This window comes from Varroa destructor, unplaced genomic scaffold, assembly GCF_002443255.2.
Source record: "Varroa destructor unplaced genomic scaffold, Vdes_3.0 BEIS01000002.1, whole genome shotgun sequence".
Classification (NCBI taxonomy): Eukaryota; Metazoa; Arthropoda; class Arachnida; order Mesostigmata; family Varroidae; genus Varroa; species Varroa destructor.
This window is the reverse complement of record NW_019211455.1, coordinates 1,923,624-2,067,802: the sequence shown is the minus strand read 5'-3', so window position 1 is coordinate 2,067,802 and position 144,179 is coordinate 1,923,624. Positions and strand designations below refer to the sequence as shown.

The following is a 144,179-nucleotide window of genomic DNA, read 5'->3' as shown; positions in this document are numbered from 1 at the left end:
GGTATGTATACCCTTTTCGCAAGACGCGCTGAGTTGCACGACAGGAATTTCATCTTCGACAGGCAAGCTATCTATAGCGACGCTTTGGCTTAGTTGTATCTGATGTTTCAGCTTACTTTCATCGTACGCCACACCGCCAGCATTGTCTTCTGCGTCATGACAATCTTTCGTTCCTATGCCATATGCAGGCTCATTGTTCACGCAATGCCTTTATGGTTCTTTTTTCCATTGCTCATCATTAGGCAATCGCCACCGTTTCTCCTGCCATTGCCCACTCATTTACGCCATAAGACGTCCTGAGTCGAGTTATTTGGCGTCCACCAAGTAGAGAGAATTTGAAAATATAGGCGAATGCAGCTTATTCTATCTGCGCTGATGCAGTCTATTCCCAAACTGTATTGTAAAACTTAAAAAAAATCATCGAAGCGTTTTTTGTTAGCTCAAACAGAAAATTCACTGACAACGGGACACTAGCAGCAGCTGTTTTTGTTAGTAAACTTAGTTCTATCACTAAAGTTAAAGTCTGATGCACTTGATGTCCATTATTCAACTTTGAATTTGGCGCGCATAGCTCTCACATAATCATCTTACTAGTTACAATGTACGATAATACTAATCCAATTATTTGATCAGGTCCCACAAGCTTACCTATTTCAGATTACCAAAAACACCTGATGAAGATGTAGCTCGGCTACGTACAGCGGTGGGAGTTTCGGACAAAACTTGAATAAAAGGTGGCATTCGGCGAAGCACGGTAACGTGGTTCCTTTTCGCTGCTTAAAGAGATTACTATTATCGATCTCTGTGTAGTGCCTTCCGATTCCAGTGCTTCTACGAGACCGGATAAGTCTTAGTTAAACGGGCTAGCCGCCAATCTCACCGTACGTCAGAACGTTTGATGCGAAACGTATGCCCAAGAATGATGTCTTTAAATAGATAGTACAATCAAGCATCATTTGGTGGCTACGTTGCCATACGAAATGTATATTTCGTAAAAAATAGAGCACTGCAAAGCAAAATGACCCATAAACAAGAACGTAGAGGCCATATTAGCGGCTAATATGCTCGTATATATTAACATTTATTTCCAATCAAAGAAATCTGCTATATACTTGAACTCCCAAGGGTAGAATCACAGCAAGTATTCTGTTAATTATTGTCATGTTTTGCATAGATACTTGTTTTGCATTATAGAAGCTCAAACTGTATGCTTTTGAGTCTTATGTTTGCTATTTAAGCCGTTAAGCAATGCTTCAGAAGCACCCAATGAGAAAGTATGTTTACGCCCATATGGAGCCTAGACAGCCACATATCATTGAGTTTAGCAGATACACGCGCCATTCATTTGCGCTACTACGGAGACAGGCCAAAGGATTTTGGGCTTAGCCAATTATTTGAGACTTGGACGTAGTAGTTTCTATGGCAATAAGCTCTAGAATATAATGTTGACTAGCTTTAGCATTGCATCTAAGGAATTCATTGTCCAAAATGAGAAACAGCTGAATGAAACGAGCTATTTGATAAGATTTAATCGCCTACCCTAATTTTTCAATACATATGAAACGCTTGAAACAGCTGATGCTTGGCATCGTGACTGTAAGAACAATTCAGTGGGGGATTTGCGATTTACAGCTTCATTGTGAAACTAAAAAAAACTGATACATAAAGTTGACAGTGATGATCTGTTTTATTGTTGGAATGCGTGAACAGGAGGTTCCTGCTTAACTTTGGCTTGAAGAGGCACGACTCGTGCAACAGGGGTAAGTCGAAGCCCTTTATTTTGCTATCTCACTGGTCAAGTTTTTATTTTTTAAAAATATTTATTTATCTTATATGATGCAAGTTCTCCTTTACCTTCAGTCCATTGTTGCAGTCAATCTGTAATCCGGGGATTAGAGAGGTTAGGTGTAACAGAATTAATTGAAATAAACTACGAATTTTTCTAAAACGACGCAAGTAAGTTCCGCTTCTGGTTTTAAGAAGTTCTCAAAAAAAAAAAATGTAAACTATTGGCAAAAAAAAATAGCGCTAAAGTAAGTAGCGGGGAAGTGTTTAGGCAACCGGGATTCCCTCTGAATCCTATTACGTAGTACGATGCTTTGAAAGTGTGCATGAAAAACCTTCTGATAAGTAAATATAACCACTGTAATGCAAAATTTTACTGTTGACACTAAAGACTCAAAAGAAAACGGGGCTTCCATTACGTTTGTACTTTTTCTGCTACTGGGCACCTACTTATTCTACTGCGCATCACGACGTACCAACTCCTGCCTCGTTTTACTTAGGAAAGCGAAACTTTTTACCTTTAATGTGAGGCATGCAAAAAACGTAATACTGCATCACCGTTATCCGCCTCGAACTTATAAACATACCTTTTCGACAGTACAGATAGGACGCGCAACACGCACGAAGCACCTCGTCGGCACCATTACTTGTTTCCCCACTGCGGTACGTGCGTGATTTCAAGCTGTCCTCGATCTTTCAACGACGCCCTAGGTTAAAGCACTACAACGACAGCAATAACCTTTAACACATCACGTTATAGCCGACCATACTAAACGAAAAGACGGATGATTGCGGAGGACGCGCGATATCTTTCCTCCTAGGAGAAACAAGAAAACTGTGACTCTCAATCAGTGGGATGTACCGGCTGAAAACGACAGAGCGACAGTGGGACAGACACATACAATGGTCTTTTGTACGGGAACGAATCTAAATAAAGTGAGAGCCGGCGACAGGTAAGGCAGCAGCGCCTCTTTTCTCTCATCTATCTTTCATTGGCACGTGCATAAGATTAGTGCCTCTTACATGCCTGGCGCAGTCCTTGGGTGTTGAGACCTGCTTTGCCCGGGGCACGTACGTGACCATGAAAGTCAACAAAGGTAGGAAAAATAAAAAAGGAATTTCGAAACGGCATGCCTCAAGCGAGGGTACGATTCTATCTCCTTGTTCCTGTTTGAGGCCATCGTATTGCTTGCTCGTGATGGTCTTGCTGGGACTATATTTCTCCTCGTTCAGTAATGGTTTGGCTTCGTATTTCTTTACATCGCTATAAAAGCTTTCTAGCCGGAAGGGCTTTCAAACATTTTAGAATAAATTCTGCACAGAATTGGAAAGAGGTGTATCTGTTGAATAACTTTATGGACATGACGAGACAAAAAAAGAGGTGCCTTCAGCGAAAGGCGAAGGCCAATAAACTAGAAATAAAATTAGTCGGCCAGAAGAGCACAGATGTTTAGAATTTTATGTGGAACACTCAATGTATAAACAATGTGCCATTGATGTCTAAGACGTTTGGAAACTTTACATGTGATACAGCTACTGACGGCTATATTAAGCTGAACCGATCTAACGCTGGCCGTCTATTTAGTACCACGTCGTTCCTTTTACTCGCTCAGCGGAGCGCAACGGTTATGTATGCATAGGTATAGGCTGCTATTAGGACATTTCCTTGACGTTAATCGTTGAGCAGTGTTTATCTTAACAGGAGTCACCTAATGTATGTTACCTCGAGTAATATCGACCTCTGATACTTCCAACCAATTTTATTCATAATTTGTAGAACGTACGAAAACGTACGTACTTGTTGCAGAGTGTCAGCTGAATCTGTACGCTAATGTGAGAATAACACAGATTACTACATAGAATATTTACTAGAAAACAATATAACCTTCGACATTGTTGCCATGTGGGTTGTTATTGATATTTTGGAAAATCTGAAATCTACTATCGCGGTTTATAATGGACAGGACTTAAGTCGAAATAAAATACTAATATAGTTCCTATGGAAAATTTTAAAGTCTCACCATTGATTGTTTCGGCGTGGATATTCGCCCCAGCGAAACGGCATAGGACGAGTGCCTTTACCTATTTTGGGGAATACCCAAAGAGCTTTTGATGCATTAAGTACTCATATCGAAGTGTATCTCTGAGGCAACTATTTTAACTAGAATTAATACCTTGACCTGGTCTATCGAGTATAATAAAAAGATGCATAGCAGATTTTACGGGATATACGGATGACGGAATCTGCGAACTTATTCATAGCAAGTTTATCGTTACTATACCTTGCATGATAAATCTAAACGAGATCTATTCGCTAGCAAAAAGAACTTCAGGTTACTTAACAACTAAACAATTATAATCCACCTTATGCATGACCGCCTTATATAAGATGACGTAAATCGGTGGTCTCATTTTTCAGTTAACATGTTGCCTAGAAATCTATAAGACCTCATAAGCTATGATGTAAACACTTAACAACCTAGAAGATGGCGGTTATGAATACTAGTACACTTTGGTTTTATCCTATACGAAATTCCCTCTTTTAGAAAACGGTAACTTCATCATCAATTGGTTTATGATAACCGGCTAAGAACCAGGGCCACGTAACACGTCATTGGCCGGAACAGTGGAAAAATGGTATTGTTACTTGATGTACATATCTGTGAAGTCCCATAAAGATTCTATTGAGCGATCGAATTCAACGGAAGGCACCTCCAATCGAGCGATGACTGCTCTAGACATGGGCATTTTGATGGGCCGGTGGCCAATAGCGGAAAGGCACGTATACCGATAAATCAGATTAATCCAAATTGACAAATTGTGTTACTTCAAGTAGTCGGCGCCAAGTTGCCTTTTACCGCAGCCAGATTCGATTCGTACAAATTACCTAACTTTTTGTGTACATGCCGGGGGCACGTAAATCCATGACAAAGTAGATGATGATGAATTTGAAAGTTTCTCCCGTGCTAACACAAACGCTGAGTCCATGAACGTGATAATTTAGCGGATCGGACTGGCTCGAAGAGCTGGTTATAATAAATCACAAATTGTGTAAGTTAAAAAACTAAAAAGTATATATATATATATATATATATATATATATATATATATATATAACATATATATAACAAATATTTCGGAACACTCACTTTACTGTAAAAGAATTGTTGGTAGAAGCTTAAACAGTGAGATTAGGTCGTATTAGATTGTTAGAGAAGAATTCCTTATTTGGCCTTGTAATGAGCAAAACATGACATATACCCTCGTTATGTTTATTACCTAAAATGATTTTTAGTTATTTTTTTAAGCAAAGAAATCCACATAATAGCTTTTAGTTTTCGGTATAACATTAAGTCCTACAAGGAATCTAACCAGGTCGGCGGTCTTGCGGGACCTATCTGGGGATTCTATGGAACAGCATGGCAAGTATACCAGCAGTATTCATCTTAATAATGATCCTTTATTTTTTTTTAATTCCTTATTTCTGCTTAGCGCCTTGTTGTTTTGATCATAATTTTTTATTATTGCTGAGATTTAAACAAGCGTGGTGGAAGGCTTCTTAGCTATGATTACCATCACAACGTACTCTAAGGGATTGCGTCCAGACTACGCTGCCCGAATACAGTAGCATGATTAAGGAAATATCAACAAACGCTATCCAGTTGTTGATTTCATAAATAAATATAATCCATTGTGAACCTAACCTGTAGTATTAGCGTAACTATTTATATTATTGTACGACTACTGAAAGCTCACAGCCTTTTATCGTAGTAGGCGCACCAGTTTTAAAGTAAAATTGTTGTCAACGCAAGCAGTGCTGGCAAGTTCGGCAGCATTTACTGTTCTTGCCATTATTTCCGAACACTCGAAAGTGATCCATATGAAGTTTTCGTTTTGCATAATATTTCGAGATTATCTGCGTCCTTCCTTCTGCATACTTTCCGATGAGCATTCCCTGGACGCACGTTTGAGGCACATATTCGAAATTTTCGAACGACATAAAAATCTAAGCACAGCTAAACTATCATATCAAACCGAATATTTCAGAATTTCTTTTGCTGAAATAACCAAATCTATATTACGAATGGAATTTAACCGCACATGGCCTCTGTATTAAGAAATTGTTACAGGAGTCCTTTTTAATAGTATACAATGTTAAACGGATAATAAAACTACACATTTCACCACTGATATTAACGTCGTCGATTGTAATAATTCATTTTCGTCAAGATAAACACGGAGGCCATATATCTTCCGATCGTCAGTTAATTAACTTATATCCTTTGAGGGTACTCCGTTAATGTTAAGAACAAATAAACACCGTAGGAACAGGACTACACAAGAATTTCGCAGCACTGCCACGATTTTATGCAGTCTCGAAATAAGGCTAGAGCGAAAAAAATTGCCAGCTCTCTCGGGAAGACAGAGCCCTACTGTCCGTTTTAGTACAATGTCCAGTCCTGCTTCACGTGTGTCAGCGGCAATGTAGACGTAGATTTATCGCTCGTCTAACGGCTCCTTGTGAAAGATAACACGAAACCTGATCGATCAGTTTTTCCAAAAGTTACACACGCAACAGGCGACTCTTAGGCAACGGCGGCTCTATGCATGCTATTTTAAAGTTTTCCTTGTCACCGGGTTTGTCACGAGTAGCTCTGAGGTACAATCTTGTCCTTACAAGCGTGACCTGCTATGAATCGAAGATGAATGGTTCTTTAGTTTTATTTATTTGTAGTGCAAATCGAAGGGGTCAGGTCAAAACTGAATGAAGACACCTATATTTCAGGGTCGTTTTATGTAGTTATCGCATTCTATCTCAGCTTATATTCTTCAAACGACTAGCGTTGGATGATCCTATCAGCAAAACTGTTCTATTTAAATTATCTCTGTTGTGAGTTGCTAGCTACTCCGGATAACTAACTGTGAATCTGCTTGTCCGTAAGCGTAGCTCAGTCACAACTTTATACAGTAACGTTCTCGCGAATTTGCGGCCTTCGTGTTAGGATGCCACTCCTGTGGCCTACCTATTTTCAATCATAGTTAACGGCTCGTTCAGTATTAGAACGTCGAGGGCTGCGCATTGGTCCGACCAGTCACTATTGAAACATCATTTTTACAACAACACTTTTACCCATATGTGCAGTTCGAACACTTCTTTAATTCGTATTTTTGCGTGAAAATCACAGCCTCAGTGACATAGCTTGATGCCAATGTGGTACCAGCCGAGGGCGCGATGATTAGCCGCTAATACAAACAGTGAGACTGGAAGCTGAAAAAATGTATGTAGTTAGAATTGTCACAATTGCTGCTTTTGCCCGTCCATAGTTTCTTTTTCAAGTAAATTTTCTAGTCCAGTCTTCGTACGACCTGTTAGAAAGGTATAAATTAGACTTACAAGTTATCCGTGACACAGTAGTCCTGCATACGTCACTCAGACGCTAAAGCGGGCTGAGCGTTTCAAGCTTCCGTTCAGTGCAAAAGACATTTGACAGTGGGGTAAACAGCGACGACGATGATTCTACTTTTTGTACATTTGAACGAAATTCATAGTAGGCTTTCGGAAATGCTTAAGCATGGCGTCATTTGAATTGCCTCCAGCGTCACGGGGACACATTTAGTAAAGATAGATAGTATAGATAGGAGATGTTCGGAGGTTTGAATTCGTTCAGAATTCGGTAAGGGATTCGTAAAATGTGTAGAACCAACCTGCGTTCACGCGATTTTTCTATTTCTGTACGGTAAGCTTTGTGTATTAGATATAATACTACATAGCATCAGCATCCAAAAATAGCCTAAACTCAGTAACTCAGCGAAAAACTAATAAATCAATCTCATGAATGCTCACCTGAAATACGTTTACTTGAACCCTATTACGGCGCTCTGTAGTAGCACAGTACAATACCCATGATAATACGCCATGTTATAGCGAGACCATCGACAATGTATAATGCTGTATACCAGTACGAGCCGCTAAAGAAGAGAGTTGGCTCCTGGTTCATCGGAAGCTAGGTAGGTCGAAGTATAAGAGGCATTCGAATCATTTTCTATCAACCAATCCAACATGCACGTCCTGTTGACCAAATTTCGCTGTTTTCACGAAGCCTATTTTCGAGAGAAGAGCGGTGACAGTGGCTATTCACACAGAGTTACAAAACAGACGTTTTTTTGCCGCCTGACGGCTGGTCAAGTAAAGCCAGCCTAGTGGTGCCACATCTGCCTCTGTAACTCGTTCAGACTCTGGGACAGTGCAAGCTCGACGTACCGCATCGGCTTTAACCGGTCCATGATCGATTTTGGTGAAGACGGCTTACTCCCACTCAGAAAGGCCAAATCCGAACACGGCTCTACTTGTCCTTTTTTGGCTGCTCTTCGATGTGGCCTGCTGAAAAACTCGTCATCCAATTCAGGCAACTCGCAGTGCGGATGACAATTGTTCTCTCTGAACTAAAAAATCGTTTTGAAGTCACTGCCACCGCAAATGTACAGCCGTGTCGACGTTTAGAATTAGTCAGCTATCAGTTGCTGATAGCCGGACTCTCACGAAACACTATGCATAACAAATTGAAATTTGTTTTTTCAACAAAATATTCTACAATATACACTATTATTAGGTTCACTTCGTATATAAGGCCAAACGATAAAAGATATATGACTTTTTGTTGCAACATGATGTATAAAGGTACGTATTGACTTAGATACCGATAACGTAATTTAAGGAGATTAATTACTTTATCCAGTTATACTAAATAGTAAGACGATCCGTAGATCATGATAACGAACGCACTATATGCAACTAGCAGGCTATATTCATATCTATAGCTTTTAATGTAAATGGTATATTTATACAAATCAGCTGAAAATAACTAAATAAGCAATGTTGTACCGATAGAAAATTTTAGCTGTTCGATTGGTCGCACTGTTTACGCTGATCGCGCGAATTGAACGTTTTCTCACATCTCTAGTGAGATTTTATAGAGTTTTTAGTTGCTAAACTCACTAAATCCATATAGAAAGGACACCCGCCTTATTTTGCCATGCGTATTTGTACTGAGCTGATTAGATGTACATACATGCCAACTATCGGGTATTATTTAATGGGCGTCTGCATCTAAGAGGCAGGACTCCTGATGCCAGGAGACAAGCTAAAAATCTAGCTCTCGTATCAAAGGGTTTGACCTTTGCAAGAGGGACACAGACTTCCAGTTATAAAATGGCTTGATTTGCCCAACCCGGATTCTGACAGCTCGCCCGTTTCGAACTGAGTTGATTCCTTTCCTTCGGAGCAACAGCCTTAGTCCACTAAGTTTTCGTATTGTATCCATATAATGCTACGCGATACGTCGATCGAGGCCTGACGCCAAGCAATTGCGAATAACCTTACCAGCTGTCAGAGCTAGGCCCGTTAGGTCCTCCTTTCTTGATAGATGATTTTTCTACGTGACCGTTTGCCCCATAAGGAATGCCGATAATTGAGGGCTGGCACCCGAATAGCAAGTGTTTAGCACATTTTCTCAAGGAAACAGTCGATAGACAGTGCCTTTGCTAGAAATTTCCCAACGTAGCTTGCGCTTTCCACTCATTGACTGCGGCCTCAATGTTAAAAATCAAGACGATAAGCTTAGCGGCGGCTAATGCCCTCAACATACAATCCTAAAAGCTGGGGACGTCAAACGACAAAACGTGCATAACAATGCAGCGGCCGTCTTGAGTTTGCGCCTCACTATCGAATATCCGGGGACTCTATGTAGAGGGCCTTGAAGGGTTACTTCTAGCTATTTTAACAGAGACTAATGGCCTCAGAACAGCACTGACCGCTTGGGGTTTCCCTCGGGACAACCTTTCGTCCTAGACTAAGTCGTGGCCATCTGTGGTTCTGTTGCTGGCTTGCTCAGCGACGTAGAGGCAGGACGCGGTATCCTTTTTTACAGTAGCTATCCCCTAAGGGGATTATGGTGAATCTCGAGCGGGCTGACGAAAATGTGTGAACGATAAAAGGCCTCAGTGTCTTAGTAAATTATGTCACAGTTTTCCACCAGTGCTTCTTATTAATCTACCCATCGATGGCATTTTCCTTCAGCGATGCACAACCGTTGTCGGTTTTGTGCAAAGGAACTGACTAAATGCCTATAAGGGTTAGGGAATAAGTAATATCTTTTACTTCATTGGTTAAGTTAAGAGGTGCGTGATACTACTTGATGGCAACAGAAATTACAACACCCCAATATTGATTTTTGTATATATATGTATATACCATGGTACGAACACAAATGGGACTTTACAAAAGTGTCCTATATAATGCTGTGAATACTTTTTTCTTGCTCTTTTTGCTATTTGTTGCTTTTATCGCAATTGTCAAGTTAATATCTTAGAGTAAAAGTGTTTTTTGCCATATAACTTGTTCCGAGGCTCGAATAAACAATCGCTACTTCTTCTGCTCAAATTTTAATCCCGTTTATTCAAAAACCTTAGAATTAAAAATAAAATCACTGGTTAATGACGATTTGGAATCTTCAGTAGCCGCCCTGTACACAGGTAGCCATTACTTGCATAGCTTTCTGTAGGCATTCCACAAGCTACGGTTTATCTTCTAGATTCGATCGTTTTTCCAGTAAAGGCGAACGCTAGAGCAAAAATTACAACTTAAACTTAATTATCATTGTGGAGCTTCGATGTAAATGTAATAAAGTACGTGTTGTTTATCTTACCTCTACTTCAACTTGCCTAATGAACTCGGTCAACGCTGCGCTTTTATTACTTTTTCCTTTTTAATACGGCACCAAGTCTACAAACGAAGCTTTACGTAATATTACAACATATTCTTCCAGTCTACTCCATGGCTATGGATAGTAAATATCAGCCATATGTATGTGGTCACAAGACTCGCTTTGTGAGCATTCTCTCTTCCGGGTGTACGTTGCTTGACAGTTTATGAGGAGTCTTCTTTCATTTAAATTCTCACGCATATCGTCGATATAGGAAAAATCTAATATCTTCTTCTTATCGTTGAGAATGTACGGCCTTATGGTCCTTGTTCTGTGAATGAAGCTGTTCGGACCCTTAGTCTTCAAAATACATGGAATTATCGTTATTTCGAAAATGCAGTCGACTTCCACCTAGGACAACTAGAATAGCAATCCTGGCTGTCACAGGCCGTGGGAGAAGACGATCACAAGAGCCTGGCGTCGAGCTTCTGATAGCCGGGACGCAGCCGCATTATTCATGATTCCGTGCAACATACCCTGTACATATTTCTAGCTCATACATGTTTCATGTATAATAAGTCAAAAAGACAGGCCGTCGAGACGAAGAATGGGGAAGTAAGCAGAGAACTGACTTTGGCTCGATCAGTAGACTTCGGGTTGGCTTCCCGCACTCCGCTCACCCCAGCCATCGATGCCACGATGTTCGTTAAGAGTCAGTATTAAACGATATTTTTTTCCCTATTTTCGTGCCGTACACTTCGCGTCAGTTGTTTTATTATGCAACGAATGATCTGCTGTCTTTAAAGGTGGTTTCGGCAATTCCCCACAGCAGCCCGCGCAGATCACCTAATATGATGGGCTTGTCTGTGCCTCCTATGATGGAACGGTTCGTTCAAAACGAATAACGTTTAAACCTTCTATGCAATAGAAGTCGATTATGCGGTTCTCTTCGGGATCACCTTTTTTGTCGTCCTGGCAAATGGGTTGACTCCAACGTGGTCCCATCAAGCGGAAAGCCTGCAGGAGTTTAAAAACATTGATGCATGCTATCCGCCGCGCTCACTTGTGTCAGTACACTACCGCAGAAATGTACCCTATTTTAATACCCTATTCAACTTTTGTCAATTTGCGGCGAGCTGTCGTCCGTCTGGCCTTCGGCAGGTTCGTAATGGAGTTGCTATAGTAAAATTTGGCTCGCTATTTAATTGAATGTTCTGTCCGTGTGTCTGTTTGATCTTTTCTAAACTCAACAGAACATTAATATAAAAATAAGTACTAGAAAAGATTGCTTTCATTATAGTAGGATTATCCATAATGATTCTGAGCGGTTGGCTGTGCTGCCGTTCCTAAGTTAAATTATATGCTATATAAACCTAAAAAAAAAGATTACTAATTTATCCGAGGAGTTTAACTAAATATTTGTACTGCGCTGGAACATTCTTCTCCGCGTTTCGATGAAGCTTAGAGCTATTGCGGGGCCAGCTGCTTCATTCATTAACTTGATTCAACTATGTTGCCTTTCAGGTTTCTGTGATGTATGTAAGATGAGAGAATCTCACTGACGGCATATTTGCCATTTATTTAAAATTTATTTAGAGGGCTGGCAAAGTCATAGCCTTTGATGTCTCGACTATTTTTCTAGTGGACACCTAAACCTTTGATGTCTACTAAGTTAGAAAGGAAAGAATTTGTGATAAAAGGGCTGAACGAACACTTGTAAAACGTCGCAGATATAAACTACAAAACCTGGCCTAAAAATTTATCTCAAGTATCCTTATAACCACACATTTGAACTGCCGAAAAAGCTGGACTACCCAATTCAGTAGTAATAATGTTAACACCAATTAACTGCCATCTTCCTCTAGTCTTCGATGCAGCTTTCTTTTTTTCTAGTAGAACACTCCGTTGGTTTTCCTTTCGCAGCTCTTGCGACAATGCCACTTCGGGCTACCATGCACAATGTGCTACAAGCACACACACAAAATCATCCTCCTGTCACCAGACAGAACTCGACGAAGTTAAGGTAAATAAGGTAGGTGCCCGCTCTGAGTCTTATCTCAAAGGTCTTTGTCCCAAAGGACGATCTCATACCCCGTAAAATCATCGAGGAAAGGCTAACTCTCCCAACCGCTGCTTTTGGTATATGCTTACGTACTAGCATTATGCACATTGAGTGAGCGATACAAAGAATAAGAACAGAGATTACATCAGCTGCGTCATTTTAAACGCAGGCAGCGAAAGTCCGGGGGATAGTCCGAGGGAAGCACAGAAAGATCAACGAGCAAACTTGAGAACGATGCACAGAATCGTACTTCAAGCTCATGTAAGTAACAAGCGGACAAAACGTCTGCTATCGCTGCCTGTTAACCAAATTGCTGGGTACGTAAAGTATTGCGAGAGGTGACGAAGTTAGCAGAAAAATAGAACTTTACAACGTTTGCCTAAGTATCTTCCTGAGAAAGGAAATGAAGATGATGACATTAAGTTCCGCTTCCAGAACAGGTAAGTTCATACTAACGATATAAAACTCTAGTACCTAAGCATTATTGTTTCAATAACAATTCTCAAACATATCAAACAAAAAGAAAAGAAGCCAATAAAATCATTGAATGTCAAGTAACACCATCCCTTTCCATATCTACGCTATCAGGAACGATCAACCTTTCTGCTTAAAATGCTAGGATGAATTATTTTTTAATGGAGAAATCTGCATGTATCGCAGGATTGTCGCTGATGCTGACAAATAAACTAAGGTCGTATTGACGCTCGAGCTTCAGTTCAGTATACATACTTCATTAGTACGTTACTCGCGCGTTAATTAAATGACTCTGCAGATTTTATTGTGATGTATACTGTTATATAGCAAACCTAGATAGATTGTGCTGAAAATTAAGAAAAATCTGTCACAAACTATTGTTAGAACTACTGTTAGAAAACTAGAGTTGAAATTTTCTAATCAAAAAAAAAACATGGCAACAAATGAAATGACTAAATTTCCTGCATGTTTTTTAGCATTCGTATAATACGGTAAGCTGACAAAAATTATAAACTCATCATGGTTTTGTATCGTTTATAAGCCGTCCAATAAACCATTGTTTCTGACTGACTGCTTGGCACCAGGTTCGAATCCGAACCTCGGGCTTCTATTAAAACCTCTCAATATTGTATTCTCACCAATTGCTTAAGTCTATTATATAGATTTGTATAAATAGAGACGTACTGCCTCCCATCGGCGTAGCAGTTAGTTGTTATTTTCAAAATAGAAGTAAAGGCCGGTAGTGGTCACTAGAAATGGCCTATTGATTTCGCTTTTTTAAAGTATTTTGAAAACATCTCTTAAGAGTGTTACGGTTTACTGCACGCATCCGGAGCATGGATAAGGCGCTAAATCAACATACAAACACTTGTGGTCGGTGGAATCATGAGAAGATCTTTGTCGCGTATCTTGTCCGGTTACTTAGGTGCTGTGGATGAATGAAGGTGGGCCAAGACAGAAAATATCACCTTCACCTAAATGTATTTGCCGTCCGGTGATGACGAGTTGGAAAGCACAAATACATTACTTACAGCAAGACCGATTACTCAAACTATTTCCCTGTCAAAGAACCGCGTATTGTGCTTTTCAGTAATCACTATCAATTTGCTGGTATTATCTCCACCAGCAAGGGGAAGAGTGATCGTAATCTGCCCACGGTGCCCCGTTACACAGCCATTGACACGCCATATTGTTTTGTCAATGGCGTGCACTGTGGCGGCAGCTTTCCCGCCTGCTAAAAAAGTAATCATTTACGTACGTTGTACTGATTGTATTATATCATCTTTTCTAGACTATAGATCCATCTCTGTGGTGTCGTCATTCGAATTAGGGCATAAGTATTGTTTATTCTTGCTAGCTTCGTGCGGTACTAACTCAAAGGACTAATGAGAAACAATTGCATGTTATCGGAATTTTAAAATTAAAAAAAATATCGACTGGCTGAGACGGCCTTATCGCACTGAATGCACCGCATTAAGTGTAACTGAGTCCTGATCGTTGTTTGGTAGCAACTTTTTTTTCAGTTTCCAACTTACAAGTCGTTCGGCGATCATATTCCGTTGGCAGCGCATAAAGTGACCCCGTCGAACCTGGATCGCCGTCCGTACCAGCTTGCATCCTCTATGTGAAAACAACTATTTTACAAAGCAAGGTCCCGTAATTCTTTTCTACATACTTGCTACAGTTTTTCCCTTACACAACACAGATTTCGACAATTAAATTTCTGCAGATGACGTCTGAGCAGACGGTGAGGGAGGTGTTGAGGATCGATATCTCTTTTCGTCTAGAACGTCTATCTTGGCGGCCTTTCCCGGTTAAGTGTTGCTTCAACTTCTCGGCATAGAGAAACCTGATTTAGCTCGTAGGCCAATAGCTCCCGCGCTCAATGCTGCATTGGAAGCAAAGACCAGCTTTTAGGTGAGAAAAAGAAAAGCAACAAAAGCATCGAAACAAACGTGCCAAGATCTACTGTTCAGTGTTTAAAAAACCCAGAAATCATTATCGCTCTGGTTATAGAATAAGAGCAGAGATTTGCAATTCCGCCTTGCCCTTGTATCTTTTGGATAGTTTGTGGCAGAAGGGATCCGTCGGACAAATGACCTTGAATAAAGTCGTGTCCATAGATTCTCCTACAATGCTATTCATAATCACAGATCAGTGATTATTATCTGAGCATAATTAGGGTATGATCGAATAAAACGCAATGTACGCAGGAAAGGTGCTTGTAATGAACTTCTAAAGGATCCATCTTGTTTATGAGGCTGAAGAAATCTAAAATAGAAAGCAGGCATCGCTCGTTTACTTGAAACAGGCAACCGCTTAAAAATCTGCTACCGTTTCCTAGAAGAAAAAATTAGACGAGCACCTTGGCAGCATGAGGCTTCTGCTAAGGGCCATACAGAAGGCATGCCGAAACGAGCAAGTAAGCACGAAATGAATACATTTTTTTTAGTGATGAGTTTTAATTGCTTATATACAGGATGGAATTAAACGATATGGATAGGCCTATAAACATTTAATGAGTCTACTGTAAAGAATATGTCAAACCGCTTTATAGTGGTTAATGTACAATGCGTAAAAATCAGCACATGACTTGGGCTCTTACAAACATCCAACGAAAATGTTTTATTTTTCCCAATTTATAGCCATTTTCAAGGTAAACTATCATTGCAACAATTTCACATTGCTTCAATAGTTGTATATACCGAGCTAGGCCTCTCATTAGCTCTCATTTTTCATTGCAATCCCTATTCATTTTTATCTATAACAAGCTACTACAGAACGCCACGGAAAAAACCGTAATAATTAATCTAGTAAACCGTAACAGAGTTAGGCATGCCTAAGTAAGCTTTTAAAATACCATTCGCAAGTCAAAGGGAAACTGAGGTTTTCAGATCAAGTAACGCCCGATAGTGCAGCCATGACGCTAACACTTCTGCTGCTTCCAAATGTCATAATATATTGAATTCTTCATTTATATTTACAACCATACAATTTGTATGAACTCGTGTAGGATAGGGGCGTTCCTGCGAGTGTTCCCTTTAATATCACTCAAACTACTAAAATTTTAACCCCCAATCCAGACTGCACATCCTGTATAAAAAGCCGTAATCGAATTCGAAGCTCTGACGCATATCGGTCGAGTGTAGGTGGCAACCAGTGCATTCTACCAGCTATCTTCAGAATTTCACATTGTGAAGACCTTTACGCGATACCTCTGCCCCGCTTCGTAGCTGACCTCTTAACGATTACTTTGCTACCATTCTGCACAACATTAATGTAAGTCCACAATGTGCTTCACACTGAACTCTGAACATTTGCCAATGAATAGAAACAATACAGACACATTCGTACCAACTTAGCGCATCTGTGTAGGCTGTTAAGTTGTTGTCTGTTAGAATCGCACTAAAAACATAAACTAGATAATTCTGTTCGTCTTTAAATTCTATATATTTTATCGGCTGTAAGGTATGTTGACTTGAATACAGGCAGAAGCAAGGTAACATGCTTCGAAATTGAAGCTATTATTCACTTCCATTTTGTAGGAGGTGAGTCTCAGCATGTCCTGGCTTCACTTCGAACAATCCGCATATTCCTTTATTTCATGAGTTTCACACCTACCCAAGATATTTTCCTATCCACAAATGCTTTAACAATCATCCATTTCGGCATGATCATGGTACTCCTCAATCAGCTTCTTTGCTATGACTAAACCGCCCTTTGGTACCTATGTATACTGTCTAGCCGGCTGTTCGTACTTAGCACGCCAGCAGTATCCCCATCCTTCAGATTTTCTCTCGCTAGCTTCCGCGCTGTATCCAAGCGTCCGTTTTACATGACTTGCCGTATCGTAATTTGTTGCTACCAATCCGCCTATGACAAGCTGCGTTCGCTGTTGTGGCGAACGAAAGAAAAACAGAAATTAAGCCAATGCCCACGTACTTTTCGATATCGTCTTCTTTCTCGTCCTCCTCTTTTCAGCCTATAATAATAATAATCGTCCTCGGCGGTTATTGTCAACACACTAACGTCGACTGCGATATACGGCGGGCGGCGTGAGACTGTGAAGCTTTACGCATAACCCTGCATAACGCTCGAAATAGACGGGAGGCATCGAGAACAATACAGAAGTATCAGCGGGTCAAAAGAAATGCAGCATGAAAAGTCGACAGCAAGCCTGTACAAGTCGTCGTTGGTCAGAGCCCTTGACGAGAGCAGAGAATCTGAGTGTCAGAACCGATGTAAGAAGCGGGCCATGGGGCTGGTTACAGCAGGAATCATGCTTATGCGTAAAAGGTACAGAAGTTAGAATTGGCCGGGTAGAGTTCTGAATTGGGCTACTACAGCAGCCCATCTACTGCGCAGAGTTTTCAGGGTTAACTGCATTCTCTTTACTGCCTACCCTGACCGATTGGATACAAGTCCGGTCCGTAGATACGCTGCGTATGGATGAGACCGGGATAGGAAGACAGAAATGAAATTCTAACTGTGGAATCTCTACAGTGAAGGGACGGTTATAACAAAGCAAAAAACCAAAAGCCGTTTCTGGGTCTGCGATTCCTTGCTATGGGGTTAGGCCCGTGGAGAGACTGAACAAATTTTTGTAGGCTTGAGCGAACGACGGTGCCGGAGCAGTTACCCCTCCAACGAGTAGGCGAAAGCGATCGAGGTGAAGCAAACCTTAGCTGTTAAGAAAAAAAGCGACTCTTAGAAATTTCGATAGTACCTTGGCATGTAGGCCGTGGTGAGCGTTCTTTTTTGAGAACGTGTCAGTATTTTACACGCGTCGTATCGAGGCGTTCGTGCATAAGCCGAGCAAATATGGCTTCGCAATGTTACTTTTCAATATCGTCTGCTCATAGGTTAGATTTTTTTGATAGGCCGGTTCGTTATGATGGACAACCGACTGGGTCGAAGTATGAAACAATCAGAATGCGCAGTTGTTTACCGGTTGTCCTGGTAATAGGTAAGGCAGTAGTGGGAGTAATATAGTAAACCAGTTTTGCCTCTTTGAATTTGCGCACTAGTCTGTTTTTACGAAACGGTGAGGTGAAGCCAAGCGCGCTGTTTCCTTCATAGCATCCACAGAAACCTACAATCAAAAAACTATCAAGCACTTCACGTAGACTCGGCCAGGAAGTTATATTTAATGCTATATGAGTCACTCGCGAATGATTGATTTCTACTCGAAAAAAAAGCTGTCAACGTCACCGGCTTGATTCCTACGAGGAATACTACGTATACGTCTCATGCGCATGGCCTCTGCTTGATGCGGAGCTTCACCGCAGCGAACAATTTTCCTTATGCCTTTGTCTTATTCTTAGAGCACACTTGGTGCTTCCGGTTACTTGTATTCTATTAGACAAATGATAATTTACATCTTATATCCTTCAAATCAGTCAGTACCATTTCTGTTCTGTACGAAACAGATGCTACGTTTGCTTCGTTAAGAATCAGCCTGGCCTTTATGATGATATGAGTAATTCTAATAAAGTTAATTGATGCTTATTTTTAGATCACTGAGGTCGTAAGAACTGTAGATGGATATTGCAGACCCTCACAAACCCTCGTAGTCGAGAGGTTCTTGCTTTGTATAGCTAGGCATTTTCATGATTATATGGATCAGTGATTCTGTCAACGGACATCACATAAGCACTGGCATGATTTTATACTATACTAAAAAATCTATAATTTGACATTAGTTTTGTGTAAGAGAATTCCTATAAACTGGTTGTTCATCATGTTAGGCCTATCTGACAAGCTAGAGGGTAATTGTTTCGCTCGCTTCTAAAACAAAATCCCGTTTCTACCAAAAGGAGCAATTCATAATCTAATTTGGATGTACTTCCCACTGGCCCCATGATCTAAAGAGAGACAATCCTTATCGGTTATATAAAAACGTTCTCGAAAGCGTAAAGTTATCGGAACGTATTTTTTAGTCTTTAGCTAGCAATTAACGCGTCTCGCTAGGCCTCACTGGTAATGCGTTACCGCCTCTGCGCAGAGATCAGAACGTATCTGAGAGCTGTTAAAGTTCAGACGATCGGCCTGCCCTACGTAGCTGTCATATTAAGGTGGTTTCGAAACCCTGTTGTTTTCTATACCACAAACACAATGTTTCTAAAGTTATTGGTTGGTTAAGAAATAAAGATTACGTCAATTGCAGGATTTGTGGGGGCGGTACCGCTGTTCTTTTGTTGTGTCGAGGGTCCATATCTGTATTACAATATATTCAATAAAAGATCAAATCCTATTGCACGGGTCTACACAAATATGCGTGTAGTTAATGGAAGAACGTCGATGTATAAAATTCTGCCCATTTGCTTCGAATTGCAGTGTTTATACCATGAAATATGCCGATATCTCTGTTTACAGTGGTAGGCTATCTAGGTCCTCTATAGATTTTTGATATATACACGATTTGCAAAACACGACCGTAGCGAAAAGATTACTTATCAGCTAAACAATGGGCTTATACAGCTCTCGTTCCAAGTCTCCAGCACTACCACCTACCCTATGCCGAGGTCTACTTTCTTATAGTGAGGTTATTACATATGTTAGAATTGTCCCTTATTTCCAGAATAGACAAATTCGTTTCACACGTTACGCCTAAGACTCTCTCAGTATAGTCGGATGGTTGACATATAGTAGGTATATGCATGATGCTTGTGAGACCTTATATAGATAGTCCTACTGGACGTTGCAACAAATTCAATAAGCTAGTGCGTTACTGATAACTACATGTTATGCGCTTAGCAAATATTGTGAAGAAAATCTCAAATTGAGAAGGGCAGTTGTTTTTAGATACACGTGAAAATGACACTATGGTGAAACATCGGAAGAACCGTCCTCAGAGCCGGGCTAGAACCAAGCCCGGGAGAAAAGCAACATCAAAGACGATAAACCTCTGCCTTTTACCGAACAAGATAGTGTCGTTTTTAGAGCCTTAAATCCACCTCAAGTTATAGCTGATTAAGTGCTAATCGCAATTTCGTGCTGTCTACAACTATAAAGCTAGAAGTTGTCGAACAGCGCTCCGCTGATAACCAGCCAGCGGTTCTATCTAATCGACAGTCGTTTCTTAGAAACGAACGTGCCGGAGTTCCCTCACACACACGATGTGAAAGGCAGAGGAAACCGCTATGTGGGTAGTAACATAAAAAGGGGCGTCTAAGGTTGTTTTGTCAGGAACTGGACATTTTCCCTATTTTCCTAAATGGACAACGAAAGGCCGGTGGTGGATAAGTCTGGCTGCTGGGAAAGGCATATAACCTGCTCAGAAAACGAAAAATCACGATAATACGTAGCCAAGGTTAGTGAACCTTACAAGAAAGCTAGTACTACCTTCAAAGCAGCGGCGAGTCTAATATAAAGAGAAACAGACAAAACGCTATAGACATTTGGCCTGTATGGGTGTTGCAAAGTGTCAAGCGACTGATAAATGCCGTTGCTGTTTATTGCTGAGGCCATATATGTTTTTATGACAATGGTCTTGTCTGCGGCAAGGAATAAAAACGATGGGATGCTATTTTAGATATTTTTGCAACGGCTTCCAATTATTTTAAATTTTGACTGCATTAGATGTGTGTCACTGTGGCTAAATGTACTATGCTAGGCTTCACTGTCTTCTACCTAAACTATTCTCCAACCTTACGTTCCTCGGAAAGCTTGATAGGAAATTATAATAACTATCTCGAACAGAATCTTTCGAAGGTAAGCGGTGCTGTGAGGAGCACTTCTGGCTGTTGTCATTGCGGCTTATCGCTTCTCACCAGAGTGTTCTTGTTTAAACAGGCTTCCAGCTGTAGCATGCAGAACACTGAGCTTACCATGACGAGGTTCTGCGTTCCAATCTGAAAAATGGGTATGGAAACGTTCCAATCATACATAAACACACCTGTATCCTGTGATTTTGTGAAGGTAAGAGACTATTTGCTTCACTCCTCAGGTCTCTGTGGCTGGGAAGAAAGTCCCGAGGTTATCGACGAGCGCTGGGCGGGTGGATTAATCACTGGCAAAGACTTTGACTAGTAGCAATTAAAGTTAGAGCCAACAACAATGCACAAGTACGTTTCTGCAAAAAAAAAAACAGGTTCGTATGGCTTATTACCGTATCGTACAAACACTTGACCAGAATCGTTCATCAATAAGCTGTATACAACAAATAAACAATATTTGAAAAATAATTCTGCATCGTACTTGAGGTGAAATTTCAAAAATTGCGACAGTCGCTGTTTCCGCGTTAAAAATTTACACGCAATGCTGGTTACAGTCTTCTGACTCGTAGCTCGTTCTAAGAAGAACACGCTACTTGTAATTGTTTGTTTAGAAATATATGTATATATGACTATATTTTGGGTAAAACACGCACATGTCCCATTTCGATAGGCCAGTGTAAAAATGTCGTTCGAAAATATGAATCAGGATTAAGTCTTACGTAGCTCACTGCGCATTTTTAGTACTTTCCTAACATTGTTTTCAGTTTATTGTGCTGTCGCCTTTTTGAAAGGTGTCGTAAGTCCAACTGCCGAACACCAACAGAAGAACTCATCACGAAGCTTCGGCTTGGTCTTCAGAGCTACAGTGATCTTACGCTTAGTGTTATATTAACAGCTAAGAGACATCCTCACATTAGCGGGATTGCTTAATTGAATCGGGATCATCTTTGGGTTTAAGCAGAACATGAGCAGATGTAGAACTAAGTACCAATTCTCTAGATAGTGGTGGAACATTGTAAAATTAATTTAGTCAATCTTGAATTCATTCTGGCCTGATTTTTTTTCCTTTACAACTGAATTACTTGAAATCTAGCCATTATGGTAAAAAAAAGATGTTATTAAATGCGATAATTTTCACTCCATCGAAAAGTCAGTGGAGGTAGCAAAATGCCAAATGAAGCCTTAAATGAATAAATATTCCAATGTGTCTTTTCTCAACGAAAGCGAAAATTCTATGAGATTTAAGGAAGAATAATGCTATACCAAGTAACTGATATCATAACTAGTGGCCAACAGTGTTAGCTGACATCGATTAGTATATGTTTCCCAAAATATCGCCTGCCGGAAGGCGATAATAACTTCTGCAGCGGAACGCAGTCTCGTAACTGCGACCTTAAAAAGAGTTACAGGTAGTTTTCTAGATAGGATTATACTACAAGCAAAACATGTTCAGTATTGTGAGAACCTTGTCTCCGTAAAAATAGGCCTTTTATGACGATGACTGAGGTCATTTCAAATGTTCTGCAGTTGATTGGACGTGCCAGACGACCCATACGCCATTGCCTTGCCACACCAAAGCTGTCACGGGAAACGAATCACGAGTACGTACTGGAACTCGTGAAATGCCTCAGGGATTACCAAGCATTCATCGATCAAAGTCGGCTTTCCGTTATGCCAAACAACTAGGAACTAGATTTTCGTTTTTGTTTGACGACGATTTTACAATTGCCACACTGTAAAGATAACGACCTATCTTAGCAAAGAAAATGTTCAAAAACAGCTAAAGCTACTTTAGAAGAAACAATGGCAGAAATAGCAAATCGTCACAAAATGATTTCATCTTAGTAAAAAGTAAAGATGTAGAATACTAAATATTTGTTATCCTACATCTATTGAGTAAAGATGGGTGTCGTCATCCATAGTTTAATCCACTAGTTAGTGGCAATTTGTGCGTATATATCCGCGTTAGGTCACTGCATGCGGTGATCTAGTGTTTGCCCTTAGAAGTCCGCCATGTCCGCTGCCTCGTGGGCTAGGACATTTGGACAAACAATTCACTCATGCAATTTCCCCGTTGGATCTAGTTTTACAAGCCACCGACGCCAAAGGCATTATGTAATGACCTGTACATACAGCGAATTCATAGCTACCTTACGGCGAGACGGCTCATGATGGCGTCAGATAGAAATTACGAGCTAAACTTCTAATTTTCATTTTGAAACATGTGGAAAAAAGCATTCAAGTCATTGTGTTGGCCAGCGTTTTTCAAATGATTTTTTGTGTACCAACCAAGTGTTCCGCAAATAACATTTAGGCTTCACGCAAACCCATGATCGCCTACACGGAAGCTCTAATAGAGATGATTCGGATACTGTGAAGGCACATCTAGAAAATGTGTGGGTCCTGTAAGGAATTCGTCTTGAAGGTTAATAGGGCACCACCTAATCTGCAAACGTTAATCATATTAAATGCTTAATAAACGTCTGGAAAATAAGCCAACGGAACTCATGAAGTTAGGTAAGACAAAGCACTTCGTATTTGTGGCGTTAGTTTTAAAAACATTCCCCCGTTGGGGACATGGGTCTGTCAATGCCACAATGTTACTGTAATAGTCAAAATCTTATTTAGCTTGCGCACACCCCTCGACTTAACTCGGCTTCAAACAATTAGAGAATTATCGAACCAGATAAATAAACGCGTGCCTGCCACTTCAAACATCTCGTTTCCATTGCAAGCGAGAATAACAAAGGCCTTTACGTCGTCGCGAACGTAAACGATTGACTACTTCGATCGGTGCCCTAAACAGCTGAAAGAAACAGCAGGGCGCTGCCACCTAGAAAGGTTTTTGATGGGGATCAGAATACTTTGACCAGCGTATATAATTACTAATCACTAGAATCATCTATATTTGACTATACCGACTTATTGTACTCAGCGGAGTACGAAGCAAGGATTTAAGAACCGGTAGCGCCACAGGGTCGGAGATAATTGCCACGGAATAATTTGCCGCCAAAAAAGAAGCCGTAGGCGAGCTGGTTAAGTTTGTTTCTTGGAAGCGTCAAAACTTACCAAACGCAAAAAGTAAATAATGTTTAAAGACAAGTCTCACTGTTGTACCTAAACGGTACGATAAAGCTCGAAATCTTCCAGATTACATCAGCGCGCTGCATTCAAACACTAAACACATTACCCACTCTGCATGCGCCAAGAAGACTCTATACGACAAAGCTATTTCAGGTAATGTGTCTATGAAGACCACCGACTCTAGGCTGGGTGGCCGACTAATGCCAAGGCGGTACGTGAAGCGAACTTTCAATTGGTAAATTAATAACTTACTAGACAAATGGAAGTACGTTCATAGCGGCGCCATTCACCGCTATTAGCTTATCTTCCAACGAGCACTAGCACAAAAACGATACTCATGACTAACTATTGTATTCCAGACGAGCTAGAGTTAAATAGTTGAAGACCCTGCGATCCTTTTGCACATTTCTGACCGCTGATGCATCCAGGGCATGCGTATGGTTCTGTAGGGGCTTTGCTATACGTGAGCCGAGACCATTCTGGTATTTTTAGCGTTTACTGAAAAAATTTACATTAGGCTACATATTAATTATGCGACAAAGTGACTTTGGATGTCCAATGGATGGTGGTACTGCGGTTAAGAAACACTGGCTAAAGTCCTGTATTACCGTGGTAAATGCTCAAAGTGAGACCTGATGCCCGTAATAGAGATTTGACATTTCAAATATTTCTGTTAGCCGATGTGGCACATACAAATAGACGGTGTATAGGGTTGATTCGTCGGTAATGGTCGCCTTGCGAGGGACCTGCTTCTTCAGTGTCATCGTTTTCTAATGCCTAAGTGTTCTGAACCACTGGAAGGTTATTTTTCTGCTCGTTAGAGCTGTTGTCATCATTTTAGTCTAATCAGAAAATTCTGCATTGACTTTAGACGCTAAAAGATAGCTGTCTCTAACAGCAACTTGTCTATCCTATCTATAAGCGTTCAAAGCTCGCCGAACGGAGCACCTAAAACAACCTTGTACCGATAACTGTTTTATGTAGCCGAAAGAGACGTCTAACCACATGTAATAACCAAAAAGCGAATAAATAAGCAGAGAAACAAGCATTACATATGCGCTAGCTTGATGTAGCACAGCCGATTCGATGAAGAGCAGAGCGTGGCTGCATACATACACCCCTCGAGGTACGGCCGATTTCCTTGCCAAGACAGGATTTCTATGCACTCGTGATAGCTATGATAGCTGCTTGTTAGTACCTTAAGATAGAGCACAGTGGATGGCACGTATAACGTAGAGACCAGTCTAATCTCTTCTTCGTTGACAACCCAATGACGCTGATAATGCATCACCGAAAAATAGAGGAAAATTGGTCCTGTCTTTTTCCTGCTGGAGAAAGGAGCCGCCCCACACTATTCACCAGCACTGCTGGCCCCGTCTACGGTGTTTTCCTTCGTCCAAACAAACTCTTCATACGTATCGCACAAATAAAAGCTTATACGTGTAGTGCCCAGACGTCAGTTCCATAATATACTTGAATAGTCTACAGCCGATAATTACGGAGGATCTCAATAAAACTCAAGAGGAATGAAGGTAGGTTCAACGGAGCTAAGAATCTCCACTTTACGCACATTTAGATAAAACGTACTAAAACCGTTTAACGAATGCTTGACACAGGAACACACGAAGGTATTGCTGGGAGTACATTGCGGGAAGGGCTAGCGGTAGGTTTATCCCGACGTTTTGGTTACCTTCTTGTTGAACTGACACTTCACAGGTCGCTCAATTCGGTCCTGTTACGAGTTTCTTGAGAGCGCGTTGTCATTATTCGAAATGAATACCGGTAGCAGAACGGAACTGGAGCTGCAACCAACTTCACCGGATAGAACAATGCTTATTATTGCCAAATTCACTTTAAGTATAAAATTTGGTAACCATCGGTCGATAGGCGAAATATCTCGCACCCATAGGAAGTCGATGAGGCGGCTTCAATGGAAAGTAGGAAAAATATCTTCTGACAATAACGATTTTGTGATATAAACCTTTTTTTGAAATAATATCAGAATTAGGGAGCCGGTGTAGAATCAGAAGTCAAGCTAAAAATATATTGTTTGTACCCCTTCCTCGCCAGGCAGTTTTCGCCACCTATCAAACACCCATGAAAGAAGTAAAATTGGGAATAATTTTATCCTCATAGGTGTGAGGCCGGAACAACAGCGGAGGCTTCTTTTTCGGAGCTTTTGGCTCCAGTCCCACATACGAATAGAATGTAATTTTACATTGCCGCGTCGTCAATCAAGATCATTAAATACATATATGTATATAGATATATTTTTTTTTATTGGATCAGCTCGCAGTTTCTCAATTTACTCTTCACGGTTAGTCCTGCTGGTGTTGATGTAACGAGTACAGGTGTTGAATAGAACCCTCTAACAAGGTCGTTTTAAAGGATATCTTGTGTCCTTTTGACTAGACCGCTCTGTTGAAGATTCATCAGTAAACCTCGCCTCTTTCTACACCTTTTTTTGACGGAAAACATGTTGAGCAGTACTTGGAATACAAACATGCACCTGCTAATTAACAGTACGTCTACTAAAAAAGCTCTATTACTATCAGGCGCCTTATCTCCATGATGACTGCTGAAAAGATACATGTGGCGTGTATTAACAATAGCATCTGAATTATCGAATGGACTGTTGAATTAAGGATCAACTGCAAATTTGAAGTTTTTTTTATAGACCGTGATAAAACGGGTGGAGAATTCCTGATCCTCTAAGATAAAAAGATCGCAAGCGTTCAGCCTGCGGGGATCAACAAATGTCCTGAAAAATAGCGGTCAATTTCGTACTGCATGAGAACTACGTGAGATTAATTTGTTCCTTCTTCAGCTGAAAAAGCTCAGGACAAGATTTAAAATGAAGAGTGACAAAACTTGTAAGTTTTTCACAACTTACCTAGGCAAGGGATCTGAACCGAGGCGAGATAAACTGGAACTGTCTCCCCCAGATTAGCAACAATGAACCAAATAACGATGACCTGTCAAAAAAGATATGGCCTGAGACTTCTATAGTGAAACGTGGCTGTACCTATTTGTGACCCCTACGAAAGATCGCAATGATATCGGCATTATTCTTGCAAATGATGAATTTGTGGACAACATGTAAATCTGCTAAGCTCCGGCCGGTACCGACCACGCAACGCAGGTTACGTTCACGATCTCATGTAACTTCTATCCTCAAGATCTACCATTGCAGGTTGGATTCAGAAGATAATGGAGAAGGCTTTCTTATGTACATGCTGTTTACAGATTCATTGAAACAAGCAATGTAAATACAAGGGTGTCAATAGCGAACAGCAAATGACCGCCTTCTAAAGATTTTAGAGCGGATTTGAAGATGGTCACTCAATGTTCTTCAGTTATCTGTGTTAAAATAACCTGTAGTGCATTTTGGGCACTAAAATTACGGTTTCGAGTACCAAACAAGGTCTGTGTCTGAAAGCACTTATCGCCACTTATCTAAAGCACAGCGCCCATGTGACCGAAATCATAGCCGTCACCATACGACAAGCTGGACAATCAAAGTGTTTTTTTTTTTCTAAAACATGACAAACAATGCATAAATAATACGTTTTTTTTCCAGCCCAACATAGTCTCCATAGGCTTAACAAGAAACATCATTATGATTCCAAAGATATAGAAGAAGTTTATACGAAAAGCTGTCTACCGTCGTAACGTCTAAGCGCATGACTACATGTAGTTCAGTTAATATAGCAATGGGGAAACGCTTAGATTACGATGCAGCGGGGTTTATTTTTGGGGTGGGGGTCAAACGACTGACTAACTGCGGTAAAGGCGGAAACGTTTAAACGAAAGCTCCTGCCGAAAAGCGGCTGCGGTCAACACTCCCGTTAATATCTATTGAACAAGCTCACGAATTCGTGATATATTTTGCACCTTTCCGTTGATAAATAAAGCAGATATATATGCTATTAATTAATAGATATCAGATCAGTATGGCAAAATAATAGTAGTAACCGTGATAATAATAATAATTACTATTACCACTAGGTGCAATTATTAGTTAGGGAGCAAATGAGCTTAATAGCTCTCTATATACCTCATATGGCCTTCTATAACCATTTCTATTATTCTGTGTAGTTCATTGCGCAAATGGACAAGTACGAGTGTAAACATACAGTGATCAGTTGATGAGGCCATCTGGTGGACATGTCCATTTTTATTGCCCATCAGGAACGGTCGCTGACTGGAAGTGCCATAGTGTGAGTTTTGATTGATACGGTTCACCATAGTAGAATACGTAATCCGCTCGACTCCGATACCATTTGCTACCCTGCCAGACACAACTGGGCTCATCCGGATCTGAACAGGCAATCGTACTCGTCGAGCTGAAGCTGAACTGTGAACGATTGGCTCTATGTCCCCTTCCTCTCCATATCTTAAGTCTTCTTATTTGTTGTCAATGGCCTGAGTTTTTCTCTTCAACGATGAACACATTTATCAAAAGAACTACTATGCGCAGAATTGACGAGTGAATTGAATAAGCGAGGGGAGAAAGCCAGGAGCAGATGTTTCAGTTGTCCCGCCTCGATGTCGATCCGACTTCTTCGCTATAATAGAGTTTGAGAAAATAAAGCGCGGCATTGCTATTGAATTTTATGGGCCTTTTTGGAGTTTTGTCATAGAAGCCATTTAAAACAGGGTTTCTATGTAGCAGGGAATCCGTTATTAGATAATGCAGCACTGTATGTGTTTTTGATACGTCCATTATTGCACTTCGTCCATACAGGTCTGTCAAATAGACGGAAAGAGACAGCAGCACCATTCGCATGCGGCACTCAGGTCGCTATCAATTTAGACAGCAGATTCAGGTAGATAAGCACCTTTTTTCGCCTTGAAAATTATGCAGGTCATCATATACTAGAGTTAACAAGATGACGTGTTGTACGCGAACTATATTCTTGTCCACGATTAATGTGTCATCTCAGGCCTTATTTGCCTACCGTCCAATGGACACAAGCCTTCTTTTTATAAGCAAATGATTTCAGTCGCTTATGTGCTATACTAGTGATAGCCTGGGTCACTATAGCCCCCATGTATGATCCTGTGGCAACAAGGAGGTAAGGTCCTTCTGTAACTCTGTTCTATTTATCTCATTTGATGCGCATGAGACTAAGGTGAATGTAATTCGCCTATTGATAATACTGTCGTAACGTAAACAGCAAATTTTCAAAAAAAAATTAATGATCTATCTCAATAATCAAGCATCCAAACCCCCTAATTACTCAGGGAAGGGACATGTACTTAGGAAATCAAGCATTTGTGGTGGTATCGTATGCCAATAATGGAAAAAATTCTTCTACGGAACGGAATCCCTATGCTCGATTTACACGTCTATCCAATGTCACAATTCGCGGATACTCATACCTCGATTTAGGTTACTGTCCCAAAAGTTTTGTGGTTTTTACCACTACCACTGCTGCTATCACCAGTAGAGTAAGCACGAACTTTTCGACCACTGATCAGTTTCCTGCAAATGCCAATAGACCTGTTCCTGTCACGAAGCTCCTTCCGCCAAGCTTTGTTAGTCTCCAGCCTTGCGTCTCCCGAAGATAGAGCACTGCTTAAATAATAGCCTTTAACCTACCAATTAGTGCTTGTTTTGATGTTTTTTCTAAATCGATCGTTAAGTTTACCGCTGAAATTTCTTAGTTTGATATCTATTGCAAAGACGTGGTCCCTCTGTCCTTCTCAATAATGCAAGGTGTGGTAGATGCAGGTAAACATGTACTCACTGGACTCTTAACGATGTGAAAGCGCAGCAACGTTGAAGGATTGAGCAGCGACTTACTAGGTGACCAGTTGCCGAGCTTACCGGAGAACACGATATAGAATATTTTGCCTATAGCCCGATTATTACCTGCGACTTATACGGAGCCCTTACATAAACCATATCGAAAAATCGTTGATAACCTGCTGCGTAGGTAATGTGGGTATAGTTTTTATTAAATAAGATTGATCTACTAAATCCGTTTCTCGAACAAACACTTGATGCATGGTGTACTTTATTATATGCTCTTGATGACCAACGGGCTCAACCAGTTAAATAGCTGATAAATGTGGAGGTGCTAACAGTGATAAGCTCGTTCCTAGTAATCATGAGTGACTCTTTCACACATTCGTGTGCAGAACCATCGAATAGTTTAAGACAATAAACGTACGCAAGCGGTACGTTCAATTGCTCCGAAGCTGTCGGGAGAAGCATTAACATTGAAGATCTGATATTTCCAGGTCACATTATCGGGCTGTTCTACTCGGAACCTACTCATGTTAAACTGATCAGTTGCGGTGGACCCTTACGCTTGTATGAGTAGTGATGGTCACATTATCATATATAAACAAGCCGTAATGTAGAAACTCAACTGCGTTATATGCATATAAAATTGTTTAACACGGCCGTATGTTGAATAATGACAACATGGCGCGGCCGTTCACGTTGTAACCCATCAATATTATGCTGACGTAACGGATTAGGTGTCCCCGTGAATTATTCTCACATACGACTGATCAATAAATAGAAGTGGACTAGATAACTGTGTGAAGATTTTTAAGATAATCACAGGGCATAAATGAGAGGTGTGAAAAGAAGTTAAAAAAGGGACAACGTGACAAAAGATCCTCGAACTTTCGTCAGAGAGACTTAAGTGGCATCTGGTCAACTATTAGGTTTCCAGAGATTGGTCCGGGCGTGGCCACGCTGAATTCGTTGCTGTTAGAAGTGCCGCTGGAAGACGTCTGCTTTTTCTCTGGAGAGGATCATTGCATTACATTCAAAAGTTGTACAGGATCAGTAGCAGCCGAAGATGTTACTAACGAAGCTGAAATAACAGGTTCTACCGGAACGTTAGTAGGCCAACCCATATTTAATGAGGTCATAGTAATAAATATAGCTAGTTCACCGAGTTGCATCGGATTGGGTCTGGTTTATACTATAGTATAGAGCTAGTTATTGACTTGGTCCGAACACAAGCTCGTAATTAACTAATCAGGAGCAATGCTAGTTTCGACAGTAGATTCCTCTTTACACACGTTAATTTCTGCGGAATAGAATGTACGCTTGAAATTGTGGTGAACATGTCGCCTGTGTGGCAAGACGCGTCGGGAGAATATTCCGTCAAGATGCCGGTAATGACATGTAATGCTCGAATACAAAGTAGACTACGACCGGTATACCACCCGCAAACGTAAAGGATTCTTGCTCTAGTACATTAGGTGCACTCACAGATATTTCATAATGTGGAAATATATCTAATTATATTGCTTTGTCATGGGTCGTTCTCATTAAAGATGCAGGCTGTCATCCGCGTTTTCTGAAGCCGATTTAACCAACAAGACAGCCGTAGTTATTAACTCGGTTACGGTCATAGTTTGCGAAATGTGATTGAGCCCAATCGGTCCGACCCGCTTAACGATACTTCACTGGGTTCCAAGACCACTCCTGAAATACGCGCGATTAACCAGTGGTTAGAGCCCGAGTTTTAACCGAACACACAAATATTTTATTGCAAAATGTTACTATTTACCAACACAGGTATTTTTTTGTTGGCCGGAAGTGAATAAAATCGTTTATAATAGTACTCTAAAAAGTATCCCAGTTGTGAGGTACGAATCTGTGCAATTGCTATCAGACTAAGTCGCCAATTTACGTGTCCACTGTGTCTCTCTCCGGCACGTCATTCAGCTTGTCGAGCCTTTCGAATAATGTATGCCTTCGTAAAAGCTACCCCGAGCCTGGTTTTAAGATGCCGGAAAGATCGCTTTTTCTAGTAGCTCCTGTATGCCTATAGCCACACGCGTTCCAGATCATACCCATGTAGATGGATAGAGGACATTTATATACTTTCTCAAAACTTTTCACATGCACACTCAACGATCAGGCAGGGCTCTGGCCTGTAGGCCAATGTTTTTCGTATACTTTGATATGTAAACGATGAGCCAAGGCCGACACTTTGATAGTGTCGCTCGCGTCCTCTCTGTTGTATCCATGTTGCTACGAGAAAGTAGACAACCCGCTAAACAACTTGACTTTACACTTACCTGCTAATTACGACGAATCTCTTGTGGAAGGACGGTTAAGGGCACGTTATAACTCGAATGTTATGAGTTTGCACTATAGAGCAGACGTGTAGTAGTGTAGCAAAGTTCGTTTGACCTGGGTATTAAGGCTGTACGCTCCAACAAGCGGAAACCGCATTATACTCTCAAAGGAAAAGCAGCGTATGTGAAAATAATTTCATCTTCAACCGTCTGGAGATAAGTATCGCTTTGCTATTAGCTCATCAATTCAAACAAAATATTACAGAAGAACACGTTCGTATATTTCGAATAATTTTGATGATGAGTTACCCATCCCTTAAAAGTCTGTTCCGAGCTTCAAATACGTCAGACACATCTGAGTATCTTTTCGTCTGATCTGAGAGAAGATTGTTATCGCCGCTGAGCAAGTACAACATGGTCTTGTTTCTCCAAAAATCTTCCTTGTATCGCACGGTCTGCTAGTTAAATCTCCTATGAACGAAGGATTTTTCCAAGTTCCATGTACACTCTGTTCATTGATAATTCGACATAAGCGCAAAACGAATGCCCTTATCTATGATGCTCGATATTGTTGTCCTGCGTCTTGCTGATAAAGGACCACTGTTGTCAAGAAAAGCCCATTAATGAAGAGAGCTAAGGCAAAAGCATTGCTTTGAACAACGAGGAGTTATTAATATAGCCAGGCAGCTAGCACACCTATGTAATATGAAAAAAACTTGACATGGAATCAGGCTGTTGTGCCTTAGCAGGGTATTAGACAACTATAGCAAAAGTTTGATGAAATAACTATCTAGTTTGAACACAAAAGCTGAAAATACTATAGGGTGAACCCTCAAAAGTACGTATACAGTTCTGCTTTAACATATTTCTGTTCAACATATAACTGCGCCCGTTTATCCGTCCGTCTATAAAGTTCCGTTAAAACATAAATCCATTGAAATAAACTGTATCAACGATACTAACTAGGCTTTAGCATGTTTTTTTGTGCTATGTTAAAATGTCTGAATTACTATTGACCGCGTTTATCGATAAGATCCGCTGCTTTTCACTTAATTTTCAGAGATTACTTCTGTGTCTGTACGCAGTAATTCGTACTAGAAAGACCGAGTTTCACCGGCTCACAGATCGACTATATTCATATACTTCGAATGAATCTTCTTACTATATTGGCTGTTCTTCTATAATAAATTGTATTTCTGCTGGTTAAAGGAGGAGCTAGTTCAGCTATGTTCGCTAGGTGAACATTCGAGTCTATCGGGTGGGTAGACCCATCGCAGGTCTTGACTGATTTTTGCCTAAAAAAGCAACCCGTCTCCAACAATTTTCTAGTTAACTGTTCTAAATAAATAGATTGTCTCCTTTCGTAAGGTCCGTTGAGATTCGTTTGCAGCTTGAAAGATTCGCTCCACGCCATTAGGCTTACTTGTCTTCTTGGGGTCTTGTTGCTCTCTTTCGGCATCGCTAACTCACAGAAGCTTGATCCGCCTCGTCAACTTACTCTCATGATACACTCTAACCGTGTTGTTAATATATAGAAAAAGAAAACCTATGGATAACACTTCCTCACATTTTCTTCTTTTCCTCAGTCCGTTTTTTTTGAGTAGCAAGAAACCGCATTCCGCATCAAGTTACCACAACTCTTATTCGCAGCAGTTCCACGGAAATGTCACGGATTATTCAAATATTTGCGTTTTTTTTTTCATTACTTCACCTTATTGTTGAAACAAGAACACGTAAAATACACATCGACTGTTTTTCATTCTTCGGTAGAATCTAAACATTGACAGAAGTCTTCTGCAATTTTCTGAAGCATCTGCAACGATAATCTAAAGCAATGGTAGTTATTTAGTTCTAAAGACTGTACATTCTAGACTAATAACGCGTCATTGTCTAAGTCTAACGAATCAAATTGTTACCCCACTAACGGCTGAACCTGAATCAGGCCTTAGAACAATTCCTATGTACGCTAAGCGACCGTTTTACATTGGAACCTTCGAGGGATGCCGTACAATCCGTCTGGTCAACAGCACAGTCATTTTAATTTGGTCTTGAAAGAGTACGATTAGTTCTATAAAATCTACATAACTACTGCACTTCCTGTTTACGGTAGACCTTCTAGAAGGCCAAACTATCGTCTGTGCTTGCCGTCAATATCTAGAGATAAATTCTAGTATCTGGCTCATGAACATCGAGAAATCGCTAGGCTTTCTAACGTATCGACCGCTTCATGGTGGCGAATTCTGTAGCTTGGAATGTATGATAGAAAGTCGAAAGTTATACTTGTGAGGAACTGCAATTTCCACAAGTACCAGCTATTCTGTACATGTGTCACAATGCTGTACATCAAGGTTTAAACTGAACTAACCGTAAAACAACGTTCAACCGTTTTAGCCCTGAAAAGCTCAAACGTATTTGCCTATATGTTTAAATAATCATTATTATTTATGAGCGATAGCAATTACGCTGGTTAATGCTCCATCCATATTTCTTTGTGGCTGAAACTCTCGTTGCTCATTGTACAAAATCCATATCTGGAAACTAGGCTAGATCTGTTTTTTTATAGGGAACATTCTTGGCTGACCTGATTGCTCTGAAACATTAAAAACACCCAATGAGGGATGTCCTACGACCGGTCGCACCTTATGGCCTGCTTATTGTCAGCAAGTATGAAATGTAATATGCCTACCAGCTAGCTCATTAATGAAATCAATGGTGCGGCCATTTTAGAAAAATGTCACAGCAATTGAAAAAAGCCGCTATTAGATCGACTCGACCCGACTATTTGGGTATTAAATGCGGCGCCAGAACTACAAGCGTCTTATTGTAACCCATCAACTTCTATCACCCGACAGAAGCGCTCGAGAAGGCAGCTGGGAAAAAATTTCCACTGGCGTAACCATAATCTGTAATAATAATAATAATTAAATCATAGTGATGTATCGCACGTCGTTGTGTGAATAATTTGTGATAGCTAGCTATCAATGGTGCCTCGGAACAAAAAAAAACGGGTTAAGTGTTTTTACTATTAGCATATCAACGTGAAGAAAAAATATCGAAGATATTTCTTAAAATGGCTAGGTAAAAAAACATTTGTTACAATGGAGTGATCTACAAATCTTAGTTCGAAATCAAATTTTACCTAGATGGTATCTGAAGATTCACAGTAAAATGGCGTTGGGTAAGCATCGAATATTTAAAGTAGCTCTGCAAGTTGGAATGGCAAAACATTTACCGGACAAAAGAACTCTCCGAATACTTGCTTCACTATAACTTGCCCGTTTGGATTTGTCTCTCTTATGCTTGACATTTGTTTTCTATCCTTGGTTGGGTCCTTGGCTAGTTTAAGGTCATTTTCTGGATTATAACCTTGTTCACATATGGCGTAATTTTTTATTGCGTAGACTATTGGAATAGTAGCACAGCGGTGCCCTCAGTAAATTATTTTGAAATCATAGCTTATTAGGTGCGCACCATTTCGAAAGCCTTAGAGGAGATGCTTTTCAAAACCAGCCGTTCCGTGATAGGGGCCAATCGCCATTGTTTCAAGTTGTGCCAGTGATACGTGCATAGTTCGGAATATAGAACATCATATATGGGGCCTTCGTTAATAACATAAAATTCTGCTAAAGATCGAAAAGCCGTATATACCTAATCAGAGGTAAGAAGGACGCCGGCGTTAATTGAAAGTTTTTGTTTAAACCAGGCTTCTAAAGAAAAGTCATAACGATAAAGAGTTATTATACCGCAGATAGATGGCCTACTCCGTTACAGACAACTTTTGCTGACAGTCGTCGACGTGACGATCGCCAACTTTCGATGGAACGCACCCTATGAAAACCGGTTCGTTGTAAATTCATTATGTATTGACATAAAAGAATTGTTGGCAGAAGAGCCCCGCCGCCCCAGTATCTTATTTTTAATGCTTGTGTAGTTAGCTTAATTTTTACCTCAGTCAGTTGCAGGCAGGCTTCACGAAAAGGTTTTTGCTCTCGATTGGCCCAAAGCTTGATATGGCTAACAACTCTTCAAAGGCGCAAAGCGTCATGCAAAAATATCATCTCATGTAATATGCCAATCTCGCCGTATAGAGTGGTATGGTATAAGCCATAATATAAAAAAATCACTACCCAATAACTCTATATCATTATACAAATCGTCCATAGGTCGGCTAACGATTATAGCCCCTTTTTGTTTTTTTGCTAGGCTTAACGATGCCTATAACGAGAGCTTTTCCGCAGCCATAAATGTACGGACACGAGTTAATGAAAACTTCATATTAGCTTAAGAGAACGAGCCATGTGGGACCACCTTCGACGGTAGGCTACACCGAAAAACCTGTATTATCCACTTATTACTCTGCAGCATACCACTCGAGATATTCGATATTATCCGAAAAACAATAACAGATATTGCTTTCTTGTACATACCTAAATACCATGTTATTACCAGAAGGATTAACGTACAATCAATGTACGCATTTGTGATATCATCTACTATGTTTCTCCTTGTATTATACGATACATATTACATCCAATAGACAAATAAACAAAGCAAATGTCTGTCGACTCGTGCTTCGCGTCGTGACGATGACTCCGATGTTTATACTCTATTTTTCAGCTTCAATGTTTTTAAATGTAGTAGCAGGACGACTTTTTAAACGACCGTCCCAAGTAACGTATATATACTTATATATGTCAAGCACAAACAATGATTCTAGGACATCCAGAGGTCTTGCAGTGAGGATTGACATTTCCTATTATTACATTACTTTAGGATTATTTTTGGAACCAGACACGTTATCGCTGTGATTGACGTAAAACAGTACCAGGCTTATACGGCCTAGTAAGTTATTTTTTGATTTCAAGGCGACTTAAAGGTAGGTAAGATTCTATTTTTCAATAAAATACAGTTTGTTTACGTAATCGTGAGCTTATTTAAAAGGTGTTGAAATGCGGTAATGGTACGACGATGCAGAGCTCTATAAGTAAACGAACTTCTCAGAAACCCCGTCATGTCTTTTCATGAGGATCCACTGGGTTTCTATAATAATATTAACAGTCGAAGTGGACTTCATCAACACAAAATACTCTAAGGATTGTCTTAAGAGAAAGGATTCTCCTTGACGGGCAGGTTAGAAGAACATTTATGAATAGAAAGATGGACTTCGATCTAACGATCTAAAAGACGAAGGACGAATCTAAAAGATTCGAGGTCAACAAGTTTTATCAACAGTTAGCGACGCGTAGCTAGTCTACAATAACCTCACGAAGGACACTTTGTAATACAAGCAAATGCTTTAAGTCAAATTATGGTAACGAACATGGCGTTGCAAGCTGTTATATAAGCTAAATAAGTAGTCCAAGTGTTTCATGTAAAAGTATATTCTATGGAATGGTTATTAAATTTAGGTCCTGAAATAAGTTTAGCGAACTTACTTTCAGATTAATCGCTATCCCAGTAGACTTTGATACGCCTAAATTATATAGAAGAATAAAGGGAATTTTTTAAAATTGCAAATCTGCCTGTATTAAGAATTATATTAGAAACGAAAAACCCGGTTTATTTGAAATATACTGCTATATTAAAGAAATACTCTTTCTCTCGGTGTCTATACCTTGGCATCTGTCCTTACGTTCAGGTATACGTGAATTGTCTGAACAATAAAATAATAAAGGATTGTCTCTTGACGGATACTCTTAAAAGGGTTTATATATACATGAAACCTCATATGTGGCCCAATGAGTGCGAGAGTTGTTTTTGCGTGCGGTGATGCCTTCTTGTGACTAGGTTAGCTTCGACATGCGGTACATTTGCATTGCACGTATAAATGTCGTTCTTTCAACGATCAGCTTGAATATTCGACATACATGTGATACATATTCTCTACATCGTTTCTCGAAGCCAATAAGTAGGTACATGTATATACATACGTTGTCCTTTTAACAGGTGGCGTCTTGAATGGCTGCTGGCCTCAGCGGTGTGGGTTTTTTTTTGTTCCTCCGTCCTTCCAGTTTTTCATGCACCGGTAGTTGTTATTGGCTTTAAAAGTAAGCACGTTTGTACAGGTATTTTGACAACCTATATATCAGCGAGCAAGCACGGGTGGGTCGTGCGAGCTCTCTTCCTTAGCTCAGTGACTCTGAAGGGCGGATTGTGTTGTCGAAACAATCTAGAACATAGTGGTTCGTTTTGGTTGATTGGGTTATCGGCAATGTATAGTTGTAGTTGATAGCCGTCTGAAAGCACCTCGGAAATAAACCTCATTGAGAATGCGTTCGATGGTGGCGAGTGTTAAAGTTTGCGCTAACGTGTATCGTCAGACTGAAGCACCTAGCTGCCAAGAATTGAATGCGAACTCGAGTAGCTGAATACCGATTAGTTATTAATTCGCCTTCAAAGATCACACTAAGAGCGACGTTAAACCAAGTGCGGGCGAAGTGCAGCTGAGTAACCTCAAGATAGACTTCGTTTAGCTGCAGTAAGAAAATGGAAAAATAACGAAAGGACCCAAAATTCGATGTAGCAGAGATGCATTGCAAGTTCAAAAAGAAATTGCCTTTATGCCCGGAAAATCGAACACAGAGGTAAGTTTTGAATTATGCTAACTTGAAAACTGCTCGTAACGTTACAATAAATTACTTTTTTTCTATGAAGGTTCGCCATTCACGTTCGAGTAACGGATGAAACTTCGAAATCACCTTCTGGATGAGACTACGGCTACTACCGCGTCAGTAAATTATATCTCAAAGTGTTCTTCGACAGACTTGGATATCTGCGATTATATGCCTCTTTTTAGGCCGACCCAAATCGACGTAATATACTTGTGTATGCGTTTTTTCCAAAAAAAACATCTGTGTCCCTTATACAGGGTAGATCTGTGAAGCGTACTTTTTAAGATCAAATCGTTCTCCGAAATATGGTTGAATTCCATCAATACTCAGATATTTCACAATGCTGAAGTGTAAAAGTTTTATTATTAGTATCTTGGACGATTTAACGAAACAATATGAGTGGCGGCGTCTCACTTCATCCATTGCAAATAACGACCGCGGGCATTGTCAATGGTTTATTCGTTTAACGCGTAACCTTCCGGTCTATACTCCAACGGCATCGTACTATCACATTTTAGAAAAGATCGATTTGTTATTATCGTCTGCTGAGTGTTGCAGTCGCAGGATAGATGGAGCGCGTGATAAACATCCATAAGATTTCAGCTTAAGCGTTAACAGAAGTTCAGCTGTTATGTTCAGATGCTTCGAGTTTCTACCTTGAAAAAGTAGACTTCTACTTAGATACAAAGAAGTACGTTTCGCCAGGATAAATATAATTTTATTCCCGACCTGGCATACATTCATGACTAATCCACCATCGTACCATATGTATCGGCCATTGGTGCTGGGAGCTTTTGAGGCTTACCCAAAAAAACAACATTCATGTACGACAGCATATGGCTCGCACTAACCAGCAAAAAAGAACCGTTATCTCAATCGAAGTAGCCAGGCTTTGTAATGTGCTTTGTGTCACAAATCACTATATTTCAATCTGAGTGTGACAATGCTGGATACAAGTATTTTCGATAAATAAAAGGAAACTTCAGGCATGAAACTAGCGCTGGGATATATCTTGCTTTGTGTATCGATAGGCGAAAAGCAAACAAAAAAACAGAACAGAAAAACATTTGCTGTTTTTAGGCACATTTTTTTTAAAATTGCCTTTAAATTATTTAAATTGAGATTTTCCTAGATTGTGGCGCGGCATAATTGTATGAGAAAGGCATGAGGGTCGACAGTATGAGACAGAATGGTAAGATCTATTCATAACGGCTCAATAGTGGTTAAGTAATACGGTGGGTGTGGCTTTAGTACCAGCCAGCGACGAGGAACCGGAACTGCGAAATCCGTATAATATTGAATCCTTCAAACAGTAGACCACATCCTTTTCCCTAGCGTTCGTGAATTCCCTAATGTGTCTCGTTAGTACTTTCGGCAATCTCTGTTGGAAACCTAGAAACGTTTTAACATTTAGTTAGCTTAGGTACACGGACAAAAAATGTCAAATCCAAAGCTTTCATACTATAAACAAAATACGTTAAATGCTTCTAATTGTCTTCAGTTTATAGATACTGAATAGAAATATTTTACAGGTATAGTAATGAGTAAAATATATTTTAATAGAAAAGCTGGGTGCTTGTCTTCGATGGTACAGTGGTGTATGCATTCCGCCGAATCGCATGTAGCGAAGTAGAGGCATCGCGCATTACGGCCAACCTCATTTACGTTTTGAGATAGTATAAGAAAAATGTAAGATCTTCTATGATTAAGTTCATGTGAGCTGAATCTACACATCTGTCTGTTACTGACTGTCGGCTTTGAAGGTCGGATCGGCTATTACTTTGCCCTTTATCAGACCGGCTCTGGGACAAAATATCATACGAGTCATCAGCCTTTTAAGTTCACCTAAAAATGGTCACAGTTTACAAACTTATGTTTTTCTACTATATTACCTATATAGATACGTGTAGTGAAAAAATAAAGGATTATCATTGCGTATGAGACAATCGTCTTAGTGCAGTATCAACGTGGAGTTATTCAGGGTAACGCTATGCCACAATTTGTCACTCATTAAGTTTTGTGGGCCTTAAGAGAGTCATCTAGGTAGGTACAAAGTAACTGTAGACGGCAGGAATCTGTAGATAGCTAAGGTGCAAGGCAGAGAAATCGTCGATCGTATAAGAATCCCACAAAACTTTCCCTTGATACGAAAACAACGCTGGCACGCTTACTGTCATCGATAACATCTAAAGTGTTCATTGTTCACTCTGCAGAAAGCTTAAACTAAGCACTAATCTCTCATTGATACCCGTACCACTGTCGTCTGTTTCTGACAGCACTGGCTATTTCTGCGACTGCCATCAACGCAATGCCATAGCAAAACAAACCGGAAAAACAAAAACAGTTAAACTGGCTGGCTAACTATCTATCTTTACGGCAGGTTCACTCTGTTTCATCGGAATAGTCGGGCGAATAGTTAAGAGAAGCTTCTCGATCCATAGCTGGCGTCCAGAGTCGATCATCGTTTGATTTGTAACGCCTTCTATTTGTCGATGTATCCGTTTTTGTTTTACTGCTACTGTCCGCCAGTTCTGGTCGCTTGATGTTTAAATTACAAGCGAAAATTATCGGGGTAATGTCTTCGATTCGTAGGATCGAATCGCTGCGGTTCGCAAGGATGCGCTGGAGCTGCTGTCCGTCAAAGTAATTTTTTTCTTGTGTTCTGTTTTCGTTTAGGTTCGTTTGCCCCGGCATAAACGTGCATCTTGTGCCCACCAACTCATTCGCGCACGGCCACAGTCCACCTAATCTACACGAACCTAGCGTTTCACTCAAATAGGCATTTTTGCCTACTTGCGACGTTGTTGCTAACAACGATCGTTTACAGCGACCGCCAGCGAAGACCGGAACCGAAACGCATTCGCTGACCTCTTTTGCAGGCACCGCCGTTTACTTCCGCCGTTGCATCCAGATAACCGCTAGACGATTGGGCAGAAGACCTCTGGAAACCAATGAAATGGATTCACTAGACCCCTTGTTGTGATTGTCAGTCTAAATACTGCAACTGTTTACTCCTTACCTATACTAGCCAGAATAGCGCTTTTGAATTGCGGATCGTGATTGGCTGCCGCTACTCGGGGCTCTGCTCTGAGACATCAAGCGTCGTTCTCGCTTATTTCCATCCCATTGTCCGCTACCTGTCACTCCCAACTAACGGTTGCTTTTCGTTGTGTTTACCGGCCCTACTGTCACCGCTGCTAACGCTGACCCATCTGCCTCGATCGCCAACAGCAGCTTCATCTCTCATTTTATGACTACTGCTATTGTGCAGCTGTATTGCCACGAACGTTGGCCCTCCTATCGGCGGCGGTGATGACGCTGCGGCGGCAGCGTCTGTCACAGCAACACCACCGGCTATATATTCCCTGTGTCGGGTGCTTCAGCGTCATGGCAGTGACGGCGGCGGTAGTAGCAGCAACTGCAGTACCGATGCGTGGTGGGTGCGAGTTCATTCTCTTCCTCCCTTCCTCAATCCGGGCCCTTTCCCGTTCTGCGGGAAGAGGCTCAGGCGACGAGCTGTAAAGCCCCACAAGCCGGCAACAGGAACGTGGGATGTGAGACTGACAGCTGCGCCGCATCAACCACAGCCCAGCGCTATTATACGCCGGCTTTGATGCTAGCCAAAACGGACTCGCAATCATTGGAAAGTGACCGAAATCGCTCGATGATTAGCCGAACACCGTTACGTCAATGCGAGACCAGTGCAGTACGAACGAAAGCTTACGGGCGTTAGTCAGTTTGTCTATGCCACTGTAGACAGCTAGGTAGAAGGCGATAGGGCCATTAGCTAAAGCACAAAGCAATTTTACTGTGGCTGGCTGCGTGCGGCTCCCGCGACTAGGGAAATAGCGAGCCATTGTTAAGAATGTGAGCTGACGCTTGCTAAACCTCTTCGAGAGAATAATCGAGCAAAAAAAAATAAACAGAATAAATCGAAGCTGGTTATTGAATCAGTAAAGAAACAAGTGCAACCAACGGCAGCACTGAGGACCCTCGACTCAGGATAGAAACGTCACTGTTATGCCTACTCTATGTAGAATAGGGAAAAGTATCGAACAAATTAGGGCTACCGTCTGTACTAGCAAAACTGTAACAGGAAGTGTTAGAACTTTGCAATGCGTTGCAACGTACACATCGTTAATACCCCTACGAGTACATCTGTCTGAATACATAGACCACGTGGGTGGTTCGTATTTTTTGGATCGTTAAATGTAACTGTGCCAGATCCACTGATCATCTTGGCCAATGAAGAGGACTCGGGATACAATCAACAGTAGATAAAAAAAAAACGGGAGAAGCCGGCAAGTACGCTTCTGCGCTCCGCGGGGAAGTCCAGCAGCCTTGCCTAGCACCTTAAAGCTACAGACCGAAGGTGAGTTAATTACCACCTTACCGCAGTTCAACAAAGTGTCTCCGCATTTATGTATGCATGTGTTTTTTCTCAGGGTTAAACCAGGTGCTAATTACACATCGAGTTAGATACACGGCGAATAGAGAAAATTTCATGTCATAGTATTTCAAAGTTGCGCTTCGTGGTGGGTATAGTGGGTAGAACGAAAAACTTCACGATCAACGTGAGCTCTGCCAGTGTGTTCGATTAAACTCGCGAGCGGCATGTGGCGAAATAAAGCGAGAAAAAAGGACTATCCTGGGCCATTCCTGATTCAGGGTTGTACCTTTTGGCTTGTCTAGATGAAACTCGGACTTCGTACATTTCAGGCACACGGTTCCTCAGACCCATTATACGTTGCATGCTGACAAAGTCTCCCATTCGACTGACCGAAACAAGCGGAACAGGCTAAAGAGTTGTAAAACGCCACTTCACAGTGTAGTCTTCGTTTGCAGGCTTTTTTGGGCGCAGATGTCAGCGTGACGGTCGACCCGAATACATACGCGTGCCTGTTAGCCTTTGTGCTGGCGGTTTTGTGTCCCTGCCTGGTGCTCGACCACAACAGACACCATATGTTTGTCGCTAGAGTCGGTAGCGACGGTGGCGGCGGTTAAGAGAGGCCGCATAACTCTCCACTACAACAATTTGATCATTCAGTGAGCAGATTCTGAGAAGGCAGTGGTCTACCAGTTTACAGCACACGCCGCGTTGTATCGCATCACGGGCACGAACCACGGGCCTTTCGATTGCCGTCGCTGTTCTCATGGTCGACCGTTATTTTGTGCAAGTCGGTTTTCGGTCAACCTCTTGAAAAGTCCGAGTCCCGCGAAGAATTAACCATCGGATAATTTTGTAAGCGATGGCCGGACAGCAAAGCAGCTGAGCAAATAACCGATACATACAGTATGTCTGTTCATCACCAATGCTAAATCCCCTAAAGTTGCGCTTGTAAAGCTGAAGTTGTAAGTTATGCCTTGTCCTAAGCTATACCTAGACCTGTCTGCACTAGAGCAAGTAATCGTTCGTGCGGTGATTAGAAACGCACAGAGTACGACAGCAGACGGTGTGTAGTCAGACCTCGGCGGCTCTTTACTGCTGCATTTGGTGTGGTGATCTCCCTTAGCTTACGCTACCATCCTGTTCTCCGGCGCTGTCGCGTTCGCTGCTTTATCTGATCCTACGAGCCCAAGCCCTGGCGTCCAGGTCCCTCTGGTCATCGTCGCCGTCGTCCTTGTCAGGCCGGTGTTCGTCTCCACGTGATCTTCAGGTATATCCGGTGCGGTCCGGCAAGAACGGCATATAATGCGACCTGCGATTGTGACGATATGTATATGTTTCCGTTCGTAGCTTAGCGCCTGATAGCAGATATGCCGACTGTTACCAACTGTGTATGTCTAATATTGCTATCATAACAAAGTATCGCTACTTTTGTAGGACCAGGTAGACAGCTAAAAGCGAGAAAATCCGAAAGCCCCAAAGATGGCAAGCAGCCGCTACCGACAGGAAAACCAGCCGCAATAACTAACAACGTAGAGTTGAACGGTGGTGGCGCACTAACCCTAACATCAAAACTCGCGAAGACATCCCCTGGAACAGCGTGACTACTGTTTGCTGAGTCCACGTCTGGGCCTGATCGTTTGTTTGTCTCGATTGTTTTTTGCAATTGACTAGTCGCTGAGTTTCGTTCATTTATGACGACGCGTCATCGTGCAATTGCTATTGTGTAAATGAAAGATATCAAACAAAACGACGTAGGATGAAGAAGAGGAAAGGAAACCACTGGAAAATATCTAAGGTGCACATGTGAAATATAAAAGTTTTAAGAGAAACAAGGCCGCGTATACGAGATCGCGAAGGAAGAGCATGCGCTATAAAAAAGGACAAAGTGAATTTTGTGAATGAGCGAAGGTTCTGAAATCGGGCGCATCTCTAAGCCATTGCTATACCACCATCATGATCGGTATAATCGTTATCATCACCACCAGCATCGTTCAGTAAATACACCGGATAGCTCTCGGATTTTTCGTGTACAACCAATTATCACCACTACGACCATCTTGAACGTAAAACACAGGCAATCAGCGCGTCTCTCAGATCGATCGTTGAGAATTGGCCCCTTATCGGTACGTAGTACTTTATAGTGGCACATTTTCTATACCATTTAATCCAAAAGACAACAAAATGTTAGTCAACGTTTAGAATATATGGCCATGATATGACTGATTTGATAGAGAAAATTAGTGGTATTATCAAGGCTCATCTCAGTTGGTCATGGTAGTTACATGTGGTAATCGAAAAATCGTCGTTTGGCCATATAAACAACGACACACCAGATTACCTGATACTGGCCAACATTTCCTTATAGCTTTATCCTCGCTTCCTTGACGCAGTATCCACTCTGTTCTAAAGCTCGCGCGCCTTCTGGCTGCCCATCCCTCAGATATGCCCGTGCTGACAAAAGTTTGCAAGTCGTGAAACTAGGGACGCACGTCATGTACGGCTTGTCAATAATTGCAGGACGGTCAGCTGAATAGACAAAACAAACTGTGCGAATACCACTAACCTCTCAGCCAGAAGACTGTATATAGCCAATATGGAAATTGATGCCCTACAGTAAACACCTAAATGTGTAGTAATGTATAAAATGCTCTAGATACGGAAAATAATCAATTTATCGCGTGCAATCGATACCTGCTTTGGTAATGACCAGATGCACCTATGGGCTTATAGAAATATAGAGCGACCAGCCATGTAGATGAGGAGTCGCTCCTGTTTATTGCTAGCGTATTACGAAGGCACCTTATGAGTCTGGGAGCATGGGAGGTGTCTGACAATACTTTTTCGATTGAACGATACGTACCGTTACAGGGTAACGCAATGTGGGCCAGCTACGCTATCCACTGCTAAGTTTGACTGCCGCACGGTTGAAGGTTCCCATACCCGAAACGTCTTTAAAGCAAAAATGTATGAAGCACCCCCGACGTGATCAACTATACATCGCGTGTAAACAATAGTAATTCAAACCTACAATTTATGCACATACGGGTTTGAAAATAATTATTAGCCCCTCGCTGTGTTCATTCTTACATCTAATTATCGAAGGAGTCACAACAGTTCCTTTAGAATGTTTTAGGATAACATCTCTTAGGCAGTACGAGTCATGGCTCGAAGTTAGTATCATTTGAAAACTAGTGGGTAGTAGATGGGCACAATTCATGCGAATGCCCTTGCTCACACTTAAAATAGAGTGCCTTGAATATGAGCGAAATTTCTATAAAAATATATAATTTTATTACGGTATAGGCATAAATTCTGTCCAGGCTGATAAAAAAAAAGTCTACACTGTATCTAATCAAGGTGCCTTATCGGAAAAAGCCATCTGAAAACTATTTTATCGTGTTCGTTCTGGAACACTCGATGAATTACCATTTATATGAAGAAGTCTGGCTATAGAAAAAAGTCGATCTCTCAATAGACACAAAGGAGCCTACTCCACTGCATTTCCATCTGCAATATTCTATAGAAACACAATGAAATAGAGCCATTTTTGAAGCGGTCGATCACATATGACAAGAAGTGGATAATTATGTGCAAATAATGACAATAATAATAATAATCACTGACACCGAACAAGGTCGTGCTAAGTATCTGCTAAAACTAGGATGGAAACGTGAATTATAGGTTTCTGTTACCTGATTCGTATAGCAACTGTCAAAAAATAACAAAAAGCCATTGAGAAAATCGAGCGGAACAAAAAAGGCGGTGTCTTCCGTGACGATCACACCAGCCCATATACATCTTAAATTACGCGGCGAAACTTGCATAAGAAATTTTAATGGGCATCTGCTGACTAGCCCAAATATAGCCCCATTAGGGTATCGCCTGTTTCGGTCTCTGCAGAACTGCCTTAATGGTGTTAATTGAGTTTCAATGAAAAGACGCAAAGGCCCAGACACGACAGACGTTCTACAGTGGTGGGATCATGGTGTCCTCAGAAAAGTGGCAGGAGGCCACCGTACACACACATATATATTTCTAAGGCTAATATGATATTACGTGTTCATCCCAAGTTCGATTCAATCAGCTCATCCTTACTTCATGGCGGGGATCGGAAAATCTTTTTGAGAACCTATCCAGGTTATCGAGGCTGTCTGCTATTGTTCCTGCTGCGCCTGCTACTCTTGTAGTAATGAAAACACGACCTAAAGTCTTTCGACGTTTGCGTCTTACTCTCTGTTTTCTGCTTCTCAGGCTCGATAAGTATCAAACCAAGTCTGGTGCAGCTCTTGGTGCTGCATTCGTCAATGACAAAGATGCTGATCATAGCGATGATGATTACAATAACGACAGCCGATCTTTCATATATTTACACGCCATAATTAACCAATAGGTGAACCTGAGCACCGGGCTGCTCACTGAGATAGCGGTAAAGGACTCGAAAAATAAACTATCATTTCAACTACAAATATTGGGCTTATTATGACCTTCATAGGATTTCTGCATGTCTGAACTAGGACAAATGCGCCTACGCAAACCCCAATTCAACTGCAAGCGCGAATTTCTTTTTCCTATCAATCTTTTCGCGATTAGTACTTCTGCAGAATTGAACTACAAACGCACAAAAGTAGGGAGATAATCACTGCATCCCGTTATCGATATATTCTATATTCCCGATATAGTCTATCATTGTCTGCCTTTCGCATGGAAACAAACACGATTTTCTTAGAATGGCTGTTAGAAACAGAAGAGTCCTAGTTTAGCGGCAAAATGTATTGTGGGTCTTCTGAGAGCTCAAGAGTCATGCGTACATGTAAGTATATAGCTGATGCCAACTAAGCAAGGTTATATCCAAAAAAAGTAGTAAACACAAAACCTCGTGGGTTGTGTACAGGGACTCGTTATTCATTTCCTGTTTTTTGTCCGCTTTTTTCTATGGAAATGCCCATGTTACTCCAGGACGTAAGCCAAGGGCGGAAATTAGTTGGGAATAGACCTTTAGGTCTAACTGTTATCGTTACTGCCTCGATTTGCCGCCCATTGCTCTGCTGCGCCAATGATGTCCAACGAAGACCGCCGTCAATCAGTGACTTACGTATATTTATGCCATTAGCATTGGTCATGCAGCGATTCAGTTTACTTGTTTCTTGTCTTGTTCGCTTTTTCTCTGTAAGACGTTACGCGTCGCCTCAGGCGTTTGACGTATGTTAACACTCTACGGTCTTTTGATTACAAAATGAAAAAGAAAAAGAAGGGTTCGTTGCTCTTCTATCACGCATTTTATACATATATATATATATATATATATATATATAGGTCTTGTTGCCGCTTGTAGAACGCCCGTTGTTACCAGTAGGCGCCACGAGACAGAAAGCATTGTGGTATGCCTAGCCCGTGCGATTTATACCATAAGGTAATCTATTGTTTCAATATACAGTATACGTCCATATATAAACAGGAGGCCACTATCCCATAATTGGTAACGTTATACAGATCTTGAATGTAAAGGCAACGGTAGAACCGTAAGGAATAGATGCGCGCATATTTGCGTGGGCTTGGGCTTCTTAGCCTCAAATGGTCTTATGTAATATGCAATGGATGTTGATGAATGTCGGTATTAACGAACGTGTTACTGGATACGTATTTCTCACGTTACTATAATATACGGGACTCGATAAACAAGCTGGCGACCATCTCACAAGCCAGTTGCTTCGTCGAACACAAATAATGCCTTCGAATTTCGTTCAGATTAGCTCAACTTTAACTTGACTTTTCTATAGCTATATACCTACTGGAGTAAGCAAACAGCGAGAAATCATTGGATCTGATCAAGACGCCTCAAAGGAGCCCTTAACTGTTCCAAATATACAAACATATGACGGATAAATAGGCCTTCGTCATCGTTAGATGTCGACCCTGCTTCCGTCTTCTTCTTTTTCCTTTATCAACGCGGATACTTATTATATCAGCAATAGCTAGATCTTTTAGTTCACCATTTTCATGCTGCGATGACACATTTTCACCTCACGCTCGATGCTGTCTTAAAGGCCACCGTCTAGACATGTCGGCCAAACTCGGCTGAAGCTCTAGGGTCAGACGCCGAGTGGCTGCTCGTATAAACTGATCCAAACCTTGACGTCCAGCAATCGATTCGCTAGCCGAAGTCTCTATTCTATGCATATTTGTGGAAATGTCTCTCGCTTCGCCTGTATCCTTTGTCGTCGATCTATTTACGATCTCGTCAGAAAGGTATCTATCGCGCGTTTGTTGGGCGGTTGCCTAGAGCCGGGGCTGAGCAGCTAGGTCGCTAGTAATTCATGATAGGTCATCATGTATATCATATTGATAAATGATGCCCAGGTTCAGGGTTTAGATTGCTGAATCGGAAAAGAGAAAAAGGGGAACAGAGAGAAAAATAAATGGGAACACATAATCGATGATGCACATTGACGACCGAATGTCGGCCCTGTCGCTATCGTCGAGACCAATAGATGATTGGTTGCTGGTAAGCTTGAGTCAAGCGAGCAAACTCAAGTACATTGGTAAATGTACACGGTCGTGCATGACAACTTATATCTGTGCTGTACCTTCATATTTGATGAAGATTTTTGGTTGGAAACAAGACCTGTGCCTCGATGGGTCAGCAGGAACCCGTTCAATGCCTGCTGGTAATGTTCGGTGCTGATATTCTAGCGCCTTTGGAACACACTGGTCTAAAAGAAACTCACTTAAATAAAAACTCTTATACCATAAAAGCTGCTTACCCGATTCTCCCATTTTACGATCTTGGTGAAATTCGTATTTGTGTTCACTTTGTTTGGAAGGGGATAGCATTTTAAGGAACACAAATCCAACCAGTTAATAGAAAGTCAAACCTATTTTAGTAGCCATAAGTGTGACGCTAATGACTGGCCAATGGAACAATCGAATAAAAGTTCACTATGGAGAAGCGCACCTAAAAAACCTTAGACCACTCAGTCAGTCAAGTGACGGGGACGTGATCCATGAATAGTTAGCAAAAAGGACCTAAAATCTGAATTTTGTATATGCTTGAAACGGGGACACGACAGCATCTCCCAGCACAAATAAATCCTATCTAGCGAAGCAATAGAAGAACTAGTTTTCGAACCATAATCGTATTCGATTTGCCTTTGTAGTTAGTAACCATGTAAAGTAAACAAACTGAAAATTAGGCCTGGCAGTGGTAAAATAGCAAAGGCATATTTCCAAGCTTCCACGAATCTTCTAATCTTCTCCGGAACGATTTAACGTAATCAGCGACGCTCGAATGATTTGCTCAACTATCGATTTTTTTTGAGCTTCTAGGATAGGAAGCGTGCACTCTATTGAGCACCCTCAATTTGTTATGCAAACACATTTAATCTGTGAAGATCTATGGCATTTTCTCCTTTCGCTTAGGTAGTTTTTCTGTGCAACTCGAGCAACTTTATGGCTCTCGACGAGCAAACTTAATACATGAAGCACTTACCACTGTGTTATCATTTATCAAGTTGAAGGCAGCCAATAAAACCCATTCATGGACAACGTCGTCAAACTCCCTCAGGCACGTCCGTATAGAAAGTATTCTGCAAATAGATAACCCATAGCTTGTTTTCGTTTCACTGCGAGCTAATGGTTTAGCTTACCATAACTAACTCCTTATTGAATCAATACGGAAACATTTCCAGATCATTTGGATCGTCATACTTGTCCCATACAGCTCTGACAGAGAACGGGAATTGTCGTAAGGGAAAGGCTGACATTTTAAGTGAAGTAACGTGTAGAACAAGTATTACTGTTGCATTCTAACATTTAATTAGCATCAAATTGAAATAATCTACAATATTACGGTGGACTACACACTCTATAATTACAGAACATGAAAAAATCATCGGGTGACTATGTGTCGAATAGTAGAATCAATGTCATAATCTTTGGGTAAATGCACCACGTCGTTGTAACGTCAACGAAAATCAGCGAAAATGATCTAGAGTCGCATTAAGATTTGCCACCGCCGAATTCAGCCAATGGAGGCGTTCTAAAATGAATCGCTCTGAAAAGCAGCGACGCCAAACGGACGTATTTTTGCTCATTAATATAAAGCGCCCAAGGCAACGCGAGGTTAAGCCTTGCTCGATCAGCTTCAAAATCACTTCGTACTTCCCTGGCAATGTCATAAGAGTCTTCGTTGATGACACTAACTCGTCCTTGTTGCTTACTGTACTCAATGAGGCATCCTTTTGTTAACGTTTCCGTTTATCGTAGAAATAGGCTCAACAGCTTGGAATATATGTACAACAACGCGGTGGCTTTATGATGCTATTTTCAAAATGTTCATGAACGTAACCCATATATAAAAGCTAAACATTGTCAGTGTTAAATGCACATTACGCGCAAATGTGCCGCTAAACATGGGGCGGGGGGGCTTTGAAGTCAGCTCTGTTAGGCTGTACACAGCTTCCAGGCAGTATTCAGGCAGCTGGGCAACTGATGCGCGTAGCAACTGCAGTCGGTCCGCTTCGTTTGTATATGCTGCCCCTGGGCTTCTGTTCGTTCCATTCACGGTGGACTCTCTGCAAAACGAAGGTGTCGAAACCGTTATAGGGAGCTGTGTAAAAAAGAAAGGCTCGTAGCAAATGGGCTTAAATAGGGGTAAAACAAACAGGCCAGCTGGAGCCATTGGGCTCGACCTTTAATTTAATGGTTGTGAGGCGTTGTAAATCGTGCTTGGACAATTTTTACGAACGTCGCGATTGGGTCGATAATTGAGACAACTATTTAAGCTGCTGGATGTGGTCCGTGATATCACATTATTGCTCGTGTGTCAATAAGGATTATCATCGATGATTTGGCCTTAACACAATAAAATAGAAGAGTAATAGTGTTTTGAGAAGGCTAATACATATATATATATATATATATATGTATATATATGTATATATATATACGGGTCAGAAATTTAATGCTATAGGTGCTAATTAAATTTCAAAAGGGTTCTATGATACGGCTATATAATTTATTCGCATTTCGTAGAAGTTCTGTTGAAAGCTAAAGAAGCAAGCTGATCATCTCGTTTTCTAGCACGATTTCACCCGTCCCAATACCATATATTTTCAAGGGCAAAACGAAAGCAGGGGTCTAACTTTATACACAAAATAAGGTAAGCAAACCTCAGAGTAGAGCTCAGTTATACCTATATTCGTCAATTTCAATTAAGGCATCATACTTCTATACTCTTTATGCTACTTTAACAGCATTTTTGCTTTTGACGACTTTATATTCAGAAAACATCGTTCGAGCAAAGCAGTATTGTTGATATATACACTAAATTGCTGTTAATCGTAAATTGAAATCTACCATGGATACTCCAAATACCAAACGATAGTTGCACAGGGGAGTCAATCTGGACGGCTTTGAAGGACGGGGTACATATTGGTGGCGTTACTTGTCTTTTCTCTGGAAACAGTGTCTGAGCTATTCAAAAACCGGCGCCCATTTACGTACTAAAGGTTCACGCAAACCAATGATAGATATACCGCAATCTTTGATCTGCCTTACTTAAGAGCAAATAAATAAAAGAGACATCGGTTTCGAAGAGCCATAGCTATGGGCCCTTTCTAGAAATAGCATTTTCCCTCTAGTCTCAATGAGCACAAAATCAGTATTGCCCTTAAAACCAATGACTGTTCTGTATAATTGAGCTAATACAAAAGTGTCTCTAGCTAATCTCGCAATGGGATGATTTGTGATGCGCTTACTTTGGCCATATTGTAGAAGAGTCTTAGACCGGTTGTCTATAAGACCGGTTTTTCCAACGCTAACGTTAAGCAACATTTTGGCTCATATGTGTCCATGGCTTCACTTCCCCTATATACGTGTGTATATATGGGTGTGGGTGTGTATGTGTATGTGTATGATATGTTATGTTTTCTGTTGATATATATATATATATATATATGATAAATGTACAAATCGTATCAATAACTAGTGTAAGTTGCTCCATTTGTTCACGAACTATTTGTGTTCAGCCTGAAAAAATAACGAAAATACGATCAAGTATATTTATTTAATGATTTAACTTAAAAATATTAACTTGAAATTTTATTAACTGAATGATTGGTCATATTAATTAACATCTCAGCGGGATTTTTCCTAGTATATTGCATTACAATAGACAATTGTTTTTGCATTGAACGTTTCACTTTTCTCACCGCAAATGATCGGGGTGCTTACACAAGCAAACATTGCTTTATTGTTAATAATATAAGAATACTACTACTAACAATGGTGGAACGTTTGCCGTCCTCGAAAGCACATACCGTCGACTTATAATGCCATTCAACGTCCTGGTTCGCATACGAGTTAAGTTTCTTACTATTCCTGAAAAATTATTACTGAAGTGTTACCGTGATAGGGTCAGCGTGTGAACAGGAAGCATGCCATAAAGGCAGTACGCTATGAAACTCATCCTCGGAACAAGGAAAGTAGAGGCAAGCATTTATAGGATGGCTTCGTCTATAACTCATGTTAGAATGATCTGTTTGTTAGATTTCTTAGCACAAACGATAGCAGTCACATGGAGAACGATCTTTTGTACAAAGTGTCAACTACATTTATGACGAACCATTCGAACAGCTCAAAGTGAAGTACAAGGAAAAGCCACTCGTATGACCAATGCCAATACCCCTTTCAAGACAACGCTACGGTCCTAATACTGCCTTGTAGATTTGGATCTACTAGGTGTTTCAAGGTGTCAACGTGTATGTCGTACTCTACTTCATTTACAGATCCTTCGTCATTGGAGGTGTTGGCGAGCCTCTTCGTAATGGAGACTAGGTTAGATATAACTGAAATGAAAGAGTCTCTAAATAACAGCTATCCACGTAAAAATGAGGAAATTGCAAAAAAAAAACTCATGCGCCATTTAGCACCCGCGCACGTTAATGACAGCGTGAAAACGTATATATATATACGTTTACTTGGGAAATAATTTCGTCGTTTTAAGGAACAACACTAGCGCAATATTTATATTTAGTAGCCACGTACGTTTAACCTTTTTAAAGTCTCGTATTTTTATAGTTACTATGATGGTTATTTCTAATCGTTTCATGTATGGCGACGTATCAGGACTAGACACCAAAAGAAAACTCACCACTTCCTGTTCGTTGAACGACGTGACTTTGTGACTAAATGTATGCACTTTCGCTATCCGATCCGAACGTGAATACGGGAAAGGCCATAAACACTAGATGCGTCGATATAGTTTATAGATCATAAGTAGCAGCGTCGACGAAGGGTTCAGCGCGAACTTATTTAGGAACCGGGGCCATTTCCGCCGTCGTTGCCCCTATCACCCGCGACTGTTACTTGAACTACCTTGCAAGGGAGAACATTTCGTCAAGAGAACGCCGGCTGAAATGGCAGAACCTAAAATTGATCTTATTTTATCGGCACTCTACTACCGTGGGTGTGTGTGCGCTTCGAGATGATATCTGCGCCTTTAACAGCAGACTACTAAGAAGCTTGAGGTAGTGGTTATTCTAAATGGGACTGGCCGGAAAATTGCTGACACCTAATCAACCTTTACTAGTTTTGGCGTAACGTTTGCGTAAAGTAGACATACAGATTGACTCGTGCACGTTTATAAATACTACGCTTGAAGCCTTTAAGAGACTATAACGATACACTAATGTATTATTTATCCCTGCACCATCTATATCTCACATCACGATTAGCAATAATTAACGCATTAATAATAACGATAATAAAATAAAGACATAAACTTAATTCAAGTATATCTGTAATAGAATTGCTGAACCCTCTTATACCTTTGTTGCCTTCCTTGTTCGATGCACATCCCAAAAGATTTTCAACTTGATTAGCTCGGTGAGTCTTGTACTCCACAGATGAGTAAGTTAGTGATTTGTTATTCCATGCAGTTCACAAAAAAGCATCGTCGTATAAATTGTTTTCCCTTGTTTACCTAACATTTTCAGTTATAATCACCTCGTTAAACAAGGGCTCGCTTCCGCTAGGAACTACATAAGGTTATATATATATATATGTCTTGGTGCATAGCCATTGGCCCTTGCAACTATGTTGTGTAACAGGATTTCTTTGATTCGTTCTCGCATCTGCGTAGCATTGCTAACGGCGGCCTAAATAGTGTACTTTATCCCGGAACTTGATTGAATATCTGTGATATGGGACGACTTACGAAGCTGACACACCGTTGACGCGCAGGTAAGCTCCTTGATGCTCGAGGCTAAACCTCGATGGTTAATGGGAAGATGGTCAAGTGGTCAAATCATAGTTAGCAAGACCCACCATACTGGTAACTTTTGAACTGAGCATATTAATCTGAAAAGGGCAGTTAATAGCGCGAGACTATGAGAGAGATAAGACTTTGATAGAGGAACGCTAAATATGGCCAGTACTTTGTAACAGATTCGTGTCATTAAGGACAGATCTGCACTGATTGTTTTTCAGCTTTTATGGAATTTCCGTAAAAACATATTTTAGTGAGAATCGCAGGATCACTTTTATTAAGCCTACGTATGTAATATCGTATCGCGACGACTCAATCACCGACTCAGGTAAAGTTGCATTTCATTGCCTACTATTTGCTAGGTATGCTACTGATGACCTAACTTTTGTTCATGTTTGTTGAAAGTAGATATTTAATTTCCTAATAAATCTTCGTCATTATTGAAGAATAGTGATTGTCAGCGCTACCGCATTAACTGACGATACAGTGACTCGACAAGTCATTAATTTCCGTGAAACCGCTTTGTAGTAGAACTACCAGTTCCAGCTACGTAAATACTATCTTCTATAGTCACGCTATATCAGTTTAAAGGGTGCATACATATTTAAACAGTACTAGCAGCAGCAGGTATAAGAGATGGCGGAAGAAGAGAGCCAAGAGCCAGACGACACACGGCCGCACAGGCCATACTCGTTCTCGCGGGTCAGTGATCATATCAAACCGCAGTTTCACTATGATAGTACGTAGCATGCGCTATGCAAGCGGACAGGAGAAAAAATGGGAAAAAGAATTGGCAACGAAAAAACCTAGTTTGAACGTCGTTTGCTGTTTTTTTTTCCTACAAATGCCGCCTTAAAAGCCTCCCGTGATTTCGGCCATGGCAACTCTCGGTGACGACGCCAGCGGTGATAGTGGAGTTGATCGTTAATATTCACCCATCGCACTAACGGTAAATATCCATTGCCCTGTTGTGTGCGACATTTGGAATTAGATACGGCGCTGGAGACGAGAGCTCCGCAGCGGGAGCAGAACCAGCATCAGCGGTGACGACGACCTGCAGACAATTGGCAGGCCGTAAGTATTTGGTCTGCTTGCCGGAATGGCGTTGGCTGGCGCTTGTAGTTGGGTCCCGTACGAGGAACAGGCTGCTGGGCAGTCCTCTGTCTTACCTTGAGCATAGTTCTTACCGATCCTGATTAGGCCGCCGTTTCACCGCATGGTCCAGTTCGCGGTACGCCAAAAGAGGGCAACGGACAGCTCTTTGTCCTGTTTTGACTGTACATTGGCGCTGCCGTCACTAACGAGCATCGCCGCTCAGAGACACTCGATTGCAAAATAGGTCGCTCGCCTTGTGACCATGCTTCATCAGTTAACTGAGGCTGCTCGGCGACATTGGCAGCAGCCGGACATAATACAAACACTTCTACATACCCCTTTTGTAATTAATTCACTTGACTCAACAACCCGACCCAGAAGGTTGTTGCTGTAGTAGCAAAGATCTAAACAGTAAATGGTTTGCCAATGAAAAGGTGTGCTTCAGGGACTAGCCAACCAAGGAGCTAACACGAGCTTTCGCCTTCAGACAGGTCCTTTGAACATACACACGCGGTTTGGAATATAAAACAATAAAGATCTCGTCGTGAACTAGTCAAGGTTGGGCCTGAGCTGTACAGGTAGACAAGTTTGATCTTCAGGCGTGTAGTAAGGGGGAGCACCTTGGGACGGAAATAGTGCAGGACGTCATACCGACGACTGCGTTTATAGGCGCGAGACGTGGTACTCAATGTAAGGCTTGCGACTAGTGAGATTTAGGGGATAAAGCGGGAACAAATTAATTCTATAGCTGGAATAATACCTAACGAAATGAGCTTGACACGATTCACGAATAACAGTATGAAAAGGAACGCTTACAAAGCATGATAGTAGATGTTTTATAAACATTTTATTTTTATGTGAAGACAGAATTGTTTAGTACTAGCCGGTACAGACTTCCTAGCTGTGTCATGCGAAAAATTCGGTCAATCATTATAAGCATACGACGCTTTAAATCGAGTCACGTCTTGCTATTTTCGCTGTGTAGTTTTTAGTTGTTTAGAACATTGAAGCTGACAAACGGCTTACCTCTGATTAACAGGTTGTCTTGGTTTACCTTTGTTTGATTGAATAAATGGATTAACGCGGCAAACCGCGTGTTCTCCTAGTGCGGCTCCTGATGGATTAAATGAAAACACTGACAGTAAATAGCAGTTCGATTTAGATTTCAGTAAACGAATGATGTCCAGTATAATTAAATGCATTTTTTTGCGGCTTTTCGATCCATATCCTTCTAGCTAAATTCGCAACTAAGTAGCTATCCTAACCTACGCGAAATATTTCTTCATTTTCATCTAGAAACACCGAAGATCGTCAACCTGGCTATCCGTTTCGAGCGTCTGATTTGGGCTAAGTATATACACAAAATATCGAAAAGAATCCTATTATTTCCGCCAATCTTATCAAAGGCAAGTTTAGACGGGCCTTACTTCTACCCGCACCCTAAACTTGAACTTGTTGCGATGGTTCTGTTGCACCACTCGGGTAAATTCCCGTTTCTGTCATAGTCTCGTTTTCTAAATTATTCCTTCACCATGTTGTCCGATTTTAGCTGTTCGATTGTGTAATTATATCACATTCGCTGCACTGTTTCATTCGTTGATTGTCCAGGTGGTAAAATTTAGGTATTTTCCTGCCAGGCTTTACATGTCCTGAAATCTTGCAGTAGGCGTTATGTTCGCCTGTGTTGGTCTTATGCTACCATTGCAGTTACGTGTACTTACTTAAGGAGGAATAGAGTGATTATGAACGTCAACTATATGTAAATAACGACCGCGGCGCGCTTTGTCTGACGTCTAGAACAACTTTGTAACAGTTGTCTTTGAAGACACTGCGTTTGAAAGTAATTTCTTTTTGGTTTTACCGTAAAATCTGTTTTGTTCTCTAGGAGGGTCAACTATATACAAAAATGTATTCACTTTTAGAGTATAGCATTTTAAGTATAATGGGTACTACAATCTAAAAGGATTGCGCTGTGAAAGTGAGGTACTAAGAAGAACAAAAAACTAATGGATATTTATCAATGAAAACAAAAGTGTAAATTTATCATTATTGAATATGGAGCACGCTCAGAGAATTAGAGTAAATTATCCTTTTTTTATATAATATGGATTACTGTCGGGTGTGTTCTTCTCTGTATTCTAGGCGGGGGATCATAGAAGGAGCGAAAAGACAACATAGTTTACTATTATTTAGCTTGTAATTGCGCAGCCTGGTTCCAGAAACGTGTTTAGCTGGACCTAACCCGCACCAGCGTGTGTATAGTATGTCGCACACCTCTACAATCTCATATAAGATGCTGAAGTGCCTGCTGAAGTGCCAACTGTACGCTGAGATCTGTGCACTAATGCCATTCAGAAGCCCACGGTTTAATACAACTAATCAGACTAAATCGGGGGGTCATCCTTTATAACTGACGCCTGCGTTAAGTACTTATCTAATATCACATGCTATTAAGAACCTTAATTATACCGGCATAGGCTAACATTGGTTCCCTGGACACCCATTTCTGCCACTGAAAGATAAAGGGCATGAAAGCTGTCCCCTAGCGGGAGAACAAAGGATTTGAATAGGGTCAGTAACTGATGTTGGTACCCACTTACAATTATACTAGATCGGTGTCACTTCGGGAACTGTCTCCATAAATACAACAGTGCCGCTGTTCACTACACGATGACTGGTGTAGTAACCTCTATTTAAGGTATAGAGTTTTAAATAAATTTATTAGATTGTAAAAGCGTCCGTTATGGGACGTTTCATGCGAAAACAATTGTGGAAAACTGGGCAGTGAGTATACTTACTTCACTTGAGAACAGTTATTATTATTTACCTTTTAACAATCTTCTCACAACCCGAATAAGGCTCAGACGGCCACTGTCAGAACCTTTCGAAACGATGCTAGTCACAAACATTGTGCTTTTGAAATAGAGTCTTAACACATTAACAATACAGGACCCAATACACGTACATACGTAGCAACAAATAAGCCCTGCTGCCACAATGCGATATCTTGCTGATACCTAACCACGTGCCAAAAAAGCGAGAAAAATCAGGCTTGCCTCCAACACCGCAAGCAACATTACGCGTCCTTAATTTCCCTACAAATAGGTCATTTCATATTTACCATATTAGTTGCAGGAGTCGTCATAATGTGTGGAAAGGCTACGATGAAGCTACGAAAGGCTAATTCGTTACGTAGGACAGAAGATCTCAGAATTGTCGCTAGACACAGCTTTGGCCTATTGGAACGTCTCGTGTAAAATTCCGTAGAAGAATCATACATATACATACATATATATGTACACATGTACGCGGAAGGTTACTCGTGTTTACAAAATAAAAAAAAAACACAAAATATTGCCTTTGAAATTGCGTTATCTATATGCTGATGTAATCCTTCTTAGGTTTAGTAACTCAACAAACTCTTAAAGTCATATTAGAAAAATCTAATGATTTCAACGGATGACACGGAAGTCGAACATCTCCAATTCCATTTTCCATATCTAGGGGCCTTCCATCATGAGGAATAAATGGCAAGGCGTGGCGGGGTGGTGTTGTTGTAGTCGAGCAGGATCTTTGAGAGCTTTGTTGATCCTCCTTATTCTACGATTACCAACACATCGGCCGGTACCTGTCATTTATGATATTGTAGAAGGCAACCACCGCTTCAGCGGACCACCGAACAATGCTCGCAGGCCGGTTCAAGCATGCGTATAGGCCTGGCTGTGTCTTCTACAACGTGGGTGTGTCAGTCGAACTGACGGTTTCAACAAGTGCAAGATACGAAGAGATTGATCTCTTCTCGTCTATAGTCAACGCATAATTGCCGACTGGCGTTCACGTTCGTATATATATCCATCGAGATATTAGTTTGCACACATGCCTTATTCCTTCGATTCTTTTTTAGCATATTTTCTTGCATAATGCCTTCGAATATGCGGGGGTTTGCTACTGATACTTCGATTAGTCCGCTCGATCAGTTGGAGGTTTAACGTTTAGCGGCGACTAGCCAGTATACGAAATTCTCTTATAATTCCATTATATCGCTATATGGCTATACTGCTCTATATGCTGATTTTTTAGAAGATAAAACTACAGTTTACGCTAACTTACTGGTCTGATACACAGACTTGTTGTGACTTCTAATAGACAACCAGATTCGGTGACAAAGTACGCAAAAGTTTAGCAATGGCACGAAGCCCGAGGAAAAGTAACTAGGACCAGTTACTGATTGGTGCTTGACGATTATACTGCTTGTACATCTTGCTACAGAACGTTCATCAACTCAATGACCAATTCACTCTCCTACCCACGCTGATGTCAAATATAGCAAAGGGTTGAAGAGTCATTAGATACGGTTTCCTATACGCACCTCTGATTGTTCACAGGTTATCGGTATTCGCGCAGTAAACAATGGCAGCCAGTCAAGAATTATTCTTCGGAATGACGAAACTAATCTCGATAAAATTCTTTTATAGCCTACATAAGTTATAAGTCTAATGCCAAACAGTCACCAGCCTCCATCATAGCCAGTGGTACCTGCTATATTCGAGTGGAAAGCAACGAATTGATTCGGCATAAAGATGAATCACGGACTGCCCAAACAGTTATCTATCCAGGCAGCGATATGAGCGAGCAGGCGACACCCGTGCGCTGGAATATGACCGCTTCTTGTATGTAGTTTATGGCGAAAATAGCTGCAGCAGCAGCAGCAGCAACACTAGGAGTCCTATATCGTACTATTTTTTTAGTTTTTTATGGATGATCTTCTGTATATAGAATAATCGCTGAAGGATGTCTCGTCGTATCTTTCGCTAATCGCTAATTTCGGTGCTGAATGCCGACATCACACAACATTGGAATGAACTAACTCAACGATTCTTACGCACAGACGTTTTCCCGCACCCAAACTCATCATATGGTTGAGGTCCTCTTTTTCCCACCCGCTGCGGCCGGCCAACACCATGTGTTGTTTAGTGGCTAGATGCTGTCGACATCAATGACGATGGCTTTGCTCTTCCGGTCGACGTCTCGTGCTTATGTGCCATTGGACGACTTGATCGCGTCCTGCTCAGAGGACCTTCTCAGTTCTCGGGTCCTACTCTACGCCCGATTCTTTACCACACGTTAAGTGTTTGGTCGGTCCCATGCATGCAGTTTGTGTGTGTGTGTATCGGTGTGTTTATATGTGCTTGGGCGTATGTTCTCTGCCTTAGAACTTTGTTGTTTCGTTAGCCGCTGCAACGGTCGTAGCTTCGTTAATGCTGCAGTTACTACTGCCGTTAAAGCTGTTGCCATTGGCCATTGCGCGCCAGGACAGATGTAAGTGGCTTCGTAACTGCCACAGCATCCGACTGCGGTAGGCCAGCGTTCGTGGCGCCGTCCGGCTGTAGTGGCGGGTGCCTACGGTGAGGCAAGTCTCGTGCGCGAGTACTTGCGCTGTGGCGTCTTTTTGCTGTTACCGCTGCTAGTGTCCTCAGTTTAGCGAGCTTGTAGCAAGCAATCGAAAGCTGTAGTTTTTGCCGCTGGTGGCCAGCTATATACAGCGCGGTGGCCACTATATCAGGTCACGCAGTGGCGGTCTTTGTGTGTATGACGCTTGTCGTTTAGGCTGCGGACTCTGTTTCTAATGGCTACTAGTTGGTATTGCTCGATCGACTCTTACTTACTAGTAGCGTTGGGTTGTGGCTGGTATTCGGAAAGGAACTCGCTTTGTAAAGTTGACTAGAGGCGACTAGCTAGGTAGCTGTGTTGTTTGGTAACGAGTAGCGTATAGGCCACTCGGATCAGCCCGGCTGTGCCGTTTGTTGGCCTGTATAGCTTATGTTATTAGGCTCCCGATCGGCTTGCCTTGCTTCTCTGGCTGCCTATGAGCGTACCAGCCGATCTATTGCCATTCACCGTTCTAAAGTCCCGCTCTGGTTCGAGTGTGCCACTGTCTTCTCAGGCACTGCGAACGAGCAGGTGGTCCGGCAGCGATTGCCGCAGGAGATCGCGTCTTGTCTCTATGTTGCATGTGTGTTGAGGCCCTAGCGCTTTCGGCAGCGTTGGCCATCAGGAACCGGCGGCTGGTTGCTGCATGTTTGGCTTTGAGTGTGTGTCAATCCTCGACATTGAGCTTCGACAAAACGGCAAGAAGTTTTACGTCAGCGAATTGACGCGTAAACGAATCAGGCGCTGTGTGATACGTCAATTTTTCTGTCTGATCATACGATACGGTAAAGGTTGTGCGCCTTTGTTGATTTCAGGAAGCTGATTTGAGAAAAATAATCAAATCGTATCTGCTTGTGCCACTGACTTTTTTAACCGACTACAACACAATCAAGAAAGGAATCGTTCTATGTATATTATATAGCCTTCGCTTTGTATCAGAAATCTTTTAACTGAGTCCTATTTTTTTTTTACCGTTTTTCAGGGAACAGCAACGTCACTCAAGTGAGTTCACCTGATGGCATAGCGATAAGCAGAAAGAAAGTCTTCGAAATCGTTTTCGGGACACGTTTTCAGGAAAATTTACGACTGCTCAGTTAAGGATATGAATGAGACCAGATAATGTGACTGTCGACCGTGTGTCAGGATATAATGTGCGTCGTTCGTTGCGAGTGCCCTTGAAAAGTGAGTACAGTGGTAGTAACGGTGATTGTTGTGCGTCCTTGTGGAAGAAGGAAAGTTCGTCTTTCAACGGGCTTGGACTGTATAATTGGCCTCTCGAGGTGCCGCGCGTCCGTGGTGCCTCGAGATGACGATGCCTATGGGTACCAATGCCTCAGTGGAACATGGGGTGTGTTTGAGCAGGTGGTCTGCTAGAGCATCAAGGGGCATGAGCACATCAGGAGGTCCAGATCGGCCGTACGACTTAAACTGCCTCAAAGGTGACGGCGTTGATGAAGGCCATCTTCATAATAGATTCACGATTGTACCTTATAATCGAAATGATTACCTCCTTTGTAAATTACCCCCGATATTAACGTTGATCGTGGTTTTAATAGCGTGCACAACCGCCGTCCCTACGCTTGCAGCTCCAAGCAGCTCGAATGAGGTTCGGATACCCTATACTTCCAGTGTATTTTCCGCCGTGTTCGCCAGCGTTCCCTTTTCCAAAATAACTACGACAACCGTAGGAAGCAGTAACAATAGACGGGCGATAGCAGATAGCAATGGCAGCACAGATACAGAGTCATCAAAAGAATCTTCAGCATCATCTGATGATTATGATTCGATCGATGACGACCCTGCAGGATTTTGGACTTACTTCTTACGGCCTGGTTTCGCCTCTCAGAGCGACTCGCAGATAAAAGAATCAACAAACGCTACTGATGAAAGGGTGCCCTATCAAAAAGGCCAATGCAAAGATGGACTTATTTTGCCTGCCTGGAGACCTCTGGAGCCTCTCTCGACAGGTGACCGCTGGGCTCGCGGTATACTGTACTTCCTAGGATTAGTTTACATGTTTGTGGGCATTTCAATTATTGCCGACCGCTTCATGGCAGCCATCGAGGTTATCACCTCATTAGAAAAACAGGTGAGTGGCAATTAAGAAGAAGAATCTTAAGCACAAATATATGTGCTTATAGATATGATTCGTAAGTAAAATAAAATATGATTCGTAGGAGAGAAGGCGAGGTTTTTCACTTAAATACATTTCATTGCGGAACTTAAACACGCCCACATAAGAATGAGGTGGCTATGGATATACAGCTCATTTGTCAAGGATTTAATCCGATGTTTCGTACTTGATTTAGTCTAGTGACAATATATATTCGTCTGTTTGTTTTTTGCATAATATATAGGACCAACACACGCTAATCACTTACTGTGATTATCGACAATCTAATTTGAACAAAATCTGGTATGTTGGAATTTACCGGGTAGTTATGTTAAATACTATAAACGCTTTACAATCATTCTATTTTTAACGAAAAATAAACAAATTATTATCGGTGGATAATTAATTACTACAGAATACCTATATATTCATCTACATGTAAGACTGCCATTTTTAATCATATCAAAACACGTCTTTAGCACTACGTTATGAATGATACTTCGGCAAAAAAAGTTTGGATTAACGCCAACATTTTCTCCTGATGTATATGTATGTCTTCATTACGCTCTATGCGCGTTCTGGTCTTATTTAGTCTACCGCTGTCCCTCAGTTGCAGAACAAAAAACCCCTCATATAATTTTCCGACGGGCTTTTTGGAGTCACAAGACGGTTATATTTAGCGCACTCAAGAGGCTCTGGGACGTTGCTGCTAATGCTGCTATTGCTACTGATTTTGTTCCGCTGTCGGAGACGGCACCAAAGCATTAGTCCCTGCCCAAGGCGTTGTTCGGCGCCTATTTCGTGTAGCTTCAAAAGGACAAAGGCCAACTGGTGATAGAAACAAGAAGGATGTCCGTTGCTTTATGTTAGGTGCGGCGGTAGTAATGCTGCGTTTTACTCGCCTAGGGACGCCTCGGAGATGGATTTACTGGCACCAGAATGATACGAACATACATTGGTACTATCAGCTAGCCAATGGCGGCAGTCGAAGCAGTGGCCGTCGTAACAGCAATAACACTAAAAAGCCAAGTTACTGGAATAGAAGGAGGTGACTGATATAGCTGCTATAGTTCTGCGCATCTGGGGACCGTCCATGATATGCTTCCAGACCCGCTACATGAATTTCTCGATTCGCTGGATGGTTTGATTTGTCGAACCAGGTTTGGCGTGCGGACTTGCGTTTCACTCAACTTCGTTTGGTGCTCATTGTCTAAATCGTATAATGTCATTGTATGTTAGCATGTTCCACTTACGAGTGTGTATTTCGCTGGCTGTGAATCGACTCCTCTCCAGCTCGATTCATAAATGGCAGACGAGGGGTTCCGATAATCAGAACACGGTCAGAGACAAAACGAGCGTTTAAGTGTGCATCATCAATGTGTTAAGATGGTGCAGTGCTTCAAGTTTTTGCTATTCTATGTACGATTGGTCGTACAATGACGGACAATTGAGTGCACGTACAAGTGTTTCATGCAAACCGAAAAGTTAAAAGCTCATTGAGTTGTATTCTTATTGTTTCAAATAGCCTTGGGCCCACAGTTAAGCAGCACTGTTATTACGACAAGTTAACCATAGATTATATGTACATGCCCTTAATTGTCATTTATTTCTGCGTCTTTCATACTCGCTTTATAAGCGCCTCCTTCGAAGACTATAGGCTTTAATAGCACGACAATTCAGGATCACGCACGATAAGCAGCTACAGCAAACAGGGTTTAGACTGTAGACTTCGAAATATAAAGCGCGCAAAACCAGCACCAACACCGTTATTGGGAAAACAAGCCTAAGTGAGGATTACCTGCTTGAGCTAGTTTCCTTTACTACAGCGGCAGTTGCGGTTAAGAACAATGCAAATACGACCATCTTCTAGCAGTCGTTTACCCCGAGGCTACATTTATATTGGCACAGCACTGAAGTGTAAGGCACAAAGCGACGAATCTATTGGCGGATAAAAGAACTTGCCCGTCGTTGTTATCACCTCTTCGGGAGGGCCACTGGTCAGGTTCCCCGTGTTATGTGGCGCTTTGTGTTTGATTGCCGCTACTGTAGCTGCGGTGACTACTTTCTGACTACTTTTTGCTATGACTCCGAAACCTGTATGGCTCTGAGTTTTATGACCCTCTTAATATGACACTCCTGCTGAAGAGACCTTGCGAGCTGCACAGGCCGTGAATGCAAATCGAATGAAGCCCTTCTTGGTTGCGTAGTATAAGGATAAACCCGTCGAATGAACACATAGTTCTCATTGGCCTTGCACGGTTGCATCCGGTCTAATAGTATCGTCCTCACAAGCTTGGTACGGCGACAGTAATAATGCCGCCCCATCTTCTCTCCCTCTCTGTTGCCGCCTATTAAGAATAACTAACGTACAGATTGTTGTACTCGTAGCGGTGGTAGCGATATCTGTATCCAAACGAAAAGGGATATTGGCGTTATGTGCTTTATTGCTGAAAACCCGCTGTTGTTGCTTCTGCTATTGGTCCAAACCAGAGTGCACTAGCGAGCGTCGGCACCTTCGTCAGCGCCCTTTTTTACCTTTTGTTACTTGTTTTACGAAGCGCGCTTGAGACCGGCTGCTTAGCCACGCTCTCACCACGGCCTGGCACGCCGCGTTAGCGACGCCACTCGTGCTGGCAATACTGTGTTTGCTGCTAATGGTGGCAATTGCAACTGCCTAATATCTTTGTATCAGTCTTATTAGCCGTGCCATAGCAAAAGACCGACACACGAAAAACTAGAATGGATAAGCAGGAGAGAGAAATATTGGGGAAATCGCGATATTAAAGAACAGCGTCGATATAGGCCATAGAAGGATTCCAGCGACTGAGGCACCACTAGTAGCGGTGACAGCCTTCTTTCCCCAATCTAGGACCGATGCGCACTTTTAGTTTCTATAATAATTCGTGCCTCTGTCGGCTGATGCGAATCAAGATGAAGGTGTTGAAGAAAAAGGAAAGACATTGGTCTCTGTACTATGGCCAACTCGGCCGTAGCCACAGGGGAATCCAAACACAGGAAAAAAAACGTAGACTAAGAGGCTTTAGGGCACTTCTTTTTATCCTAGTTTGACTTGCCCCCTTTGAATGAGGAGAGGCAATAGGCCGTCTTGTGGAATATAAATCTTTTCACAAGCTGCCGCAACCATTACTGAGGACACAATCGTTGCCGCTGTCGAACTCGGGCAGAAGGGTTCACCAAACGAGTGCTCCGTCCCACGGCGCTGTTCTCACCTTTTTGCCGAATTGGCTATAGGACTACGCATCCGAAATGAACCAAGACGCTGGTTCAAGTTTTTCATCCTAAGCCTAGTTTTCCATCTCATTAATTTAGACCGAACGAAAAAAAAAAAACAAATGCAAAAACATATACATGGAAAATATAAAATAGCGGCAGGAACAGGAAACGATCTATTAACGCATGTACGACCGGCCGAATCGATTCATGATGCGTCGTAATTCACACACGTAAATGAATACATCTGGGTATAGAAGCTACTGTAAGAGAATGTCTCTTTTCTATACGGCTGGCGTCGCAGTGAACACGACGTGTAAGATGGAAACTTGAAGGAGGTTTAGCAAAAAGCGATATAGGATAAATGTTTAAATATGTGTAGTAATAACGAAGTTCACATAATAGGAAGTGAATAGTTATAGCAATGCTTGCATCAGCAGGGGAAATAGAGGAATCAGCAGGAAGTCGATTTAGTGCTCAACTCCATTATAGGAAAAATTATTGGTTGTTCCTTTTCGAGGACAGATACATTTGTGTGTGTGTACTTCTTTCTTCTTCAGTTAGGAAACTTGACTATACTGGTCCGATTTAGACACGCAATGCTTTTGTTGGAGAGCTTCGGCACAGCCGACACACATTGGCAACAGTTTACGGTGAGAGAGTGTTCCAGTCTCGAAGAAGCTATCATATCCTTACCATCTTCGCCGTTCTTCATCTTATTCTTCCACTTGTTTCCTTAATTAAGATGCTGCTATCGCCAGTTACTCAAAGACGCGCATCTGACGTGATGCGTTGGTACTGATTCGGATTTTCTATCGACCACGCCGATTTAAAAGTGAATGGATCTGTTTCCACCACTTGTCGCCCTTGCGTAGCCGTTGCATTCTGCAGCTCGTGGTCACCTCTTCCCGCGCGGTCGGGTCTATGGACTGATGGCGTCCTTTCCAAGTGTCCTCAGGCGACGCAAAAGAATTCGAGATACTGTTAGAAACTGAGGCGCGGCATAGTGAAGAGTATAGGGAAATATGGAACACGTAGAGATTTAAACAGGAAGAAAAATCACGGAAGATGCAAAATGAACGAGACAGGTCTCTTCTCAGGGAAAAAATCAATGGTGATCTCAGTCTTGTTCACATGTACACGAACAGAGCAGAAGGAGACAGAGAAGTCCTCTTCTATTCAAGATAGATATCAAACTTCCGGCTTGGGTTCGATTCAGAAAGAAGTCTGCTTGTCTTCGTAGAATCTATTCGATTCCTGCTAAATCTATTGAATGTGGTCTTACCAGTGGCTGAAGTTTGCTGAAGGGCTTTACGAAATTTATTTACGAAACCCAGAAGTATTGGAATTCGCGCTAATCGTGGAACATATTACACAGGAAATAGTGTATTACAGGTAATACAGGAAAAAGATGAACTATCGCGTATTGCCTATCGCTTTGACCATCGTAGGCCAAATTTCTCTCAAAGCGACCGACTAGCTGACCAAGGGTTGATCCTCACTTTCATTTCGATTTCACAAGGGGAAAATGCATCCAATGCATACAAACACCGGAGAGGGCAGGATACTGGCCTCAAAGGTCACAGCCGCGAATACAGGTGAAAGTGAAGCTTAGCTGGTCGAGACGATACGACAAACATACAATACATGCATAAAGGGACCTAGACAAACTCTACGGGCACCAATAATATTTCGCTTACAATCGACAGGAAAAGCAACGTTGAAAACTGAGCCGCATACTAAAGCAATTTTTTGCTCGCTTGTAGCTGCCCAACCTTTAACCAGTAGACGCTGTCAGCGTCGTACCATGTTACATAGCTTTGTGCATTGGAATCGAAATTCGTAGACTGATTGTTGTACACTCTAATGGTGGTACGGGCGTCCTTAATGTGTAGCTATGCAGCATGAAGTAGGCGAACTGCACGAATGTGGCCCCGTGGTAACCAATTCCAGAGATTGGCCATTGGAAAACACTGCCTCATGATGGCTCACTTCTCGGCTGAGGGAGAGGTAGGGCGAAAAAGCACGTGCTCGAAAAGTGTGGACCGCGAGAAGCCAGAAAATACTGAGTGAATAGACGTGAACGAAGACGGCTTCGGTTAATCAAACACGCACACGGTAGTCTCTGTAAAACGCGAAGTAGTGGATGAGTAGTACAGGTACAAAGAGATACAGATAGACAGGTGCATACGGTTGGGAGAACTAAAAGTGCTCAGTGGGTAAGTCTGAAATGGAATATATAGAAGGGTAGCTATCGGCAGCTTTGAAACACACAAGTCGCGTATCGCCCCGACAAATAAGCAGGGACCTGCGAGGAAAGCGAGCAAATGTGACACTTAAACGGTAACTAGTACAGAGACTAGATGGGTGCTAAGAACAACAGGTTTACAAGAGAGAACCTTTAAAGAGACAGTGGTCATTGTCTGAACAGACCACACAAGATCAGAAGAAGACTAAGCTGATCCGACTTGAATACCTAGTAGCGAGCAGTCTGGTAATTGGATGTATTTAAGCATTACTGAATGCACTCGCCGAGCGAACAGATATTTTGAACTCGAATTAAGGACTCATAGACTCTAACGTATGAATGATATTGTGGCGAAAACAGGCCAGAGCAGGCTTGGTAGCTTTCAAGTATTTGCCTTACAGGGAAGCTAACCGTTAAGTTAAGGTCGAGCAAAAAAATTGTGAATAGTCTCGGAATAGTACGTAAAAAATCCGAAGTATGGCAACAAAATGGGTTAAGGAATATTGTAGGGACAGCACAGATGGAGAAGGCTCAAATATTTTGGCCTTACAGATCAGTCGGAGAATAAAGAGGCTCATAAGGCAATACTGTTTAAAAAATCAAATAGAGCCCGATATCATGAACTAGAACACATTTATTTGTGCAAGTTAAAAGGATCATGAATACATATACGACAGTTGTGTAACTAACAACGAAAAGAGAACTATATATTTTATCTGTATACTCCAAACAAGTTTACTGCCTAATAAACTGTACAATAAGATGGTTTACAAATACATGAACGGAGTCTTTTGTTGGCCATGCGTTGTTAAGGGCCTCATGCTTGTTCAACACTGTGTGCCTTTCATACTATATATTGAGATGACACAATAATCTTCTATAAGAATCTGTCAGCAGTGTTTTCTTTGCATTCGTATGTACTTCCCTAATCTTTCGAAAGGAAATATTCCAAATCAGAAAGTTCAAGTAATTAAGTTATTGCTTAGTTGCAGAAAGTGCTTGCAGCACCAGGGCTCGTCACGATGCCAGAGCTAAAAAAAAACACGTTGACAAAGCACTTTATTTTATTGCACGCATTTTATTAGTTCAATCAATAAAGCTGGCATTCCCTTGATTGGCATCTGTTTGCTGCACCCGAATAGCTGTTTTATATTTTACAAGTTTCTTAACCATATTTATTCAACCGTCAGCTTAGTTCGATGATAAACTCAACTAGCAACTTCCTTTACCTTTAGTTTAGCCTACTTGTAAGGACATCTTTACTAATTCACTCAGCGTTGGATGTTGCTTTTCTGATGGATGTGGTTCGAAGACGGAGCTTTTATACCCTTCGTTGTTGTTACGTGAGCAGGTCTATCAGGCCCCTAAACTACGTTGAGCGAAAGATTTGCGTCTAACATATTTGGCCTGCTATTATCTTAAAAGTTAAAAAAAATACTTTTAGTATGTGCTGTGAATAGAAGACTTACTTCTCAGATAGCCAATAGACCGACTACTGGAAATTTTGCTGAACTTTAAGATTTGTTTAGATAAGAAACGTATACGAAGTGTTAAATAAAAGCCAGGCTGCACTGCTGACAAATCATTGAGTATATTGTAAACTAAGTACCCTAAGTAGTATAACGTTATTAAAACGTAAGTTGTAAAATAGATAAATTACAACGAAACAGGAAGAAAAGTACAGTAACGCAGCGGAAGTACAGAAACGTTCCGATAGAGGAACCTGGGTCACAGGACGAAAGTTTGAGTAAGACGAAGTTAGCGAGACAGGTGGGACCAGAGAGCAAGAGCTGACCATGCTAATATAGGCGAGTCAAAATGGGGGTGGGTGTCTACCGGATACTTTAAACTTAAAATCACTTATTCCTTGGGTAACACGCTACACCGAATATAGTGGCGGATATAACATAGTGAAGTGCTATGAAGCTGCAATAGGACACAGGGTATGACTGCAAGCAAGCAGCAAAGTTATTAAGTTATGTCAATAAAAACTTAGGGTTATTTCAGTAGGGTAACGCGGCTTCTGCCGGGCCACTTGGTAAGCAATCGCCGGGACAAAGTTATGACATAACTGCTGGGGTACTGAGTCACAGAAATAGAACTACTGCAAACGAATATCAGTGATGAAATAACTGGCCTGCAATAATAACCTGCAATCGAACCATAGGTCACAGTGCTTTAGGTATAACACGAGCCGAATAGGTTCATCTTGAAACGGGTTGGTGTCATGGCTAAATGGTTGTTTTGTTGAGACTTATCTTTTGTACGGCATTAATGGCTGCTATATTTGTCTAATTTGGTGATTCGTGCATCGTTTCTGTTCAGGTTGGGTTACTAGCGTGAATTCTCACAAGCGACCCTCTGTCTATCCTTTATCTACTAACCTGACGACTCCCTCAATTTTGGTTGACAACGGGCCTAGGCAGCGTCTGCGCAGACCCTTCTATAGACATACAAGACATCAAAATCGCCCTAATTTCCTCAAATGCACTCCGGAAGTATCCAGAGGTACCGTACCGGAGGTTAGCCCGTTTGGACTTTCCTTGCATTCATTTCTCAGCTAGGAGTTGAGTTTTAGTATCGAACGAAGCAATGAATCGACTAATTGGTCTTACACTAACCTTACTTTTGCGCAGGCGACGTATTTCTGCCCCTCTTGCTTGTACATACGGTATGACAAGTTAATCATCGTTTGTGACTGAAAGCTAGCTGGGTGCCTTTGAAATGTACGCGCGAAACCATCCCTGTCGATTAGCATGGCTCATGGTGTTATGTATTTAAAAAGTGGATTTAAACTTGTGAATTCTGACGATTACAGTAAATTAGTGATGGGCACCGTAGCGCCTCTTGCGGCTTGAGAGATTTTAAAAATTAATTATTCTCTCTATACAAGCAACTCCTCGAAATCACCTCTTTTTTCTAGGTATAGGACTAAGGGCTTGCTCCACATAGGAGTCCAACCTGGGTGGATCTCGCTCGACTCATCCGGGGTTTCTTCTACAAAGCAATGAGACGGCATAGCGACCATTGGAACAACTATTCATCCAAATTTTAATTTCTCCTTAATTCTTTCCTTTTTCCTAGTACGTTTTTCGTAATTATTTATTTCTGGTAATAATGTTGGCCAACGCTGAAATTTCAACCGGCGCGACAGCATGCTTGTTAGTCGTAGGTAGCACAGCAATGTGTTCAGATATGGGCGTTACCGACCTAGACTTATACCACACCTCCTACCGCAGGTACTGATTCAAGTAACAAGCTGGCAGACTACTATATTTGCTCTAATCGCCCCGATGGGTTCGTATTCTGCTTTCGACACTGATATGCGACAAATCCATGACCCAATGGCAACCCAACATGGTCGCTTTCACGGCATCGGGGCCTTCTAACCCATTGCAATTTGACTTTAACCTGATATCTGTCATATACGTAGTCCACAGTTATATGTGCGGAACGATAAGAACAATTTCGGTGCAAAAGCTACACTCGGACAAATCGCACTACAAAAAGTAAAAGAAGAAAATTACGTATATTATTATAAACACAGTTTATACAGGGTACAGCGCAGCGTTATATGAATATCGGATTAAATTCGGAGCAATAGACTCGTGCCAAGAGGTAAGATGAGTGACACATAAAGCCGACGATTTTCGGTAATCAAACTGTAGTGGTACAGACTTTTAGCCGTATCAGCTAGTGGCGGCGTCAACTAGGCTAGGAATAAGTGGCCGACGTTGACGCCAATTACGAGCACGGCCAGTGCAAAATAAGGACTAATCATAAGCTAAATTCACGCTAGCTGTGGTAACGTGAAAACTTGAACGGAAAATTTACTGGATAATGTTGTAGTTACTAGTTTATTATTATTATTTAGTAACTGTAAGGCAGTCTGAAGCCAGAATGAATGAATGAATGAATGAATTATACAAATGAGGAATATTGTCTGTTTACATACCGTTTGTTGATGAGGAGACTGCCGACTGGGGCTCAGCTTTTGGTAGCCCGTCGTTTGAATACATTCAATCCTAACTGCAATCCCGAACCGTCCTTATGCCGAGATTAGTCGGTGCGCCTATTCTAGGCAAAAGCTTAATCAACAATGTTAAATAATTATGAAAACAATCTATATGAACGCCGTGATTTAAGTAGAGGTTTATGTCCAAGAAGATTGTAAGTATGATTCCCATAGACAGAGACACCCTTTGTTGTCACTCGTGTGACCGAAGCAACGACTTAGAAGGTAAGATAACATCAAATGATCGCTCTAAATTAGGAGTTTCATCCTTGAGAAATCATGATGACATCTAATAGATCTCGTTTCAGATTCGTATCACACATTGTGTGGCTATAAATTTTTCGAAATGCTGAAAATGTCATTTTTTGCTAGTTATATACTAACAACCCGCGCGCAAATGCAATAAGTGCAAGGCCAAGAACTGGATAATCAATATCAGGCTAACGGAGATAGTTTCCGTTCAACATACTTTATATCTAAATAGAGGCTAGAGATAGAGATAGATCCTGTAAGAGGGCAAGTACCGTAGTATTTGGTTGTAAAGGTTGGTATTCGCCTGAAGGCCACAATATTGCTTAAGCAGAAGCGGGGATGTATGATTCAAAATCAGAGTTGTCCTTAACTGCTCAACCAGTCGGCGGGTAGCCTTTCTACCAGCTGGCGAGTGGGGTCTATGCGTCTAGCTTTCTGGGTCACTCCGACCCGAACGCGTTATTCGTACAAAATAAAAGGTATTGGAAAAGCTCACTAATGCTCTTAGCTAGATGACGTCGATACGAATTTTCCACGCGTCTGTTTGCTCTATATTTAGACGCATTGATTACGTTCTACGTTTCCTCGAATCTGAAAACGGTTTAATAATTTCTACGAGTTAATTCATTCATACGCAAGTTCACGCTTTCGGTGAGATGTCTATATACTTATCTTAAGTATAAGTACCGAGCGTATAGTTAGCTCCACGAGCAGTCTTGACTAATATTCCATTGTGCCGACGGCTTGACATGTCAGGTATTAAAACACCATCCTTATTCCTAGTATATAAGCTCAGTTTAGTAAGTATAAAAATAAGGATGGTGAGCTTATATATTTGTATTACTTATTAGGAACTGTTCGTCTTGCTGGGTACTATAAATTCAGCTGGGGGACGCTGAAATATAATTTGACGTAGGTCTATGGATAAAGCTAGAAATTTCAATTATCATAAAAATAAAATGTGTCGAAAATAATCAGTATGTCGTTATTTTCTGTGCGCACGACCCCCATTAATTGGCAAACAGAAACGGTGTTCGTCGTATGGGACAAGATGACCGTAACTATGCTACTTAAACAAGTCCATATTCATAGCTCGACGTAAAGACACACAGTCTTCTGGCGTTCGACAAGTGCGTTTATTGAGACTAGCCGCTTTGTGCAATAATCCTCACTATAGTGAAGACGTCAAATAGTAAAAAATTTCACGATAAACACAAGCCAGTACAGAGATGGCATGAGGCCTTTTAGGCCGCTTAGGTACGACAAGATGATGCATCATTTAACTTTATATAGATATAAGGTCGCATTCTCCTCCCTGCGACATTCGGGTCGTTCACGTGAATTTTGCATGCTTAACTAAGCTTTCGAATGGAAACTTTTGCAGATCTTTTGTTTTTCTTTTCTTTCTTTTTACGATCTAACTCACATCTTTTTGACAGAGGTATTCAAAAGGTTTCTCTGGTGCTTCGGTGAGCTGTCCTGTAAAACGCAAATTTTTTGACCTTACCAGTAACCCACGTAGCTTTATGCCTCCCCAATATAGCACCTTTGGAAACAGCTTTAGACGCAGTATTTTCCCCTTGTTCTGGCTAACGCATTTACAACATAGAAATGTGCACTTAGCCGTGCTGGATATATGAGGTTCTGTTTTCCGTAAGCAGCTTCCCGACCCGTCCTTGACACCATCGATTATCTTGCGAAGATACTTTCACCGCAGCAAATAGTATTTATATTTGCCCACATTCTTACCAATCAAGCAGGTTATTCTAATTTGAGAACCGATTTCCATGCAACGCTGTCCACCTCAAACTATACCAGTGACAAACGATACACCGCAGTTCTCTGCTGTGTGAAACGCGCTAGAAAGCCCCGAAGTTCCGATTTGACAAAAACAGCCTTTAATATTGATCTTCTACTCGGCAAACGGTTGTAGAAAGAGTGGATAATTGCCATTATCTTATCTTGCAATGGGCTGGGTACACTGGGCTGGGGATTCGACGCATGCGTATCAGAAGAGCTGCCTGAAACCCTAAAACAGGTAAAATGCGTGGTGGCGTACATGGGATTTATTCGAAGAGTAAATTGTACTTATATGTGTAACGCTACTAGTTTAAGTGGACGCCACAGCTATAAAACGATATTTATGAATTGCATTACGCAAACACGAAGTGTCTTAATAATCTCGACTGATATGGACAAATGGGACAGGAATTAGCGGAACGAAAGCCGGTCAGCCAAGTCTTACAATCATATCTAAAGTATGCAAGACGCTTGAACCCCTACGGTTTTTTATATTATTTTATGTGCCACCAACTCAGTGCGTCAGAATGTCTCCTGTGACTGCTTATATCAACATTCGTTTAGTCCACTTGTTTAAGTCCACTGCAGCGACAGAGTTGACCCATCTATTGGGCAGCTGAACTTTGGCCCTTCGAAAAATGATCTTCTAGCTAGAAACATGGCTAACTCCGTTATATGATCGCCATTCTTAAACAGCTGGTGAACGGACAACATAGTACCACCTGCGGATGAATAGGGGAATTTCAAATGTGAGCACGGGTTCAACTTAAAGTAATTAACTAAGATAAAAATAACTAGCATCTAATTCATTATTTGCTCACAGGTGACCATTACCACACCAGACGGGGAAAGACAGCTGATTGCGGTCCGTGTCTGGAATGAGACCGTGTCAAACCTAACATTGATGGCTCTCGGTTCTTCGGCACCCGAAATTCTCCTTTCGGTGATCGAGATTTATGCCGAAAATTTCGAAGCTGGCGATCTCGGTCCAGGCACCATTGTGGGCTCGGCAGCCTTTAACCTATTCGTGATCATCGCCATCTGCGTGTGGGCGGTTCCATCGCCTGAAGTCCGGTACGAACGAGATTATTTTGTCCGCATAGTTACCCCATTGCTCAAGCGGCTTAACTACTAACATGTCTTTGAAAGTTTAACTGAGCAAATATGTATTCCCTCAGGGCGAACAGAGCAGCTGTACAAATAACATTAAAAAACGCAGTTATAGATTTTTATACTCATCGAGTTTGATGGCAAAGGTCCATGGGTGGCTAGGTCAATATAGTTTAGATAAGGTGTTAATGTTGCAGGGACGCAAATACTATAATAATTACTTCCGTAAATACGCGTACTATCAAGATTTATATCACATAGCACCTCGAACAGCTGTGGAGTTGAAAGGATAAAGATAAGAGATAAAAGTAGCTATAGAGATAAAAAAAAAATAAAATAAAAACGGATTAGCCGTCCGGGTTAATCGTTTCCATCGTCCGAAGTTTATTCAGGTGGTATCACACAATATTTACCAGTAAAATAACGCAGATCTCAGGATTTACTTGTGGTCTGACGAGTTTCTTGGCTTGATGAGCGGGCTATTTTTTTTAGGCAACTATTAGACAAAGAAAACCAAATATCCAGTCTGTCTCAGTTAGCGGTTCTTGCTTAATATTTATGTAAGGACCGTACATATATGCTAGCTAATTTGTAACATACAGAATCGAACTCTCAGAGTTATTAATATGAAAGCAAATTGAGTTGCCATCATACAAAAGCAGAAATCGGCTGTCAGCAATGCTAAAATCTACTGATGTAGTTTATGCACGCGCTGAGCAAGAACTCGAATGGATTTTTTAGATTCGCCTACTTTTATACTATAACTATAACTTTCTCTCAACTAAAATTATACTTAAAATCAAGCTTACCCTTGTCTGTCACCATTTTATCCATTTTTGATTCATCTCCTATTCATGGTATAGACAAAACCGCATCAAGCACGCCATCCGTATGAATTTACGTGTGCGTACGGACGCTTCGGCCACCACATGGACAAACGTGGCTATGGCCAGTTTATTATTGTTAGTTAGACAATGAGCATGTTCAGCCGATTGATTTATTAAAATCTGCGTAAAAACAAATACGCCAGAAAAAGAGCTCAAAGGGGGTTCTAGGAAAATGCTTGAAGAGAAAACATAGCTAACGACAAACGCCGTTGCAAAACTTTATAGATAATAACAATCGCTACTTAGGACGTTTGCGCGCCAAACGATTGTTGTTTTCATTAGCGTAAATACGTTCGCGTTGTACGGTCGAGAAGAAACCGCTTTCAATATAATAATAGCACTTTTTCCCAAGTGGATAATATTTTATTGAGCGGCTTTGACGGGGGTTTGTGGTTCAGCTCGATTTAGCAGATCAGGTGGCGTCGCAATCGTATAAGGGGCTCATCTACCCCGCACTGAGCGACTTGAATCAGGTCGGAGCTATCCAGCATAAATAGCTGCCCATTTATCTGCACCCGAAGCACTAGAATGTAACAGATCGTACGATAACCACAGAAGATCGTCTTGCTGATGAGTGACTTGCTCATCAGCAGTGTTGATGCTAATAATAAAATATCAATAAAGTTAGCTCCAGTTATCGAAGCTTTCATTGTTGAACTCTGAAGGCTCTGGAAGCTGCAGCTTCTTGACAACCCAGCCCAGCTAAGCCTCGAAATAAACCAGCTGACTATTTTGTCAGAATTTTTTAGGATAGTTTACAATTTGGAAATTTTCTTCTCGGCTAGCTAACCGAGAGCAACTTAAATTGGAAAAACGGTAGCTTTTATAGCATGTTTTCTGTACTGCAAGGTTGTCCCAAAAATAGACAGAGGAATAAAGGAAAAAACTGTAACATCAATGCGTGAAAACTAGGAAAATGTACGCCTGATATCTGTATACTATGCTATCGCTGTAGTGTCTATCCAACGTGTAGTTTTCGTACTGGTTGACAGTATCGGCCAGCTTGTCCATCGCGATCAGGGCCGCACTTTTCACATTTCATAAACAAAAGACTATTAAAGTCAAGCCTCTTGTTTAGCTCTTCCTTAAGTTTTTATTAGAGCAAACAGGTGCTACACGATCAAAGTTTGCCTGATATAGATGACCCGTTGGATTAGGCAGAGGTCATCGTAGTGTAAAAAAAAAAAGAGTTGTTAGAACTTCGGTCGAATAATGCTAAGTAAGACAGCTTTGAGAGGTATGGCCTTTTCAGAAGCACTCGGGTTGTCTGAGCAAACAAACCACAACTCTGCTCTCAGAGGGAATACTGTGCCCGATTTTGCTGACTGGAGCAGTGAATATAGTACGCACAGTAGACATAAAAGGGTCGGATCAGGCAATCTTGCAACAAACACACGTAAGGTAAAATGCATTATTCTAGGAAAGCATATTTCGTTTGCCGTAGACAAAGGAGATGCTAGGCTATTCTTTTTTCTGGGGGGTTTTCAGAAACATGCTATTGTACCATACACGTATATCTGTTATCTAGAGATCAATGCATAGTATACGAAATGTTCTTCATCTCAATAATGTCCTGGTTTATTTCGATTATATTTGTATCTAAGTAAATAGAGTGTACAGTTGTTTAAAATGTTTCAGCGTTACGCTGGATATCATTAGCATATATATGTGTGCCAGAATGATATTCATGGAAATTTTCATCAAAAGACGTTCACATCTCGTTCAGCTCAACGGAAGAGCAGAGAAAGGCCTAGTAGAAATCGGCCACGGCTTCCGACACGCCGGATGTTGGCATCCATGTTTGTTGCGGCTTGGAAAATTAGTCCAGGATACAAATCATATATAACTGTATTGTACTTTGTTACATTAAAGAATAACTATTTTCGATAGATAGGCCTACATTTAGCTGCGTGTATGTAACGTCTATCCCAAAGGGTAACACGACGTCGAATGACACGTAAAATATACGGTCAGTTTCTAATTCGCTCAGACACAACAACTGCAATAAGTGAGTGATTGCGCAATCGTTTAGGCATGAAGTTCCTTATCAAGGACATAGTAATCCTCTTGAAACAAGACAGCCTACGAGTGTGTGCTGAAGAATTGTTGAAACAAAACCTCGTATCCAGTATTGAGAGACGATCCATTCGCCTCTGCTCCCCTGTTTAGCACATCGAACTCGTTTACTGCTGTCTTTAGGCAGAATAACCTTCGCGACTATAACCCGAAGTCTGCTTAGATATACTTCATCGCTTATACACCTATAACTCGTGTCGACAATGCCTTTTAATTGATTTTCAGACAATTAGAAGTATCTGCATAAACAGTACATGATCCGGTCATTGGTCAAGCCGACGGCGGAAGCAACTTTTCGACATCTTGAAACAGTTTGGTAGAGAGATATCGACTGTACGTCAGACAAGTACCCAATCATTCCTAAAAAGGCGCCTAATGGCCTTGACGCTCGTAAAAACTGTGCATTCTATCATCGGTTCCATCAGCCATGCTGTGTACGGACAGTTTGTGCCTCACTGGATTCATTTCTGCCGCAGCATTTTGTGATTAGCTGATAATTTTTTCGGTATTGTGACTTCGAGTTGTGGTGAATCTAAAATGATCTAATTCAGTTCTCTTGAACCATTTACGTTAGTTTAATATGGTTTGCTGAACCTCAAATGTCCTAGAATATGCATAAAATAAATCAGAACTATGGATCCGTTATTAGAGCGAAAGTGTTTTATTCGGTTTTCATTGTGTCCTGTTAGTTCACAGGCCAGTACAATGGGCCGCACGAATCCGATCTAGTTCTGCTTTGAAACAAAGTAAACGTATTAAAATATTATTGTTATAACTAACTAAAATTGGTTTCCTCTAGAGAAAACGCACAGTCCAGGTTTTTTAGTAACATAATGCTGATTCGATACGATCTGAGTGATCTACACAAACTGTCGCTTATTAGAAGTCCCGTTGGTCTATTTTTTTTTCGTAGTATTTCAGGTGGTTCATTTGACGTCTTTTCCTCGTCCATACTATTATGGAACCTCGAACACTCCACCTTTTGTCTTGATCTAATTGCCGCTAAGTATCGGAAGGACCGCCATTATAGCTTAACGTCCGTTTGATTGTCCCTACGCCCCCTACGACGATCAATAGTCACCGAAGCAGCTGTGTCTACGCAAAGGCCGCGCGACCTGTTAGAGGCACAATGTGAGGCAACACAATAAAGTTAATAGCTTTTATATATGAACTGAGCCCACTCAAGCAACAAAAGCGGAGGAACGACTTGAAATTTATAGCAGCGAACTTTTCCTCTCTATGTTCGCTTCGGGTCCGCAGATAAGCTTAATGTTCCAATGCATGTTTGAGCAGCTGGTCCAGCTGATATCGTGCCGCAGATGAAAGGATAGCACTATATTTTTGGTCGAAAACAGCTGACCCTCCTCGAAACGTTTGCATTTACGGATGTGCGGCGCGCCAAAACATCCGGCATTTGAATACGCGCCAGCCGCTATATTATCTTTTCTCAAGCGCTTCGCGTAATAGACAAGTGGGAAAATCAGCGCCAATTCCCATAGCTTCGAATAAAATTGAGACGTTAGTTTTTGAAAAAGCAGATTTTTCAGCAATAGATTTTTGTGCGCGTGTCGGTAGACAACGACATGGCAGCCATTGCACGAAGTAGACGTTAATTGCATCTCTCTGTAACGGTGCGCCAACGAAACTGACGGCACAGTGTGCCTAAAAAGTACGGTTTCAAGAGCCACAGAATAGGTGAGCTAGATTAATCAATAACCTATCTTTAGTATTATTGGCTTTAAGTGACAGTCGGCTAAGAAAAGACGCGTTTGCTGATCTCTGCGTCAGGTGTGCGTTCACAAGGCACTTGAGCTGGACAGAACGAATTTTTTTACGGCTTTAGGACAAGGTGTCTTGCATGCGAGCCATGTCGCCACATGGTATGGGTTACAAATAATCTGATGAGCTATGTTGGCAAAATCAATATATATTGTGAAATAAGCTAGCTAGTCGTCAGAGCGATAGATGCGTCTGTGTGCGCGGGGGGATACGGGGTTTGGCAAAGCCCTGTACCAAATGTTGTCAGGCACTGCGCATGCAAGAACTGCGCCAACAACGTGACAAAGCACATATCTGCGCGGCGATATAATTGATTTATACTTTGTTATCGCCCCTGTTATGAATAGGATAGATATTAACTGATAGACTATTCCAGTGTTGTAGCTGTCAGTGTTGCCATAGTAGAAATTTCTGTCATGCAATAAGAAAACGAACTTCCTAAAATGGCCAAAGTTATAACTTACATTAGTAACAAAACAGATAGCTGTGTTTCGCCTAACAAGGTAAATCTACTAGTCGGTTACATTTGAATAGATGTCAACAGAGGACGGGGCTGATCTCTTAAACTTACGATGGCTTGTGAGCATTAAAAAAGCCAATGCATTCGTATTTAATAAGTCTCAGAACGTTGCATATCGTGGTGGCCAATTGCCACGATATACTTTTACCCCGCAGATGACTCCACTAATCCTCTACAAAGAAAGGCAATGTGCATTGGGGTTTCGAACGAAAGCCATGCTCCTGTCATACGGCGTCCTGTCGCAGTCCATAAAGAGTTGGGAGACCCATTCAGTGACCCCCCATGCGCAAAGAATGGATCCACTAGATTGCTATCGATAAGTAGTAATATTCAACGGATTATGCGAATGAGATTGATTCATAAGTGAACTTGATCTCATAACGAGTTAGTAAAAACGCATTGGTTTACGATTATACCTTGCCAATACATATTTATTCTACTATAGTACGCTTAGTCAACTATAACGTTTGAACTCCACGTGCATTTATAACTTGATCACAGTCCTTATTATTATTATAATCGTAAGTTGAACTTGTTCTTAACTAGCCCTAAGTGCTCTACGTACCAACAGAAAAGTACCGCTCGTTATTTTTCTCTTAAGACGCTTAAAATATTTCCGGTCGAATTTTCCATAGATACCCCTTTTTTGTCGGTATTTTACCACTGACGCAGCCACTGTCCGATGCCTGAATGAGTGGCTGGCTAGATATACTTTATCACTGCAAATGCTTCCACGCTCAAGTCTACTTCATTAGACGGATATATCTCTATATATATATATACAAAATATTATCTACAGTATTGACAGTCCCTCGTACATTTCTTGTACGTGGAACATTCGACGAATAGAACTTCCGTAAGGTACAACGCTAGCGTGTTAAAAAGAAAATCGGGCCTAAGTAAGCTAATAACCTTGCCCCTTTTTCCAGGTAGGAAGTAGGCGGAAACAGATTGTTTAGTGCTACCATACCCCACAAAGCGCTCGAAAACATTCGAGATGGCAACAAACTTTCCTCGTCTGTTCGTTTATAACTGATACATCCTACATACTACTCACTTAAATATATTATCATTATCTGTTAATCTGCGTCATTGCTATTGGTTGTGTGCACTACGTATGACACGCTTGGTTTAGCAGTGGAGCATTAGCGATAACCCTCGACGTATATCCACTGAAAATACATTCAGTCAAACGCACGCACGCACGCACGCACATACGTACGTAGTTGTCTGATCTGATCGTGTGGTCGTAGTATGGAACGTATATATGACGCCCACTCTTTGTTCTAAGTACGAAAGAGAACTAAGCGAAGAAGAGAGATATATATTATAAAAGCGATACAAAAAAACCAAGAGGCCGCGTCTATCGTCTCTGCGTTGTGAGTGCAACAATTAATCATTTATCAACTAATTTTGCTAGCTACTTACCTAAAATTGGTGGCTCCCAGCGGTGGATAAGGTACGGTAACCGACCCCATTTAGGGCTCCGCCAACTACAAACAGCCTCGTGCTTTGTGTACTTTGCACGATATGGCTGAGTCAGCTTTGACACACGACGAAGACGGTTGCTTTAGAAAACACTGCCTCTATATCCATTCAGGAGAATGTCAGGGTCGGAATATGCGTACGTACGAACCATATCTTCGTAGCCATTATGAACTTATAGCATTATGTCACTTTGCACTGATGCCAGACAAAACGGACGGAAGCTTCTAGAGCAATCGTCGTACGCAGAAAAGGTAGACATTGCGATGATTTTCTAGTACAATGGATGTCCCATACAATTCCAATGAGTGCACGAATGTGGAGAACAGTTGGTTAAGTTAAATATTGTTATGTAGAAATATTGCCTAAATCAAGCTCCCTGTGGACGGTAAACTGAACTTGTTTCCTGTAAATGTATTTGGGTCCTGGTTATCGTTGAGAATTTTTGGGACGAAACGCAAACGCAAAATTACGGCTGATTCCATTTTGAGTGCTTACCTTCAGTAGGTTTCTCGAACGAAGACTAGCGCGCGCGTCCTTAGTAGATCGTGTACAGTTTAAAATGGTGAATCATAACCCAACAACTTGGTCTGGATTACTCGCTAATATGACAACGCTATGATGGACGAAACATAGAAAAGAAGTTCCACGCGATTCTTCGGATAGGATTACGTAATTATCAATAGCAAGCGGTCTGGCCGTTGGTGTAGCCGCTCGATAAAACGACTGGGCCGTCGCAGGTCAAGTGCTTCAATACATAAGCCCTGAAAGCAGATGTACTTTTGTTCGAAACCAGTTGTCTCCATTTTGAATTTTGCCATTGGAGACCACCACTGCCGCTGCCGCTTCTACTTTCGCATCATAAGATAAGGACATGTGTTTTGTAAACAACGACATTCATTGGTTAAATGTTCGAGGCGTATTCTGGAATTGCGGAGTCACAACGATTAGCAAGGTCATCAGAGTACACAAGCAAGCTCAAAAAAATTCGCGCGGTTTAAATGTACGAATGCACAAAAGTTTTTATTTTTTTACAAAGGCGGCCCGAGGCGGGTATTATCCCGGGTAGCCAATAAGCCTGTATAGGCCATTCATGCGATATGTAAGGCCAATTTAGGTTTATACTGTATTAAAAGTAAGTACGCTGGCGAAAGTGTTGAGTACATCTGAAATAACTGCAACGCATAATGTATAGATTGAAGCATAGATCAAGGCGGTAATAGGCTCACGCCTGGATTACCCTGCACCCACAGTCAGAAGCTAAAGGATGTGATTTGTGCTTCCGGAACGGTTTGGATGCCCACTAAAAATTGGGTTATTCAAGATCATTAGATTTACTTGGATACTGTTACGCGACATTTACTGAGTATGAATTCGATACCATCGTGGTCTGAATGTGTCTTCCGAATATGTGCTCTTCGTTGCCGTATTAATACAGCAAACCAACATTATATATTTTCACTATATTTGTGAAAGTATGGTCCCTTTACAGCCTTTAGCTTTGGTGGGCTTCCCTCAGTGCTTGAAGAACAAATGATCCTTACATGTTGATCCAAGGCGGCAAACGCACCAAGTCCTACAACTGATGATTCTTTAATGGCATCGTTTCAAAGATAGAGCTTATTCATTTTCGTAGATTTGGTCGATCGAGTGATCATTTTTTGACGTATTAATAATAATAAGGTACTGGTTCGGTTCTGTAATACGCTGCTCGTTAGTGATGTCTTGAGGGTAACTGTATATTGCAGACGTATTCTTTAGTCAATATCCATCACATAGGCACTAACGAGCCAAACCGCTAGTGCCTTCCTAGACGGTGCTTTCGTTCTCGAAGAGTCTTCGGTTTGTCTCGATGATCGTGTTGTGGCATTCGACTTTTATCCATTATTTTTTGACCCCACTGGCCGATCTACCTGAGCCTTAAAACTATCGCAGCATCTGGGAATGAATAAGTATTCTTTCCATTTTCCGTACATTGTATTATTGTCGTTTTCAGTTTCGCTGGCTTCTGTTGGCCCTATTAATCTACTGCTACTAGCATCGCCCCTCCCGTTTGCCTACAGTCTTTAGCTTATTCACCGTAATCGGCAAAAGGATCAACGATTAGTTTCCTGCTCGATCCGTTCGATGAACGCACCTGAGCTGACCTATCTGCCAGTCACATTATTATACGTGAGAAGAAAGTCGTGCTCAACGAATTATACTGCTCTCCTCTGTCGTCCTGCGCAATGGCAAAAACACTAGCCATCTTAAGATAACCGTTAAGTTATTTCAGCGATCGCGCCATCTTTTTCCAAAATGTAACTATAAATTTAGCATAAAGACAACCACAGGCCTTATTCTCGCTGGACTCTATGTACAGTATTTGTGTTTCGAGCGGTCCAAAGATAGCTCATCGAATCTAGGGATTACTAAATAAAATATCAGCCGAACGATGCGCGCTTGTTTGCCGGTGAAGGTACTCACTGCACATCCACAAAGGATCACCATTACCGGCACTAAAAACAAAACGCTGTTACCGGAAATAGGGTAACTCCTAGAAATGTCACCGTTAAAATTAAACTTTTGTGTAGTGTGTATGAATTTCAGAAGTAGCACTTTCTGTTCTGAAAAAAATTAGGGACACAAAGGTTTCAATCACTAAACTACACGTAAAATTATACGAAGAACACGAATGTTCAAGAATAGTTACGATGGTTGAAGCTAGGTTACCTTCAAGATCATTATCGGACAACATCAAAGACATACGGCGTACGCTATCAACTCCATTCAGACCATCGTCCACAGACTATGCTAGCCGTACGATCTCCACGTATATACATATATATCGATAATGATAACCTAATAACGTTACTTCTTCATTTCTCCATGATATACGAGCCCATTCGTACAAGCTTGGCGTTGCGAACGTGCCACCGCCACATAATACGGAAAAATCATACGGTAGAAAAACCAGCCAGCTACTACTTCTTCTCGATAACAAGCGTATTCCAAAAGCAGAGTTGTACTTCCTCTGTCATATCTGCTCGTTTTCTGCTGCTTTGGTGGGGAGACCACTATCTCCGTTACAGAGAACTTGAAGTTGGGTTGTCGCTCGTAGACTCAACGGGTGTAATTTTTTTTTTCTTAAACTTCACCTCTCGCACACTCCAGGGGATATGTGAAGCAGGCGACATTAGATTAGAAGTCGGAGTCGTCCAGAACTGCTTGCCAGTTTGAATTAGCTCGAGCTGTAGCAAATTTCCAGGTTTCCTTCCACGTAGTCTTTTCGAAACGTTATATATATATATATATATATATATATATATATATATAGATATATATACATAGAACATTGTCAACGTTGTAAACTGCGGGGGCACTCCGCGAATGTAAATTCTAATTTAAAGCGTATTAAAGAGTAAGGCTATAAGGACTAAATATACATAATATCAATTCCTACTAGTTCAGCAGTATAAGCCAATCTGATCTCAAAGGGCATCTGGTAGTTTCTATATATATGCTATAGACACACGTAAAATAAGTAGAACCATGTCTAACCCTTTTGTGGCGCTCGTTAAATATCACAGGAAGGCCCTGGAAAATGGTCGTAACATGCCATTAATTACATCAACAAAGCATGGCGAATATTCTCTATTACCTAGCAGAATAAAACTATTAAGATAAGCTACAACCGAAAATTGTACTTTATGTAGTAACTAAAATTGTAGATAACAAATATAACGCTATGTTTTAACTTAGGTAACACTTACGCAGGCTCGAGCAGCTTGAAACCACCAGTCTCCCGCGATTTGGCCACTGTGTCCTACCGTTTCGCACAATAGAACGCCCTTGCCGTGATAAAAAAAAACGTGACGTTTCATTCGCAGTGTATATTACATGAAAATCGGACAGCAAGTTAATTGGGCAACTTCTAACACCGCTCCCAGTTCAGTTGTCTATGTAAAAGCTTCAACTAACTGCATCTGTGCCCTCTTTCACTTTCTCCCGTAATCATAGCATTATAATGTAGGCGTAGGACGAGGCATCTCGCTAAGGCAACTTGTTTACCATTGGATAAAGTACTATGGACACGTGTATGTCTATCGTCAGGCGTCAATGATACGACTGCACGAAGATAGGCTGGGTGCCACGAGCTGAAGACAGAACTGACTGGCAGAAATCATTATTATTTAAGCTTCGATAATCAAATATGTTATTGCGCTAAACACAAAGGCGGAAAGACAGTTCCTGCCTACGGACAAATTACCCTCGTCTCCCTCCTGCTCCCGCTTCAAGAAATAGTATAAAAGCCTAACTATACAAGCATATATGGCAGATGGGTACTACGGTACCTATATATGACAAATGTATATCTACTATAATAAGCATATTTTACCTACGTACTACGTTATATAATAGATGAATTAGCTAACGATTCCAGACAAACTGGACTTTCACGGACTACTACTCAATTGTGAACTATATTTTGATATTTTCTTTTTGTCAACTGAATCGATGCATCATAATAGCAATGCCCTTTTATGAATAAATCTAACGATGAAGTCCTGATTCTTTTCTTTCAGGCGAATTAAACATCTGCGTGTATTCGCAGTAACAATGACGTGGTCAGTTTTTGCCTATATTTGGCTATACGCCATTCTTACATGGAGCTCATGGGGCGTTATCGAAGTCTGGGAGGGCATACTCACCCTTCTTTTCTTCCCCGTCACTGTCGGTACCGCTTACGCGGCTGATCGCGGTCTCTTCATGGATAAATTCCTGCAGGTGGGTCTGGTGACTATAGTGTTTAAGAAGTACCTCGATAATACTTTTTCGGTATAGAGAAAAAGGTTCATACATTCACTATGTACTCATTAGAATCATGAAGATCAACTGGAATCATCGTCATAGTCAAATGGATAGAAGGGTCTATGCTTGTTAGAATTTCAGCGGCAAACTTTTTTTGCCAAAGCTTCGAGTTGTACTTTACTACTTTATATTGCCTAGGTAAGTTTGAATAGGAACTTTAGCTTTAACATCATTTTTTTTGTCTTAGAATAATTGCAGTATAAGTTGGTCTTCACTCCAACGAACGAACGTTTATGTAAGCTATTTTCTCCGCTACTCAATAACTGGAAGCGATGACCAGATAGCCTACAGTCAGGATCGACGAAGGAAGTTCTGACTGTCTCTGTCTGCCTCTTTGTTCTACTGTCAAGAACTGTCGTTTGAAGTCACGTTATGAAACCACCCAGCTGACTGGCTAGTATTCTTTACCCAGCCCTGGACATAACATTCATATAGTTGTCCAACTTGAATGGCAAAACAACCTTTCCTTGTTATTGTCAATGCTGGCGTTCATAGGTACGAAATGCTATCGATCAGTTCTTATATATTTCGTGTGAAAAATGGTCATGGTAAGGATGGGTTTACTTGGGGGGACAGAATTTGCCTGCTCACTTCAACCAAAAGAAACCCATTGGCCTTATTAATGGTTATGGCGATGCGAGGAACATCCAACAACCTATTAGCCCACACTACAAAAAACAATCGGGTGTTGAAGCATGTGTTTTATCTACTCTGAATGTGCTTAATGGAAATGAGGTTCCCACGCCACTGTTGCCACAAGGCAGCCCTTGCATCTTCTGGGTCAGAACATCTTTCACTCATTTCCAGTTTTATTAGCTTATCACTGAGCGATCGGCGCGTCGCTGTCGCGTACGACTATAGCTAACGCAACTTAGTCATCCAAATTACTAAAGGGGGATTTAGGGGCGTTTTTCGCTTTAGCCCCTAGCCTTCTTAGACCACCATCCTTCAGCTCACTGTATCAGAGCCGAAGAACACATCCCATATAATTAGTGACACTACTCAGATGCACTGTAGTACTTTCTATGCACTCATTATAGAAGACATAGAACAAAAAAAAAGTTTTCAGGTGTGGCGAAAATGGCCCAGAGCCACCTTTTTGGGACATCTATGAAAACGTAGCAAAGTAGAAACTTGTGGAAGTTTAGGGTTGTCCTCCTCGCTAAAACCTCAGATGCTTTCTTTTTTTATGGGGCGTAGTCTTACTGCGTCTGTCTCGTCTATCGTCGCGTAGAGTTCGTTAACCGTTAACGTTCGTTTAAGGGACTGCCCGTTAACCCGCTTGTTGCTTCCGACACGTATCTTTCAACATGCTGTTCCTACAAAACATAATGTACTTAAGGATATATAAAAGAGTTTAACGTAGGTGGCAAAAAAGGGTAGATTAATTTTCTATTTGATAAAGGTAATAGACTACTACTAACTAGCCAGTAAATATCATATTTCTATGTAAATGACTCATATAGACCATGGTATCATTATCATTTTTAATTTCATTAGTACCATTATTATCGCTCCGAGTGCAGTCATTGCGAGTAAAATAACAAAAAAAAAACTATAAAAGATGCAATAAATATTATATCTTTTATGGCGAAGGACATTCAGGTTCAACGATCCGTTTTGAATATTGCCTTATTGTGGAGGCCTAAATTAAGCAGGGATCTTTGAAAGATCTCAAGCTGTTCTTCTCTATTGAAAATTGACTAAGGGCCAAAAATTTATAGCTTCCGGAATCCTCTCTACAATTCGTTTAGTTGACAAATACGAATCCATATGGTATACTGGTTTTTGAATGTACTCGTAAGCTCTAAAAAGAGACCTAAACACACCTTCGATTCGTAGCAGCTCATTCCATATAACGACACTCTCAGCGCAAGCTACCTTGCAAGACGGGATACAAAGTTTAACAAACTGCACACTTATCATACTTGATACTGTGTTTTTCTTTTTCGCTGAAGAAACGGTTTTCCTGTAACAAAGAAAAGCAAGGAATATGCTGGTAGAGAGTCCGAAAAAAAGGCCAGAAGCAATCGAACCATTCTTCGCGCTACTTCGCTCTGCTGTCGATAATGGTGGTAAACGGGGTCTCCCCTAGCAGACCCTAATGTAAAAATATAATATCGGCTACTTGTAAAGGCTTATATGGTAGCAACGAATGCAGATGACAGGACGAAAGAAAAAAAAAGAGAATACTAAATGTGCTCGGAAACTCCTAATGTTCGCCTAAGAAATTTTCGTAGCAACAGCAAAAGCGTTTTCAAATAAGCAAAAAGCAAAGCAGCAAAAGATTCATTGTGGCATGTACGACTGCCATGTGAAAGGATCAGGACAGATCAGTAACCACCTTTTATGTGAAATGCACGCAATTCGTAGGGTTTACGATTTTTGCTAGTATTGCCGTCGTTTTAGTGAGCGCTTGTATTTTTGTACAAAAAAAAAAGAAAAAAAATAACAACACATGTACAGCATGTTGAAGTAGCAAACGAATGAATTCGTGTCGCCTATTTTGCGATTAGGTTAAGCTGTAGGATTGTACGAAGATCGATACAAAGCCAGCAAAAAGCAAGCGCATGTCAAAGCGATCCAACATGGTGAAAGGTGCATATTCCTACTGGCTAGCATCCGTGCCAATGAAAACAACCGCGTATTCTCTTGTTCGTGTAGGAGGTGATAGTAAATGCTGCTACCAGGTTATAAAAGCACGACTTAAACTACCGTTCAAGACATGAAACAGGCCACAGATAAGGCGTATCCTTTAAAGCTATTCATTAAATTTCAGTAGAAAAGCCCGATGCTCTCGAGTTACAGGCGCTGCTCTGTAACGCCAGTTTATTTCAGACGGCCTGGCGGAAAATTTAGAGCACATCAGACCTTGATAGCATTATTAAGAATATTTCTAATAAAACCTACACGGCTCACTAACGATGTGCGCGCCCGAATGAGGGTTTTGGAAAGACTAAAGTCGCCATAGATATGTACGTATACGCCTATATATCTGTAAAGTTGTTACTTGTATATACGTCTGCTTTGGAAACCCCGAAATGCATTACCTATTATACATTGAGATTAGGTTCATTCTATACAGGGACGTTGGTTTAAAGCGTTTCTGTATAGAAACGTGGAGGCGTTCTAATAACGGAAAAGAGGCATCTCTAATTTCCTTTTGAGAGTTACTGGTTAATAATGGTAATCTAGGTAGCGCTGATGGCCACAAACACCGAACGCCTAATTATTTAGTTTATCCATGGATCATGCAGTTGGTCCTGCTAAAATTTCTAAAGAGCCATAACTTTTTTAAGTTTCCATCATACCATATGCAAGACGATGATCAAGTGGAACTTGAAATTCCTCTAAGAATAGAAATCAGAACGGCGATATTAGCCCTTTATGATAAATGTTCACAGTTTTTCAAATGATTTTTTTTATTACAATTATTGTGTTTATTATGCGTCTGAAAGTAGCTTAAGAAAGAAATCAACGAAAAAAAACTCTAACGAAGGGATACATATAGATCTCAGGTAAATAAAACACGTTATGGAACTGCATATTTAATAATGCATCCATTCGTTTGTAACTCCCCCGCCGCTCGGGCTGGTGTCATGATTAATGAACCATAGGCCGATGTGATAACGAGAGCGAGTTAAGGCCGCTACAGAAACTTCTCCTCAGGCCTGGCTTTGCCTGTTTGTTTTTGCGGCAAGACAATGCTTATACTGTTGTTATGGTTTTTATGTCCCTTTTAACGGAAGCCAGACTCAACCGAAAGAGACAAATCGTTTAGCATAAGTGAACACAGAACAATTCATTCATTTATATTCTATTACCAAATTAGAAAAGCATCTACTAGAACGTAATATTATCACGGTAAGGCACAACTGTTACTATCGTTGCTTGTGATTCGTTGAGACAAGCCACAACTCTGGCTGGATAGAGAAATCGTGAGGAGGTTACGATAGGGGTCCGCGTCCCTGTTCAGGACCTATGAGACGAGTCAGGTCCGTTTGAAAGTTGAACAGACACGTTGAAGATGCTACAGGTAACGATGGGAGACGTCGACTGAAAAAACGCCTCGTCTGACTTTGCCCCTTCGTTCGTGTCGATACAGTCTTAGATTCTCGTCGACACGAGGTAGTTCTGCAATAGTCGTCTTATTCGAAGCAACAATGGATTCGTAGGTTATCTGTTTTATAAAGTCCAGTTCACCATAATCCAAAAGTCTCAGTCCAAAACAATCCAGCGGATTAATTTAAACACTGCTCACCAAGAACAAATATAAACTAGCCTCGGTCGCTATTACAATTACTCATATTCGACTGTTGATAGAAGCAAAATCATGCGGCGTACGGCTCAGTCGTTCCGTGGAAGTTTACTATGACGAACTATTGATATGTCAGGATCGGCATTAGCACATTGTCCATCGGTAAGTCGATTATTTGCGTCAAATGTTTGTCCCGCATAACCCCCAGTTCTTCTGTAAAAGCCGCGCTAGAAAATACCAAGTTGAAACGTGTAGTAATTTTTAGCATGGTTGAGGAAAGTTTTCTAGTCTATTTAACTTCGTAATTCAGAAAACGTCTCTAGAGTTACCTGTAGTTACCTGTTTATACAAACAATACAGAAGCGATGCTTTGAGCAGACGAATGTACTTGCAAGCACGTGGGGGTTCCGCTACAACGGCAAAAAAATCCAAACATTCCTCAGCAGTGCCGCTGCTTGTATACGGGCACACCACGTACTGCCTAAATTGGCTGCTTTTCCTTACGGGAGCTATCAGTCTTGTCATTTCTTAGAACATCACGAACAAGTTGGTTTAGTGAAGGCAATTGATATTGCAAAAAAAAAAAGTAAATAGACAAAGTACAAATACGGTTCAAGTTTGCAGCTAAATGTAAGTCATATATGTATATAACAAAACAGACGAAACATTGGAAACGTCCAAACGAAATTAAAACATCGTCCTATCGCTTATTTATTACATACACTGCTACAGCTCTAAGCAAATAAATCTCACATTTACTTATAAACAAGGTGCATTTTTTGCAGAAACAAAGTGCCGTTTACCATTTAGTTCAATAGGTCACGTTCTGTATGCAATATTATTGGTAAAAACCAGTAAATATTGTACATAGTTAACTTATTGTTGATATATATCTAGATAATATTGGAGATAACGCTTAGAAAGAAGCTTGTCACCCCCGATGACGAATTCGGCGACTGTACATTCATTTGGACACCGCATTTTTAAGTAATCACGACGAAAATTCTTTTATCTGACGCCGAAACAAGGGTATGTATTATACACAGGTATTGCTGATCGGATTCAGAATGGAATCAATTTACGTTGTACATACCGGCTTGATGAAGGAGCAAACGGCATATTACGTACACCCGTACGTCATATTGTGGGCAGAAGAAGCAACAACGGCAATCTATCAATCAACAATGAACATCGACACAATCCACTGAATAGACGAAAGCGGAGCCGCACTTGGATTATCTCTGAGTGAAGTCGCCGGATAGCCGTTACGCGAATACCAGTTTGATAGCAGTACAAACAGCAGAAATAGTACGAATACTATATATTGTAGAATTGTAACGCTAACGAATCTGGCTGTGCCGAAAACTGGTAACGGTTGCTTTTTTTTTGCCCTGTTTTAGACGAAAAATAGCGTCTATTAGCACGTCAATAGAGAGGCTACTGCTACTACTACTACTACTACTACTACTATTACTCCACCTGTGGGAGCTCTTCTCGCACCTGCTAGCAAAAATTTATAGGTGGCATCGCTGTTCATTCGCACTGCGACGAGGCGTGCTAGCTGTGGGCCGCATTATCCAGGACGGAATAGGACAGGGCCGAACAGCTACCTACATCTATTGTTCAGGTCCACTCGCAGCTCAAGTTGTCCGCCGGGCGTCTGTCGCTAAATGCAACCCGCCAAGTGCCTTTGCTGACGCATAACCCTTGCAGTTCCTGATCCGGTCAGAAGAACATATCGACTGAGTTGTTACCAAAGGAAACATAATGATCTCGCTAAGTATTTTTCGATCCCCCCAGAAAACGGGTCGACGAAGTGTTGATAAACGAAGTATCTCAGTGAAAGAGGAAGTCGCAGGGTTATACAGCAGAATGGGACTACATGTACGCAAGATACACCGAATTGCATAAGCAAGCGTACGTTACGGTGAACGCCAACTCGGCGCAGTGCTCGTGTTTGAATATCTGCCGATAAAGCAATGATCAGCAAAGACAACCAAGGAAGAGTGACGGCTTAAGTAAAGACCACCAAAGTCAATGGCAAAGCTATGTTGGGTCGGCCCTGTCTATGCATCAGCTATTACGGGATTCTCTCGCTAATAAGAGCAAAATGATTGGTGTCGATCCTGTAGGTCAGATAGACGGAATGGATGCTAGGAAAGGCGGTTCGGACTTGTAGGATTGATCATGATTTTTCTCTCCACCGTTGCCATCATTAAGTACTGTTGATAACGAGAATCGGTTGCCAATAAGTATTATCATAGTAATTAACATCGTTAATATAACATTGATCGAAATGCGCTAAACCATAGATAGCCGTGTATTACATAATAATTGGCTTTTTGCTAAGCTATATATTATCTAAGTGTTTGCGCTGAAGAAACATAAGATATACCTGTACAAGACGCGAATGGAGACCTTCGCAAGAAATAGTCTTCGGGTCGTCGTACTCCATTATTATGACGCATCGTGTTGGCAAGGCTCGGTGAAAGTCTTGCGATCTTCGCTATAGGTTTTGTAGATTCCAATACCAGGTATGTGATACTAGACACGACTGTGACCGGCCTTTCCGAGCTTCCGTTAAGGCGCTAGATCTCATCACATGAGCTATTTTCACAATAGAGGATGTATTATGAAGCTACGGTGCCGCAATAGCTCCGTCGGGGGTTGGCATTACCAGTCGGCAAATAGGTCAGTCTCGCTCGAATTTGAAACGCTACCAGTTTTAAGGCACGTTACAGGTTTTCTCATACCGTAGAATGAATGCATCATGGGTCGTAACATTTGATCTAATTAATTTAGGCTTAGGCCATTCTAGTTTAATTGTCGTAAAGAAAAAAGCTTAAAGTATCATTGAAAAAGAAAAAAAATCATCATAGACGTTATGTCTCCCGCAGACATTCTTACCCTTCATTCTTATCACGAGCGCGGCTAAGTTCTAATTGACGGAGTTATACGTCCGCTTTTTTATACGTGTTATGGCGCTCGCCTCGTACACTTATCTCTTTTCTGATTCAGCTTGCTTGCGGTTTTGCCAAGGAAGCACATTCTCAGGTACAGATAAAGCCATTGATCAGCACAGATCAGAACGCGATCGTCAAAATCAGGAAACCGAGAAATGGCAAATAAACTCATAGAAATTACACAGCATTGTCACGGAGACTATGCAGACCGTTGGCAAGAATATAGAAAGAACACCCCGATAAAGGCAGTACAACATACGGGACGACATGGCGATCGGAACGCACACGACTATTGACAACAGGAGCGGTGGCTATGGACAGGGAAGAACGTGTTTATCAAAGCGTTGGAATTCATTGACTGCCTGGTCTATTTGTCAACAGCAGCCCTATTGAAAAAGCTATTTGTGCCTGATAAGGTGATCAGTTAAATTAGGTGCGATAGAGGCAACGGTGGAAGAAGTTCTACGGTGACGACGTTGTCCAATCCGGACAGATCTATCTCAATCATACACAACGCCGTATAATAATGGAGCACCTAAACGACTTTAAGACCGACTAACTGATGTTAAGCTATTTGCCTATAGAAAAGATTCGTTAACATTTATGCGAAATTAGGGAACAAATGTATACATAGACGTACAAGCGTTACTCTCTAACTGTGTCGTCGCTGGCATGTTCTATTAAGATGTAGGAAGAACAGCTGAATTGCTGGTCTTGATAGCATGCAGAAGGTTTGAATACCATGTAAGCAGAAGGGCCTATAGTAAGCCGCAACACCTGGCTCACGTGGCATAGGAGGTAAACCGATCATCTTAGGCTGACTCGCAGATCCTTATAGCTTATTGTGTCCTCCTCCTCCTCCTCCTCCTCCTCCTCCTCCTCCTCCTCATTCTTCGTTTGTTGATGTCAAGCGTTATATACTGCTGAAAACCTATTTCTTTGCTTTTTAAGCAAGCTTCCGTGCTTGTTCTGTTCATGTTGAACGAGTATATCAAATGCGGGGCTTGATATTCGTATACGCTGGCTTTACCACTTAGTTAATTAAAGACTATATTCGATAATTAAAAAAAATAACACTACAATAGGATACGTAGAAACTGATTACGATATCGAAAAAAGCAAGAAAAAAGCCTTTAAAAACGATTACACTACAAAAATGTTATCTCAATGTAAATTAGTGTTAACAAAACAAAATCTGAATCATATTCGGCATCTTCTAGTCGCTCTGCTGCGTCGTATTTACCTATGGGGCAAAGGAGAGCTTGTCCACTAAAGTGTGTCATGTGACAATTAATTAAAGAAAAAACATAGACAAAACGACGGGAGCTTGCGCAGTAACTCAAAGACTAGGAAGACTGAGCGATAATAATAGCTGGGACAGTATAGCCGACCATTTAATATATTCCTGCCGGACAGCGGATGAATCCTGTTAGCACAGTTGAATTTAGCAATCTATGTTGCCCGATTTTAGTAACAACGCAAACATCCTACTGTTGGAACATTTTTGTAAAATCTAAGTCCATAAATGTATTTTCTGGCCAAGCTGGGCTCCAGAAGAGACGCGTTGAAACATAGTCTCGTATGAACTCTCAGACCTTTTAGAAGGCCGCAGTGTTTGGCAGCAGACGAAAAGATCAACGCAGTCTGAAATAGTGCACACCCACTTCTATTTCACATACGCAGCCATGTCTACGAAATGCCCTAATAAATGTTTGGAACAATATTTAGTATTACCCGCCCTCGTGTGTCCACAGGGCTGGAGTCTTATGGAATCTGGGTAAAAACGGATTGTCGGGGTTGTGATGCCTTTCGCTTGCTCATAATGTCACCCCTAAGTGCACAGTGGCGCCGACGAAAGCCGGTGAAAGCGCGGGCCGAACATTGTCAAACGGAAAGATGGAAGGAAAGGCTATACAGTGGAGAAACGCTGAGATAGACACACAGATTAGACACGAGCATAAGGCCGCCCTTACATTTTCTTTTCCACAAATTGCGTACAACCAGCAAGTAAACAGTGCATATATTATTGACTATATATCTTATCATATGTTATTACATCTTAATATATAGACAAGCGTATAATATATAGAAAAAAAAATGAATACTGCCGCAAAGTGTACATAGCCAAGAGCATAGCACGTATCGCAAATCAGATTAGTATGCATATAACGAATAGAGATATATGTGTACACATCATGGGAGGTGTGTAAAAAATATATATATATATATATGGATTACAAGAAATAGGAAAGGCGAAAGGAGGAAAAGAAGGAAAAGGAAAGCGAAAATAATGGCGTGCATGGCAAAACAACCAGGTGATAGACGGTATAGAATAGTGCACAAATCCCCGAGCATCCATCCCTGAGATCCTACCCACTTCACCACGAATGACGGTTTAATAGCCAAGTGGTGATGATAATGGACAATTTCTGGTTTGCCAATAGTACATCAGGATAATAAAACGACCGTATAGAAGCAAAAACCTACGCAGTACTATCGGCGTGTCGGAGTGTCTGTCCACGTATGGGTACCAGTGAAGTCCCACACAGCCCACGAATATGGGTCTGACTACTTGTTTGCAAGGACTTTATCAACGCTGGCTCATCTGCTTGTTAAACATCGGGTCGCCGGATGGCCGCTATTTACTCCGCTGACTAATCTCCTAGCCTGTTAAATGGAATAATCATTATTCCAATGAGTTTGCCATACATAAAGACATGAACAGCAGATGGCGGAGGCGCCAAAACGGTCGGTGGAAAAAAATCAAGCTCCGTCAGTCGTAACCGTTCCATTTAGTACGTACTGAATGTATTTGGTAGCGGCGTACGAGGCTCAGAAAAAAAGCGCTTGCGTTAGATGGGTAAAATCAAGAAGGTAGATATCAGAAAACCGGTAAAGAAGCACAAAGGAATAAATATGTAAAGGATAGAAATCAATTAGAGAGAAAATTGGTCGGTTTTGGTGAGAAAAATGTGGAAAAAAAAAAACAATGCGCACGCATTGATTTTCTTTTGCCCTTTGGCAAACTTCATTGAAAGGTTCACGTAGAAGATTGGAACGCCCGATGGCCAGCTACATCAGTATTGCGGGTGCCTGTCAAAAGCTGTAAACACGTTCATATTGATTTATACATTTGTTACTGTATCTGTTAAACCCGCACGATGCGTGCGCGACGTTTGTGTAACATGTATAAACAAGAAAAAACCAAGAAGTACAGATTTGTAGATGATATACACACAACGCGTTACGCGTCTCTAATTCAATGCCTCGTATAGTATTCAGTTTTTGAAAGCTAACTTACGTTATGCTTAGCGTGCTATAGCGCTTCGGCAACGGTTCAGTTGTACCATTCCAATTACGCTTGCTGTCGTAAAAATTACCTGATATTGAACGTGGTAATAACATAGGTTTGTCCTGCTTCATAATTATGAATTGCAGAGCAGGAAGTATCGTCTGAACAAGCGCGGAGTTATCGTCGGAGGGGAAGGAAGCGAGGATGAGGATCTCAAATCCGAGACAGCCGAAAGTCAAAAAGGTAACTTCACGCTCACATTGAGTAGAATCGAATCGATCAGTAGGTCTAGGAAGGTGATAAACTGGCCTACTTGTAAATAAACACTGATCGTAGGCTGCGCATCAGCAGGTGCCCATCGTCTAACAACATCCTCTAGACAGCGTATTTAAGCCTTCAAGTGTCCCGCTTACACACTCGAATTACAGAAACAGAAAGAAGAGTGATAATGTCTATAATAAGTTATTTTATTCGGTTTGCCATTAGGAATGGTAGCTTACGTTCGTACGGTAGAACGTTAGATTCGTTTCATTAGAATATTGTCTAGAAGCTTAACTTTGTTTTGCTGCCGTTAAATTCCGATAAAAGCTAATCTGATAGCATTATCATATAGATGTATATATATATTTATCAAGTACACGATACCCCACAATAATTAACTTGTAAGTACGCTAGTGACAATATCTGTCGTGTCCCATTGCTAGACAATATTTTGGCACAGGCCTTCATCGTCATTTCAACTAGCCGTCTCATTCTGAGGAGATCAGCTGACGCCCCTCTATGAGGTTTTTCGAAGTAGGCGGCGATTTGCAACGAATTCATTCGCTAAATAGTTTTTTTCATCTTTTCACCCTTGTACCGATGCAAATCGGCGTTAGCTCTCACCTCCGTTTTCAGCTAAAAGGGTTCGCTGCATACCTCCAATCCGCTCACTTCTATGGAGATTTTCTAAGAATTTAGTAACTTAGAGATAATATGCGTACATATGCTTAGTCTATGTACCTATCGGAGCTAGATGACGGAATCGCCTAGCTTTAGAAAAGGCTAAATCATTTCCAATTAACTTTTTATCTTTCTATTCGCAACACACAGGACCGATTCCTCGGAGGTTTTGAATGAAGAGGACTACTTTGGAATAACAGCGTTTGCGGTGTTCAAAAGTTGTAAACTGCTTTTTTGTGGGGCTACATCAACGCAGCGTTAAACGGAATTTGTTTGTCTGAACTAATCTGCTCTATCGAAAAACCAGGATGCTTATTTTACTGGGCACTGCAGACATCTTTTAGAGAATTATGTAGGGGGTGTAGTCTAGGTGGTTCGTGCGCATTTCTTTGAGTGCGTTGTCGTTATAAGCATAAAAATAAGGCAGAAACGATTACGAGGTATTAATCATTAGGAAAACAAGGAAAAAAAAAAAATACATTTCCCAAAATATGTGTACAAATGCCTCGGGTACGGTTCGTTTTTTAACTAGACATTCACCATACGCCACCTCAGTGACCACTCTGAGACGTACTAATTCCGTACTACACAGAATTGGCCGATGACGTGACAATCTGCCACGTCAACAAATTGCACTGGTTTCTCTATCCTTACTCGTCGCATTTGCATAGGATGCGCTGTAGTCGCCTCTATTACACAGCCTTCTTGCAGCCTTTTCGTTCTATCTTGTTTTAGTCCATTTGCCCCTAGGCCTATGTTTATACGTGTTCTTCTTGTACTCTCCTAATCCTCTAGTTTTCTTTCCCTCTTGTCTCCGGCAGTTCTGTTCCTGAAAAGCAAACTTTACGAAGGCCTCTTTTGCTTCGATATGCCGATCTGGCTTGACAGCCAGTTCGACCACATGAACTTTCTCACACATCCATGTTCAATTCATTCGTTGCTCTCATTCAGCTGACCGCTGCTCCTTCCCTGTTTGCTTCGAGGACTGGCGTCTACCTCTCTGGCTGACTGGCACCGTATATATAGAGCGCTTGCATATCGACGTCTCCCTATAGCAATCGCTTTTACCTGCAACGATTGCTTTACTAACATAGAGTCCTAAGGCCTAAGACTCAGCCAACGGTCGTTCCAGCAAAACGGTGCTCGATGGCCTTATCCTGACGCCTTGTGAGGGTACGCTTATCTAGGTCCTCTTTTTTACTGCTACTCTGCTTTGCACGTTTTCGCGTCAGTGGATCCTTCGTTCGTCTGCTGCTTGTATGGTCCGTACATCCTGATTTTGTGAACTTGTGATTCCTCACTGGTGGTAGCCGCTTGATGAACGATGTTAGTTTTCAGCTAGGTCGTTTCTGTCCTATCTGTACTGCGCAGCAGGCACCTAGGTCACTTGCACTAGAACACCAATGCCTATATCCTCCAGATGTCCAAGGCCGTAGGATTTGCATCTAACTCCAACCGTTTGGTTGTTGCTAATGGCTCAGCTCTAAACAGCTACCCTTTGTAGCTTGCATGGAAGCCAAAAATGAAACGAGCTGGTCTATTAAGCTTTGCTACTGTAATCAACAGGACGAGCAGGAATCAACAGTGCAATGACAGGGAATAAGCACGTCAGCAAACGTGCATTCTGCTATTCAACGAAGTTCTCATTTGACTACGTAATTACAGTCTGGTTTGGACTTGCGACAATGAATGAAGCAACGGTATACTCCACCTCTAACATTAGAACCTCGTCGCGAACAGCGTTGGTAGACAGACCGAATCTTATGACGTAGTTCTTCTCTGCGCCGTAATTTCAAAAAGCGACAAAAATCTGTTGCGGTCAAAAAAATGCAATTCAGAGATCAATGGGAGTTATTTGCGTCCCTGTGTCCCCCCGCCCTCAGCACTCCGCTTAGAACCGCTTGTTACGCGAAAATAACCCGTTTTCCGGTAGAAGATTTTCTCTATCAAGAAGCGTCTGCACAATGATGACAAACGCTAAGTGTTAACGGCCGCCTAGTGACAACCTTCTTGGCTAAGCTCTCTTCCGTATCGAACTCCATGTACATACAGGACTGTAGAAAAATATTGTACTATGCATGCATGTCAAATAACTTGCTGTTTTTATTGAGAGAAGGGATGAGAGGGCGAAAAGGACGTGACCTCCATCTGTACCGGAGTGCACCTGCATTAACGGTGTATCAGGATAAAGATCTATGTTTAATGAAACGATTCACACTATTTTTAGCATGTGACACGTGCCAAAGTCTTCTGACTAATAAATGCACAAATCTACCCAGCACAAACATAGTAACGGATGGTGCTAAACGAGGGTCTTTGAGCTGACTGATATCACGCGAAGTCGAAGGTGACTATGGTATCGGTGTGTATGGACTTTTCGTAGGAATCGTTTTTTGAGGTGTTACAACATGAAGTTCTAAAATAGACTGGAAGGAAAAGCAAACGCTTTTCTTTAAAAACCCACGTATCGTCTCGAAATACGTTGCTTCACGCGTAAGCATCTCTAATCGCAGATAAACTTGAAACTGTGTGCCGTGTGAGGTCGTATAATGCTGAATATCGCTGGTCAATTAGGTTCCATAGGGGATAGTGTGGTAATGTGTTAGCCAAGGGGTTTGAAGATGAAGAGATATTATAGTTACTATGGAACTTCTGTAATTCGGCTATTGTTATCCAGAACTTTGTTTTTACGCAAGCGCGAGATGTACAATTACCCCTAGTGTCCTTCCGTTGCGCTAGTGGTTCGTTGTGTTACAGGCGGTGAATAAGCACATTTAATATTTTGCGTAATCAGCTCGGCGCTAGTGTTGATCTTTTGAAAGGTAAAGTTTTTGAACCTCGGCTGTGTTCTCTTAGACTAGGATGTACAGGCCATCGGCAGGCCTCGAAATATATAATAGGCCGGCTTTTTCTCAACGTAGTCGAACCTCTAATCGTATTTGCCTGCAAGAAACAGTGATCTGAAGAAGACTGTTTTATGGGTCAGAAGAAGGTAAAAAAACCGTGTTGCCTTTGGTGTTAATCGACATTGCCAAAGTATAATATATAGCTGTGGATACTTTTGAGTAGGCTTTAACCAAGCGTGTAGCTCCTCGTTCCAATTTAACCCGACGTATGCCTTATTGCGTCTAGAGGACTGAATAGAGGCCCGCTCAGAGTGTGGGCCTCATCAAGCTGCCATAAATGTATTCCATGAACGCTTCATAAAGACTAGCCTACTCCGATTATGCCTTCCGGTACTGGTCAGAACGTTGTTGTAAGCTTGCGAAAGCTCTTAACGCTATTGGGCTCTCTCGATCGGACAACCGGATGTGAAGTCGTTCGTGGTGATAAGACCTCACTTATCATGATACACTTGCTTAGACTTTTGTAACAAGTAAAAGTTTTGAGTGTCATTTTATCAAGTCTAGTAGCTCTTTTGCCTAATGTTCACTATAATGTCGTAAGGTGGCGCGAAAGCTTTCACCGATCCAATTGAGTGGCACAGAGAAGATCAAAAAGCTCACGGAATTGAACGAGAGGCTCTGAAAAGGACACTTGAAATTTTGGAACCCTGTCTTCGACAATGATTTGGTTCATTTAGAGAGAAAAAAAACACTAACCTTTGAGCAGATACTGGATAGCTAAATAGGCAATCTGTCCCTGATGGCATTTTGTAGCCTCGGCTTGATAGCTCACAAGCCTCACAGAACATCTGCAAATCTACGAAAACGTAGAGAATCTTCCATGCTGCAGCATAAAGAAGGAGTATTTCATTTCAGTCTTTTTGAATAAGCGAATCGATTCCGTTCTATAACTATAAGTCGATGCAGTGTTTTACTTTTGAAATCCTCGATGTTTCCGACACGTATTGTTCCCGCGTGGCTATAAAGTAAGAAGAATATTATACGATCAAATTGTTAAGGTCACTATATGACTCTAATCAAGGAGAAACAATGCTACATTGAGATTACATAAGTGTATGTAATACATGCAGTATCAATTTGATTGTTGCTTGCAAACAATGCAATAATTGCCTCACTCAAATATCTGGCCTTTTACATTTTCAAAAGAGGCCTTTTTAGGTCTAATTTTGACTTCATCCGGCTTTAGAAGAGCCACATCGTTCGTAGCTTTGGACTTCGAAAGCCTAAGTTTTTTCTCTTTACTTTGAAAGCATACAAAATTTAGCTACTTCAATGGCGAATTACCTATGTCCTACGATAGCAATATGAACAGTATGTTTCAACTCACAGTATAATTTAGCAGCGATTCCATTTTTCTATCTTCAGCGTCGCTTGAAGTTCCAGCCATCACAATTATCCAGCCGCCGACATCGAACGGCGACGTACAGTCAGGAGATGATCGCGAGCCCGAGGACGAGCTTACCGAGGAGGCAGCGGCATTTGAAAAACATCGGAAAAGCTACATCGAAATATTACGCAATATACGCCGAAAATACCCTGATGCCCTTATGGAGGAAATTGAAGCAATGGCACGAGAAGAGATTCTCAACAAGGGACCCAAATCGCGGGCCTATTACAGGTCAGAACTAGTGTTAAAGAAAACATCATAGTATGAAAGTATGATTTTGTGTCCGTTGAAGGCAATTATCGGGACGTACAAAGTATGTTATTGCGCTCGTAGGTACATTTGCTGTTTTACGCGTAGCCGATCATTTAGTAGGGAAGCGAAAGACCGTTCGAGAAACGCCACTGACTGATTCCGTCGAATACACGTATCTCAAGCATCAAGTTGACACCAAGCATGCTATTATATTTTAAGAAACATTCAATGCGATGACCAAATTCGGGATTCGCAATAAGCGGGTAAGCAATATCTCGGTAACGGTAGTATTGGAATTGTTGACAACGAGCAAGTATCTCATTGAGCATTTAAGTTCCCTTACCTTTTACCAGTTTCTACAATTGGTAAACAATGGCTTCTGAATCCATTATGCAAAACGGGTAGAAAGCGTCGCACAGTTATTCAGCTCGACACAAAAATAAGAGTAAAACTAATTTAAAGTGTCTAACCACTCTCGTGACGCAGACGATTTAGCAAGTAATACTATTAAATGAACATAAGAGCATAAGGTTGAGCTTGCATCTATTTAACAGTTCTATTTTTTCTCCCGCAATACGGGGGAAGGCGGGTGTAGAAATCTACGTTTATTTAGGGCTATGCGCAGAATTTGTACCGTTATTACCTTGATCAGCTTTTTGTATACAGCTCTCAACAAGCAGTGAGTGCCTGCAGGCAGATGAAAAGCAAACGAGACCTCCTGTTTGTTCCGCATTTGTATGTGTGCGAACTTTCCATTTATTCCCAGCTGTCACCAACTCTTTAGCGAAATGTTGCCCCACCAAGTTTATGAATAGACGTACTTAGAGCTAGCCGGTTCGTCAAATTTCCGTAACGCGGTTTTACGCGTCTGGCACGTCACGCATGCATCTGTGATGGCTTGCCGTGACGGCTGAATATTCACTTATATCGAGACAGCCAAATAATTGTCAGCAATCAATAACCCTAGGGAATATAGTATTCTTATGAGAGTTTTGTTAGGTCTGCTAAACTCGAGTTGTTCCCTGGAATCTAGAATTCGAAATGGAGCTGTCAGGTGTTGCTCAGGACGCCGAGGGCGATAATTGGAATACTCCTCTTTCACTGGGACCCGTTAGCGCTAATCCTGTCCTGTAACGCTGATTTTTCGTTTCCATATTCGTTTGACATTCGACCTCTCCGTCTACCTCTGATTCTACCTCGAGAATTACTGCTGTTGTTTGCCTGATTAGTCGTTCCAGCTTGCGCATGTCTGCTTAGTTCGACTCCGGTTCTCAGCGCTCCGACTTCCATCGTCGAGTGCTTGTCGTAGCACGCCTATCTGAAAACAGACTAAGCAGCTTCAGCAGGGGCGTATAACAATTTTGCTACCTTAGAACAAAAATGACAAGGTTTTGCTATACAAATTCTACCACAATCGTTGTTACTTGTCGCTAGCGTTTGTTTATTCCTGTCTGAACATATTTGTATGTTATTACTGGCAATGTTATCCCATTACTGCATGTATTCATTTGTTTAGGCATTAACTTGTTTTCATAATGCCTTTGGAAGATCTTGACGGCCGAACGGTAGGTGAGCACTGGAAGCCCCGTGATGGCAGTTGCTCCAGCGGCGTTGGAAGCAATGTTGGCCAATTTTTCCAAGGACCACAACCCTTGTGGTTACAATGACCATAATCAAATTAGCGAGTTGCCGAACTTTGGTTGCACTACTTGAAATGTTCAGAACTAGCCGCCCTACTTCATAAAACTTTCAAACAATAGCAATTATATTATTTTTAAGACAAGTTACTATTACTGTTTGTATTGCTGGGGATCTAGTTATATTGAACTAGGAGTGCAAGATCTCGATGTGCGCTGGCCTGGCATTTGTAATCTCCCCATTCTTTTACTTAACGTTACGGCTAAAGTCGAGTAATTGCCTTGGCAATAGTATTAACTGATATTCAACTTAGCCTGATACTTACGCCTCGAATATTTCGATTCAGGCAATCCCTTATCCTTAGGTAGGTAAAGCTTGGACGTTCAACTTCTGTTTTGCTCATGTTCGGTCCTACCGTGTCACATGCGCATGATTAACTTCGACTTGCATTCTCTTTAATTTCCAGAATCCAAGCTACGCGTAAGTTGATGGGCGCAGGGCAGTTGATGCGCAGGCGGCCGTCGCGCATGGTCCTTGAGGAGATCCGGGACAGAAAATCACGCGCCTTCTCAAAAGACGAAATAGAGCTCGGTCTTTCAAGGACAGGCCAGGACGAACCGCCTACCATCAAAATCTACTTCGATCCCGGTGAGTCATCTCTCCTTTATTACACCCGAATGTTAAACCAGAAAATATACAAATCCATAAAAATAAAAATCAATCACAAAGATTATTACTGTGGGTCGACATTTATTTAGAACACCTTTAGGTGCATTAATAACGGTAACCCTAAGATGTTTTCTTTTAATTTGAAATTGCCACTAGAAATCAACTGGTTCTAAAAACTCTGCGAGGCATAATATACTTCAAAAATAAAATTGCTCTATTAATTCACTGATATTATCCCCAGTGATTATCTTGTTTTCGTTATGGATAAAATAAACTTTACATGTCTTCGAGAGCATCATGGAATATTTGAGTTTCTGAATCCTGTTCAAACGTGTTGAAATCATTATTCCCAGAACGACTGTAATTATTTTTTTATATTTATTATTGTAATACTATAATCACAAAGTTATTTTTTTATAATCCATTTTATAGTCTTACAATCGCCTAAAGCGTTTGTAGTACGTCGGTAGGTTCCTCAGTGTTAAGAAAATTAAAGAGATACCAGCTGTTATTAGTACTAATTTACCTATAGCCTAACCCTCTCCCCCCCCCCCCTCCATATTTGGCACACATTTATTGAAACTTAACATCACAAGTTTATCATTCTCATAAACATCTATCTATAGCTATTTTAGCAGAAAAGGTGCCGCCCGTCGTTTTTTATTGGCTTCAGGTATTTCACTGTTATTTCTCCACGAGCATGCTTTTCATATGAATAGTTGCAAAAGGAAAAGCTGGGCCTGACCATTTAACTCAATCACATTTTGTACAGCAAATCCTTGATCATTGTACCTAGCATCAGGTCTATGTCCGCCTAAAGCGTACCGTAAGATTAGTATTGAAAATTCGGATTCGATAGGACTATCTTTATGTATATATGAAATCAGTCTTCTACATCGGCTCGTTGTTCTTCAACATTATATCCTTCTGGAAGCTCGGTATATGTTATCAGCAGGGTCGAACGAATTCTGAAGTTTTTGTCTGTCTGCCCTTTGGAACTCCGAGCGCAGTTAGGAACGCAACTTGAATAAGCGCTGAGATTTTAAAGGCATAAGTAGCGCAATCATACATAGTAGATAAATGCGTTAGCGTTGCTTCATCAATGGACCTTTCAGTAAAATCAGCTAATACATATATTCTATATTAAGATTAAATGACTAATTAATAATATACTTATTTTCATTAGAAGTAAGGTTGTCGAACCACTTCTGACGACACAATATTATACAATCCCTCATATGTAGAAATAACACTATATTGACTATGGAATAACCTGCATGTATAAGAACGAACACGTGGATGCTTTCTCGAGTCCCACGAGTAACATTGTAGGTCGATCTGTCATTGTTACCATAACAAAGCCATATAGCCCTTCACAGTGCGCAAGCGGTTTGAAGATAAATGATGAAGAACGTTTATCGTCTACCTATAAAGGCATCAAAGCCATCACTCTGACTATGGCCATGGTAGTTCTCCTGGAAAAATAGTCTAAAGCTAACGATGAAATAGATGTAGATTTTCAATAGACAAATTCAGCTAATTGCTTTCCATCGGCTCCTAGCTGCTGGAGTTTTCTATTGATGGCATCGCTATGTCTATGGCACATGATTCGAGACAAACGCTTTTGCGCTGTTTTCTATTGATGGCATCGCTATGTCTATGGCACATGATTCGAGACAAACGCTTTTGCGCTGTTTTCTGGGCCTATTTCGGAATGGGGTTATCGTAGCCAGATGATTTTCTTTCAGCCTTAAGAGCTAGAAATTAAAATTTAGGAATCGGCCATAAAAACCATAGAGCATTAGATCGGCGATACTACAGAGGACCGACAATTATAGACTGATAGAATTCTCGCGATGTACGCTAGTTTCGTCGCTTCGTGGGTAAGCATCGAATAGAGCGCGCCATTGATCTTCTTCCTCGCATAAAATGAAGCGTAAGATAACCTTCGTTGGTATCTCGTAAAATCTACGGCACTTGACATTCGACGCCCGTTTACGAGCTCATTTTGACGTGAATGAGTGTGTTTCAGCGTTCTTTTAATAACTCATCGGGGTTAGAGCAAATATTACGGCATCTTGAAGATGGCGAACCATTCAAGCGGTGGGCATATGCGAGGACAGAGCCAACTTAATAATTACAGATACATAAACCTTGCATGAGTCCGACAGAACATTAAAATATTGTGTAAGGATACGGGCACTTTCCATCTAGCGCTTACTCAAAGCTGAACCCGAAAGGGGTTTAACTAGAAAAGTATTCACACACTACCGGAATCCAGTAAATGACATTGTTGTGTAATCTCGAGTCTTCCTAATGAGTCATTGTCTATCAATTTAAAAATACACTATTACGCTAATTTAACTTATAAACAAGAAGAAAAACGAAAAATCTATAAAAATATCACTGATTTTTTTTATAAATAGCGAACACCTCTAACGGCTAACTCGAGCCTTCTTGAGGTCGGCCGCCGTTCCTAGTACCGTTGCTCATGTGGTCAAGATTATTCGAATAACCTGATTTTACATTCCTCGACCCTATATCACCTATCATTAACTCAATATATTGTTGAATCTACAATAATGCTCTATAATAATTATAAACTCGCCAAAAAAAAACTCAAAACGTTTATCAGGCTCTTAATGACGACTATATTCGGTCACTTGTTATAGTATACATTTATTTAATATAATTTTAATTTTCTAATTAAAATAGTAAGGATTCTTTTGCTGCCTTTCATTTGCTAGGGCTAAATGCAAAGATTACTATGCAAAATAATTATTTTACTTATAGGTTCGATACCTGTTTAATTGTTTAATACGTATTTACAAAAATTATTGTCATACAAAGAAGTGTTCAATCATAAATTCATAAATTTTAAAGCAAAAGGTAATCAGTTAAAAGAAAGAACCTTTTTAATAAGCGATCACTATTCACTATATTTTTCGCTAAACATTGAACCGACAAGAGTATTTATTTAAAATAGATAAGAAAATTTATAAATATCGCCTTTAGGACAAAAATAATCCAGTACAGACCAAGGTGGTGCCGATTCCAGGATAAACTACGCCCTATACAAAGGCCAAGCTCTCGCACAGACAGATATGATAAATTGGTTGCCGTTGCATTTGCATTCAGCTTTTTTTGCTTAGAAATGAGTAGTCGTTTCGAACTGAGCAGTACACCGAAAAAAAAAAGTAGATAGCCCTAATTCGAAACTTTAAATTCTTCGCTTGTTTGCCAAGCGGTCAAAAATATAGTCATCTCATTACGTGGCACGGTGATTTATCTTCGGCACGCGGCCACAAGTTTTTAAACTTGTCATCGATCATTTCAAACTTGTTGCAAGCAACACTTTCGAACTGTATCACCGATTTTACGTAAACATTTTTGTCGGCTGATTTTTTTCACAAAACTGTGCTGTGAAAACAATGGCTACTCTGAAAGGTACGCTTTCTTTTTCCAGAATATGCTTGCCCTGGTCTCTGTCACAGCTACTGGCACCGGCAGGTTCACGAGCTGAGAAGTTACCCGAAAGCCTATACTTAATGTAGTCGTTTTACATTTTGAACAAGTATAGATGTCCCATTTTGACTTACCTTGTATATTCATATGACATAGAACTGTTCACATGGGGTACAGGCCTAACATATGCTTACCTATCTAGACAGACTAGTAAAATGCCAAACTTAATACAAATACTAAATCAGGTTACATTTCTGTGAATCAGGCCACATCACCTGTATGGAGTCATGCGGTGAACTTCAGGCTGTCGTCATGCGAGACGCAGCCAACGTTGATTCAACAGTATGTGTCGACTACAAAACGGAGGACGGCACCGCGTGTGCAGGAACCGATTATGAACATGTGGAGGGCACGCTTATCTTCCGGCCCGGTGAGCGCGAAAAGATCATTTCCATAACGATCATCGACGATGAGGTCTTCGAGGAGGATGAGCATTTTTACATCAGGTAGGCCATCTATTGATACGCGAACAAGGACGTCGCAGTTTACAAACGGGTCCTTATGATGTATAAAGGTTGAAGGATCATTTAAAAATTACATCAAGAGTAAAGCGTTTTGGTTGTTCAACTACAGATAATGTTATATTTATTTCGAAATGAATCAGCTTGTTGACAATCTTCATGATGGTTTTCGAGGACAACGTTTGATGATCGTGAGGAATTTTTCAGTGTTTGCGTATAATAGTTTCACGCGGGCTGGTTACATTATGATATAGTTTTTGTATGGTCAATATATCTTAGGCGGATTTCAACAATTGGATCCGAGGTACCTTCACGTAGACCGGTCAAGAATAGCTGAATCAATGCTTGTATAATTACCGGCCATAATGATTCAGTTGATATCGTCGTTTTCACAAGGGATCAGATTGGGAACAATGTTGATGCCGTAAAGTAGATTGATTCGACTGATATGATAGATATCGCATGAATACTAAATTTACTAAGAAACCCGCTACACCTGTTGTGATCTTTTTTTTATCATACACCGCTCACTCTACGGAACTCTCTGGATTGAAAGCTTTAGCTGACGACACCGTTGAGGAGAAATTTGCTCTTTTGTTTACTTTATCCGCTGTTGCTCTGGTCAAGCTACTTGGTTTTTTTTGCAGTCAACGAATATTTACAATATCCTGTGTCCACATTTACCGTTAGTTCCGTCCAACCTGGGGTATCGTTCGCCGTAGAATTGGCAACGGGTCTTTTTCAGGGATTATGAATTGGTTCGGCCTGTCGCTTCTTATCAAAACAACGCTTCTATCTATTTATCTATCGTAGGACTGCGTAATAGACGCACACAGTATGGGCCGAATTCCTACTTTCAGTGGCGTGTACTCGAAATGATCCTATTTAGCCCAAATTCTCTCAAGAACTAGCTGAGCACCTGGTCGTTCCTCTCTTCTATAGTTGACATCGACCCATTTTTTAAAATTAGGCTTCGAACGCTCAATATCTTGGCCACCGCTATCTTGATTAGTAGTATCTAGCAGCCATCATACTTTAGCCGTCTGCCTTGAATACAACTGTCAAATCGGACTCTTTCTACTTTAGGACGACTGTTGCAAAGATAAACGAACACGTATACAAAGTCTTTGGGGCTTTGTGTTTTCAAAGGATCTACAATTCGTTACGTGCAGCACGTACGTACATACGTGCAGGAACACAAAGAAACGTCGACTCGAAAACAACAAATGAAAGAAGTCCACGCTGCGGGCTCATCCAGTCACCCAAAAAGCTGACTAACCGTGGAAATTTAAACTACTAAAATTTCGTATCCAGAATCTATTCCGAGACGGCATAGTTGTGTTCAAAGTTTCTCACGTTTCCTAGGAGGAGTCAGGGGGAAAATATTAAAAAAATGACTGTGGAAGGCTGCGGGATTTCTCGCTTGAAGTATTCCTACTCGAGAACATGACACAGCTGTAAATGGGACTAAAGAATAGGACGTTCTGAAATTTTGACGGGTTTATCTAATGTATAGTATGAAAGGCCAATTTTGTCAGCGAAAAGAATGTGCGTTAGAACACGTCTCAGAATTTTTAAGTTTCTGAAAAACAGCTTAACAACTCTAACTAAATTAAGAATTTAGTTGTACAAATTAACATAAATATACACCAACACGTCTATTATAGCGAAGCGTGTCAAAGTCAAAGGCAATTCTATATGTGTCCGGCCAAATTAAAAAGGTCACTAGCCGCAACATTCAAAAAGGGAGACTGCTGCTTCAGGCCCATAATACGACTTTATCGAAATGAGTTGTCTAATCAAGAAGGTGCTCTGGACCGGATAGAAAACCAGTCCCGATACTCGCACTCTTAGCACCCGTTTTTGCTTCGATTTGTTTGAACAACGTGAAACTAACAGCTGCAGCTATATAAAAAAGTTTTAAGACGAGCCTGGTGATTACCACGTTTGTGTGCATATATTTTACTAGTCTCCAGGTTTTTTTCTTCGTAAAAACTAAAGGGGCATCAGTATAGTCATAGCACTGCCTCAATTTCGTGGCACGTTTTTATCACTGGAGTAGGCTATGTTCATTGAACTCACAGATATGACTTATTTAGTAAGTTTCTCTAGTTATTTACATATACTCTATATTGGCCGCCAATGTTGTCCCTATGACGACAAACGGCTAAATAAGTGGACGACTTATGTTCCGACAAAACTTGCGAAACACACATGACAATTCGAACATGCTGCCTACCATCAACGTGTGACTCGTTACTCATTTCAGCCTTTGCAAATTATAAAGTCCTATTTCCTTGTCCACAAAAGGACTGCTTCCACTGTGCATGTACGCGATTTTGCGTTTCTCACTCTTCTCGTGTGCAACAAAAGCATTATCCTCCATAGGCTTTCTTTCCTTTATAGTCCAATTTCGGCTTTGTACCTTTCGAATTTTTCCAATTTTTTTTCGCTCCGGAATGTGTTCGGTCATAAAAACGGATCCGGAATTTCTCAAGGGGCATTCATACGTATGTCCATCTCAGATTCGTGTTTGCTTTGCGGTGAAGCCGCTGGCGAAAGAGCCCTCTACTTTATTTTCAGACCGCTTCGTTATCAGAGCTTCTATTCTGGTTTGATGTTCAGTATCCATGATTGGATTACCGCTATCGTCCGCAACGAGTTGTGACCATTTACGACCGCTTTGCCTGTTGAACGTAGGCCTACTTTTGCTAGACTTCTTGGGAACATGCTGTCGAGCTGCTTCTTGGGTATTGGTTGGTGGTTGCTGCCTTATCTTCTATTTAAATCGTTCTTCCCACCCTCTTCGTTTGGCTTTAGTCGGTTGTTTTCCAGGTTGTAGCAATGCGGTACTAAAACAACACTTCCCAGACCATTTCAGCGGACCTTGGTCTGTTCTTTCCCAACCGAAGATCTGTCTCTTTTCTAATCATGTTTTGGTTTCTCTGAGTCTTCTCCTCTATGCCCGCCTCTAGCACAGGCTGCATTCGGCTGCTTTCTCTGATGTGAAGCATTGCTTTTTCTAGTCCGTACTCCTTGCTGGGGCGCTGGCTCTTTTCCCGCAGGCCATCGATTCGTAAACATTTTTGAAGCCTTGAACTAAACCACACGGCAAAAACCAGTAGCCACGTGGAATGAGCGGCAGCTCAGACGTGTCAGAGACGTATTGCTACCGCTGCCATTACATTATCCATAGCCGCGTGGTCGGCTGTGGTCTCGTGGGGAACATCCTTCCATTCCGCAACTGTGAAAAGTAGAAGAGCGTACCTACCCAGGCAACTCTTGTCGTATTTTTTGTGCCAGCTATCGTTCGCTGCCTGGTCCTTCTCTGCACAAATGCTTCTTTTTTTTCTCTCGTTCTTTCTCTAAGCTTACGTGTTTTTTATTCCGACATTTTTCCAAAAGGACCAACCTCGTAAATAGAGCGCTGTACACTAGTAATGGCAACAGCACTAAAGTCAGCCAGCCAGCCGTCAACTTCTACGGTCTACTCGTTTTAGCACTTATGACAGAAGTGGCCGCACTGCCACGCAGTGTTGGCTATTCTTACCGTCTGACTATCATCAACTGTGGCTAGATACGATTAAGCTGCATATTGCCGATAGGATGGCGCTCATTACAGGGTAGTGGCGTTGCTATGCAGCCATGACGGAATGTTCCACGTTACGCCGGCTTCGACGGATGGAAAGTGACTAACATACTCTACCCTAGGACAATATAACAGTACCAGACTCACTGACATTTATTATTGACTATGGCCGCAAGCTGCGATAGCTGCGGCGGGATAGGAGAAGTGACCGCGTGGGAACGGAATACCGCTTGCAAGCTGGACATCTGAATGGGTATGTGACCGAATTCAATTGTGGTTTATCGTATCAAAGCGTATCCCTCTTTGGTAGATTCCCTTCGCACTGCATAGCGGGTGTCCTCGACTTTTCGTCTTTTCGGTAAATTCACTAGGGGTCTTTTGGCACGTCGACCCGCTAAACTCCATAAAGGGCATCTTGCTGTAGCGTATTACAATGTGGATGAAAAAAGCAGGCGGAAAGCGGTCGTAACCGCCCGCACTGGCGTCGCCATTCAGACATACAACGACGGGGCAAAAACGGATCCTTAAAACAACATCATAGTTGTTGAGCTATTGTTCAGTCTGCCTTTTCATACTCAATTTGAGCTGTTGCGTCAAAAATGTTAGAAAATCAACAGCTGAAAATAGACAGAAGGCTTGTTAGGTAAAATTTTACATGCACTGCATATAAGATAAAACATGTACAAAAATAAGCAGAATTAAACAAAAGAAGATTGTTAATAACAAATGAACTTATCTGCATCGTTGAACGATTCCCGTACCGACATGGCTAATGGATGTTTTTTTCATTATTAATCTTTATTTGTTTTATTTTCGATCACGTCTAGCTTGCAAAGGTAATAGTGGGCCAGTGTTACACATAATACGTTGTTCCGTGCTTATTACACAAACAGGCGGTGTGGTGTGTACATATATGCGCTCAATGAAGACTTTCTTTAGCACTCTCATAGACAGTTATATGCCTTAAAGTTATCATAATAATAATTACCATTATTATGGGTCTAAGTATTAAATGTATTGGTTTACACTTCCACAGGTAGCTTTCCTGAAGATAGCCATACTAACAATAACTCTCTTACAACCTTCATGTCGTACGCTTATGGCATCTACTGTACCCACTGGGGCGCGTAGTATCACCCCCGTGACCCGCGGTGCTTCTACGGTTTGAATTCCTCGGACGAGTCGACAGGTGGAACCTTGATCTGAATTAGCTCGCTTAAGTACCGTATTGAAAGTTTTTTTTGCTGTTCATCAATTAAATCTTTCAGTAATATCTCGTCATAGCAACAACAGTGACAATGACGACGTTACAAGCTGACAATATACATATAACATCTTTGATGCTCGTCGTCGAGTGATGTTTTTATGGGCAAGATTCACAGCTTTCGTATTCTATACGCAACGACTGACTTGAAGCAGCGGGTCCCAAACACGGTAAATCCGTGTTTGGTCGGAATTTTAGCAATATACTGATAACTAAGTGACAAAACTTTTGTTCCTTAGAATGGAAAACAAGCATGCGCTAATACATTGATGGGTGAAGATCATAAAACTGAAAATTATCTCCTTATAAAAATCTATCGCTAGCATTTAGTCGTAAGTTCATAAGTTATAAACAACTTTGCTGAAGTGCCACATGATTTACGATATTCAATTTATAAGTAAATAGCTCATGGTCTCGCCGGTAATTTCCGGTTTGAGATAAAAGAGTCGGTAGACGTTTTAGCTTTCTAGCTAAGTTACCTTTTTTAAGTCACCTACCTTTGGAATTGATAATGAGAGACTTGAATCTAATTTTCATTCTTTCTATAGACCACTGTATTCATCACTACTACCTGTTCTACAACTTTTTAGATTATTTTTGCAACAGAATCATCATTTGGCTCTTTGTCAGAGTCGCTGTTATAACTGGAAGTTTTTAAGATAACCAGTGTTTTCCTATCATTAACGCGTTTTGTTTTTCTTTTGTCTTGAATTTAAGATAAAGCTAAACTTCCTGATTAACTTGTTTACAGATCAGATGGGTGCAGCGAAATTTCTCTATCCTTTACATGTGTAATGCCCATTATAATAATAATATAAAAATGATCATCTCTCTCCCTTTCTGCTTTTGCACAGATTATCAAATCCGCGCTACAGCCAGGACCCGCATGAAGATGATTGGCCTGTGGTTCTAGAAACTCCATCCATATGCACGGTTATGATTCTGGATGATGACCACTGCGGATACTTCACCCTAGCTGAGACCGACGTCTCAATCAGTGAAGCTATCGGCGAATACAAAATGATAGTTAATCGAAACTCAGGGGCTCGCGGTCGTGTTCTGCTGCCTTACAAGACGGTCGCTGACACGGCCAAACCTGGCACGCAGTATGAGCATACTGAAGGAACGCTCATCTTTGAGGACAACGAAATCACGTAAGTTTCATTTCCTTTTTTTTTTGCTACCTCATTTCACGCACGCTAACAGTTCAACGGCAACCGAATACAGTTAGGTGGAATTAGTGAGGTTACTATCAGGTCTAATAAAAGAAACGAATTCATCATAGAAAAACGAATTTCTAACAACTATACACATAATACGCGCGCAAGCAAAAAAAAAAAAAGGCAAAATGATTTATTACTAATACATGCCCGTCGAAGAGATGATACACCGATAATCCTTATAGAGCTCGAAACGCAAGTTTGGGATGACTTAAAATCGGATCACTGTTATAATCTGAGTGATTGTTTTAAAATTAGCAGGTGAATCTTAGTGCCTAACATTTCCGAATGTTAAAGAGAGAAAAAAAAAAAGAAAGGCCTGCAGCGTATTATCCTTATATTCAGTATTACTCTTCTAACAATGCAGCAAAGTGTCCCATCCAGGGAAAAACATGGAATCTTAGCCACAGTACCTTTTGTGTATGGCCCCTATGAATGCCTATGACTAGTGCTGACCGATCTGAACAAAGTTATCTAGAATACCAGGCTGTCCTCATAATTCCATTAACGGTCCGAATACAGCAAGACCGATCTTGGCATACGAAGAACAAACGACAAAGCGTTGACCGTGACAAGACATCATGCAGATAGATACACTAATAGACTCGAGGTTTTCGGTGACTCGCAATATAATGTCTTCTTTGCAGGAAAACCATCACAGTTGCAATTATCGATGAGGAACGCTACGAAAAGAACCTTTGTTTCAGTCTACAGCTAGGAGAACCCAAGACCGAACAACGTAAGTTACCGACCCAGCCTCGAGTTATATGCACCATTGCAAACGTTAGCTAGCGATGTGCTAGCAAATCGTATTGACACAATCGTTCACGTTTCAGCTCACAACGATGTCGGTATATCTTTTTATTAGGCAGGCAAACAAAAAAGATTAAATATTTCCAAAGTAACCAGCAGCGAATAATAAAGGGCTCACAGTTTTTAGAAGATCCGCAATGCTCGACGATAGAACCCATGAGATGCTACCACCATAGGTATTAACTACGTTCGTATATAATCATTGTGTCATTGGTCACAGTCACTTTTTATATTGGCGGTCGCTGGCTAAGGGGTACCTAAATATTCGCTTAAATCTGTACGCCACAGGTGCAAATGCTTTTGGAACTCAAAAAAAAATGCCTTAGGCTAGACTCCTTATAGTTATGAGACAGCGTTTACCCAACGGGTATCATACGCAACAAATCTTTCTCTACCGTACAGTCTTTTATTTAGGGCTATTTACAGTACGTTCTCCTCTTTCTCTTGTTAATTAATTTGACCGCGCTCGACGCTGCTAAAAAACGTCTAGCCTAGACTAGGGGTCGTGTATGTAAAGGCGTCACCCTACGGCGCACGCTATAGCCCATACGTTCAGCTTTTTGTCTCAACTTTCGTTAGACTCCATTGTAGTCTCAACACTTCCTTGTATATGCTTGTGCTAGTGCATCTTATCAGGTACCAGGCTTTACGTAGTAGTTTCTGCTACAGACAAGGAGTGGCGATCCATTTTGTCAAACAATGCCACAATGAACAAAGAGCGAGTTTCGATTTCCCTTAGCGTTAACTGAAGAGCGAGATATCGATATATGAATGGCCTTAAAATGTCGACGATTACGATTTCCGACTTAGAGTTACGTACAGCTGCAATAAGTTAAGTAGGATTAATGCGATAAGTTAAGCAAGGCAGCGTCTACTTGATGCTCTTGTAACTTGGACAAGCGGTGCCTGTATCGTATACGCTTGCTGGCGTCACCAGCTGCTTTCGTACGGTCATGTCTTTGCCCTACTGCCGTTTGCCTTTAAAACTCTCCTAGAGTGACTTGTGAACAGGAACAAGAGCCCTTGTACGCGTTGAGCGAGCCTTTTCGCAAACACTTTCGTTCCATTTTCGAGTCTCGTTTGTTACTACTTTCAAATACACATTTGTTTTTACATATGTGATTTTTTTACGTCTTGTGGTAGCTTCTAAAAGACAGGAACTTAGACTTGTTATGGTTAGCGGTTGTGTCCTAGAGCGTTTCTATAGAGAAATATTCCTTCTGGTACATATTCATAAAATGCATTTATTATAATCGGGACCTGCAATGTATAAATTTCAACTTCTGTTATGGCGTTATATTATAGTATTATTTTGTCTCTGTTTTGTATTGGCTTTTCCTCGCCGTTGTTCCGTCGCAGAAATTCTGGAGAAGTCGGAAGAAAAAAGTGCTGAACACGAGCTATCCAAAGAGGAACAGATAGCACTACAAGGACTGCCTAAGCTTGGGGAGGCTATCAACTGCGTAATACACATTCGTGAAAGCAAGGAGTTTAAGGTATGTTCTACTCGTCAATCATAGTAAAGTTCCGACCTTATGAATCCATATCTGCTGTTTTTTATGCCCTTCAGAATAAATGTGCGTAACTTATAAATCGCAATAACGGTAGTAGTTCATAGCAGAAGCAATAGTTCGTAAATCTTGAAGCATCGTTCCTCTAGGCTCTCTTTTGAAAAAAACTAGATCCATTTTTATATACCCATATTCGTATACATATATGGGTGATTTTGTGTATGTGATTGCTGCTACGGTAACAATTCAAATCACAATCATAAATAAGATTGAAAAGCAGTGCTATGAATTGACGTTAATTTGCTTCTCGTGGGCAGAGATGGTACTTTTGTGGTACATATTTTGTGGTACATATTGTGTTGTACGCAATAAGGTCACAGTCGTCACGAAACACGGTACATAAATTCGCGAATAGTTCTGTTAGGTTTTACCTGGTGATTAACTAAAGCTATTTCATAGAAAAAAATCGCCAGCTTTCAAAACATTCCGTCTAATGTACGTTCTTAGTTATTTTCTCGCATTGCATATTAAGCTTAAGATAAAGAGCTGCGACACGACTCACGCTCCTCGTGGTTCCAATCAATTACTTGGTTGAATTTAGATAATTCTACCTAACAAAACTTAAATTAATAATTAAGTTGATTTCCCCTAGGTTAAATACAGGACAACTCTATATGCCACGCATGGTTTCTATTTACACGATGCAAGCTTTTCCTTATTCACCGAATTTAGCTATGTGAGCTCAATCAGCATTTGTGTCCGAAGACAGCACCCATAGCACTCTAGGGAGAACGTATAGAAGAAGCTGTTTCAGAAAGTTCCCATGGCTGCTCTTACAGAAGAACTTCGCAAATTTGATCATAAGTTACGCTCAAGTTTAATGCTTGGCTACATCTACAACAATTTAACACAGAGATGACATAGCTGTTTGGACAGGCCTTGCAGACTGGATCAGCCTTATCGTTTTATGGCGGATCGTAACTTATTAGTTACACATCATTGAACGTTATCAAACCACTATCAACATTGAAGTTTACAGATAGCCTTAAACCTAAATTATATATGAATTAAATATTTCGGCCAGTTTACGCGATTAGGTATCAGCGGTTAGCTAAATTTAAAAGGGTTGATGCAATAACAAATGATACACAAATAAAACTAATCAACACGTAATTTTCGTACAATAAATTTTATTTCATAGATTGTTATTCCAATTCGCCTCCCAATCAATAAATAATTGTTCTACAATGAGCTAGAGTTAGCCCAAGGCGTGATGTTTTTTAAGGTTTAAGCTAAGATGAAGGCTTAAGCCGAAGGCTTAAAGGTCTGCTTGTACCCCATATCCGATCTAAACATTGCGATAATAGGTACGTACGTGCCCATAGGTAAAATGCTGCGTCTATCTAAGTATTTATCACAGTCCAGATTTTGAGTTTAATGGCTTAGATCTGTGAAAATGATACGTTACCTAATGCGAAATTTTTTTGAGCACCAGAACCGTGTTATTTTGTATGAAGGACTGCTAGTTAAGCCCGATCATCTTTAAGGCTTCAAAACAGAGCCAAGCGCATTTTAAGAACTGACTCATATTCGAGCTATTCGTTAAGAGATTCTCCTTATTGATTTTTTTTTTTCGTATTTTAAGCGATATATCGTTTAAAGTGGTAGACGTTTTTAATGGTACAAATGAGTTTTAATATTTTCCTGTTGTCCAAAAAGTTCTTTCCATCTGTTGTTACTGCATTTACAAGTTGTTTTGTATCTAGGTTCTTGCCATTTGCCTTCATGCAGTCGTCGTCCTATAATTGTTGCCGTTGCTTTTATCGTGCTTTTGTACACAGCACACTGCCCAGTCACAATTCGACCTTGCCTTGAATGTCTTATTGAGGCAGACCTCCAAAGCATGCGATTAACCCTGACAAGCCTCGCGACGCTACTAAAAGGATAGTGTTCGAAACTTTGTTCGGTGTCCATAACTACTGTGCTTCGCGTTGCACGCTGAACATACTGCACGTAGTGCCCTCCATCTATCTCTTTCATTTGTGCTTTGTACTGTAATCACTTTGTTTCAGCTGATTGAATAGGCAGCATATGTGTTACTGTGTAAGAATGAAGCTCCCGACGCAGAGCTTTTGCCTAACGGAGTTTGATACGCGTACCGGCTAGGAGCGCTCGTTGCCGCTCTGATGTTGTTACCGTGTATGCGGTTCGTTAGTGCATTGTGTTCTAAATCAAGTTACTAAGTTAAATATCGCAGTTAGGCTAAGCGCTTGGTGTTTACTTAAACTAAGGACGACTTCAATCAATACGGTTCACGTTGTAGAAGACAGCACGGTATATTTTTCCGTTCCTACTCTAGTTATAGAGATATCAATGTCAGGTATTCTAGCCGAGGTGGACTTAAAAGAGGTGCCGGCCGATTTTCGAGAAGCTGTTCCGACACGAGCATTGAGTAACGAATCTAGCTGACGATGTCATTAATTATAGGCTCATGTATTTAGTCACGTACATCACGCTAAAGTCACATCAGAGTTCGGTTCTAGACAAAGGCTCCTATAAACAAAGGTTCTACGCTCCGATAAAAAGAGACAATTTCAGCTTTACTTGTAGCTAGTTGTCTAACATTTGGGTTACTCCTCTGACTGTTCATCTATTGAGATTCTGCCTCAGAGGGGCGGGACTTACAGCCTAACAGGTGCGATAGGTTTAAAGAGAGCAAGCACCCGGTCACGTAGATAATTTGACCCGCCCTGACCTACTTAGCTTTGTTAATCAGTTGAAGGCCAACGAAGTGTTACCTTCTAAATTTTAGGTACATATTATCAGCGGTTTTGCAGCCGACGGAACTTCAAAGATTGATCTAAGTATATTGAAAATCAAAAGCGACACGTCTTCTGAAGTGCTGATGAACACGCTACCTACAAAACGACTTTTGAATATGTCTTAATAGTGAATCCTTGTTCCACTGTATTCTCCCAACCGATATTTGATTAACGGCTATTCTATAGCTGGTCTTGTTTGCCCAAATCCGCAAAGCGAGTATGCTAGGACTCAACTAAGTCAGCAATGTATTTTCGTTTATTAACAAATGCTCAAAAAGTACGGTGTTGTCTAGGCGATACATATGGAGATTTCTAAGTTTAGATATTTTAGACTTGATTGAGGCACATAACGACAATATTACTGTGATAGAGCACGTACAGGGATATCACACAAGATTTCCATTTTCCATGAAATCTATGTGTGCATACATACATATTCTATCGTGAAAACAGACGTGATGTGCGTGTAAACCTTTTTTCACATATTTTTTTTTTTATTTCCACATAAATACGAGTTAAGGACCAAATGAAGTTTGCACCTATTCATGAATAGGTCAACATAAACTCTGGCATTTTATTTTGTAGCTCAAAATGTCCTCAAGGTTTTTACGGGGCAATGGATACTAAAGGGTATTCGTTTAGTCGGTGAAGCCGAGCCATGACCGTGATACACTTATATAACAAGTACGCTTCTAGACCTTTTATCTATAATAAAAGAAAGGCTCGAGTTGTGTCAAAGAGCGCACTTATTGTAGCAGTCAGTGTTGGTTGTCCTAGTTGGGTAGACACCTCTTCTTTGAAGAGCGGAGCCTTCTAAAATTGTATAGCTAGAGCCAACAAGCTGTTAGTCTCGCCTAAGAATTCAACGGACGCGAAAACCATGCGCATGCGAAACCTGCAAGGCTCTCGCCATGTAGGTCCCTGCACACATTGACCATCCCACGTAGTGCGGGCTTTTCCCCGTCAGACATGACTTTTCCTTAAAGCGTCTATTGGCCTTATCCTCTGGGCCTCTTAAACGCTCTTACAGAATGGTCTATTTAGCTGCGATCAAGCGGGCGGAAGCTTTGCCAGACCTAGAGAAGCCTGTTTATCGAGCCTGTGTAGAGGTAAACACGTCAAAACCAGCCTGAATGAACTGTCCCTTCATGGAGTAGAAGAACCAATCGTACATAAGCATTTTTAATAGATCATAAAATTTGCATCACTATAGACATGTTTGTATTGTATTACGGTATGATATGTATAAAATATCGTACCGTAATACAATGCTCTATTCCATACTGGACATGTTAGGCGAGCTGATACGTTTATCAACATTTAGCCTCCTCAGTAAAGGTTAATGGTGACGGACGTGTAGATTGACAAATGCAATTTCAAAGTTTTCAGTAAAGTCAACAACACGGCCGTTTATCACGATGCTTAGATGTCCTTTGGAGGCTCTTCGAAGTATGCCGGTGATGATTTCTAAACTGATGTACTGCTTTTTCAGAGGTAGACTGTTGTGAGTCTTTTAATTACGCTACACTTTAGAGTCAGTTAAAATGAAATCGTGGTCAAAAATTTTCCTGCCACATATTAGAAGTGACAACTAAATGTTCAGACAATGCCTACATGATCTACGATACTCTGCAAACGTCTATGGTGAGCGGCTCGAACCGGTAAGGGGCCACATTTTCGATACGTAGCGATCTTCGGTTGATACATTCTTACTAACTTTAGAGCCCGTTTTTAGATCTGAGCGGCTAAGCTTTTCACTCAGTATCCAAGGGTAACCCACACTCGTTTTGTATCCTCATAAAGTGACTATCCATATTTGATCTTGGTTACTAGTCTCAAAGATAAAGCGAAGTGTCTGCTTCATAAAGGTAGCGATCTATGTGAGAATTGACAGAAATGCGGCCCCTATTGTATATATCATATTTCGCATAGTACTTTATAGACACTCACCATTAAACTAATAAAAGGGATAAAATACCTAGCCATTTAAATGCATGTAGAAAAAAAAAGGTAGAACAAACAACGCCGAAGCCGTGACCTCGGTGTATATGAGTCCTTAGATAAGTTATCTTTGACTTAAAGTTTCAAAGTTCATTGTCATTAGTCCATTGTAGGGGTGATTTTTGTTTAAATGCTTAATTCCCGATAGCGTCTATTTGCATTTAGGCTCAATATGCACGTATTGGTTATTACGACGCTTGGATATATATGTTCGCTTCACTTAATAAAAGTATTTTTGACGTGACCGAGTTTATTTGACCTTACACCTGTCTAGTACGGATGCCGATTGTAAATTAATGATGTAGAAGGAAAAGATCTCCTTATACTAAAAAAAACATAGGTGTGTATAGAGTAGATTAGATCCATCTTTTGCATCTGAAAAACGACCGATTCACCAATTGAAATTGTTACCCGACAATTTTACTTGATAAATAAGGACAATAAATAAGGACTACTTAATAGAATTCCATCATATAACTATACGAAAAACATGGATATTTTGAGTTGCCTTGTAGATAGGCCAATAGCCGCGAGACTCTATATGTGGTGTTAATGCCGCTTGCGTATTTCGATTCGGTAACACTTTGACCTAATCCATGGTTACGTCGTTTGTCGACAATGTTTTTTCTTCAGAGTACGGTGGACAAACTGTTCCAGAAGACTCAGTCTTCACTTCTGATTGGCACCTCGTCGTGGAAGGACCAGTTCATCGAGGCGTTTAAAGTGATGGCCGATGACGAAGGCGATGATGATGAAGAGGGTACGATTATTTTCCGAAAAAGCAAAAAAAATTGTCGGTAGTTTTCAACTGCACAAAACAATGTACCTAATATGATTTCACTTATCGGCTTACCTGATCCGATAGTCGCTATTGTGTTATTGTGCTTTAGTGAAACCATAATCAGAGCTATTGTCGACTGGATGATTCAATATTGTTTCCTCATTTTTTTTTGTTTGTTTGCTTTATTTCGTGTATTGATAACATCCCTTTACACTGTGTTTATATTTTCGCTTGTGCAATTTAATTGATAGGTGACGAGGAGGAGATCGGTAGCCTGGTTGGAAGTGGGATCGGCGGAAAGAGCTCAGGGGCTCGTTCAAAAGATTCGCTGGCTAATCTACCCACATGCTCCGATTACGTATTCCACTTCATTACCGTCTTCTGGAAGTTCATCTTCGCCTTCGTACCACCTACCGACTACGTGGGTGAGTATTTATTGCCCGCCTGTAGAGTCATTGACGATTTCTAAAAGAAACGAATACTCTATACGGATGTTCCATTAAAACTACAGAACGCGTTTTATACAATTTCTAATCGCACTGCAACAATTGTACGGATTCGGATTCTCTACGACTCGCTTAGAGTCAAATTGATATTTTCGCTTCCCTGTAGATTTCACATTAAAACTGTTCCAAACGTACTTACCTTCCTACAGCACCGTTCGTATAAGAACTAAGTACCTTTGTAACTTTATCGTAACGGAAAACTTCTAAAACATGTTCGGGAACAGTAGCCATTTTGTCCTTATTAGTAGTGCGGAATGATTTATTCGTGACCCTTCTGGCGTTTTCTGTAAACAGTCTGGTGACTCAATCTCATCTTTTTTTCATTTCATTGCGCCTTTATTTTTTAGGCGGTTGGGCGTGCTTCACCGTGTCGATTCTTATGATCGGCGTACTAACCGCATTTGTCGGCGATCTCGCCTCGCACTTCGGCTGTACGATTGGCCTCGCGGATTCGGTAACGGCCATCACATTTGTAGCTCTTGGCACGTCTATACCCGACACGTTCGCTTCCAAAGTGGCCGCTATTAACGACAAATATGCCGATTCATCCATCGGTAACGTGACCGGCTCGAATGCGGTCAACGTATTTCTCGGCATTGGCATTGCGTGGTCACTCGCTGCCCTTGTCCATTGGTAAGATGTTTCGTTAGCCTATTCACACGCTTCTATATCATATATTGTCTTGGAGTAGTATTGTTTTAGACTATCGTACATTGGCACCTATAGATTATTTCTAAATCGCATTGTATGTGACATGTTGAGTTTCTAAGACATGCAAAGATAACCTTGACGAAAGTGAAAACCTTTGCTCAGATGACACCATTTTTAAACTAGGCTAATATATTTAAAGGCTATAAGCGTAAGTAACTGATATATTCGATCACCTGTACTTCCCCGTAATCATGTTCTTGTATTCTATTGTGGTGGCCTCACGAGGGTACAGACTAAGCGTTATATATATATACAGACGAACAGGTTGAATATCTTAAACACCTTTTGTTGTTTAAGTACTCTAGAACATACATCGGGACTCATTCCTAACGATTGCTAATAGGCGGTAGTTTATTTACGAGCTTCGAACGAAGGAATACGGTGGTCAGTATCAGTGTAGGCTTTCGTTCCTAATTAGATAAAGTGATGCGCTTCTTTCCGGCACACTATAGAGCAGTTCTGTTGGTTTTTTGGAAAAGCTAGTTCCCTGAAGAAAACACCTGCAAAACTAATATACAAGAGAGAGTCATCCTTCGCTTTTTCTAGAAACCTCCCAAGAAAAATGTTTAATTATTAAAGAGAGTATATTATATACAAATCGTAATTGCCTCAGATGGCGTCATATGGTTACACCGGGCAGCGCCAAAAATTTAACTTATACGAAAAAATAGCCACAAGCAAGTCACCTCCGCTATAGCAAATCTAGTGGTACTATATTTTTAGTCAAAGTTAAATCAACCAAAAAGTTTCGTCTCTGACATTGTGTTGTTTTGTGACAATATTCGTTCCTAATATAGGCTTTATTTACTACAACTATGACAAACTATTCGTGTGTCAGCCGACTATGGATTCATTGCTGCTCGATTATGGACGTCAGTTAAGATAACCACAATATCGATCAAAGCGTCAGATAAAAGCGATTTAATTTTGGTTTGTCAAATCTAAATAAAAAAGGTTTTATGTTAATGCTATTCTAAAGGTATAGAAATATGAGGGGCATACTCATAAGGTTGTTTAATAATAAACAGCTATGAGCTTTCCGTCAAGTTTACAAGTCTTGTAAAGCAGTTCATTACTTTGTAGGATCCACGTTTACAGGAAGATCAGGTTTTTTGTTCAAACCTAAATTCCTCATGACCTCACGAGCAAATCAGCCTAAGCTCTTTCGCAAGAAGCAAAAGTCGCTGGTACAACCGAACGGTAGCAATCATATTCCATAGGTCAACCTTCCAAGTCAGCCGAACATGAACCCCATACGCAATTGATTTTCAGCCGGAAGTCGTAAAATGATGAATTTATGAGACAAGCGCAGAAACTTAAATTGGTTTCTTTTGTGTCTTCGATTAGATAGCCACATTTTAAAGGTCTGCGTACGAAATAGTTTATGTCCACTTCGGTTAAAATCAACAAAATCAACTTTTTTTTTTACGGTGAATACGCACTATAGGTAAATAATTTGTTTTTTTACCGATAAAGTTAACAGCGGGAACCTGACTGCCAGTTAAGTATTATACCTAGCCCATTACCTGCAAACGTGGGCCCTCTGTTAGATCTGCCCTCTAAACAAAACCGACATCGCCGGAACGAAGCTAGAACGAATGCAATGACAATTTACGTGAAATTATTAATATCATATGATAAAGATGTGCCCCTAAGTTACGATAGTCACTTACTACCATCACCACCCCTAGGACGTACATGTAATAATAACAATAATCGCGGAAACAACCTTACGTTAGTAGAATAAGCAAGTCAATATTTTCCCATTTTCTCATTACGACTATATTTTTGGTTACAGGAAAAATGGTACAACTTTTAGAGTTCATCCAGGCAACTTGGCCTATTCTCTGACTTTGTTTTGCATCTGTGCTGCAGTGGCCTGCGTGGTCTTGCTTCTCCGCCGACGGCCTGAGGTCGGCGGAGAGCTCGGTGGCGCGATGCGGTATAAACTACCAACTACGGTGTTGTTCGCTAGCCTATGGGGTTTCTACGTCCTGATGAGCACCCTTGAGGCGTACGGGATTGTCAAAGGATTTTAAATTTTGTTAAATTCTGCGAGCTACTGCTATGGTTCAATACCAAATGTACCACTTAATAACAGAGCCATTGCGATTAATATTGGTGTTTCGAAACAAACAGTGAGTACATAATATTGCTATTGCTAGAAACAGCAACACGATAAGATCTGTTCGTATATGCAAATAACGGAACTGGCAACTTCCAGCAATAATTCGCGAAGATACAAACGAAATAGGTTATGTTAGGCTAACACGTGCACGCAAAGAGTAAACCCCTCAAAACGAATCGATTCGATCGGAAAGATCACTCGCACGTCAAACGTAAAACTTCGTTGCCCACCGGCAAACCAGTGGCTAATAGCTGACAGTTGCTAACTGCAGATAACCTTGCCCGCAGGCATACTTTGATTGATATCACTCTGTAGATAAAATTAAACTAAGAAGATACGACGACCTGATGAGTGCTCTCTCTCACTCAACATATATGCTACTCCTGTTACCATTATTATCGATTATCCACACACGGGAAATACGTAGTTTTGAGCCACTGAGAAGCCGGTAAGGAGATGGAGCAATGTCCGATCTTATGTTCGACGCTCTCTGGAAAAAATGTCTAAAAATCTAAAATGGAACAACAGCATAGAACATTAAAACATGAACATGACAACACGGGCAATGGGACCTGCTTTGACAATTATTGCAACCTATACTTATTACGCATACGAGCGCGGATCTATACATAGACATAAATGCATCAGATACAACGAAAGGGAAGGTGGAGGAAAAGCAAAACTCCATCATAGGACTAGACACCGTACCTGTTGCACCAGAACTTGATTGGTGAGTACAAGATATACTGGCCTTTGATTAATAGTATATTTGCGAGTACAGAGTGATTACAGGACACACACATCGTTCCTAGTCGTAGCAACAGAAGTGAAACATCCACCCTAAGCCGGACTAGCAAGTTCCGCTTCGAAATTCCACCTCGATCATCACTCTTGTTCGATGTCTTCTGGAAACAAGAGCGAGGGACGCAGGAAAGAATCAACCGTAGCCCGGTGTCCTGCGTAACCGAACTGGCTGTATCAATAAGGAGAACCACATGTTGGCGATGTGTGCCAAAACCATTTCGATGTTACTTTAATACGAGTGTCTCTAACACTGTCTAGTCGTAGTTTATGAGCGTGTGCTAACCACCTTTAGAAGACGGCAGTAAGAAGCCACAACGTTTAGTTAAGAACTTCGTTCCTGATTAGTCGGCACCTGTGGCGACGACCGAATGTCTGATCCACTCTTTCGACAACAGTAACAACGACAACAATGTCCATCCGTTGAAATTCATGCAAAACTGCAAAATCCCAAGATGGATCGAGCTATATTTGATGTTAATAATTCGGATTACAACGGTCCGTATCAACGCAGGTACCATCAATTTTTCGGGCACCACCTTCTAGTAAAATGGCCCATCAGCAGAAACATGGTTGATTTTCTTGACTTTACCGTGCCATCGAAAAACTATATACGTCGCCTTTTATGGGACAAAGTACGCCATAAAAGGTCTTTTCTTTTTCTTTGCAACCCGAAGAACAATATAGTAAAATTTTGAATAGGCCTTTTTGCTTTCACGAGTTAGCTGTATGCGATACGGTCCTAAAAACGCGCCCGCTACGAACAAAAGGTTAGCTCCGAAGCTAGTTGTGTATTGTAATTCAAAAAAATTGAAGCCGAGCTGGCGAGGAGTAGCGGCAGTCGCTTGTACCGAAACATTAAAATAGGCGGTCAAAGGATGACCAACGATGTCAGTAGCACATGTATTATCCTACAGCGACATTGAAATGGTCATCAAAGAAAGAAACAAACAAACCAGGGAGTAGGCCTAATTTAAGAGAATACTGAAAGGTTTGCGTACGACTACAGGCATAAACGGCTAAGCGAAGCAGTCTGAGTACTTGTTACTGCAACTGTACAATAGAAACGCTGACCTAACAAAGAAAGACCTGAAATGCATAATTTATACAGAACTATCCAGGTAGTTGTTAGAAAAACGTGTAGGTGTCTAAGTGTCCATGTTCGTTCCCGACGTTCTTTGTGCGTCCTTCTTGGCATTTGATGATCATTAACAGACAATCCAAAAATCGCTCTTCCACCTAAAAAGTCAGTGGAGAAATGCCAATCGCTTATGCGACATTGTGCTAGCGCCTTCCACAACAACCGGAGAATGAGGTATGGCCATGCAAGGAACAACTATTGAAAATGATTCCGAAAACACTATACCATAAGGTATTTTCGTCCAACCAAACGTGTAGGCGCTTCGTTACATTAATACATATGTAAGCATCCGGGGTCAAATGTGGTTAATTGTACTAAGAACATATACAAGGTTATTCAACTGGTGCGGGGACAACAAAAAGACCACGCTACATAAAGAGTAGTGTGGTCGTTTTCGAATTGGACGCTGCAAAAAGCAGTGGATTGCGAACTAATAAATTTTCAAGAGATTGAAACACGAAGACGAAAGGCAGCAAACTAAGTTTGTTTTGAAAAGGTCAGCTTCTCGCGATTCCTTCGCCCCATAATCGAATGGTTACAGCTGTGAATGGGTGCAATCACGCAATGGTCGGCTACCTACAAAATTATTTCAATCTCGACATGAATGGGCTAGAACAATAACCCTTGCACTTTCTCAATAGCCATCTACGAGGCGAACACAAATAGTCCTTTTTATAGCAAAAGTGTCAACATTAATGTTCCGCGGTGAAGAAAGTTGTCTGAGCCAATACAATGATGTCTGCGACGCCAAACGGTACGGTTGTTGTGCGCGAACCTACTGGTCCCCCATAGCAAATATTGATATGATAGGTATAATTATGTACATAAACTAAACAGAAGAAAATGTTGATGAGACTGCTAATATAATGATAGAATAATGGTTAAAAGGATATGCCATGACACTATAACTAATGACGTAGACAGAAACAGCTGAAACAGCCAATAACAACAATAATAATAACTTAACAAATAAAAGTTCACCCGAGACGAAGCGGTGCCGTGTCGTGTTGCTGTGCAAGCGCTGTTGGAAAAAAAAAAAAAAGCACAATATTTACCCTTTTTCTTGTTAGGAACCGCGTCGACCATATTGATCGCTCACCACCGTCAAACCATTAGTAGCGAAGCTCATGTTAGGACTATTCATGCAACTTATCATTGGACCGCTCTCCATCATCATGCATTTTCCGTTCAAGCTATTTCCTATTACTAGACCGCATTTCCCGTCATGATTTCCTCTAACCCTGTCGGCCGTTTAATTATTAATACTACCAAAGTCCAACATCTTACTTCGAGGTAGTTAACGTGAACGTCAACAATGCTACCCCGACTAGTCGTGAACTATAGATGATTGATCACGAGGTATAGTTCGGCGAAGGCTTTTACCATTACGAAACCATGCGCCATCATCTACAAACGACGAAAGACAAGAGTTTACAGATATATTATCGAACCGTTAGGATTTACAATTTGAATATTTTTTGTAGGGTGAAGACAGGTCGCAGCATCGGACGCTGCACAAGCTTGCTGCCCTGGCTTTAAACGTGTGCCGTAAACACGAAAGAATGTCAACTGTAGTGGATATACAAACTGATAGTTAGCGATAAACAGTAATAGATATATTATAGATACAGTTATAGGTACATATATCGAAGAGCCACAATTCTCATCTGATGCATTTAATATGAACAAAGAAAACAACAGTAACAAATCATAGATTTATAATTGTTCGAATTACTAATTTGCGTCGATCAGAGGCGAGATAAAGATCTAATGTGTTAAATACAATATACATATTATCATGCATAGTGTAAGTATAAATAGATGAAAAAAAAAAACAAAGGAAGTGTCACATGCACCAGCACGCTGGTGAGAAAGGATAGCGCAGATTACGACTCGAAGCAAATAAAACAAAAAAAAAAAAAAAATCATGATCATTATTACAATAGCCGATTGAATCAACGACAGGCCTTGGTCCGCGAATGATATTTACTAAAATAAGTAATTAATCGTATTTCGTATAATGATAGTAGCTATAAAATGACAAACAAGTTAATATGTACGGGCGATCGCACAGGAATAAAAACAAAAAAAATCGCAATTCAGCTCTGTTATTCATTATGTTAATAATGACGATGGTAATTATATGATAAGTTAATAATATCGAAAGAGAGTTACTAAACGGCAACGATACAGTACGTGGATTACAACGAAGAAAGTTGATTGTCTAGTTAACAAATACAATACATTCGTACTGTTATAAGTAATGCTAAGTTCCTATAAACGTCGTTATTATTAAGTTATTCGTCGAAGAAGGCAGGTGCTAACAAGGACCGATATCCACGCACATCTAGTCTCCTATACGTGGCGCCAAAAAATGTTGACGGTGTTATTACGTGAAGCCGGTTCCTAAAATAAATCAATCATAACACCAGAGGAATATATTTTTACAGAGATATCTCATTGCTAGCCCTAATATAACTTGTGGCCAGGAACAATATTCATTCTTTTTTGGGGGAATAGGGCTATCTAGTTGGACAGTTCATATTGTTTTTACCTCTCTCTTAACGAATTTACCTACAAACGCTTAGGTTAGATCGAGCAAGATTTAGTAAGTTGATTATTATATAGTTGCTCGTTATTTTGATCTACATGAATATGATGCGTGCCTTCTACTACGATATGTTTAGCCATTCGTTCGAGTCTAGTACCGAACCGTCAAACCATTTTAATCTATTTTTAGTTTTAGGAACGATGTACTTAACAATGAAATCACAATAACTATTGTTGTCATCTAATTACTATAGTCAGTAATAATATATTTTTAGGGTAACTGACAGTAATCTCTGTTATTATCGTGTTCGTCATGGACCAGCTGGACCGATCGTAAAAGTAAAAATAAAACAATTACGTAAGGTGGCCTATAAAGGCGAACAAAAAAATACGCCACTCTTGCCCTTCATGGTCAACCGAAAGCCAAACGAACATCTGCAGCGCCAATACTAATTACTATATTTATTAGCGAAAAAGAGAAAACGGATTAACAAATAGCAATATGTAGCAGCTAACAAAGATGTCAAGTTGAAAAAACGAAAGGCTTGTTTTTTTCGCTCGTATCATTTTTAGGCCGCTAATAATTGGTGGGGTGTTTGCTTTATCCTGTACAGCGTCCTTATCGATATGTATTATATGAAATAATTTTTAGATCTACGAGTACATGTATCGTTTTAAAAAACTACTAGAATTCCTTTTCATGCAATTATTCTAATTTAGCTGCAACTACCATTTTAATATTACGACAATCATTATATTTAATGATCCCATCATGATAAATGCAAAAAGCGACTACATCATCTTCATCAGTAACCTGGTCACTGGGCAGCGTCACCACCGTTCGCCGAACTTCCATTGATAGATTTTGTCCAGGCAAGGCTGTATATCAAAACTCTGCTGTAGCCTTAAACAAACCCCTTTCTAGATACTTTGTGAATGAAGGAACTAGATGATCCGGTCCGAAAAACATAAATATAATAATGACACATCGAAAAAACCTTGGTAAATTCTTTTTTGTGCTGTGTCTTTCTTTCATAATTATAATTCAGGTATAAATTAACGCAAGCGAAGAGACTATATAATATCCTAAGTAGACCGAATTTGTCTTCTTTTCAGGTTTCATCGATTCGGTACGTATGAATTATGAAAAAGAACGCGCGATGAGGATTGTTAACTGAACCAAAATATGACTCAAACATAACCCTATAAAGTCGAATAACCGTTGTTCTCTTTACGGTCTAAATCGATTGCACTAGGCAAGAGCAAAATAGCTATTCTAAGCCGATGATTGTCTTAAATTCGAAATTAGCGGTAAACGATGACTTACAAAATTGTACACAATTGTAGCTCACACATACGGGCTCCCTATGACGGCAGGTAGGAGGAGTCTCATATATACAATGTCTGTTCATATAAAAAAATCGATCGAAGTTATTTTATCGGAATTCCTTCTTCAATGTACTAGGTTGCAAGTGTGCATACCAAGTCAGCTCCTAAAATTTGTCGTAATCACTCTCGCAGGCGACATTTGTGTACTTTCAAAGGATCGCGTCGTCTGCTTCGTCCGCAACATTGGAAAATAATTTTTTCTTCGCTGCCACCGAAGCACCCTTTCTCCTTCAGAACTTCTTTGGATGTGATCGCTTCGAATTCCCACCACCCGGTGGTGACGTACATGAACTTCACGAGTTTCACCTTGATCTATTTTCAGCAGCTCAAGGAGGTACTTTGTCCTGAAAGGGAACCGTCTCGGTTTCACTTGGTCAAGACCTTATTTCTTGTCCTTTCAGCCTCGAAAGTGAGGTAGGTCCGAGAGGTGTGAGCAAAGTCATCTTTTCTCTTTGGTCGCAGTAAACCCATATTTCGAATGACCCATTTCCAATCCTATAGAGACGAAGCTGAAAATTCCAATGGCGTGTAGTGATCCGTAAACGTGCCTCTCTTTCGAGGCGTCCTAGCCCTCGTTCGATATTTGGGATCAAGTCACGGACTCCAGTTTCCGAATTTCCGGCCGGTACGTAACGCCTTTATCTTTTACGCTTAGCATCCTTGAAGCCTTTGGGACTGCTATTTGATAGTTGCTTCCTCTCTTCAACTTTCAAGTCCCACAGGGGTGTTTCGGCAAGACAAGGACCGTCCGGACTGTCCTATCTGCTTGAGAAGTTCGCAGTGCAGCCGTCTTTTGTGTCTTACTAAAAAGCTTTCTGCTCGTTTTAAAACCTGTAGACAATCCGAACTAAATTGGGTAACCGAAGAACGTTATTAACTCGGCGACCGACATTAGAAGCCTGCTTACCCCTTTACCTATATATAAAGGGAGGATCCTAGGTATAGCGTTCTCCATTTTACTAGCTTTCGATCCACCTGTCCTAACGTAGAGTAATCCTCTGAATCCTTTATTCAGGTGTATGCTAAGATATCTAGCACCTTTCACTATATTAACCTATTTGCTCATTAGATTGAGATTGATTTCTCACACACGTTTCCTTCTTGTGAGAAAACTGCTCTCCGGGGCAAGCTCCAGTCCACTTTTCGTCATTTATTCCGAGATTATTGGTGTATAGCCCGATCTCCACACCGTTTTTCCTCCACTGTAAGGATCAGTAGAAGCCGACTATATACATCAAATGCTCTAATCCGCTTGAAAGAGCTTGCGGTCCTAGGACATCACCGTAGGCTACATTTTATAGAAGACCTAATATGCAGTCTTAGGGACTTTCACTATTGTTGGCAGTATGATCTCTTTACTAGTTTTTAACTCTTTCTGTTAGGTAATTAGATATTACGCGCACGAGGTAGGGTAGTGGAGCTTTCTTAGTCATCGTTCCAAGTATCATTTTCTACTATTTTTTATGTTGTACTACTACATTCTCTATGTTGAAGCTATTGTTGACTTCAAAGAGTAGTGTTTTGAATAGTTCTCGGCGTCGGCAAATCGAGCCATGTTTGAGTTCGGCCCTGGCTACCGCCCTACATATCGCCGCCACTTGCGGAATCCAGACTGTGTAGAGGACCTTAATTCATGCTCCTCAGCTAATCGTTGTAACTTGTCCGCAATGATTGCTTTGAAGCCCTTGACCAAAGAGTATATCAGACAGATTGGCTTCAACTTACCGTTTGCCGTTCGGATGAATAGCACTTCTGTCTTTAGACGACTGGCCACGAAACTCGGTGCTCAGTCTTTGTGGCCACTATCCCCAGAAATTTCTTGATTCGCTCTACTGCCAAAGTATTTCGACTGCCGTGACCGCTGGTGCCTCGTTCTCTGGGTCCGCTGCTCTTGGTCCAGACTCCTTGCATTGGGGAAATAGTTTTTCTTTATGCGGACTTTCTAACTTTCCGGCATGCCCAGTTTGATCTCTTCTGATTTCTGCCTCCGTTGACCATTTTGTAAGATTTTCTCTATACATCTGGAGCTCTATAGGGTGATTTTCCTAACAGCGTTCTTGCTTTCGCTTATAACGCGCTTAAGTTTCGTTCTACATTGTCGGCAAGGGGTAAACGAGCTTCAAGCTTTTTCCACGTCGTGTCTAGCTTTTTTTGACTACTCTTCTAATCTGCTAGCAATTCCTGCGTTCTTCCTTTTGAGTGGTGGAGTGATGGACCGAATCGCTTGGCGAATTGCATCCCGTATCAGGGATGCAGTGTAAATACTCAGTGCTCTTCGGAATGCTATTTTCTTTAATTATTTTGCTTAAAGCGTCTTTCAGAACGTTTATGCTCCGTAGTACGAATCAAGCTTTGAGCGGGGCTCGTGGGCGAAGTATATTCGTAGCAATCACAAGTTTATTTTATTATTATTATAAGCCCTTATATTTATCTATATAAATCTTTATATTAAAGATAATAACTCGGGCTTTTTCGTCGCTGAGTACTTGCCATCCCGTGGTTATCCCTATTTTCTCGCTGCAGATGATAAAATCTATAAGCGATTTCTGCTCTTCCCAATGAAACGTTAACTTCCCGCTCTGTCTACCGGCTACAGATTATCCAAAGCCGTCTAGTCCTTCAAGGAGGGCCTTATTTAGATGTAGTGCGTTGCAGATTGAAACCATAAGGGCATCTAGATAAGATTTCTACTTTTCCAGCGTGCAGTTCGGCGTAATATAGTAGGAATATACTCCCTGCTGCCGATCTTCCCTGCTGTATCCACGAAAATCCTTGATTGCTCCTGTGCTTCTGTGCATATCTGCATCCTAATCCTACCTGTCACTTATTAGTGCTATGTTCGGTTCGCTTACAAAGGTGCGCGAAGTTCTCCTTCGATATCTAATCCAGTATAGCATGGGTAAATTGATTGCAATTGCAGTTCATCTGTAATATTTTAATCGAAACCATTAGTGTAAATTGGTGCTCCGGTAGTTAGAATTTCTGTGGGATGATCAACGCCTAGTCTAGCTTCTTCTTTATCTTCTACGCCCATTGCAGATCTTATCATCGCCTTGGATTTGTTTCTATCTTGGGCCGTCTAGATCTTTTTTTCTGCTTGTGCCGTTTGAAATTGAGTAGTTTTCTCCGGTACCGCCTGCTTCTGTTCAAGGACTACCCTCTTGAACGCAAGCCAAGTCATCGTATTTGCTGCTGTCCTCAGCCAGAGCCAGTCTAAACTTCGGATCTGGCTGATAAATAAGGGGAGAAGCTTCAACTGCGCATAGACTTTGCCCATGGTAAGTTCTTCTCACTACTGTTTCACTTAGGTTTCCTTACCCAATTTTTCTTCTATTTACCCAGTTCTGTCTATTTTACAAATGCATAAGACAGATAACGCACCACAATATTTCGAAACTTAGTTGGATACGTTACTACCTTGTTTCATTGTCTGCTATTGCGCTACAACGTTTATTGGGCATTAGAGCGAGAGCAGGCAAAGCATTAATAAATTTTTTAATGAATAAACATGAAAGTTGGTCCCGTCTTTTATATATATATATATATATATATATATATATATATATATATATATATAAGTGAAAAGTACGCACTATATATAACTGTAGAGCCCTTTGTTTTAATCCAGTACATTTATTTCGTCTAGTCTTAAGAACACAGTAGATTTGAAGGTTGGCGCGCAAATGGTTGTCTGCTATGTTTTAGTTATTCTTGCTTCCTGAGGGTAGTGAGAATGGCTATAACAATCTAGGTTATATACCCGTATGACATATTAATGTGTGTCAGTTTTAGTCGAGCCATACAAGAGTTTCACAGAATGACAAAATAGAGAGAGCTAATCTGAGTCAAATTTACCCTCAGTTCGTGAGTAAACTCTATAGAGAATAGAGTGCCTGTCGTGGAGAACGAGAGCGCTTGCGAAAGGTCGGCCAAATAGTTTAGAATACTTAGTGCGACCACCGATCTGTGAGTATGTCTTCCTGTTGAGGTCGGGGACTGTAGTGTTTGACATTTCAGATAGCATTCCATCTGACATGCCTTTGCATGCGCATTCGACTACCATATCGATAATTCGTGGAGGGCTCTTTTCAAAACGGATGCAAATTTCTAGTTCAGTAAGAGACTTTTGCTGTAATTGTTGTTGCAGCATGCGTAAGGACAATTCGCTGGTGAGTAACGTGTATTCATTCTTATTGAACGCCTGCTGACCAGCTTGAATTGTTCGGATTACGGAAAAGATCAGATAGTCTAAAGAGAATCAGGTTTATCCATCCTACGAATCCTCACTTTATCGTTATACTTACGGTAAATATTTAGAGTATTCGTTAGGTGATAAATTGTCAGTTAAATAAGTCGTGCTTTGTGTGTGGTGACAGTTATATGGTATAGTAGTGTCAGTGAACAAAAACCTGTACTGTCCCGTTGCATGCTCTGTGAATGATTGGGTTGCCCTACTAATATTTGTCAACTCAACACAGTAGTGAGTGATACATCAACAGTCGATCTGTGTAACAATCGCGCCTGGACGGTATATAGAGCGTTCACTTAAAATATTACATTAAGGTCTACTATTCAAAATGTAAAAAAAATATCATATTCGATTCAAAGAGTTTATGCTTCTACTTGAAAACACTACCTAACAATAATGAGTAAGACGTATTTTTCTATTTAACAGATTTGCATAATAATTCATTACGCCGTTGTGTATTAGCGAACCAATATTGCGTGCTCATTTATAGTTCTTACTATTAGTTATTATAAATGCAATCAATATACGTGTACAGTATTCTTCGTACTACTGAGCGTAAGATAAGCTAAGAATTATAGTCCCAAACTTGCCACTTAGATCTCGGTAGATCCAAGTTTTTAAGTTAATATATATATATATATATATATATATATAACAGGTTCAATATCTTAGACACATTACAATTTCAAGTAGAAGTCTAATGTATATAATAGTTATAGTATAAAACCTTTTTCTCACCACATGCTTAAAAAGATATCCTAATAGATTGTTTTATTACTGGGATCTAATGGTTTTGACTGGTTCATCTATATTGGGAGATATATATGCAGTAGAATTCGGAATCGAGACAATGCTTTCGATCGAGGCAGTATTTTTCAATAAATAAGTTACGAGATAAAGCTGACTCTCACTGAGTATACTAAGTGTTAAATGTCCATTATTGTACAAAAAGCCATTACAATTTTTTGTACATGAAGTGCAGTTAATAGGCAAACCTTTAGAAGGAAGGCTGCCTTTGAAATCGGTTTGCGGTCTGCCGTCCAACTATGCTCGCCGTATAGAAACAGGTTCCTTTAGATCAATGAACTTTGGTACCAGTAAGTTTACACTGGTGGTATCGATATTCGACTGAGTTTTTCTAGGTTCATTCTTTAAATGCCGTGATTTTCAGGGTAGATCATCAAGTAAAAGAAATACATTATTGACGGATGGTATTAGATATTTTTTTTCGCTTTAGAACAAGCTCCTTTTGCATACGTTTTTATGGTATGAAAGACTTTTTTGGCAACCCCACTTACCTAACGTGATGAATTCGTAACCAATGTAACTACGATTGGCAAATGAATGTCAGCTTTGTCCATTGCTTACCAAAGTCAAATCTGCTACAGGTTGTGTCTTCTTTTACTATTAGTTTAATCTGTTTTGTAAAACCGTTATTATCAATTAAAAATAACCCTATTGGACACAATTTCGAATTGCCTAGCGGGAGAAGCTAGAAATTAAGTTGATCGAGGAAGAGTACCCATTTGATCTGAAGGATTGAGACCTATTAAAATGACTAGCCTTATCCGCGTTTAAAATTGACATTAGGCAATAAGAGATAGATGGAGTAGAAGCACTTCTAGAACGTTACGTATGACATACATGTACTGTGAGCAAGTATATGTAATATCCACTGACACGTATGTTTTTTCTGCGTTTTTTTTTCTGCGATAACGGTGTTGTTTAATCTGATTTCCTGACGTAGTACAAAAGGTCAGCGGGCCACATTGGATATTAACGTAAGACCCTATCGTTGAGTCCTGAACGGACGTTATGAATAATACGTCATTGACAAGCGAACAAAATGCTAAATGTGCCGCAGCCCAAGATCTTGAACTGGAAGCTCTCGAGTCAATATACCAAGCGCCGATGTTTAAGCGCGACAACTTCGGAACACATCTTTCTGGTGCTACAATAATCATACATACAGAATTACCAAAATTAAATATACACGTCAACATCAGCTTGCCCTCATCGCTGGGAATAGAGCCGGAGACGTTTCAGGTTTGTTCAATGCACATATGTATTATACGTTTGGGCTCAATGCGCTAGTTAAAATGAAAATATCATTTTTAAAAGTTAAAAATTATTCGTTGCATACTGTCATTTTCCAACCCTTGTTTGGTGATCCAACCGCTGGTTAGTTAACAATTTGATATCATTATTTGACTAGTATAGCTCTCGCTTTCTACAAGCACACGACCTAGTTTTATCCGGACGTATCGTTTTGAATGATGCTCCTTAGGTGGAACACTTACCTCCGTTGCAATTCGACGTTGTCTTTCCTAAAGACTATCCCGATTACGACAAGCCACGATACATTCTCAAATGTCATTGGCTTTCACCCGGCGATTTAAGCCGCGTGTGTGCTAAGCTTGATGAGCTCTGGGAATTAAATGATGGGATGTCGATAGTCTTCATCTGGGTAGACTTCCTAGAAAAGGAACTTTTGACATTTCTCGGTAAGTGTCCTTAACAGAGTTTCTATAAAGAACACACATTTTTGAGATGAACAGGTACACGCTGTTCATTAATGATTAAATACATTATAACATTATTACGAATAACAATTTAAATAGTAACTATAGTGAGAAGTACATCACTAACGTACATTTATTTGCACAACTTTTTTTAATCTATTTTTTGCACAATCTGTTTTTATATTTCCAGTAAACCTTCTTGAACCTAAACTCATTTTTTTAGCATAGACATAGGAATGGTTTTACTTCAACTCAAACGTTGTACAAGTATTATAGGCAGAGCATAAGATATATATTAGCTTCACATTTACCAAATAGTGTAATCAGTCATTTTGAGCTAGGGCATATCTTTGCGATGCAGCAATTAATGACTGGTTTATTATTATGATCTTGTGCTTTCATACATGTACAATTACTGCTTGTTTGTAATTCTATATAAAATATGATAGACCGTTCTTATAGACCATGATGATATGATAGACCATGATTAGTTACGCTTGTCTTTTACGCAGGAATGATTGAGGAGCTGAACGTTTTGAAGTTGCTGATGTTTCAACACCGCATGGGCCATCCTAACATTTCACACAAAGTGTGGCGACCAGAATTCCCAGGAAAGGAGCGTGGACGCTCAAGGTTCGATGTACGTGCTCGAACGATTTACATACCACCAAAATCGTTCGCAGCTTTCATCAAGGAAGCCAACCAGTCTCGTAAACGCGAGCTGTTCAACAAATCATATGTTACTTGCAGCATCTGCTATTCATGCGTGTGCGGAAAAGATATGACAATGTTTAAGCCGTGTGAGCATGCTTTCTGTAACAACTGTACACAGGCACAATTCTGTATACAGATTAGGGATGGCTGTCCGAATGGGCTGCTAACGTGTATGGAGCCAAGTTGCACCTCTGAGGCTCTCTCTATAGATGTAAAGAAGCTGGTTGGAGAAGACCTCTTTGAAAAATATGACCAGCTTCTTCTAAACCGGTATCTCAAATCGAGAGCTGACATAATATCATGCCCGCGTGAGCTTTGTGAAAAACCAGTGATAATCGAACCAGATTCGGCTATGGCGACCTGTAGCACTTGCAATCTTAGCTTCTGCTTAACGTGCCGCCGTCCGTCACACGGTATCAATCCATGTGAAACAGGTAATGCAAGTCAGCTAGCGATGAAGTACCTGAATGCAACTCCCGAGGTACGCGCCGCTCTCGAGAAAAAGTTCTCCAAGAAGTACTTGACCGCCATCGTTAACGAGTACGACTCGCAGAACTGGATCAAGGAGAACGCCAAAAAATGTCCTAGGTGTCAGACAATTATTCAAAAAAGTGAAGGCTGCAATAAAATGCAATGTTGGAAATGTAGTACAAGGTTCTGCTACCTGTGTGGCAAATCGCTGGAGCATTTGGCTGATCCGTACCTGCATTTCAGTGACGAATTAAATGAGTGCAACAATCGTCTATTTGAAGGTACGGATCTCGATGATTTTGAAGATGATGACTTCGAGTGGTTGATCGAGGATGGTGAAGATATCGAATTCATGCGTATTTGAGCAAGCGGATCTTGGCAATTTGTGACAAATTCACTTGCTCAAACACGCGGCAAAAACCTTAATGTAGCTAGACATAAAACAAACAGCATATGTTCGACCAGGTTGCGAATTCCTTCCTAAGCAAGTAATAAATGTACACGACACGGTCTTAGCCAGCATAGAATTGTTAAGAATCGATAAACATTTGTTTATAATTGTATTCATAATTTGTTGTTTCTGTGTTATTTTATATGGATAAACTTACATTGATAAAGTAAAACAGGGCAAATCTGACTATATTCTTATGTAAACTCTTCTCGTACGTCAGAACACTTATGACGCTTGATTGGTGATTGAGGAAAATCAAGGTCATTTCGTTTTTATCGGTGTCTACAGAATGATCTTCTAATTGTACCAACACTACTAATTTTGTTTTATAAGCGTACATAAATCCGTTTTCAAAGAGCAGAAGGCAATACATAGAAAAAATGTAACTGCTAAATATTTGTACGTTATCTAATTTTTCGCAGAATGCAGAATCGATAAACCAGGCGAACAACACATGCTGAAAACTTATCAAAGAATGAAGCCAGTTGTATGTTACGAACGAAAAGCTGTTCGAGATGCTTAATGATGACATAAAATCACAAAATGAGGCGAAAAATGTACTGATCATCTGGCAGAATACGTAAGATGCAGAAAATTAATTTTCGATGTCTAAATATTAGTGCAGGCAAATGGTAATCAAAAGAACAGTACGAAGAATGATCAAGCTAAAACGATTCATAAAGTGCAGATATTTGCATTTTTTAAGGTGAACCATTATTACTGTTTGCTTCAGTGTATGCTCAAATGGGATTTGGTAGATATGAGAATAGAATTTGTATGTCGGTAGTTTGTCGAAGCTTGTGTAAACGACCCTTACTATTAGATAAATAATTGTTCTATATTAGAGAATATTTCAGTTCTTATCTATTCATAAAAACCTAGAAAAAAAAAGAGCATTATTATACTCAAAGTAAGGTCGCTTTGCCTTTTATGGTTCACTAGCTAGCAAAGCCTACACTACCTTACTTGCAAGTTATTAATGTAATTTATGAGGAGCGATTCAAACATATTCAGTCCTCGACTAGACCGACTGCCGAGATGATGTGGAGGTGCAGACGATAACGAGTTCTTCTACTTCGGTGTTCGTTAGTTTATTACTTGGATCGCTAGGTGCGGCATAAAGTACTGATAAAAAAAATCCTGGAACCAGGCCATTAGGCGTTTTTGCTTTGTTCCTTAAAGTTGACTAGAATCACGAGCGAAATAAGCAAGATATATAAAATAGGAGGAAGGAGTTTAGAGAAAAGCGATTCGTTTACCAAAAAGGAAACGGACCGGGGAAAAGCCTTATTTGCTATTAATTATTATTTACTGAATCAATTATTATACTTTAAATTTCGATAAGGACGTTGGTTAGGTATTTGTAGTTAAGCCTCACGTTTCTAACGCATCTTTTCGAGTATATCTTAACTTTTCGTCTCTCTCGAAAATTTGCCAAATTCAATGCTAATAAAGATACCAGCCTTGGATTATGCATGTCCCAAAATTTTTCTGCACCGCTATGAGCGACGCGGCGTTGACATAGATATTTCTGTTGGCTTGAAACCTGAGTTACCCATACCAAGACTTGTTTACTGTACGATGTAATCTTTAGGTGTATGGGCTCTTAGCCCATACCGCCTGGCGAATGAGGTCAGATAAGACTTAGTCCTCCTCTTCGGTTGATGCTCCAGCTGATGTTTTCCCCCCGCAAACCGAGCCTTACTACATAGCCTTTATTTCTATAAAATTTCGTACCTCATAAAACTAGGAAGCATTCGAAAATATTAAGCAGAACCGACGTGCACGCCAATGGCAATACCGTTATTACTTACAAGGAAGCTTTACTACTTATTGAGTGTACGAGTTTGGTTAGCTTACAGGCAGATGACATATCTGTCATTTGCCGCAGTCGTCTTAAGTCTCAAATCATCTTCGCAATGACAAACTGCTACGTCGGAGTGTATCTCCTCGGAAAGTTTCCCGGCCGTCTGATAGCTTTCGGCCTTGAATAATTTGAAATATAAGTGAAAGAAGAGATCAATAAATGTATTTATATAGTAGATAGTAAAACTTGCGAAATGTTTGCCATAAACTGCTTTTATCCAAAAATATCAAGGTATTTACTTCCCGATAAGAAGACATTGGCAGCTTGACTTATCTTCCCGGTAAGCCCGCCCTTTGAACACGGTCCCAGCCAGTTGTAGTCGCGTAGTGATTGTTTCTCTCCGAACA

At 40.9% G+C, this 144,179-nt stretch overlaps 2 protein-coding genes and 1 long non-coding RNA gene across 24 annotated transcripts in view; 2 read left to right on the top strand and 1 right to left on the bottom strand.

Annotated features, from left to right (window-relative positions):
- Window positions 1-37,799: 37,799 nt before the first annotated feature.
- Calx (sodium/calcium exchanger 3) lies at window positions 37,800-132,052 on the top strand. 14 transcript variants are annotated; one of them, XM_086981758.1, is made up of 18 exons: window positions 41,765-42,863; window positions 55,021-55,121; window positions 55,368-55,474; window positions 62,654-62,853; window positions 63,258-63,760; window positions 76,154-76,404; window positions 87,753-87,954; window positions 98,698-98,794; window positions 103,765-104,017; window positions 106,143-106,324; window positions 110,076-110,316; window positions 116,039-116,338; window positions 117,052-117,143; window positions 118,577-118,713; window positions 124,185-124,311; window positions 124,584-124,757; window positions 125,186-125,471; window positions 127,348-132,052. In XM_086981758.1, exons 4-18 carry the CDS (start codon window positions 62,778-62,780, stop codon window positions 127,586-127,588), a joined length of 3,162 nt encoding a protein of 1,053 aa, XP_086837884.1. In that variant the 5' UTR covers window positions 41,765-42,863; window positions 55,021-55,121; window positions 55,368-55,474; window positions 62,654-62,777; the 3' UTR covers window positions 127,589-132,052. The 14 variants fall into 14 exon arrangements, with proteins under 14 accessions (XP_086837879.1, XP_086837887.1, XP_086837884.1 ...); XM_086981753.1 differs by lacking the exon at window positions 41,765-42,863 and adding an exon at window positions 37,800-38,464 and having other exon boundaries at window positions 62,654-63,760; XM_086981763.1 differs by lacking the exon at window positions 63,258-63,760.
- Window positions 38,843-41,631, bottom strand: LOC147757238 (uncharacterized). Its single transcript, XR_015322362.1, has 2 exons — window positions 41,511-41,631; window positions 38,843-41,432 (listed from the first exon to the last, which is right to left on the bottom strand). It is a non-coding gene; the product is annotated as an uncharacterized LOC147757238 (long non-coding RNA).
- Window positions 132,053-136,814: 4,762 nt separating the features above from the next.
- The window catches only part of LOC111243857 (ERI1 exoribonuclease 3-like), a 17,566-nt gene continuing 10,201 nt past the window's right edge, over window positions 136,815-144,179 (top strand). The window contains exons 1-6 of one of the 9 annotated variants that reach the window (XM_022790067.2): window positions 137,268-137,524; window positions 137,706-137,727; window positions 139,555-139,853; window positions 140,095-140,311; window positions 140,842-141,795; window positions 142,388-143,437. In XM_022790067.2, the coding sequence (XP_022645802.1) occupies window positions 139,623-139,853; window positions 140,095-140,311; window positions 140,842-141,795; window positions 142,388-142,488 (1,503 nt within the window). In that variant the 5' untranslated portion in view covers window positions 137,268-137,524; window positions 137,706-137,727; window positions 139,555-139,622 and the 3' untranslated portion in view covers window positions 142,489-143,437. Of the gene's footprint in view, window positions 136,837-137,262; window positions 137,864-137,891; window positions 138,087-139,554; window positions 139,854-140,094; window positions 140,312-140,841; window positions 141,796-142,387; window positions 143,438-144,179 lie in introns of those variants that run through there. The other 8 variants (XM_086981765.1, XM_022790066.2, XM_086981764.1 and 5 more) reach the window with 8 other exon arrangements.

Coding starts and splice junctions, on each gene's coding strand:
- Calx (XM_086981753.1), top strand. CDS start 62,978: ATGACGATGCCTATGGGTACCAATGCCTCAGTGGAACATGGGGTGTGT. Junction 104,018..106,142: donor AAATCGCGGGCCTATTACAG/GTCAGAACTAGT, acceptor TTTAATTTCCAG/AATCCAAGCTACGCGTAAGT. Junction 118,714..124,184: donor GTGAAAGCAAGGAGTTTAAG/GTATGTTCTACT, acceptor TTTTTTCTTCAG/AGTACGGTGGACAAACTGTT.